General features: G+C 36.9%; 1 protein-coding gene across 3 annotated transcripts; it reads right to left on the bottom strand.

The window, feature by feature from the left end:
* Positions 1 to 49,438: 49,438 nt before the first annotated feature.
* Positions 49,439 to 140,821, bottom strand: LOC131166336 (uncharacterized). 3 transcript variants are annotated; one of them, XM_058124793.1, is made up of 26 exons: positions 140,663 to 140,821; positions 140,267 to 140,412; positions 138,681 to 138,804; positions 138,505 to 138,567; positions 137,536 to 137,637; positions 137,254 to 137,425; positions 137,046 to 137,144; positions 131,251 to 131,400; positions 103,925 to 103,964; positions 103,591 to 103,648; positions 103,386 to 103,468; positions 95,458 to 95,556; positions 95,229 to 95,344; positions 94,858 to 94,976; positions 94,446 to 94,516; positions 76,531 to 76,636; positions 75,860 to 75,999; positions 75,585 to 75,743; positions 75,402 to 75,505; positions 74,999 to 75,174; positions 69,648 to 69,837; positions 68,430 to 68,529; positions 68,008 to 68,176; positions 67,557 to 67,639; positions 67,365 to 67,441; positions 49,439 to 50,246 (listed from the first exon to the last, which is right to left on the bottom strand). In XM_058124793.1, exons 2-26 carry the CDS (start codon positions 140,342 to 140,344, stop codon positions 50,075 to 50,077), a joined length of 2,850 nt encoding a protein of 949 aa, XP_057980776.1. In that variant the 5' UTR covers positions 140,345 to 140,412; positions 140,663 to 140,821; the 3' UTR covers positions 49,439 to 50,074. The 3 variants fall into 3 exon arrangements, with proteins under 3 accessions (XP_057980776.1, XP_057980775.1, XP_057980777.1); XM_058124792.1 differs by having other exon boundaries at positions 140,498 to 140,804; XM_058124794.1 differs by lacking the exon at positions 140,663 to 140,821 and adding an exon at positions 140,513 to 140,531.
* Between the last annotated feature and the right edge of the window lie 3,358 nt (positions 140,822 to 144,179).

Genomic DNA, 144,179 nt, shown 5'->3' with positions numbered 1-144,179 from the left:
AATTCTCCTTACCTTTCACCACAAAACCCTCAGGCTGGTTCATATAAATTTCTTCCTCAAGATCACCATGGAGGAAAGCAGTTTTTAACATCTATCTGCTTAACCTCCAAATTAAGACTAGCAGCTAAGCCCAAAATAGCACGAATTGACGACATTTTCACTACCAGTGGGAAAATCTCCCCAAAATCAATCCCAAAATAGTCGAAGTACCTTCCTTATCAATAGTTTTGTGATCTTCCACCACATAATCATTTTGAACATCTGCCTTTGTATCATACTAATTGCCAATCTCAACTGTATCAGGAAAATTTCAGAAGGAATCAGATCCAAGTCAACTGAGTAATCATTATCCTGAAACTAAGAATTTTCTGTTTTACTAATGTCTTCAATGGTTTTATCCTCCATGAAGACTACATCATAACTTCTCACAAGTTTCTTTTCCACTAGATCATCAAACTTGTAGTCAAACTCATCTTGACCATACCCAATAAAAATGCACTGCCTTGCCTTGACATCTAGTTTGGACCTTTCATCTTTAGGCACATGAACAAAGGTTTTGCATCCAAACACACATAGATGGTCAAAGGAAACATCCTTCCCATACCAAATTTTGTCAAGGACATCAGTTTGCAGTGCAATAGTAGAAGACAAGTTAATTACAATGAACAACAGTATATAATGTGTGACGACCCGAAGAATAATGGTATTTAAATAATAAAGAGGGAGGGAAATGGAAACAGAAACAGAAGGAGGCAGCAGACTTCGTCAATGAATGCTTTACGTTCGTCGACGACATTGCACTTTGGGGGTAATAACTAAGGGAATTTATCAGGTCCTCGTCGACGAACACAGGGGATTCGTCGACGAGGGTACAAAAGGGCCTCGTCGACGAAGCCAAGTTTTTTCGACGAGAAGATACCAAGAGAGGATTTTAGGGAAGTTTGAAATTCATCGACGAAGGTACAGGTTCGTCAACGAACTTTCTACAGGACTCATCGACAAGGTGACGTGTATCGTCGAAAAATCTAGGGGCGGGAAATTCATATTGTAGGTCCCTAGACATGAGTGTATTTTTGGAAATTTTTGGAGACTATATATAAATACTGTGCTTTGGGATTACAGTTAACTCTGGTATTATATATATATTTTTTGGTAATAAGTTTGATGATTTACATTTACTGCTACCTAGGTTCCTCTGTGTATGACAGGTGTCCCCACTACCCATGGGTTCGGGTTGACTAATTTATTTATTTTATTTTAGTAAATGATTAGATAAGCAGGTCATTACAATTTGGCATCAGAGCAAAGGGGTAGTTACCCTCGATCCTCAGGAACTCTCGCTTATGAATGATTGTGAGGGGCTTGCTGAATTGGGGGACGGCAATACGTAACGCCTCAATCTCAGTGAGTGCTCTGATAGGTACTCGTTGTCGCCACGGGCGCAAGGCCCATAAGGTAGGTGACAACGCCCGAAGTGGGGACGTTATAGTTTGGTATCAGAGCCTAGGATACTAGGTTTTGTAGACTTTAGAATGCAGCAGTAATAATACCAGAGTATAGGATAACGGGATTTGAGATCTTATTTTGTAGTCTAGATGCAGGACTCCCGTGGTAGTTTGTGTGATTTTCTTGGAGTGACGAATTCAGGAAAGTCATGGTAAACTATCGTTAGGTTGGGTATCTAGGTTGCAGGATTGAACCTTAAATTAAAATCAGAAGAGATGAATTAATTAGGATTATATATTATATTGGTTGGGGTGATGTGTATAGTGAAAGGGTTCTGAGTTAATTTATTTGTTTTTCAGGATGGACCCTGGTGGCAGTAGTGCCCACGCTAGTGGGAATGAAGGTGCTGGACCCTCAAGCGCTGCAAGCAGTGATTCAGATGCAATTTTGCACAGCGTGGCACAGCAAGTCATGGCCAAAATTGCCAGGAGCTTGAGAGAATAGGGGGGTCCATCGGCAGGCCACGGTAGCACGATTGAGAAATTCATTAAGATGAATCCTCCGGCTTTCTCAGGAGGAACTGACCCTACAGTCGCTGAAAGTTGGGTGGAGGAGATGGAGAAAATATTTGCAGTGCTACAGTGTTCAGAGGAGCATAGGGTGTTATATGCTACCTATAGATTGATTGGGGAGGTCGAGAGATGGTGGTCGGAGGTGAAACTTTTAGAGCAGCAGAGGAAAGTACCTGTGGAGATGACATGGGAGCGGTTTAAGGAGACATTCTTCGACAGGTATTTTCCAGCTTCATCCAGGGTAGCAAGATTAAGGAGTTCCTGAATGTGAAGCAGGGACAGCAGACCGTACAGTAATACGCGGCGAGGTTCATCGAATTATCTCACTTCGCCCCGTACATCATACTAGATAAAGCAAAGAAGGTATGACAGTTTGAGAGAGACCTGAGGAGAGAAATTTATAAGCAGGTGTCGGTAATGAAGTTGCAGGATTTTGCTGAGCTGGTGGATAGAGCCACTATAGTGGAGATTGGGGAGCGGTTGGAGGCTGAGGAGTAGAGATAGAAGAAGGGATCCACACCTTCTGGTTCCCAGCAAGGAGTCGACCGTGGTTCGTGGAAGAGAGGTGGCTACTACAGAGACCAGAGGCAGGAGACCAGGAATCACAATTTTCAGGGTGTACAGTCATCTCCAGCTTGCCCGTCTTGCGGGAAGAGACACCTGGGGGAGTGTTGTGTCGGGCGAGGTTTCTGTTACCGGTGTGGAGAGCCAGGACATACGATGAGGGATTGTCAGGCTCAAATTGGTGCTGCTCCTGCTCCTAGACCTACTCGAGGAGGCTACCAAGAGCCACGTGGAGGCTAGCAGCAGTATATAACCCCAGCCAGGGTTTTTGTTTTGACGTCAGGTGATGCTGAGACAGCCGGCAACATGGTGACTGGTACGATTAATATGTTTTCATTTAAAGTTATTGCACTATTTGACTTAGGGACCACACACTCGTTTGTATCTGTGGGATGTGTTAAATTCTGTGGGGCTGAAACACAGACATTAGATGTTGAATTATTAGTAGCTACACCAACCGGGTCAGCAGTGAGATGTAGTAGGGTACTCCGTGGTTGTCCAGTTGATGTTCAGGGTAGGATTCTATCTGCTGATTTGGTAGTGCTGGAAATGCATGGGTTTGATATTATTTTCGGCATGGATTGGTTAGTAGCTAATTTACCAGTATAAACTATCATGCGAGAGAAGTAATTTTTAGACCACCAGGAATATCAGAATTCAAATTTACAAGGTCACGAGTGCAACCTCTACATCAGGTGGTTTCATCTGTTCAGGTGAGGAGACTGCTCTTGAGTGGTTGTCAGGGATTCGTGGCCTTCGTGAAGGAAAGAACAAGGAATGAAGTGAAGCTGACTAGTACGCCAATAGTAAAGGAGTTTACTGATGTGTTTCCAGATGAATTACTGGGTTTGCCACCTGATCGTGAGGTAGATTTTCCCATTGATCTACTTCCAGGTACGACGCAGATATCTAAAGCACCGTACCAAATGGCACCAGCAGAGTTGGCAGAACTGAAAGATCAGTTGCAAGATTTTCTTGATAAGGGCTTCATACGACCTAGTGTATCACCGTGGGGAGCTCCAGTACTATTCGTGAAGAAGAAGGACAGGTCTATGAGGATGTGTATAGACTACAGGAAGATTAATAAAGTGACCATTAAGAACAAGTATCCTCTACACCGTATCAATGATTTTTTTGACCAGCTCCAGGGTACACAGGTGTATTCCAAGATCGATCTCAAGTCAGGCTACCATCAAGTAAAGGTGAGAGTAGAAGATGTATCAAAGACGACTTTTAGGACCAGATATGGGCATTATGAGATCCTTGTTATGCCATTTGGTTTGAAGAATGCTCCTACGATATTTATGGATTTGATGAATAGGATTTTCCATCCATATTTAGATAAATTTTTTGTTGTTTTTATTGATGATGTACTGGTCTATTCGATGAGCTATGAGGAGCACAAGATACATTTGAGGCAGGTTCTGCAGACGTTGTGGGAAAAGAAGTTATATGCCAAGTTAAGTAAATGCGACTTCTGGCTCGAGAAAGTTGTGTTTTTGGGGCACGTTATCTCAGGAGACAGAATTTATGTGGATCCCAATAAGATTGAGGCGGTAGTGAATTAGGCTAGACCGAGGAACGTCTAGGAGATCAGGAGTTTCTTAGGGTTAGCTGGATATTACCGTTATTTTGTTGGGGGATTCTTAGCTTTATCATAACCTCTGACATGACTGACTAGGAAGAATACCATATTTGAATGGGACAACAGCTGTGAGCAGAGTTTTCAGGAATTGAAGCAGAAGCTAGTCACAATGCCAGTACTGATCGTCCCGTCTGGGGTGAGGGTTATACTATCTACAATGATGCATCCTTGAAGGGACTTGGTTGTGTATTGATGTAGCATGGCAAGGTAGTGGCATATGCGTCCAGAAAGTTGAAAGAATACGAAAAGAACTACCCTACCCATGATCTTGAATTGGCTGCAGTGGTACACGCATTGAAAATTTGTAGGCAGTACCTGTACGGCGAGTAATGTGAGATTTTCTCCGACCACAAGAGCTTAAAGTATTTATTCACCTAGAAGGAATTGAATATGAGGCAGAGAAGGTGGTTAGAGTTGATTAAGGATTTTACTATACTATCAGTTACTACCCAAGGAAAGTAAACGTGGTAGCGGATGCACTGAACAGGAAGTTTGGGGAATCAGCGTTGACGGCTATGGAGATCCAGTGTCCGATCATGATGGATCTAGAGAGACTCAACATTGAATTGATCAAGAGTAATCCTCCGGTATGTATCGCCAGCCTAGTGGTACAGCCTACTCTATAGGAAAGAATTAAAGCTGCCCAGAAAGAAGACCCATAATTAGTAGAGGTGATGGACAGAGTGCAAAGTGATCAGGGGAAGGAATTCAGTATTGCAGATGACGAAGCTTTGTGGTTTCATTCCAAATTATGTGTTTCTGCCGATACTAACATTAGGAAGATTATTTAGGAAGAGGCTCACAGATCTTTGTATACGGTTCATTCCAGAAGTACAAAAATGTACAGGGATCTGCGAGAGTTTTATTGGTAGAGTGGTATGAAGAGAGAAATTACCAAGTATGTAGCCCAGTGCTTGACGTGCCAGCAGGTAAAGGCCGAGCACCAGAGGCCAGCGGGTCAGTTGCAGCTACTATTTATCCCAAAGTGGAAGTGAGATCATATATCTATGGATTTTGTCTCAAGGCTGCCATTGACATCGCATGGCCAGAATGCGATTTGGGTGATAGTAGACCGGTTGACTAAGACCACCCATTTTCTCCCTATCAAGATCAGCTATTCCCTCAACCGTTTAGTGGAGATTTACGTTCAGGAGATAGTTCATTCTCATGGAGTGCCGGTATCTATTGTGTCAGATCGATACCCGCATTTCACTTCACAGTATTAGATTTTGGGGGTAGTTGGACTTAATTCATGTCGCTGGTAGAGTTCGCGTATAATAACAGTTACCGGTCCAGTATTGGCATGGCACCGTTTGAGGCTTTATACGGTAGGAGATGTCAATCTCCTTTGTATTGGGATGAGATGGGTGAGCGGCAAGTTGTGGGGCCAGAGCTGGTACAGTAGGCGTACAATAAAGTTCGGCTCATTAGGGATAGAATCAATGCAGCTTAAAGCTGACAGAAGAGTTATGCCGACCATCGCCGTAGGAATTTGGAGTTCGATGCGGGTGATCATGTATTTTTGAAGATAGCTCCGTTAAAAGGGGTTATGAGGTTTGGTAGGAAGGGTAAACTTAGCCTTAGGTTTATCTGTCCGTTTGAGATTTTAGAGAAAGTGGGGCCGGTGGCCTATAGGCTAGCTTTGCCACCTACACTATCCAGGATGCACAACGTATTCCACGTATCTATGTTAAGGAAATACGTCCCAAATCCTTCTCATATTATTAGTTATAGTGAGTTAAAGCTCAGTGATTCGCTAGTCTATAAGGAGCTATCAGTGCAAATTCTGGACAGGAAGGAATAGGAACTACATAATAAGAAAATTCCTCTGGTAAAGGTTCTATGGAGGAATCATGAAATAGAAGAGGATTCTTGGGAGCTCGAAGAACAGATCAGACAGAAGTACCCACAATTGTTCCAAGAAGTTCATATGTAATTGGAAAATGTAAGTAAATAGGTAGTATTTATTTTGCAGGTACATGTAATGCTTTAGTTAGTAAGCAGTATTTTAGTTTTAAGGGAATTTTCTTTTGGTATATGTAATCTCCCAGGACTGGAAATCTAACCACAGTATTCCTCCGCCATAAGTGAGGGTAAATAATAAAATAAATAGACCATTTTGCCTAACAAGGGATGATGAATTATATGAATAGTAAATTATGAGGGGAGAATGTGACGACCTCGAAGAATAATGGTATTTAAATAATAAAGAGGGAGGGAAATGGAAACGGAGAAGGAGGAAGCAGATTTCGTCAATGAACACAGGGGATTCGTCGACGAAGCCAAGTTTCGTCAACAAGAAGATACCAAGAGAGGATTTTAGGGAAGTCTAAAATTCATCGACGAAGGTGTTGGTTCGTCGACGAACTTTCTACAGGACTCGTCAACGAACTTTCTACAGGACTCGTCAACGAGGTGACGTGTCTCATTGACGAATCCGACCCTATAAATAAAAAAAACCTAGATTTAAACATAACAAATTAAGAAAAATCTCTCTCTCTCTCTCTCTCTCTCTCTCTCTCTCCCTTCTCTCTTCGATTTCGGGCTGGATTTTCGCTGGTTCGAGGATCTGAAGCCACCACAACGCTCCTTGAGAAGTTCTCTACATATCTGCCAGAGCAGATCATCGGTGGAACTCTGTTGAAATTCATCCCTGAGTTGAGGTAAGACTTTTTATGCAAAATTTGGTCTTACTGTAGTTATAGGAAATGATATTCACGTGAAAATACCGAAATTTAGTTCTGCGAGTTATCGTTTTCAGGGAGTTGAATGGGGAACCCTGCGAGTGTAGGACCAGAAATTTTAGGAGGTTTCTTTTAGTGTCAGGTAAGGGAATAAACTAAAACAGTTATTTTCCATGCAAATTATTATTATTTATCAGTAAATTAATTTTCAGTAAGCATGTATTATATCAGTATATCACGAAGGAAATGCATATTTGGGAAAATACTGCTATTATGTTTAAATGTATATATATATATATGAGATGCCAGAAATTATGATTTTAGAATATAAAGTATGGTTTTATACAGTAAATGTGTGGCATGAATATTACTTTACGTGAGAAGTATTATGATATTACTATGTTATGAATGAAGCATGTTTTTAGGAATATGGAACATTACAGTACAAAATGATGTTGAAAATACATGATAATTGATTTATTATTCAGAATGATATGTATGAGATATTCGGCGTAAGGCCGTGATTGATAGCCGACGCGAGGCCATGTTTTACGTATGATTTCGGCGCGAGACCGTATTTATTAAATGTTCGGCGCGAGGCCGTATTTATGAAATGTTCGGCACGAGGCTATATTTATGAAATTATAGGAAATGCTATCAATCCATTTATGTTAAACGCTATATTATCATGTATTATATGTTATCAGAACCCGGATGTTAGTTTAGTTCAGTTCAGGAGCACGATACCGTAGCTTATAGATTAGATATTTATGTTTAGATTGGTGCTAATCACCCCACGAGGGGGTGGGAGATGGATAGTCGATGTGGCTTTCAATGTAGAGTTGCAGACGTCCACCTGGCAATCTGGACCAAGGTGTGGTAGGCCCATTGTACTTACAGACATATTTGACTCGGCAGTGGTCGGCTAGCCATTGTCGGGTCCCGCCTTTGAGCTACACAACTTGTCATGGGAGGTAATACATGACATCAGCTAGCTATTCATCCTGGGCATGTTTTCACTGTTATTATCTATATTAGACAGTTATGATTAGTATGATTTATTAGAAATATGAAAGTATACGTTTTTGCAGTTATTAATTGATGAATGTTTTCTAGTATGATAATTGTACTGTATATCTATATTATCATTAAGTATTCATGTTGCCACACAGCTGTATTTAGTTTATTTTCCCTTACTGAGAAGTGTCTCACCCCCGAACATTAAATGATTTTCAGGGAACCCAGAAAGACCGGCAGATTGAGGCCGCAGTTGAGATAGAGTGGTACTACCCCGTTAGGAGGTTAAGTTCTGATCTAGGCGCGGGAAATTCATATTGTAGGTCCCTAGACATGAGTGTATTTTTGAAAATTTTTGGAGACTGTACATAAATACTGTGCTTTGGGATTATAGTTAACTCTAGTATTATATATATATATATATATATATATATATATATTGTGGTAATGAGGTTGATGATTTACATTTACTGCTGCCTAAGTTCCGCTGTGTATGACAGGTGTCCCCACTACCCACGGGTTCAGGTTGACTAATTATTTATTTTATTTTATTAAATGATTAGATAAGCAGGTCGTTACAGTTTGGTATTAGAGCAAAGGGGTAGTTACCCTCGATCCTTGAAAACTCTCGCTTATGAATGATTGTGGCGAAGTAAGACTCTCCACCCAGGGGCTTGCTGAATTTAGGGACGGTGATACATAACGCCTCAATCTTAGTGAGTGCTCTTATAGGTACCGATTGTTGCTACAGGTGCAAGACCCATAAGGAAAGGGACAACGCCTGAAAGGCGGACGTTACATAATGCCTCACCCCAAAATGATCTAGGTAGTTTTTCTTCTAAAAGCAAACATCTGACTCTCTCTACTAGTGTTCTATTCATCCTTTTTGCCAAACCATTCGACTGAGGAGTCTTAGGAGGTGTCTTCTAATGTCGGATGCCTTGTTGTCTACAGTACACATTAAGTGGACCACAATACTCGCCACCATTATCAGTGCGAATACATTTTATCTTCTTTCCTATTTCTCTCTCAGCTAAAGCCAGAAAATCTTTAAACATATCAAGCACCTAATCTTTGGATTTCAAAGCATAAACCAAAAACTTTCTTGAATGATCATCAGTAAAATTAACAAAATAAAGTGCACCACGAAGTGTCCTTACCTTCATTGGGCCACAAACATTTGAATGAATCAACTCAAGTAACTCTGTTTTTTTGGAAGGAGGATAACTCTTAAATGAAACCCATTTTTGCTTCTCGGCCAAACAGTGAACACATTTTTTAGTTTTGCACCATTTAAGCATGACAACAAATTCTTCTTGGCCGAGCAATCAAGTCCTTTCTCACTTATGTGACGGAGTCGCTTGTGTCATGACTCTGATGTGATATCGCTATCAACTACATTCACAGAATTCAAGGAAATAGAAGCATTCATAAAATATAAATTATAAAATTTGTTACCTCGAGCGACAATTAAATTTCCTCTTGTAAGTCTCCATTGTCTATTACCAAAGAAGTTGCAATATCCATCATCATCAAGTATTCTAATAGAGATCAAATGCAGACAAACACTAGGAGCATGCTTGACATTATTGAGTACCATTTTGTTCCATTGTTGATCTTTAAGCAAATAGTTCCAGTGCCAACTATCGGTACCACAGCATCATTTCCCATATTTAAAACTCCAAAGTCACCGAAAGTATATGAACTGAAGAAATCCTTCCTTGATGTCACGTGAAAAGAGGCACCGCTATCAACCACCCAACTAATTTCATTACAGGCAACACTAATTACATTATCATCATAAGCAAGAACCAAATCATCTCCAACAATAGTGGTGTAGTAATCCAAAAATAAAAAATAAAAAATAAAAAATAAATTTAAATTAACTAATTATTAATTATTAATTAAATAATATAATAAAATATATTAATATAATATAATATACTATAATATTATAATAATATTATTATTATTATTATTATATATATATGTAAGGATACTTCCTATCCTTAAGATTTAGAAGCCCCTCCTTGTTGGTCGTCCACTCTCTCTCTCTCTCTCTCTCTCTCTCTCATCATTCTCTCCCTTCACTCTCTTATTTTTTCTTGCATTTCTTGGCCGAATTGAAAAATGAACATCATTCCCGAGTCCCAGCTCCGCTCTCCAAGGATTTAACCGCTAAGATTTCATCATCCGCATGCCGTAAGCACCACTCTAAGACTAGGGTAAGTGGGTTAGATTATGTCAAGTTCTTATTTTTAAAATCTAACCAAATTAATTCGAGTATATGATTATGTAGATATTATTTCAATTTTTATTTTAAAATTTAGCCGATTAAATTTGAGTATATGATTATGGGAATATTATATCAATTTTTATTTTAAAATTTAACAGATTAAATTTGAGTATATGATTATGGGATTATTATGTCAGTTTTTATTTTAAAATTTAAATGATTAAATTTAAGTATATGATTATGGGGATATTATGTCAGTTATGATTTATATATATGTGAGTTAAATTATACTGCGGGGATTTAATCACATTTAGGGTTTTTCAAAATATAGTGGGGATTAAATTTAAATACGAGGAGTTGATCATACTCGTATATTCTTTTTATCTAAATCTACCAAATATATATATAAATAGAAATTTCACAAGCAAACTATGAAATTTTAATTATTATATAAATTGTGTGGCATGAGTTATTTTATTACATAATTGAGCAAATTTGGAATTTTATGGTATTATATTTATTAGGTGTGAAAGTGGAATAGTGTTCCTAAGAGGGGGGTGAATTGGGTTATTTAAAAATTTTAAGTTCCTTTTAAATTCTTTGTTTAGTTCTCACAGTAAAACTTAAGTTAATCAATCAATTCTCAATCAACAACTAAAAACCACAATTGGTTGAAAAATTAAACAATCCAATCAACCACAAGATGATTTAAGATAACCAACACAAACTGTTGGAATTGGTGTGATCCCGAGAGGGGGGCGTGAATTAGGTTTTAAAAACTTTTCGGCTAATTTAAACGTTTCACCGATTCACCACAATTCATATCACATTCAACGTATATACGTGTATGTAAAGCAAGTTTAACAATAAAACAAACATACACGTATGCAATATCTTATTTAAATTAAATGTGTGCATGAGAATAATTTTGACATTAAATAAAAATTCATACACATGCTGAAAATAAAGTGAAAGAATTTAAATAAGATAGAGAGAGAGAGAACACTAGATTTGTTATCAAGGTTCGGCCAAACCAGCCTACATCCCCGCCTTGGGCTTACTCCCAAGGATTCCACTATACCTGCTCACTTAACCGGGTGAAGTAAAAGCCTTTTACATCCTCTCCTTACGGGGCGAGGAAAACCCCAGCTCAATTACTAGGCTGAGCCAAACTAGTCTCACTTGCGGGGTTGAGACTCTCCAATTCAATTCCGGGATGAACCGAACCAGTCTCACTTGCGGGGTTGAGACTCCACAGTTCAATTAATGGGCTGAACCGAACCGGTCTCACTTGCGGGGCTGAGACTCCCCAGTTTAATTAATGGGCTGAACCGAACCATTACAATAAAATCATTTTGTACATAAAATATGCTTCTGAAATACAAGTAGAGATGTACAACACTAAAATCTAATATGCATTCTCATATGATTTTGAAATGAAGCTCATGTAAAGTATGAGTTTTCTCTCAAAATATTTTTCAAGTAAAACTTGAGAGTTTGGAAAATGATTTTCTTTTCTAAAATGATTGACCTTTATAAAATAAAAGGAGCAGCTTCTCAAACAAGTATATATTAAATTGATATATGCTCAAGGCTCCCTCTTGTATAACCCAAAGAAATTCTCCAACAAATGTATGTCAAGATAAAAGTAGGAGAATATTAGGGTTTTCTTCAAAATGATTGCCCTTAGTAAAATTAATCCCAAGAAGGCATTCAAGCAAAATATATGAGCAAGAATATTAGTCCAAGCCTTCAAGACATTATTCACAATAAATTTCTCCAAAATATATTTTTCCAAATAAAAGAATATAGGAGAAATTTAATCTTTGAAAACATGAAAAATAGAAAGGCCTTCGAGTAATATACATATAGAGAATGTTATATGCTCAAGCCTCTTCAAATATAACTCCAAAAATATTTTCCCCAAAAATGGTTTTCAAAAGAAGAGAATGGGAGATATTTTAATCTTTGAAAATATATCACAAATGAAAGAAGAAGGTCATCAAGTAATATAAATGTATATGATATATGCTCAAGCCTCTTCACATAAAACCCCCAATAATATTTTCTCCAAAATGATTTTCAAATAAAAGAAGAGTAGGAGAAAAATGAGAATTTAAAGAACAAATGGGGTATAGAAGTATGAGAGAATCAAAGAATGATAAACTAAATTAACAAAGGGATTCTCCAATCATTTTCAAGTGTTTTGGGGTTGTATTTATAGGAAAAAACCTCTTGTGACCGTTATATAGCCTTTGGGACCTTAAAATATATTTTTATTTTGAAAACTAGCCATTTTTCGGCCGTTCGGACACTTTCCCGAGAAGGTCGGTCGACCAAGCTCAAGGTACGGTCGACCGAGGCTTGAAATCCACGAGTTTTGGTCGACCGTAGTGAAGATTCAGTCGACCGGCCTCGACTTTTCTGCACAGACACTGTTTAGTGTTGTGGCCATAAATTTTTCTATACAACTCCAAATTGAATTTTCTTGACATCAATATAAAGGTAAGAGAAAATCCCACAACTTTTATGTTGAACACATATTAAGATAATGAGGTTTGGTTTGAAAAAAATGCCCATCAATGAAACAGAAGAAACATGAAGGGAGTTTTTCTCTTACGGACACGTTTCAGTGTTTTGGCCATAACTCTTTTTGTGTAACTCCAATGCGGACGTTCTTGGTATCAAACGAAATCTATGAGAAAATTCCACAATTTTCATGTTGAACATGGTTTGATATAAGATCAAATTTGAGTAAGAAAATTGCTCATTTATTACATTCGGTCGATTGGCCGGTTGACCGACCCCTTTGAAAAATTTAGTTTTTGCCTTCTTTTAACTTTAAAACCATTTAAAAACCTTTGTATAAGTTAGACATTCTATGAAAAGAGTTTTTCATGTTATTTGGAGGTCCTATGATCAATCTAAGGTCAGGTAGAGCTTCAATTTTAAATCATGTAAGATGCATGCACATTCAACCCTAATTACTATTACAACCCAGAAAATAAATAAAGTCTTCGTGTCTTCTGCTCCTCAATGCTCCATAGAATATGCCGATTGGTGTTCTTCTCAGTGCTCTTTACGACTTCCATTTTGCGTTCATCACTTGTGCTTACAGAAATATAAACCTGTTCACACTCAATTACACAAGTGAGATACTGTGGTTTGTCATTATCAAAACAGGGATCGGACTCAAAAAGTCAACACAAACACTTAAACAATCAAGATTTTGCAACTCTTTGAAAGTTTTCAGCTTTTGATGACGGCCCTATAATTTGTATGCAAGCCATGTTTTGGATTGATTTTTATTGCGTTCTCTTAATTAATATTTCTGCAAATTAACCAACATACTCCCTTGTGGGTTTTCGTAAACGGTTAATTGAAACGTAATTTCTATAGATTAAGAGTCTTCTTTGAATTCAGTGTTTAAGCCCTGCAACCCGCACATAGCATACACAAGAATATATATAGTATAGAAATTAAAAGAGTAGGGTTGAGAAGAACACCAAGTTTTTTACGAGGTTCAACTTATCCCCAGCCTACATCCTCGCCTTTGGCCAATTCCACCAAAGGGTTCCACTAAATCAGTTCCTTTCTAGGCAGAACAACACCATTACAATCCCTCCTTCAATTAGGCTAGAGTGTGCCTCTCCAAACGATAACCCTTGCTTGGTCCAATAACGATTCAAGGACCTGAACCTTCAATCAATCTACAAGAAAAGATTCAAGAGAATTTGTACAAGAGATGCTCTTAAAAGAGCTTATTAGTACAATTTCAAACTATATACTCCAAAGTAATTCAACATGAAATTTAAATTGATGCTCAAGGGAGTGTATCACCGATTAAGTCTTTCAATAATTGAAAGATTCATAATTGAGGCACAAGATTAGTGTTGAGAGTCAGCAAAGCTTTAGTAGAATTCGTGCACAATGAGTGAGCAAGAGAGTCTTTGAATACTTGAGAGCAATTGAGAGTATGAATGCTAAATTTTATGCTTGGTAGTTTAATTCAATGATCTTGAGGCTTATTTATAGATTTAGAAAAGCATTTAACTTGATTCCCAAGTTTACTTGGAGTAGTGCCCAAATTTTAACTAAGCTTGAACCCTAAGCAATCAAAATTTTAAAAAACTTTCTATTAAAAAATTTGAAATATGCCACGTGGTAGTAGCTTGGGGCTTTTGGTCAAGCACTTGTCACATTAAAACCCAGTTTAAAAACAAAGTCAGTAGGGTGGTAGTCGCCTGGCAGAACCCAGTCAGGCTTCTCAGATTACCTCGTCAGGCGCCTGTCAGGGTCTAGGCAGTAGCCTGACAACCTTCTGTCTGTGCATTTTAAAACCATTTAATTTGATAGCCTATTGACGATTCTAGTCAGGCTTCTGTCAAGATAAAATGATGATTTTAAAATGATTTTTGTAAGAACTCTCTTTGCTTCTCAATTCTTGGAATTTTCAATTTGTTTTCTTGAAAAATATGTTCCAAGATTTAAGTTTTAGGTCTCTAGGTATCTTGTTCCTAATGAGCTTCAAAAATAATTTCATATTTGAATATACTTGAAGTACTTACAAAGCCTATCCTATTGACTCATTTATCTCTTCAATTCTTGAAATCCTTGAAATCTTGAGTTTATTGCTTTGAGTTCTTTTAATTCTGAGCCTCATTGTTCTTCAAGCTTTCAATCTTGATCACCTATATTGACGTGAGCTTTCAAAAATGTTCCTTGTGATCATATGAAGTATGCTAAGCTCCGATATTTATTTTTCCTTAAACATCACAGCTTTGAAACAAATTAAATAACCTTATTTTTTTATCATCAAAATTAAGAGTCATAAGCCTTGTTTAGGCCAATAATGTAATTTATGGTAAATATTGGGGCAATTTTATTGCAACCTATTTGTTGATAAAATGATGAAATTATGATACTATTTTATTGCATAAATTGCAATTATATGTTTCGAAAACCCTGATGGGCCGGATTTGATGGATGCTCGGTACTGTAGTTATAGAGGAATATTAGTGCAGCCACATTGTCACGCCCTGAACCCAAAATGGGCCCCAAGGTGTGATTTAGTAACCTAACCTATCCATGTATCATACAATAGTCCATGATACTATATAATATAAGGGTCCGACCCCGTAGGGTTCACGTATAACTTATCCATCATCACACAAATAGTATATACGCAGCAGAAAATCCAACCTAATACATCCATAAAACCATACCAGAGTCTATACAAAATAGGATCTAGTTCCCCAAAATACATAACATACCCCGGGTGTCTACATAACCCAAAATGACTACCCGGCAAGGACCAGTACTTACACAAGTACCTCTACATAGCTAACCAATCACCACGCTCCTGAACTGCTAGGACGCTAGTGTCGGCTACTCGAAGGACCTGAAAAATATTTGTATGATATGGGTGAGACACCTCTTAGTAAGGGAGAAACAGGTTATATCAGTGTGTGGATATATGAGTGTTATTTCAACAGCAAACATACATATCACAATACCATTGTTTTCACAAATACGGTTCTAGAATACATACGATACAGGCAATACGATCTAGTGTCATCACACTTTTCAGCCTAAGCCAAACTATCTGGTGGTATTTCACACCCTTTGAAAAAATTTGAACTATCTGGTGGTATTTCACACCCTTCGGCAAAAGTCGGTGCCCCCGGTAACCTGGCATAGCATAAGCCCCCATAATGGTGAACTAGTGCAAATATGATTTTTTCACACCCTTTCGGTAAAAATCAGTCTGTCTAGTGGTATTGCGCACTCTTCGGCAAAAGCTAGACATCAAAGCCTACAGTCTTATTCCGTCTCAGTTCAATATCTCAGCCTACGATGTTTTAATTCGGCCTACTTCGATATATCCCCTACGGTATTATCCCGACTTGACATTTTAAAAAAATATGGAACATTTTGGAACTCACGTTCCTATATCTCATTTGAATAATTCACAGCCTATAATAGTTAACCGGAACGCTTTTCCACACAAGATACATCATTCAAATTCATCATCTCATTTCACACTTATTTGGGTAAACAAACAATCACATATCAGGTATTCTAGAAATACAACTTAAAATAATCAAAGGTACAGTCATCTCTATATCACATTTTATACCAATATAAAGTTTTCCAACAGAAACGGAGATGATACTCAAAACCCCTAATTTTCCCAAAAACTGTAAACTTGAAAATCCTATTATTTCACCCGATAGATTTTCCTAAATAAGTAGTCAAAACATCCGTAGAATCACAAAACATAGTTTTACTGATTCAGATTACAAAAATAGTTGATACAAACAAAAACCCCTTACCTTTCCCCAAAAACCAAAACACAAACTAAATCGGTCCAAAACAACGTCACAGGACCCCTAAAACCTAAAAATTGAAGAACAATACTTCAATATAATCCTATTTACTACATATCTACCAAATCAAAAACAAAATTGGACCCTTACCTCGATTTTGGATCAAAACCCAAAAATCCTCGAAACGAAATTCTGATCCACTATAAACGTAAAGATTCCCCTCCTGATCTATGTGGTAACGTCGGATTGATGATTTAGGTAACAGATAGCCCGAATCCCTAGAGATAGATAGAGAGAGTGGTTTGAGTTCTAAAGAGAGAGAGAGATTTTGAGTTTTCTTAGTAATGAAGCAACAAAATATCCTATTTATAGACCCTTGGCCCGGCCCAATTCGTCGACGAGACGGCGCCTTCATCGACATACCAGTCAAGCATTTCATCAACGAACCGTTACCTTCGGCGATGAATCCTATTATGATATTTTACAACTCACTCAGTATCTCTTCGTCGATGAGGCTCTGAATTTCGACGATGAATAGTATGAGGGCCTTCGTCAACGAGGACAATGGCTTCGTCGACGAAGCCTGCTAATTTTACTTTTTTACCCTTTACTTGTTTATTTAATTCGGACTTCTTGGTTCGGGTTCTTACACACACTATTGTGGAAGTGTTGGCTGTGGATAGTCAGTTTGGCTTGAGTAGGGTTATACCCACCTGTTTTCGGACCAAGATGTGGTAGGCAAACTGATCTTACAGACATAAACTTTTGACTTAGTTTTGGTCGGCCAACCAATGCTAAGTCCAGTATTAGGATCGCATAACCCATCATGGGGGTTCAACATGACATGCATAAGTCAGAAGTTGTTCTTTTATACATATTTGTGTATTTATGTGATTATGACCATTCAATAGGCCTAAACGTTGTTTTGGAGAAAAGTACGTGTATTTATTTAAATATGTGACCTAAAGTTTATAAATAAAATTCCTAATATAGTTTAAAATTATTGTTAAATTATTTCTACATAAAAGCTCATTTTATTAAAGTAAAGTTATTAAATATGTTTTTTTTTTCTATATTGTAACACTCATGTTGGCCACACACTGATAATAATCTAGTCCTTACATACTGAGGGGTGTCTCACTCCAATAATTAATTCATATTTTAGGATGTACCAAAGATCAGACCTAGCAAGCTTCATAGTGGGGTTAGATATATAGTTTAGTGTAAGTGTTTGTATGATATTAGTCAATTTTGTTTTATATTCCACATGATGTAAATAATGTTATTTGGGGATACCTATGTAAATATGGTGGTTTAGTACTCTGGTATGATATTTGAGGTTTTAGATTGCTTCTGTTACTTACATTAAAAATATATATTTATGGAAAGTGGCACCCTGGACCCCACTGGGTTCAAGGGCATTACAATTGTGGTATCAGAGTATAGGAGATAGGTTCTGTAGATTTTAGAAAATAATTTTACTAGAGTATAGGTATGAATTATGATGAAGGTAGGAATGGGTAGGTTAGGATATTTTTTTTAGCTTATTATTTGATACGTCAATTTAAGATTCTAAAATAATTTTTGTCTTTTCTTCAGAATGGACCCCAATGATAATAACATGAATACTGGAGGAAGTAATAATACCGGGGATTTCAATGAAGAAGCCAATAATTCTACTTCAGTGCTATGTGAGTTAGCCCAGTAGTTTATGATAGAGATCATGCGGAACTCTAGGGGAAAGAATTGCCCGCCCACTGATCGGGGACAGAATTGTATGACCACTAACCAGGGTTATACCATCGAGCAGCTCACCCGCATGAACCCCCCAACTTTTGAGAAAGGAGCTGATCCAATCGTTATGGAAAATTGGATCCTAGAGATAGAGGAGTTAATGCAATCCTTCGCTGCACAGACGAGCAGAAGGTTCTATATGCCACTTTTAAAATGACTAGGGAGCCCAAGCGCTGGTGGATTTCTGTGAAGTTACTCAAGGAACGAAGGTCAGAACCAGCAACCATTACCGGGAAGCGCTTTAAGAATAGTTTCTTTGATGGATACTTTCCTACTTCCACTAGAGATGGGAAGGCGGAGGAGTTCACAAATTTAACCCAGGGGAACTTAACCATTTAGCAATATGTGGCTAGGTTTATTGAGCTATCTCGATTCACCCTGTATCCAATTTCAGAAGAATCAAAAAGGCTCGAAGATTTGAGAAAGGTTTGAGTTTGAGGATCTACGAGCAAGTGGTGGCGTTTCAAGTTCCAAATTTCTATGAGTTGGTGGATAAAGTAGTGGTAATAGAAAAAATTCTATAGAGGAGTGTAAAGATATTGAACTAGAGGAAGAGGCCCATGCCTTTAGGTTTTCACGCTAGTGCAAGTCTGGGTCCTTGGAAGAAAAACAATAATAATATGGGCCAAAGGCAAGTAGGGGGGAATCGAGCTTATCAGGGTGATCCATCATGCCCTCCATGTCCTAGATGCAATAACAAGCATTGGGGGAAATTTTGGGTTGGAGGAATTATCTGTTATCGATGCTGTAGACCCGACAACATTGCACTAGACTATCGTGTGCCATCGAATAATGCACTCACTCCTAATCTATAGAGACCCGAACCCCAAAAATAATGAAAAATAAATAAAAGAAAAGGAAAATAAATAAAAGGGAAGGAAAAACGGGAAAAAAATGGAGATGGTTTGGTTATGCACCAAACCGTCGACGATTTCGTGCGGGCCAGCTTGCCTAGAAATAGGTTTAAGCTCATTTTATTTTAGAAAATTTCATCTCTCTCTCTCTCTCTCTCTCTCTCTCTCTCTCTCTCTCTCTCTCTCTCTCTCTCTCCCGCGTGTCTCTCTCTCTACTTAGGCTCCCCGAGATTGGTTCTTGCTCTCCGACCATCTATCTCTCCATTCTCAGGTTGCCAGATTAGTTCCCGTTGTAGTTTTGAAAAGCTAAGGTTTCCATCTTCCGAACGTTTTAGGCATACTTTCAGGAACAGGTAAGGGGAATAACTTATGCCAATTTTTTATCAAATTTGAACCAATTAAACTAGAGTTTATGATACTAGAAATGTTAAACTAGTTCTATTTCAAAATCCAACGGATTAAAGTTGAGTATGGGTATGAGTAATATATTATATCAGTTTAATTTGGAATTGGAACCGTTTAAAATTGAGTATGTGGATACAGGAACATAATATGGTATTTTCTAAATGTAATTTATTTATGAAATCGATGGTTTTGGTGGTTATACCCATATTTTGGGAAAACTAAGGTGAGTAGGGTTGATCATATTTGTTTTCTTGTAAAGTATATATTTTGAGTTTAAATAAAATGGTAGAGGTGATCATACCCTAGGGTTGATTAAAGTATACTGAGTATTATATGATACATATTCTCCGATTAAATTACTAGGGTATGATATAACATTCAAATCGTGTGGCATGAGATTAATTCTTCATAATGAATGGATTGTGATTATTGGGTGGTTTGTTTTGTGTGGTTATTCATGTATTTCACAATATAATGTTGGTAGGCCATGAGGAGTTCATTATATTGTCCTTCATATAAATCGCAATATAACGTTGGCAGGATATAGGAGTTCATTATATTGTCATTTATATAGAGTGGGTAAAATGTTGGAAGTGAATAAGAAGATTGTTTTACTGATTTACCATGAATATGTCATTATGAAAGTGTAACAGCTATCTGTTGTGAAGTACGTAGTGAGAATATTGGGGAGGGATGCTCAGTACGTAGAGGGAACGATGGGGAGGGATGCCCTGAGAACCACAGGAAGTGAAGTATTTGTGCATTGTCCTTTGTGGGTGTGAGTACTTGTATGTGGATTGAATGTATTGTGATTGTGGATGTGTTATGGTATCACATACAATACGTGTATATAGCTTTCTATGGTATGATGGATGATATAGGTGTGAGTTATAGTTTATAAATGTAGTTTCTTCGAGTTAAAGTAATGGTTATATTTTATATACACTAAAACTCATGTTAGCCACACATTGGTATAACTTATTCCTCCTTACTGAGAAGTGTCTCACCCCAGCGAATTATTAACTTTTCAGGTCCTTCTAGAGATCGGGCTTAGAAAACTTGGGCAGGGTTTAGTTTTTGTAACTGTGAGTGGTTGTAAGATATGGAACTTTATGTTTTTATTTAGAGTTCTTGGACTATAATAACGCTATTTAGAGATGCTTATATTGGTGATAGTATTGAACTCTAGTATTTTATTTGAGGACGTTTAATTATTTTTCGCTGTGTATATGATAATTTTGGTATTAGAGATAGTATAGTATAGAAATAACACCTCAGGCCCCACTCTCGGGTTCGGGGCATTACATAATCAATACTAGGAAAATAATCAAGCACCCCGAGGCAACTATCAGAGGAACACCATCCAGGCGTGTGTCTATTCTCTTACTCCAAGAGATGTAAAAAATGCTAGTGATGTGGTGATAGGTAATATTTTTATATTTTCAAAGAAAGCAATAGTATTATTTGATTTTGGAGCAACTATTTCTTTTATATTTATGGACTATATTAAAATGTGTGGGGTGGGAGCTCAACCATTGAATGCTGAATTATCTATGGTTACGCTGACGGGGACCTTAGTGGTATGTAGAAAGATACTTAAAGGCTATCCAATTTGTACTCAGGGAAGAATGCTGCCTGCTAATTTAGTAGTGTTTGATATGCATAGATTTGATGTAATTATGGGAATGGATTGGCTAGCCTCTAGCTATGCTAATATGAGCTATTACAAGAAAGAGGTAGTGTTCATACCTCCTGGAGAGTAGGAGTACAAATTTGTTGGTTCATGCGTGCACTCCTAACCAAAAATATTGTCAGCTATTCAGGCAAAATGACTACTTTTGGATGGATGTCAAGGGTACCTAACATGTGTGAAGGAAGCCACAAAGGAAGAGCTAAAGCTTGAGGATTTACTAGTAGTGAGGGAATTCTCAGATGTATTTCTAGAGGACTTACTTGGGTAGCCTCCCGATTGCAAAGTTGAGTTCACTATCGACCTACTTCTAGGAACGACACCGATCTCTAAGACTCCATACAGAATGGCTCCGACAGAATTGAAAGAATTAAATGAGCAGTTACAGGAGTTGTTGGATAAAAGGATTCATCAAACCTAGTGTGTCACCATGGGGAGTACCAGTTATATTTGTTAAAAAAAAAAAAAAAAAAAAGACAGGTGGATGAGAATGTGTATTGATTACTTGGAAATAAGCAAGGTGACCATTAAGAACAAGTACCCATTACCCCGTATAGATGACTTGTTTGACCAAGTCCATGGAACACATGTCTTCTCTAAGATCGATCTCCGATCAAGGTACCATTAGATGAAAATCAAGTCAGATGATGTTCCAAAGACTGCATTCCAAACTACATATGGTCACTATGAATTTTTAGTTATGTTATTCAAACTGACTAATGCTCCTGCTGCATTTATGGATCTTATGAACAGGGTCTTTCATGAATATATGGATCAATTTGTGGTGGTATTTATTGACGATATTTTGATTTATATGAAGAGTTCCAAGGAGCATGAGAATCATTTGAGGTTGGTACTTCAAGTGCTAAGAGAGAAAAAGTTTTATGCTAAATTTAAGAAATGTGAGTTTTTGGCTAGAAAAAGTTGCATTCCTTGGACATGTGATATCCAGGGATGGTATTTCTATGGACCCAAGTAAAATAGAGGCAATTGTGGATTAGGTGAGACCGAAAAATATTCATGAGATCAAGAGTTTCTTAGGTCTGGAAGGGTATTATTGTCGATTTGTAGAGGGATTTTCTAAATTATCAGGTCCTCTGACGAGATTGACAAGAAAGAATGTGAAGTATGAGTGAACTGATGAATGTGAGCAAAGCTTCCAAGAATTAAAGCAATGACTCATCACTGCGCCAATATTGACAATTCCTTCAAGGGATGGTGGTTTTGTGATTTACAGTGATGCATCTCAGAAAGGACTCGAGTGCGTATTAATGCAAGAAAGGAAGGTCATTGCATATGCTTCTCGAAAACTCAAGTAGTACAAGAAGAATTATCCTACGCACGATTTGGAATTGGTAGTAGTGGTATTCGCCTTGAAGATCTGTAGACACTACCTATATGGTGAAAGGTGCGAGATTTTTACAGACTACAAAAGTCTTAAGTACTTCTTCATGCAAAAAGAACTGAACACAAGATAGAGAAGATGGTTGGAACTGATCAAGGACTATGATTGTACCATCAACTACCACCTGGGAAAAGCCAATGTAGTAGCTAATGTATTATGTCAAAAGTCATTGAATGCATCAGTCTCAGCAGTGGTGACTCAACATCAAATCATGTTGGATCTGAAAAGATTTGGTGGGGAAATAATGGAGGGAAATCATTTGGATTTCATTGATAATTTAGTAATCCAATTGACCTTGCCAGAAAAGATTAAGGTCGCACAGATGAAAGATACAGAGTTGGTGAAGATTACGGGTAAGGTATAGAGTGGACTAAGGGCAGACTTTAACATTTCAGATGATGGGGTCTTGAGGTTTCAAACCAGATTATGTGTACCCAATGATGGAGAGATAAAAAGAACAATTCTAGAAGAAGCTCATCGCTCTCTGTATACAGTGCATCCAGGAAGCAGCAAGATGTATCGGGATTTGCAAGAATCTTTCTGGTGGAACAATATGAAGAAAGAAATTGCCCATTTTGTGGAGCAATGATGTAGCGACCCGAAAATTTTCGTTCTATTTTTTTATACCACCTGTAATGACCTAAATATTTCATACAGTGAAAAACCTTAATAATTAATTATCAGAGTACTAAATCATCCCAATATAATAATATCATCTATGACATCACAAATTACATCCCTACCGCTCAGAAATCATTAAGACATAATAAAATAATACAATTCTAGGTAAGACCTTCTATCTCACCCACGCTTCTGCTACGCTACTCTGATTACTGCTATCCTCCACGTGAATCTGTAAAAGGTTAGAATTTTCATGGGGTGAGACATCTCTCAGTAAGTGGGGATAAATTATTATCAGTGTGTGGCAGGTGAGTTGTCATGTAAGCAAGATATAACAATTTATTAATGCACTTTTACTCTAATATCATTAATAATGTTCTTATGTTTACCGATCATTAGTACTATACTCACACTTATATATCTAAAAATACATATTTCCATTTAAAAACATATTTTAGCTCACCAAATACTCTATTCTCATAAATCTACATACATGCTTTTATAACTGTAACTTGGTATAAAATCATATTTCTGTATGTATTCATAACTTAGTATAGAATCACATTGTATATATAATCGTAACTCCGTATAACACTGTTGTGCCATATTGCTGCACAAAACTATCATCACATAATTCTATAATAATTTGTCATAACATGACTCTGTAATAATCTGCTATATCATCATACTCTACACTGTTCATCCTCATGTTGGCCTGTATATGAGGAGAGAATACTACTATACTCATACTTTATCTGGATGGATTCCTTCATGTACGTAAATCATCTATTATATATATACCTAATAGAATCTTCACTGATTAGTCATTCATATCATCATATATTGCTCATCCTTATGCTGACCTGTATACGAGGAGGATAACCTCATGCTGGCCCGTATACAGAGAGAGACTCTACCAAACTCATCCTCATGCTAAATGGTATATAAGGAGGATAACCTTATGATGACCCATATACAGGGAGAGACTCTGTTATACTCATCCTCATGCTGACCAGTATACAAGGAGGAAAACCTCATGCTGGCTTGTATACAGGGAGGGACTCTGCTATACTCATCCTTATGCTGACTGGTATATGAGGAGGATAACCTCATGCTGGCCCGTATACAGGGAGGGACTCAACCAAACTCATCCTCATACTGACTGGTATACGAGGAGGATAACCTCATGCTGACCCGTATACAGGGAGGGACTCTACTATACTCATCCTAATGTTGACCGGTATACAAGGAGGATAACGTCATGCTGGCCCATATACAAGGAGGGACTCTGCTATACTCATCCTCATGTTGACTGGTATACAAGGAGGATAACCTTATGCTAGCCGTATACAGGGAGGGACTCTACCAAACTCATCCTCATGCTGATCGATATACAAGAAGGATAACCTCATGCTGACCCGTATACAGGGAGGGACTCTGTTATACTTATCCTCATGCTGGTCGGTATGTGAGGAGGATAACCTCATGCGGGCTCGTATGCAGGGAGGGACTCTACCAAACTCATCCTCATGTTGACCGGTATATGAGGAGGATAACCTCATGTTAATCCGTATACAGGGAGGGAATTATACTCATCCACATATTTCTGTAGATAACTGTCATTCACAACTGATAATGACATAAAGCCAGCTGAACTGGCTGAACTATCACGACACAATATATACTTATCCACATATATACGGGAATTATACTCATCCACATATTTCTATAGATAACCGTCATTCACAACTGATAATGACACAATACCTACAACACTTAGTCGGTTGAACTATGATGGCATAAAGCCGGCTGAACAATCATATCATAATTTCTAAATTAAACCATATTCCATGATTTCACAATACCCACAACTCTCTCTCTCTCTCTCTCTCTCTATATATATATATATATATATATATATTCTTAACTCCACATAAAACACAATTCTGTATATATATTCATAACTCCGTATAAAATCACATCTCTGGGCAAAACTGTCCTGTCATTATACTGTATAAAACTATACTTTACTATACAAATCCATGAAATATGCTAATGAGTTTATTTACGCTGTATCATATCTATTTACTCATGCCACACAATTTGAGTGATAATTCATTTATAATATTTTGCCTGGAATAACTATATTCTTCTGCTAAAAATAATTATATACTCAACTCTGGAGACCAACTTAAATTCAATAACTAATTTTTTCGCAAAACATACATATAATAATTAATTCAACCTTTTCATTTCTATAAGATTGATAATTCACAAAATCATAAATAATATTTGTATAATCACATGCTTTATTTTTAATCAGTTAAACTTCAAAAAATACCTGACGTAATTTATTCCTCCTACCTGCTAACTGAAGATACGCTTGCAGGGATCCTAAAATAATGCTCGCAGTAGTTGGAGCACGAAACCCAGGTTTTTCCTAAATACATATATCCCATGTAAAATCATAAGTCTTCATACCTATAATTTCATACCCTGTATTTTCTAGAAATTCATATATAATAATCCCGAAATCACATGCTATAAATTAACTGGTATAATTTCCTAAAAATAACAAACATAACTTGTTTCCTTACCTTAGCCTCGGAGTGGAGCCCAGGATCCCCAAACTACGAATTTTCTTCGATTAAAATGTCAAGGATTGAAGTTGAAACCCTGATATAGCATTTGATTGTCGATGGGTAGAATTTGAAGAAAGAGAAAATAGGACATCGCAGCCTTAAGGGTGTGTGTGTGTATGTGTATGAGAGAGAGAGAGAGAGAGAGAGAGTATGAGATTTCTCCAAATAAAATGAGTTGGCCCCTATTTATATAAACACTATCCCGTAGGAAATTGTTGATAGTTTCACTGGGTTTCCTGTAACTGTCGACAGTTTGGTTTTTTACCAAACCTCTTTTTTTTTTTACTATTTTACCTTTACTAGGCCTTAGTAACTCAAAACCGTTGACGGTTTCCTTGAGCTTCACAAAACCGTCGACGGTTTGGTCTTAAACCAAATCTTCTCCCTTCTTTTCTAAAATATACATATTGTTCCATCATTAAGGGGTTTAATTTGAACACCAATATGCCCATATATATATATATATATATATATATCCACTTATATGCATATTATTTTCTAGAGCGTTACATTCTCTCCTCCTTATATAAATTTCGTCCTCAAAATTTGCTAACTACCATTCCAAATAAAATTTATCGTGAACTCAATGAATTGAAGTTAACCTTGTGAACAATCTTACCAAAATTAGCAACTAACCTAGACCGACGGATTGAACATCCTACGCCAATACCCTCTTGCTACGTAATCATCATTCAACAATGACAATTCCCACTAAAAAGTCCTACCAAAAACCTTATCCTATTATAGTCAAAATGGAATCAATTTTTTAAAAAATAAAATAAAATAAATTTCTTGTATGTTCTGTGAAGACAATGGAAAATCTTCTTCATAGTCAGCACCCTAAAATTGATTTATATCAAAATAGTGCACTTCCGTGTGCACCCCACATATGAATCCAATCATCAGTAAAATAAAATTCAATACACAACAAAACATGAACGTTCTCATTTACTTCCACGCACATGCATCTTGATTTTACTCCCTACCAACATACATCACTAACATCTTATTACTAGGTAAGTAATACACACAAGATCGTTCAACCTTTTCTTAACCAATAATTTCAAAATGCCAAGAGGGTAATGCAACACACCCCAATCTTTGTTTTTGCTCGACGTGACCATGGTAAAACCAAATAAAGGTCACCCTACCAAATTTTTCAAGCCAAGCTAAACCTTAAATAGCCCCATATAACCTTTATAGCTTACCATCCACCTTTCGAGCCACATGCCCACGAGGTTGTTCTTTATATTGCTATTCCTACAAACATTCATCCACTACCTATGCAAGCAAGAATAGGCCTTGCCAAAACTATACATACTAGATTATTAGATTTCCACAAAATATACAAGTACATCCCAGTATCATTATTGCCCTGTAATGCTAAGCTCGATCCTCTAAGGGTTCTAAAACATGAAAACGCTTATTTGGGGTGCATTATTCGTTGGCCGACGGCATTCTCGTGCAATGTGGTTGGGTCTACCGGATCGATAACAGGTATCTGTTCCAACTCGGTATTCCCCCCTATGCCTCTTCTTACATTCAGTGCAAATAGGGCGTAAGGGATTACCCTATCCAACTTATTTTCCTATCTCTTGTCTCTGACCTTCACTATTTCTGTTCCTTGGACCCTAGCTAAAACCCGTATGAAACCCAGTGGACGTGGTCCTCTTTCTCTAACTCCCCTCTATGCCTCTTTGTCGACTGGCCTCGGCTACGGTTGTAATGACCCGAAAAATTTTATTAATAAAAATAATAAAGAAGAGAATAGGGGAAGAAAAAGAAACATTTTAAAGGGTGTCAGCAAGAAATCATCAATGAACTAACTGGTCTCGTCGACGAGCATTCTGCCTTGGCTCGTCGATGAGGGCATATGTCTCATCGTCAAGGAGTTACCGAAAGGGATTTTCATATTACTGAAATTCGTCCACGAGTTTTCGTTTTTGTCAACGAACGGTGTGCTTGGACTCATCGACGAGTCCATGTGTCTTATCGATGAACCTCTGCCTATAAATAGTAAAATATTTTATTTTTCAGCGAGAAAATTACTTTCCTCTCATTTCTCTCTCTACAATTCGGTCCTACTACCTTCTCACTACGATTCTTGGCTGGATTTAGCCCGATTCAATGATCGAAAGCTACCATGAGACTCCTGGGAAGATTCTCTGCAACATAAGTGGAGCAGAATTTCAATTTGAAAAGTTTGGGAAAAATCCTAAAACCAGGGTAAGTGAGATAATTTAAGGTTTTATTATTTTTTTGAGATATATGGAACCTAAGAAGTATTAAATGGGTATTTTTCTGAGATTTGAGGAAGTTGGGATTTTTGGAATACGAGGTCTCGTTTTGTTCAGTTTAGGCAGGAATCCTGAGGAGCTAGTAAGGGGAAATATTTTATAACAACATTTTTATTAATTTTAAATCGGCTAATTTTTGGTATAAATTCTACATATTTAGGTATAATTTTTTGAACCGTGCAGGTATTGAAAACACTGTTTTTGAATATATAATATATTGGGAAAATTTGTTTAGCATGAAAATAGCTTTGAAAATTAAATGGTTGCGAGTACTGTAGGATGATGAATTATATTGATTGTGAATACTATTTGGACTGCGATTTCTATTTGGTTGGAAATATTGGTTGACTGTGGATGCTGTTTGATTGTGGATACTGTGGTAGATGTGTGGCTATGTTGAGTAGTTAGATTTGCTTTTGATTTATGTTGTGGTTTATGTAAATTGCGATATAGCATTTGCAGTGGTATGAGGAGGTCGTTATATCGTACTTGATATAACCATCATATAACGTTGGCAGTGGTATGAGGAGGTCGTTATATGGGTGTTTATATTAGGGGGCAAAAATTGGCAGTGGTATGAGGAGTTTGTTTACCTATTTACCATGAACAGAGTGGTTTGTGTTGTGATCTATGTGATTGATTAGTCCTGTGTGGACATGTATGTTGTATATATGATAGTCCTATGTGGACATGTATGTTGTATGTATGATAGTCCTATGTGGACCAGTCCTATGTGGACGTGTATGTTGTGTGTATTAGAGTCTTGTGTGGACATTGCATTTGGTGTGGATATGGACCCTATGTGGGTAAGAATGGATAACGTATATATCTTGTGTGGATTGATTGTGATATGTGTATATGCATGGAACTCTGCGAAATAATTGTCATTGGTTGCGTGTAACTTTAATTACTTAAGTATTTTTAGTAAAGTAGAATACTCCACCTGAGGGCTTGCTGAGGAAGGCGAGTACTCTGGTAATTATTTGTGCATACCAGAGTAGAAGGAAGCCACTTGTGTGGGTGGGTGACCTTCCCTATTCTCGGAGACTTTCCTTTGATACATAACCCGAGGGCTTACTTAGAAAGGTGAGTGCCCTGATGTTAGCACTAGTGTAGAGGGAATCTACCAGTATAGGCGGGTAGACTTCCCTATTCTCTGGAATTATCAGTAAAAAGAATTATGTTTGTGTGTATGTGATTGGGAAACAGAGAAGTTGACAATGGTGTGATTATGAATGTGTTTACTTGGCTACTATAGATAGTGGAATACAACTATATGTATATTTTAATTATATATTAAACACTTTAACCACACACTATTGTAACTTATTTCTTCCTTACTGAGAGGTGTCTCACTCTAATGATTATTTAATCTTTTCAGGTCTTCCAGATGATCGAGCTTAGAAAGCTCCAGGGCGGGGTAGTTTTATGAGTAAATAAAAAGAACGGATATATATAGTTTTATGTTTAATTATTCTGGTCATGTAATATGGAGGATATGGTTGTAATTTTTATCGGTTTTCATATGTAAATATAGAACTCTGGTATGATATTTAAGGTTATTTAATTATTTCTGCTACGTGAATGGTATCAGATACGCGTGATTGGTCTCATAGCACTCCGAGCCCCATGTGGCGAGTCTAGGGCGTTATAGTTGGTATCAAAGCATAACGGTCTTGTGTGCTTTAAGAGGATTAATACCAGAGTATAGGTTTGAGTTGAATAAGGGTAGGAAGGGGTAGATTAGGGTGTCGACAGGAGGTTGAGTTTTTTTCGTAGATTGGAGGCAGAAATCCCTTGACGGACTTCTGTGATTTTCTGAATCAATCAACGGTTTTAGAAAACCACAATAAATCCATTGACAGTAATGTTTCCGAGCGGAGGAACTGAAATTTGGAATTTGAATTTGAAAGTTAAGATGATTGTAGATAAATGGATGTTGGATATTTAATTGAGGATTTGAATATTAAATTGGTTTCATGTTTTATGATTATGTCAGATATATTAAGATGTGGAGATTCTAAATTGTCTTTGTTGTATATTTTTATTCAGGGATGGATCCTAGAGGCAAAGGCATGGATGAAGGAGGAGGAAGCGAGTTGGGAGCTTCCAACAGGGATGAAAATTGACACCTCCCAACTGTTGCGAGGAATAACTCGTCAGGTTAGGGAAGAGATGAGACAAGATTTTGGGGGATCAAGCTATCCACTGGTGCACCAAGGTTGCACGATTGATCAATTCACCCGCCTAAAACCCTCATCTTTTAAGGGTGGCACTAACCTGATTAAGGCTGAGATGTGGATTCAAGAGATGGAAAAGATTCTAGCAGTGTTGAACTGCTCCGAGGAGCAGAAGGTTCCTTTCGCCACCTTTAAACTAGCCAGAGAAGATGAACAATGGTGGCATGCAATGAAACTGTTGGAGGAACTGCGAGCGGTACCTATAGTGATGACCTGAGGTCGTTTCAACTCGGTCTTCTATGACTGATGCTTTCTCGCCACCACCAGAATTGCGAAGGTAGAGGAATTTTTCAGCTTGACTTAGGGGCGCCTCACTGTTCAGAAGTATGCTGCTAAATTTCTGAAACTATCTCGCTTTACACCTTCTATGGCTCCAAATGAATACTAAAGGCGAGGTGGTTTGAAAGGAGCTTGAATCAGAGGATTCACGAGCATATGGCGTCTATACAGATTAAGGATTTTGTAGAACTGGTGGAGAAAGCTACTATTGCAGAGTCGAGTTTGCAGAGAGGTACAGAGGAATCAAAACGAAGGAAAAGGCCTACATCTCCTCGTTCCCAAGAAAATGTCAAACAAGGGTCATGGAGGGAAGATAGAGATGCTGCAGGTCAGGGGTTGAAAAGGAATGATCGGGGACAACAGGGCGATTCGTCACGCCCCAACTGCCCTAGATGTAATTAGCGGCATTTGGGAGAATGCAGGAGTAGGGGTGTCGTATGCTATAGATGTAGCAAACATGGTCACATAGCCTGGGAATGTTGTGAACTGCCGAACAATGCACCAGCTCCAAACCAGAACTAGAGAAACAACCCAGTGCCTTACGGAGGCGGTTCCTTGACACGTGTCTATACGTTGGGTACACCTGAGGGGGACAACACTAAAGGCCCAGGTAATATGTTTATGCTAGCTTGTGTGTTAATTTTTACTTTGCATGATTCGGTGTTGTAACTGTTTGAATTGGTTGAAATGTATGAATATATCTAGTTAGCTTTTGGTTGTGAAAATGGGTGATTAACGAATTTCAAGGACAAAATTTTCTAGAGGGGAGAATGTAACTACCCGAAAATTTTAATTAATAAAAATAATAAAGAAGAGAAAAAGGGAAGAAAAAGAAATATTTTAAAGGGTGTCAGCAAGAAATCATTGACAAACCAACTGGTCTCGTCGACGAGCGTTCTGCCTTGGCTCATCGACGAGCATTCTGCCTTGGCTCGTCGACGAGGGCACATGTCTCATTAACGAGGAGTTATCGAGAGGGGTTTCATATTACTAAAATTCAACAATAAGTCTCCATTTTCATTGACGAACGGTGTGCTTGGACTCATCGACAAGTCCACGTGTCTCGTCGATGAACCCCTGCCTATAAATAGTAAAATCTTTCATTTTTCAGCGAGAAAATTACTTTCCTCTTGTTTCTCTCTCTGAAATTCAGCCCTACTACCTTCTCAATATGATTCTGGGCTGGGTTTAGTCCAATTCAACGATTGGAAGCTGCCACGAGACTCTTGGGAAGATTCTCTGCAACATAGGCGGAGTAAAATTTCAATTTGAATAGTTTGAGAAACATCCCAAAACTAGGGTAAGTAAGATAATTTAAGGTTTTATAATTATTTTGAGATATAAGGAACCTAGGAAGTATTAAATGGGTATTTTTCTGAGATTTGAGGAAGTTGGGATTTTTGGAATACGAGGTCTCGTTTTGTTCGGTTTAGGCAGGAATCCTGAGGAGCTAGTAAGGGGAAATATTTTATAACAGCATATTTATTAATTTTAAATCGACTAATTTTGGGTATAAATTCTACATATTTAGGTATAATTTTCTGAATCGTGCAGGTATTGAAAATACTATTTTTGAATATATAATATATGGGGAAAATTTGTGTGGCATGAAAATAGCTTTGAAAATTAAATGGTTGCGAGTACTATGGGATGATGAACTATTGTGATTGTGAATACTATTGGACTGCGATTTCTGTTTGATTGGAAATACTGGTTGGTTGTGGATACTGTTTGATTGTATATACTATGGTAGATGTGTGGATATATTGAGTGGTTGGATTTACTTTTGATTTGTGTTGTGGTTCAAGTAAATTGCGATATAGCGTTTGCAGTGGTATGAGGAGGTCGTTATATCGTACTTGATATAACTGTCATATAGCATTGGCAGTGGTATGAGGAGGTCGTTATATGGGCGTTTATATTAGGGGGTAAACATTGGCAGTGGTATGAGGAGTTTGTTTACCTATTTACCATGAATAGGGTGGTTTGTGTTGTGATCTGTGTGATTGATTAGTCTTGTATGGACCAGTCCTGTGTGGATATGTATGTTGTATGTATGATAGTCCTGTGTGGACGTGTATGTTGTGTGTTTTAATGTCCTTTGTGGACGTTGCATTTGGTGTGGATATGGACCCTCTGTGGGTGAGAATGGATAATGTGTATATTATGTGTGAATTGATTGTGATATGTGTATATGCGTTGAATTCTGTGAAATAATTGTCATTGGTTGCGTGTAACTTTAATTACTTAAGTATTTTTGGTAAAGTAGAATACTCCACCCGAGGACTTGCTAAGGAAGGTGAGTACTCTGGTAATTATTCGTGGATAACAGAGTAGAGAGCAGCCACTTGTATGAGCAGGCGACCTTCCCTATTCTCGGAGACTTTACCTTGATACATAATCCGAGGGCTTACTGAGAAGGGTGAGTGCCTTGGTGTTAGCACTAGAGCAAAGGGAATCTAGCTGTATGGGTGGGTAGACTTCCCTATTCTCAAGAATTATCAGTAAAAATAATTATGTTTGTGTGTATGTGATTGGGAGATAGAGAAGTGTACAATGGTGTGATTATGAATGTGTTTACTTGACTGCTATGGATAGTGGAATACAACTATATGTATATTTTAATTATATATTAAACACTTTAGCCACACACTGTTGTAACTTGTTTCTTCCTTACTGAAAGGTGTCTTACTCCGGCGATTATTTAATCTTTTCAGGTCTTCCAGGTGATCGAGCTTAGAAAGCTCCAAGGCGGGGTAGTTTTGCAAGTAAATAAAAAAAACGAATATGTATAGCTTTATGTTTAATTATTCTGGTCATGTAATATGGAGGATATGGTTGTAATTTTTATTTGTTTGCGTATGTGAATATAGAACTCTAGTATGATGTTTATTAAAGGGCCCCACATCACCACCACTAGCATGACCATTGCTATTCCCAAGGTCCATCCTAAAAATAGAACAAAACAATCTTAGAATCTCATTATCATAACACGATCGATACAATCGTTAAACCAAGAAACTATAAAATGTACCGCATCCTCATACTTAAATAATTGGGCTTCCCTTTTAGAAAATTTCCTCGTACAACCAACCGATTCACCATCCATGCTCCTAATTTAAGGTTCAGTCTTACCGCTCAGAAACAAAATCATCAATGGTTTGCCGTGGCTTTTCTATAACCGTTGACTGCTACAGAAAAATCACAGAAAGCCGTAGATGGATTTCTGCTTCTAGGTCGCAAAATCGAAACCCAAAATTCCAACTTGTCCTCCAATAATGACTTACTATAAACTTGCTCTACCCATTTCCTATCTTCATCATAACTTATTCATGTACTCTGGTAAGATCAGTTACTTAAGTCTACAGAATCGTTAGGCTCTAATAACAACTGTAGCGACCTGAAAATTTTTGTTCAATTTTTCTGATACATAATATAATAATATCATCTATGACATCACAAATTACATCCCTACCGCTTAGAAATCATTAATACATAATAAAATAATACAATTCTAGGCAAGACCTTCTATTCCACCCACGCTTCTGTTATGCTACTTTGACTACTGCTATCCCCCACATGAATCCGTAAAATGTTAGAATTTTCATGGGTGAGACACCTCTCAGTAAGTGGGGATAAATTATTATCAGTGTGTGGCAAGTGAGTTGTCATGTAAGCAAGATATAACAATTTATTAATGCACTTTTACTGTAATATCATTAATACTTTTCTCATGTTTACTGAAATATCATTAGTACTATACTCACACACACACACACACACACACACACACACACACACACACACACACACATATATATATATATATATATATATATATATATATCTGAAAATACATATTTCCATTTCAAAACGTATTTTAGCTCACCAAATACTCTATTCTCATAAATCTACTTACATGCCTTTATAAATGTAACTTGGTATAAAATCATATTTCTGTATGTATTCATAACTTAGTATAGAATCACATTTATGTATATATAATCATAACTCTGTATAACAATGTTTTACCATATTGCTGCACAAAACTATCATCACATAATTCTATAATAATATGTCATAACATGACTCTGTAATAATCTATTGTATCATCATACTCTACACAATTCATCCTCATGCTAGCCCATATATGAGGAGTATACAACCTCAGGTTGGCCCATATACAAGGAGAAAATACTACTATACTCATACTTTATCGCGATGGATTCCTTTGTGTACGTAGATCATCTGTTATATATACCTAATAGAATCTTCCTTGATTAGTCATTCATATCATCATATACTGCTCATCCTCACGCTAACTTGTATACGAGGAGGATAACCTCATGCTAGCCCGTATATAGGGAGGGACTCTACAAAAATCATCCTCATATTGACCGGTATACAAGGAGGATAACCTCATATTGACCTATATATAGGGAGGGACTGCTATACTCATCCTCATTCACCATTAATAACAATTTTCTAAATAAGTTATGTCTCTAGTTTATTTGAAAATAAATTGGAAGTGTTGATGGGTTATGGATTGATGTGTTTCGATGTTTAACTTCAATTAATGAGGGTTTAGTTCGTAAAAATTAAGGTATATATTGGTTTTTCTAAACCTTGCATGTTAGTGCAAACATCTCGTTTATCTCTTTTAATATCTTCACGTTTGAAGTTGCCCTATGATTTATCATTCTAGCATGATTTGTCTCACCACTACCATCATCATCATCATCATTATCAACACCTATATCCACCATTATCATCATCATCTTCTTCCCCATCATCACCATCATCAATAGTGTCATACCTCTTTCCCCACCGTCACCATCTTAAGCTCTTTTTTGTCCAGCTATTATCTTATCATTTTGATTTTTTATTTCCATGGTTTTTCTCTGTATTTTAACAGTGAATAGAATACAAACATGAGAGAAACAAGAGGGAAAGGGTATAGGGAGGGAGAGAAATAATAGAAAGAGGGAGAATAAAACAAGATTTTGTTTTTCTAAAAAAAAATTTAAGGAGGGAGGAGTTGGCCAGCGTTCTATGAACTTTGGTTAGTACATGAGGATAAAGTAAGCAACAAAGAAGCCAAGAGTGGTTGGGCGGTAGCCATGGCAGTTATGAAAGGTTTTATGGAGCAAAAGAGAAAAAAAAAAGGAAAAAAGTGAATCTTTTTAGTGGCCTCCGGCCGTCAAAGCATCATCGAACATTGGTGAGCAAAGGGGCAGCAATAGTGAGATATTGTGGTGGCTCAAGTGATAGAGTTTTTTTCCCATTTTAATAGTATTTTATAATAAAATATTAAATAATACTTTGTTTTGGAAAAATTTTCCTATTTTGATGCTTATGTAATCTCGCAGCTTGGTCCAACGAGATTTAAATTAAACGTCAAAACATGATTGCCTTGGTCATTTGAATCTCACAGTTTAGTCCAACAAGATTTAAACTAATTTCGTTGGACCAAACTACGAGATTTGTCACGCATCAAAACGCGATCGCCCTGACCATTTAAATCTTATTGGATCAAGTTACGAGATTTGCCACGTGTCAAAACACGATTATCCTGGCCATTTAAAATGATAAAAAAAAAAAAAAAGTGTTGTTTGTATTAAATTTACACTTTATTTTTTAACTTTTCAATGCAAGTCTTGAAAGATTAAAAAATAAATTAATATTTATATGACTTTTTAAAAAATTAATATAAAAAATAAAATAAATAAATTAATGTTTATATAATTATAAATATTTTTCATAATTACCTTCTTTCATATGCAAAGTAAGAGCCAAAAATCTAAAATATTTATAAATAAATAAAAAAGGACGTTTTCCAACTTTTCTATATTTTGAATAATTTGAAAACAATGTGATATTTTTGTAAATATTTGAAAATTTAAAAATAAAAAATAAAACTATTTTCACAAGTGAATAGTGACACTTTAAAAAAAAAAAAAAAAACTGTAGTTCAGTCATTGAATCTTCGCATAGGGTATCTTGCAATCGCTCACATTGCATATTAATCTGGATCAATATGCAAATATTTGTATATTTTCGCATGCAATTTATTTAATTTAGTCATATGGTCCATTCAAATTGGTCAAAGTGGCTTAGTACTATAACTAACACATTCTACTCCGGTAATAATTCCCCCCACCCCCCCACAATATACACAACACCATCACTGTAACACTCCTTGAGCTTCCTCCATTTAGATCAACTCTCATAAAATAGTAAAGAGACTTACGAAAAATAAAATTGTATATATAAGCGCATGTCATAACACCTCTTTTCATTCATGCTAAACTAATCAACTATAATCATGACTCCATTCATTATGCAGTAATCCTTTAAAATAAAGTTCAGCATGCGACATTTGTTAAACATTCAACACATGATTTGTATACTTTGATTATTTTGGAAAAATCTTATAAAAAATTTGGTAGCATGTCGTCTGTAAACAGAATATTTTCCCATCCTTCATCTCACAAACCATGCACCAGATATCCTAAGAGTTTCTATAGCATGCAATTCACAAGTCACTGCATCAGTTATGCAAGTGGCATTCAGTTCAATCAGCATACACTCCTAATCAACTATCAGCATACATTTCACAATATTGCATCAGTCATGCAAAAATAGTATATTCAATAACAGTTAAGAAGTCAAACTACTGTGTGCATGAACATGCTCATCAATATATAAATTGTGTAAGTACTTAGGGAATTAACATATTTGTTTTGACAAAATTATTGTAACATAAAACAAATTTAGTTTAAAAATCAATTGAATTATATAAGCAAGTCACCAAAGCTCCTTTCCACACTCCCTAAAAAAAATGTTTTTGAGTTTATGCAAATATGCTTTTAACAATATTCAGTTTTTATCCGTGCTTGCACGGAGTAGCACTTAGAAAGTTCTATGAAATGGATATATTGCTTGAAAAAGTTCTCATCAAGTGTTGGTCAATATTCTCTCATCAATTGTATATTAGTTATTAATTAAATTTTTGTTAATGGTATTTTTATTTAAATTAGGTGTTTTAATTATTATTTTCTACTTAATATAATTCACATTATTACTTTCTAATTAACAACAATACATATCATATAGTAAATTAACATATGATTGTAAATTTTTTTAATAATATTTCAGCATTTTTAATAATTATTTTATAGTTAATATAATTCATATTGTTATTTTTTAATTAAAAATAATATATTATGATGCGTATGTTTTAAATTTGTGTTAATATTGGTACTATTATTTATATTAAATCCCAAAATGATTAAATGGTAGTATTGTCAAAGAATTTCAATATATATATCACGAAAAAAAAAAAACAAATCTAAGCTACACATTAACATGCCCAAACAACAAGCTGAAATTTTGACTAGCTAAATAATAATTAGACATTTTATACTTATTGAACAAGTCACGGTTCATTTTAAGAAATTATAATGTAAATTAAAAGCATGAAGATGGAGTGCAAAATCAGAAAAAATGGACAACAATAATATATACAGATAAATTAAATACAAACTCCAAACTCACAATGTCAATCGAAACAATAATTCATTTTAAATTAAAATCCAATCAATAATTCATTTTTTTCTAATATCAAATTTAAAACACTAGATTACAACATACTTATCAATTAAATTACACATAATGCATATTACAAATGAAAGGAAGTAAAATACTAACAAAAAAACCCCAACCTCAAATTTAGGCGTTTCCAAACGATGCCTTGTGCTACGTACTAATTTATGAGCCACACTAACGATTTTATTAATCAATCTAACAAATTCTTCAATCAAAAATATAAATTTGAATTCAAAAACAAATAAGCTTAGGGTTTGAAAATGAAATTACCACATCTCCCCCTTTTATATCTTCCTCCTCAATGTTCACGAGCAACGTTCGATGAGCAATGGTCACCTACCAATCGTCCAACATTTGCCCTCTGCCCTCTGCTCTGCAACAATCTCCTCCTCTCTAGCCTCTTTGGTCTCTCTACTCTCTGTTCACGCAGAAAATTGAAGGGGAAAGGGCACTTGAAGGGTTTAAGCAAATCTCGTAGCTTGGTCATGTGAGATTTGCTTCCCAACTTGCCACATGTTAACTCATAGTTCATTTCTCCTACAAATATCACAGTTTGGTCCAACGAGATTTGCTTCCCAGTTTGCCATGCATCACCACATGAAGTTCTGCCTGTTTAAATCTCGCAGCTTGGTCGAGTGAGATTTGTTTGAATCTCACTGGACCAAGCTGCGAGATTATGTAAGCCTCAAAACGGAAATTTTTTTCCCAAACGAAGTATTATTTAATATTTTATTATAAATAATATGAAAATACGAAAAAAAAAACTCTTAAGTGGCTTGGTGGCAGTCGTTGCAGTGGTGAAGGTTGGAGGTGTGGCTCACTTGCCTCATGTGTTTTTAAGTGGAGCAGAACCGGTCAGCTGAAGTGCTTAATCGGTCAAGTGATTTGCCATTTCTTTATTTTATTTTATTGTTTATTTTTATTTGTTTAATTATGTTTTATAATTGTTGTAAAATAAAAAAAATAAAATTCCTAAAAGTTCCAAAATAAAAATAATAAAAAATATAAAAATATATATTTTTTTTAAGTTTTGTTTAGTATTATTATTATTTTATTTCATTTACCTTTATTTACTAGTAGGCTTATTACCATTATTATTTATATCTATTATTATTATTATTATTATTATTATTATTATTATTATTATTATTATTATTATTATTACTTTTAGTTGTATTCTATTTCAATATTTTTATATTTATTTGTTTTATTAGTAGTTTTTTTATTTATTGAAAAATGCTAGAAAATTGAAAAATGCAAAAAAAAATCGTAAAATCCAGAAAAAAGGAAAAAGTTTAAAACTCCAAAAAATATAAAAATCCAAAAAATTGAAAATTATTAGAAATTCCTTTGAAATAAAAAGAAAACTCCATTTTATTTGCATTTAGCCTAGGATGCATGCAAGCGTAATTACTTTGTTTACATTTTGGCTTTGTGGTATGTCACACTCCTTTTTTACAAGTGTAAATTGGATGTTTGAATGTGTTATTGGTCTCATCTTAGAAGTTAGGATGTCATTATGTTACTCTTTGTGATTTCACCTTGGTTTATGATGAGACAGGCAAGAGAATCTTACTATATGACATTTTTCTCTCTTCCCTCGCTAGACAGTTGAAAAGTATTCTTCCTTAAACCCGTATAGATGGAGTGAAAGTAGGTATTTTCACCAATGATATTGGAACATAAGGGGTGAAAATGAAATTCTTCTTTCATCTTCGAAATCCTAATTTTTCAAAATATCAATTGATTTCAAATTTATTCCTTTCTTGGCCAATGATGAATCCCTATTTGCTTCTTCAACACTTTCTTTTTTCAAAGCCTTTCATTTCAAAAATTTTCCCCTTTTGGTGGATTTTAAATCAAATTAAATATTCTCATTCAAATCATCTCATTTTAATTTGATTACAAATCAAATATTTTAATTAATTCATTCTTTCCAATGCAAGTCAGTTCTCAAACAGGTCATCTTTAAATTCATCAATTTCAGTAAAATCAAACCTTATCTTTCTATTTTTCTTGTTTTAAAATTTACATTTAGGGGTTTTTTTTTAGGCCACTCTTTTTTCAAACAAGAGCGTGTTAATGTTTTTAACACTATTGTTTGAATTCTTGGAGGATCATCTTTCATCAAAGGACTGAAAAAGGTTATTATTTCTTCCTTCTTATTCTTTTTGTTTAAGGGAGACACACATACAAACACATATTCATCAGTAGTCTTTCTTAGAACGGGTGTCAATAGGGATGTTGGTTGACTAATACCCCTTAGAAATGTTAGTCAACCTCCTTCACCATACACTAGTGTGCTCCTGGAACCATTTCTCTTTTTCTTACATCTTTTTGGATTTTTTCTTTGCTTTCCCTTTTCTAAAAAAAATTGGTGCGGTGACTCTGCTTTCCAGTCATTTTTGTCTTGTTAGAGTTTTGCTTTCTTTAGCTTTTCTTGTTTGGGGATCTCCATGTAACTCCCTTTGTCAACACCCCCCAGATAGAATCTGATAACGCTCTTACAAGAGTGATGCTAATTTTCTTTTTTTCATTAAAAAGACCTTTTCGATTAACTTATATTTTGTCAAACTTCTCCTTTACTAGAGCAATTATTGAAAGAACACAATTAATATGCTTAACTTTATTTTTATAATTTTCATTTTTCCAAATCTCAAATCATTGTTGGGAAACTAGACCTATTAGCATTTAAATCTTCATTTTTATTTTTCAAAAGCTCATTTTCATTTGACAAAATACTCAAATTCTTTTTAAGTTCTATATAGTTAATACCAATCCTTTCAAGATCATCATGCATTTCATTTAAAAAATTATATAATACATCATAAGAAGGTTTAACACCAAGGAAGGAGTTTCTTACCTCATCTTTGTCTTCAATTGCTATAAGACAAGATTTTCCACTTCATTATTTTTGGCATCCTCCTTATTATTTGCCTCCATTTCAAACGTGTCATATTCATGAGCAACATATTAGCATTTGGTAATTTCATTTCTTCACGTGTATCCACAAGACTGTGTTTCACCACAGTCGAAAGAGTATATCCATCTTGGATAACATCCCATATTTCAAAATCAAGATATTGAAGGTATATACTCATCATTGTTTTCCAATAAGCAAAGCCATTTCCATAATAAATGGAGTTCAAACAGTGGATTTCCCCTCAATGGCTAGGGCAAAAGTGTTGGCGACCATGGATCTCTTTTAGGTGATTAAATCTATACAAGTAAGAGCACTTGCTTTCATACCAATTGTTGTGCAGTCATAAGTCATTCTTGACTATGTCACCCAATAATGGTAGCTATTAGAATAGTGGGCCATCATCTCAATTGATGCACCCACGACAACGAGTAGAGAATCTTGCTTCAATGACCTAGTCACAAAAAGAGAGTTTCCATTGGTACTCTAACCCCAATTAATGGTAAGGTGGGCAACTAGCTCTAATACCAATTGTTAAACTAAGTGGCAAACCAAAAGGGGGTGAATTAGGTTCTATGAAAATTAAGTGCTTGATTACCAAATTTAAAACAAATTCAAACAACTTAAGCAAATTCACACAAATAGTAAAATAATTAAAATAAAGATAGTAACAGGACAGAAATGCAAACCTCTTTTAGAGTGGTTTAGCTATTCTAAGCCAACGTCCACTCTCACAAGGCCTAACCACCTTGAGGTTCCACTAAAATTAGAACATCAAAAGGATTTTTTATATTGTACATGGATAGTAGAACAAAGGTTGTTCTTCGTCCCAAAGGTCTGCTCATTTTTAAAGTCTCAGCCTCAAATGTGCTAGATGGCATCGAGATAAAGGTAAATAACTAATATAAATGGAAAGAACAATGGAGAAGTGTAGTGAGACCTTCTTGTATATTATTCATTGTTCTTAGAGACTGTAACTAACAAACCAATAGGCAATATTTAAGAAAGAGAGACTTTTCATTTAATGAAAACGAAAGAAATACAATAGCCACAAAAATTGGCTATACATTAACTTAACTAAAAACACTAACCAAAAACAACAAAAAATGGTACAACAACAACAACAAAACCAAGGCTTAGTCTCACTAAGTGGGGTCGGTTATGATTTTTTTCCCACCAATTTATGCGATCATAGACCATTTTTTTAGATAGATTCGAGGATATTAAATCCTTACTCACTATATCCTCCCAATTTATTTTAGGTTTACCCGTACACATTCTATTGCCCCCCACAGTAACTAAGTCACTCTTCCTCATAAGTGCACTATAAGGCCTACGATGTAAGTGTCCATACCATCTGAGTCGTCCCTCCCTTATCTTATCTTCTATAGGAGCTATACCTAACTTACCACGAATATGTTCATTCCTTAATTTATCTTTCAATGTTATACCACTCATCCATTTAAGCATTCTCATCCTGACAACTTTTACTTTTTGGATATTATGTTTCTTCTTCGCCCAACATTCCGATCCATATAGAATAGCTGATCTTATAGTTGTCCTCTAAAACTTCCCTTTCAATTTTAAGGGTATTCTACGATCACATAGCACACTTGAAGCACTTATCCATTTTACCCAACTTACTTTAACTCTATGCATTATATCATCTTCAATTTCTCTTTCAACTAGCATAATTGATCCAAGGTATCGAAATCTACAAGTGCTATTTATTTATTCATCATCAAGTTTAAATTTGTCTCCAATATTCCATCTATCATTACTAAAATTACATTTCATATATTTAGTTTTATTTCTACTTATCCTAAAGCCTCTAGATTCCAAAGCTTCTTTCCATAATTCTAATTCAGCCTCTACTCCATCCCTAATTTCATCAATTAATATAATATCATTTGCAAACAACATACACCATAGAACCTCCTTTTGAATACTCTTAGTCAATTGGTCAATCACTAAAGTAAAACGATAAGGACTCAAAGCAGATCCTTGATGTATACCTATGGTAATTGGAATTCTCTAGTTTCTCTATCTATAGTCCTTACACTAGTCATTACTCCATCGTACATATCCTTAATGACATCGGTATACCTACAACATACACCCTTTTTTTCTAAAACCCACCATAGAACTTCCCTAGGTATCCTATCATATGCTCTCTTAAGGTCAATAAATATCATATGCAAGTCCCTCTTCTTTTTCCTAAATTTTTCCATTAATCTTCTTAAAAGATAAATAACTTCTATGTTAGATCTCCCAGGCATAAAACCAAATTGATTTTCTGAGATCTTCGTTTCTAACCTTAATCTTTGTTCAACTACCATTTCCCATAATTTCATCGTATGACTCATAAGTTTAAGTCCACGATAGTTATTACAATTTTGAATATCTCCTTTATTTTTGTATATAGGTATTAAAGTGTTTTTCCTCCATTCATCCGGCATTTTCTTAATTTTTACAATTGTATTAAATAAATTAGTTAACCATATAATTCCGTTATCACCCAAGCACTTCCAAACTTCAATTGGGATGTTATCTGCTCCCATAACTTTCCCATTTTTCATCTTTTTTAGTGCAAACTTAATTTCGTTAACTCTAATTTTTCGAATAAATCTTATATTTTTAGTCTTTTCCTTATTTGACAATTTTAAGTTTAAGCCTTCTATTTGGTTTTCATTAAATAACTTATTAAAGTAACTTTGCCATCTTTCTTTAATATCTTCGTCCTTAACCAAGACGATATTATCCTCACTTTTTATACATTTTACATTTCCTAAGTCCTTGCTCTTCCTTTCTCTAACTTTAGCAAGTTTAAATATATTTCTTTCCCCTTCTTTTGTACCTAATCTATCACACAAACTATTCAATGAACTATATTTAACTTCACTAACGGCCCTTTTTGCATCTTTTCTTACCTCCTTATATTTTTCAAAGTTATCTCTGTTTCTACATTTTTTCCACGTTTTATACCAAATTCTTTTTTTCTTTATGATTTTTTGTACATCTTTATCCCACTAACAACTTTCTTTGCTATTCAAGAATCTTCCCCTTGATTCACCTAAAATCTTTTTTGTTATCTTTTCAATAGAGCTAGCTAATCTATTTCAAAGAGTATTTGTATCTATCCCATCCTCTAAGGTCAAATCCCCATCTTTGATCATTTTATCTTTAAGTTTTATTATATTCACTCATTTTGGGTTCCACCATCTAGTTCTCCTACACTGGTTTATTTTATCCTTTTTCTTCCATTTTTTAATACATATATTTAATACTAAGACTCTATGTTGTGTGGTTAGACTTTCACCAGGAATAACTTTACAATCCTTACATGATAAACGATCTACCCTCATAGTTAAAAAAAAATCAATTTGACTTCTATTTTGTCCACTTTTAAAGGTTATTAAGTGTTCTTCTCTCTTCTTAGAGTAAGTATTCATTATACTAAAATCATATGACATAGCAAAGTCTAGGATCATCTCCCCAGACTCATTTTTGTCTCCATATCCATATCCTCTATGTATCCTCTCATAATTTTTATTATCTCTTCCAACGTATCCATTCAGATCTCCTCCTATAAATATTTTCTTAGTCCCTGGTATGCCTTGTATAATACTATACATATCTTCCCAAAATTGTCTCTTAAGATTTTCTACTAAGCCAACTTGAGGAGCATAAGCACTAATGATATTTATTATCTCTTGTCCTAATACCATCTTGATTTTTATAATTCTATCTCTTACTCTAGCTACATCCACAACGCTATCTTTTAAGTTTTTGTCTATAATAATGCCTACTCCATTCCTATGTTTTTCTTTTCCAGTGTACCAAAGTTTAAATCCTGATTTATCAATTTCTCTAGCTTTCTCCCCCACCCACTTAGTTTCTTGAAAGCAAATTATATTAATTATTCTTTTAATCATTGCATCCACAATTTCCATGCATTTACTCGTAAATGTCCCTATATTCTAAGTTGCTAATCTAATCCTAATTTCTTGAACTAACGTCTTTACCTACCCACATCCAGAATGATGCAGGAACCTTTGCATATTTGACATTGTACCTAAGCGTCGACACGGTGCATCGCTTCGGGGCAACGACCCCATACTACTCCTTAAGTTGGATTCTACAACAATGGATTCTTGGTCACACTTGGTTGCTCCTTTGCCTGAGTTACATCAAAACCAAGCCCTCCACATTCCTAAGGCATTGAACTCGACTCTTCAACTGTCAACACTCTTCAAGTGAATGTTGCATAACCCCCATATCGTAAGGACACTTCTCACGTGGGTTTAACCATTTGGGAAGGGGGTTGCTTATTGTGTTGGCACCTCTCGTCCTATAATCTTCTGCTCCAGTAATTGTGGATACAATTTAATAAAGCTTATTAGGATTTATTCAATACTTGTCTCTTTTTTACTTCAGTTGTTCATTTGTAGGAGCATTGACAATAGGAGCAACAATATTAACAGTAGGCTCTTCGACTTTATCAAGTGTAGCCTAGGTGGGAAATGTTAATAAAGACTAATTGGCAGCAAATCAATATTGATTGGACCCTTGAGTCTGCTAATCAACACCCTGATTGGATCCACCTCATGACAAGCCTTAGTTATGACGTGAACCTCTTTTCAGCCTCATTCTAGAATGACTCTTCTTCATTTTAGCATTCTTATCAAATCTAGCAGGTAGCTTGCCACTCTAAAGGGCATTCTCAAGTTGACTACCTATTTTCACCAAATTTCTAAAATTCGAAGTCACTAATCATTTTCTCAAAAAATAGCCCCTTTAGGGTGTAACCAAAGATCTGGATCATCTCTCGATTAGCTAAAGGGGGTTGCACTTAGGATGCTATCTCACATTGACATTATATAAGGTTTCTTCATCTCTCTTTTCCATTCAGTGGAGTTAATATTTCTCCAAGGTATTATTAATATTGAATTTGTAATGTCGAAGAAAACTTCCATCACCTCACACCAACTTCTGACTTGGTTTTCTCCATAAGGAGATATCAAAGGATGGTAGAGCCAACTAAGCCACTTTGAGAATAGCGTATCACAAGGGGTTTATTGCTCTTATACGATGCCATTAACACCCTAAATTTCCTTGATTTTTCTTTTTAAAATTTCTACCTTGCTAATCATCATATACTCTACTTTTCTTCCAAAAGGATCTGATTCCTTTTTTTGTTTAGTATCCTCCTCATATTGGATATCAATACAAGGCAAAGCCACATAGCATCCTGAATATACTAGAACTAAAACTGGTGTGGCATTAAAGGAGTTATGGGGATGCTACCCCTTTTCGGGTATAACTATTCTAGAAGATGAAGTAAAATTCAGATTTTAAATCGACAAGAGAATATTTATTAGGTCTAATATTTCCAATGGTTTCAGTTCATTATACTCCTCAACATCTCCAAAATCAAGTTAATAGTCCCTTCCGTAGCATCAACCCTCTTCTCTAGGGTACGAAAAGTGTCTAGGTTGTCAAGATGTTATGCCATTGTTGATTTGGTTTATTCAAGTTTTGATTGGGGTGCACAAAGGAAGCTTAGTGATAGGCCTTTGATGGGGCACAATTTTGTTTAACAAAGAACTTTTTGAAAAATAGAGTTTCAAAGCATGAAAAATATTTTAGAGAATGAGTGATACATTAGACATATTTTGTTGTCAATGCATGAATCTCGGTGAATCAAAACTCAGCCCCATAGAAGATAAATTTTGAAAACATCATACCACATTTGTGCAAAAGATGACTTAAACTAATGAATAAAAATAATGCTAAGCATATTTATTTAATAAATGATGCAAATGGATTGATTTGATCCATGCAAATGAGTTCTTAAACCTAATAGGTGGAGAACTTTATTGCACTCTAGATAACAAAATGATTAACAAAGCAAAATGAAATTGACTTGAAAGAGAAGCCTCAATCTCAAGTGAGCAAGGGCATAACCTACTAAATTAGAGGAAAAAGATTTGCAAATTATAGGCTTTCCTACCTTAACTATGTTGTGAAGTCGAATGATGAATGAAATTGACTCCAAACAAAATTGTTTGAGAAGCTTATAAAGCCTCCTAGTCTTCTAAAATAGAGTGATTATAACACCACTCTATAGGAGAAGCTCCCGGAGTTTTCCTAAATGATGCATGAAAGTACCTAATCCTAATTCTTACTCTTGGAGAGATGAACGCCAAGTTCTAACACTACTACGCCTCTAATCCCATAAATTTCAACATGTATGTATGGTCTACTCACTACTGTTCACATTATTTTTCTATTTGAAGCCACTACTAATGTATTGGAACAACTAATTCAATCATACATACGTATCTAATGTCTAACCAAGAGAATATGAGTTTATCAACTTAGCAACCCTTGTATGCTATTTTTTTCCCAATTACTACCTCAATATTTATACGTACATTATCATCAAGTGACAAAGCCTAGTTTGGTGACTAACCTCATTGAAATTTCAAAAAGCAAATAATATGTACTAAATTTAAAAAATGTTTTAAGTTAAAATATAATTATACCCGTGGTGAGTAGATAAAATAATAAGATAATGCTGATGTTGATCAGAAGTGAAGATTAATTGTTAAAATTGACTAATGTTAAAAATAAAAAAATAAAAAAACATTGAAATTTTTCATTGAAAAGTATCTTAATTGATAAGAAATGTTTGAGGGTTGAAATGTAAACTTAATTGGGTAAATTAGATTTGAAAATCTATGTTGTATATTTTTATATTTTGTGCAACTATATACACTGAAAAAAAAAAAAAAAACTATTGAGTATACCGCTGCTTAATCATATCTAAGAGTTGTAAAATAATCGAAAACTTTTTGAGCGTTAATTCATCAAAGGGTACAAATTGTCATTTTAGTTGTATAAAAATTGTACTAAAGAGTCAAGGGTCTATGTGAGTGTTGAAACGTAGAACCCTAACCCTAGAGCATCTGCATTCTTAATGTAATTATAGTTTTTGTGGGGGAAGAGTGGGAAGATTTTGAGCATATAGTGATGCCATGTTTCTTTGGATTACTTTTATTTTTCATTTTGCTGGTTTATGCTCACCTTTTTGAATAAATATAGTGGCAATGCATTATTTGATTATAGAGAAAAGAAAACCTAATCAAGAGGGAAAGGGCATGGAAAAATATTCCATGTAGCAAAAATTTACAGGATGTTTGATTGCAGAGAAGTGGATAGAAAAAAGGGGTAAAAAAATCAAATCTTTCAAAACTCATATTTTAGGAATTAATCACTTCACGGGAGAGAATGAAGGATGAGCCATAATCGACCTACTTAAGTTTGTACTAGTCAAGAGCATCATGAAAAACCAAATAAAAATTAAATCTTTCAAAACACTAGCAAACAAGAAATAAAAGAGCAGAATAAAATAAAATACAAACAGTGATTTCTCTTTCACATTCTTTGGATAAGTGTAGACAATGAGTGCAAAACAAGATGTTTTTTAAAAAAAATTAACTGTGTTTTGGCGATTTCTCAACATATCTATCTATTAATTTCTGATTTTGGGTGAAGCCTTTTTATGGTTTCACATAAAATAATTAAATAATCAAATTATAGTTAAATGTGAACAATATAAAACATTGGACATATATATATATATATATATATATATATATATATATATATATTATTACATTTAACCTCATCACCCCATCCACAAAATCCTGGATGGGATCCCACCATTTTAATGATGGAGGATACTGTAGTGATAATTATCTATGAGTTCTTAAAAGAGAAGGCAAGTCAAAAACAAATCGTACTATCATATAATTGATAGCATCTTTCTCAATTCTCTAATTTGTTTTCTTGTGGGTAATTAACTGAATAAAGTCCCCTATTTAAATTTAAATCTACATGTCAATTTTAATTTACTATCGAGGTACAATTCTGATTTCTGACCAACATAAAATAAAGCGTCGGTATAAAATTGGTGATTGCCAAGACTGTTCCTCTCAAAGAAAACCTAAAGCATATCAATATAATTGTGGTTAGTAGACGACAGTCCAATGTTATGCTGGTCTCAATACCGAAGCCCTTCAGAGGGATAAGATTATTTGACATCTAGGAGCATCTGTAGGTAACATCCAAGGATAAAAATTCAAAAGTTTTATATTTAGTCCTAAATTCAAATTCAAATTCAAATTTTGACAAGGAATCTGATTAAAATATTAGATAAGAAAAACTTCGTCCCATGCTGTGATTGATTAATTTTTTGTTAGTTATTGCAAAGGAACATTACGAATTGTTCTTCTTTCTTGCAGCAAACTCATCCTGGTTTCGAGAAGATCCCTCTAGTTTTGAGCACAGAAATCTCAGAAAATTACCTTTATATTTTTTTTTTCTTCATACAGAGGAGCATATATCCCCAGTTTTGCTGCTTGTATTTGAGTAGTTCATTGTTTACTCTGCTGAGATCAGTAGCCCCAACATGCTCTGCATGATCATTTGCTGCAGCCTCATTTGCTGCTTGTATTGATAATTTGCTTGTTAGCCAGAACAACACCTCAGTGTTTTCCCAAGCTCCATGACAAGGACCAAGATTTGAAATTCACATTTTTGGGTGGAGATGATAGTATATAAAAGACCTTCAAACTACTGTATCACTAAGCTCAATTGCTATTTCTTTTCACCATCTCTCTCAAGATCAGCTAAAGACAACTTAGCTGCCCCTACTTGATTCTCCAATTTTATTATTTTTTTGAAATCCTATTCTGAAGAGAACCTTCCATTGCCAACACAGTGCCAGCTCACAAGTATGACCAATGCCCAGTGTAGTTCTCAATTAATCTTAGGCTTGGGTCGTCTTGGCCTCAATACAATCCAAAGTACACCCAAGACAATCAAGAAAGCGGGGATGGTAGTCATGTCAACCTCCACATGAACCTTTCTCTCTCTGGTGCAGTGAATAGGGTGGAGAAGGGCTATAGTTGCATTCACATAATCAACAAACCTGCAATGTAATGAGATTCACAGATAGGCCATGAGAATGCGAATATGCAATTTCAATTGCTTGCCAAATTTACCATTTGACAGTTTTAAAGCATATGGGACAGCATAAACGCAAGAACAAAATGAACCTATCTATACCAAATTTCACCATGTCATTTCATATAACAAGAAGACAGTTGCTAGTGCACAAAATGACGACCTTGAAAATGATTCAAAAACAGTAGAAATACCTGTTCTGGCACACATACACAGCAGTCAGATTTTTCCATTTAAGTAGAATTCAAATCTCTACACCTTGAGGTATTCAAACATCAAGTCTTCCAAGAACATAAAGACCCAGCTATAATTTCAATAAATGATCCTGCTTTAACATAAACAGCCCAATCCAAACTTACAAAACTAGGAAATTACTATCTTGCAGCTGGACCTATTAAAATATTATCTTGCAGCAGGGCTTGAAACATCGGGGCCATTGAAACCATCCCAAATAATTTCATTCAATATCAAGTTAATTATGTGTCCCTTCCCTTTTATGATATTCCAAAGATCAAATATACCATTATGCAAGAAATTACATTCCATTGTTCGATACCTGGAACCTCTTTTGCAGAAAACACACAAGTACACGTGCATTAACGATCATATTTTTGCATATTTCCAAAGCAGTTCTGGGCCCAACATTTTTTCATAGGGGATACAAAGGCAGTGAAGAAAAAATGTTGAAAGGGAAAAAGAGAAGAATATTTGGAAATGCCAGGATTGCAGTCCGACCAACTTGTTTTGCATAAAAGTGTTCTAATAGATAACCAGTTCGCAGTCATCTAAATGAAGAAATTGCAAGTTGCAACAAATTTACAGCTGCTTTTGAGGTTGAGGTGTGCAAGTGATCAGCCATGATCATTATCTGGTGGAGGCAACTGCTCTAGCAACTGGCTCCCTATGGTAGGTAGGAACATATTTATCTATAGACAATTTAACTCTCCTCATCCCACTAAATTACAGTTGGCCTACCTGCGTGCTCTAAGTCACACTGAACTGTCTGCCAAAACCACTTAGCAGAGCCAATTAGCTTCATCTTGGCAAATTGGACGCAGAATGCATTTGTCTAGTAGTCCTCGAGCCTACCTACCAGCATAGGAAGGTATTTCAACTTTGACCACCTTTGTAATGTCATCACTCAGCATTATATCTTGCCTAGATTGAAACATAGCATAAGTCGTTCATTGAGATGGAACTGTCCTACCAAGTCAATCAACAGTCCAGGAAAGAGATTTAGGACACTCATTTTGTTGGTCAAAGGGGTTAAGGCCTATATTTACAATAGCATCACAAGGAAGCTTGACCTCAGGGGACTACCAAATTCTCAAGAGACTCCAGGTGTACTAAGCCTAGGTTTACAATAGCATCATAAAAAAGCTTGACTTCTATGGGCTGCCGATTCTTAAGAGAGTCCAGGAGCACTAAGCCTAGGTGGAGGACCAACTTAAGCCTATGTGCCACGCAATGGAAATGAAGGTAGCCTATGCACAGGCTCTCGCACGTGGTGCTCCTGTGAAGGAACTGGAGTATGCACTGGACTAGACCTGATAGTCACAGATACCTAACTAGAGTGCTGAGTACGTAGGGTCAACTCAAAGACCAGCAGATTGATCTCCAACCATGATGATCTTATTGGCGGGATAGGGTTTGGTATAGTGAGATGTCATGTAGAAGATGATGTCTAGAGTTTGACTGCAGCTGGTATGAGTATGACACAGCTGGCAGACATTGAGGATGGCTATGGATAATGGTAGCTTGAGGAGATCAAGATGGTGCACTGATACCAAGTTGATGCAGAACTGATTAGCACAGGAGAAAGATGAAGAGAAATAAGAGAAAATATAGAGAAAAGAATAGGAAAATAAAGAGCAGGTTAAAAGAATATGAAAATAACGACAAAACTCAATTGGGATTCAATTCTCCATGCCCCCAAAGTTGTACACATTACACAACCAAGCTTTTATATGGACCTTTCCTAAAACCAAATATGGAAAAATAATTTAGAAAATAACAGAAAATTCCTAAATGAGGAAACATAATTTGGAAATAATAGCAAATTAATGAAATATAATAGCAAATCCATAAATGCTGAAAATTACATGATTAAATCCAAATAATCTAAATTATGTCTATGGTAAGCACGAAGATCTCTCTAAGTGTAATCCCCATCACTTATTAACATCATGAAGCTCAAAGAAATGGCAGGCATAAAAAAAATGGGTTTACAACTTCACTTAAATTTTACTTATTGAAAAGAAAAAACACTTCGAGTGAAAGTTACAAATGCTTCGGAAGCACTTAGAAATTTATTTTTCAGGTTCATCCACACTCATTTCTTTGCCAAAGCATCATATTGGCAATAGGGAGTTCCTTCACTTTTGGGATGAGCGGAGGACCACCGGATAAGGAATACTCCTCTCTCCTGTAAGTTTCCTTATTTACTTTGGGCAACGTCATAATTCTCATGTTTCTAATTTTTTGGCTTTGATGGAAGCAACAGATATTTGAATGTCTTCTTCAGGAAGAATGAAATGAGATACAGATGAGTTATCCTATTGCTTGTCAAGCATGAGTGATCATGATCCTGTTTCTCTATCTCAAAAGCCAGATTAAAGGATTTGGACCTGTGATCCCTCAAGTAATGATTCACATAGATATTTATTTGAACATTCAACCCAAGGCTCTAGCAATGATCAATTTCCATAGCATTCTTTTATTTGGAAATTGAGGACACCTTCAAATATTAGAGCCTTTTCTAGGTCTATGGTTCTTCAGCAGACTAATGCTAGTGATTTGTTATAGATAAGAAGGCCAAATAAAGCTTTGTCTCCAAATGTTTTTGTTCTATGTTTTCAAAATAGTAGACAAATACTCCTCTTTTTTTTTTTTTTGACGAAACTAGGAACAAAGTAGAGGCTAAGTTAGAATTATGAAGAGAAGCTTTAGAGTTTAGAGGCTTTAGGATAAGTAGAAATAAGACATAATATATGAAATATAATTTTAGTAATGATAGGAGGATTGGAGACAAAGTTAAACTTGATGATGAAGAAATAAATAACACTTGTAGATTTCGATACCTTGGATCTATTATACAAGTTGAATGAGCAATTGAGGATGATGTAATGTATAGAGTTAAAGCAGGTTGGGTAAAATGGAGAAGTGCTTCAAGTGTGCTCTATGATCGTAGAATACCCTTAAAATTGAAAAGGAAGTTTTATAGGACAGCTATAAGACCAGCTATGCTATATCGATCGGAATGTTGGGCGACGAAGAAACATAATATCCAAAAAGTAAAAGTTGTCAAGATGAGAATGCTTAGATGGATGAGTGGTATAACATTGAAAGATAAATTAAAGAATAACATATTCGCGGTAAGTTAGGTATAGCTCCTATAGAAGATAAGATAAGGGAGGGACAACTCAGATGGTATGGACACTTGCAACGAAGGTCACATAGTGCATCAGTGAGGAAAAGTGAGTTAGTTACTGTTTGGAGCAGTAGAAGGGATAGGGGTAGACCTAAAATAACTTGGGAGGAGATAGTGAGTAAGGATTTAATATCCCTAAATCTGTCAAAAGAAATTGTCCATGATCGCATAAATTGGCGGAAAAGGATTCATATAGCCGACCCCACCTAGTGGGACTTAAGGCTTGGTTTTTTTGTTGTTGTTTGTTTTCCGCATTATGTTTTCTCTTGGTCCATGCACCAGCTGAAACCGATAAAACCGACTGAATCGAACCATTTCAATCCAAACGATCCAGTTACACACCTGAAATGGTTCGGTTCAAAATTATAAACCAAGACATATTTGGTTCCATTTTGGTTTTGCAAATGTAAAAACCAATTGAACAGAATCTCAAAATACACACTTAAAACAAACATGATTTGGCATTGAGTTGTTCAGCGAAAATCTCCTCTTGCTCCTTTCTTCTCTTCTCTAATCTATCTCCTCATCCTCCTTGCCTCAAGCTCTCCACACCTCCTAGGGTTTAAAATTTCATTGCTCCATAGCGACGTTGCAAATCCATATGGCCAACTCTTAAGACTCAACTCTCAAACCTAGCAAGGATTCTCACCTCTTGGACCATAACCCTAGCTCTCAGGTTTGGGATCCTAGCCCTGTCAAGCTTAACGAATCACAACATTGATTGGAAAGTATTGAACAAAGAAGATGTTCTTTCAGTCAAGTTCCTGAATTTGAAAGAAGTTTGCAGTGCTGCCATCATGAAGGGTGGTATTGGAAAATCAAGAGGTTTTAGTTATGAGTTCATGTTTTCTTTTCTTTATCTCAATCAGCGTGAGAGGATCTCTAAAATTAGATTTTTTGGATTTTGATTCATTGGATCTTTTCCTTAATCCCACAGTCCAGAATAAGGATGGCTTAAACTTGGGTTTTGGTGGGTTTTCCTGGAAATCTCTAGCTATGCTCCACAAAATTAAAGGTATATTTATCAAGTGATAATTGCTTGTGTGATCTGCATGAGAAAATATTTAGATATGCAGGCAGGGGCTAATATTATAATGAAGAAGATTGTGGAGGCTCTGAATAATATTTTATGAGGGAAATTGGATTGTAATAATTGATTCAGTCTGATTTTCATGGTGCTCAAACAAAAAGTTCAATTAGGTTCTAGTTCAGTTTAAGGGGCAATTTGGTTCTTAGCTGAACCGAAAAGTTTGATTCCATTAAATTTTGGTCCAAACCGACCGATTGCAGTCCTAGTTTGGAGTTCTGAGGAGAATTGGATTTGTCCCTCTTCGAAGTGGCTCTTCCGACAAAATTTGTGGCTTTCAGTAGTTGTGAGGGGGAAAAGCTTCTTTGAATGTGTCGTACTTGGTTGAAGCAGAATGCTAGGATTTTAAAGGTCATATATATTGGTGGGCATTGGTGCAATAGTAGTTGTCCCCCCCCCCCCCCAACCCTTTTAGGAAGATATCTTGTCCTTTTTATTTTTTTGGTGATAAACTAATAAAATTTATTAAAGACGGCAGAATGTACGAGAAGAATAAAACAAAAAGGAAAACAAGGAGAATAAAATCCTCCCTTTATATCAAAGTAAATAATTACAAATTTCCCATTCTAGGCCCCACAAAACCAAAATCAATGCAAGAGAGCCAACCAGTCCCGCTGCATGTCTTCCAAAGAGATATGGCAAAAAACAAATCCATTTGCTAACAGTTGCAAAGATGAAAGATAAGTCTACAGACTACTCAAAAGAAAGTTAGAAGACCTAGCCGCTCCTTTAGCATTCCTTTCCATCCAAACACACCAGATTATAGCCATACTGGAGCATCACCATAAAGCTTTCCTATCCTCTCCTTTACCAAAGCCTCTAAATGTGATGGAGCAAAATGCCTTCAATGTGAACAGACACACCCAGCTCTCACCAAATATAACAAATATTTTTTTTCCAAGCCAACATGTAGGGACAAAGAACAAACAAATGTGCACGTCTCCCCACTCCTCAAGCAAAGGACACAAATACCCCGAGATTGGGCGATATTGGGTCTTCTCTTCTGAAGCAAATCATTGGCATTAATTCCTTCAAGTACCACAATCCAAATGAAAGCTTTAATTTTTCAGGGAGCTTTGGCTCTCCAATTCGAAGGATACAAAACAAATTTATCTGCAAAAGGGTCATGAGTCAAATAAGAAAAAAAGGATGTACAAGAGAATTCCACAAAAGTATCTAAGCTCCGGAACCTTTTGTCACTTCCTAGATGATTATGAAAAGAATCAAGCAGCCAATTCAAAAGGGCTAGCTCAGTAATCTCTCTCTCATTAAGATTTCTCCCAAACAGGAAATTCCAAAAATGCCCTTCTCCTTGTGGAAGAAAAAAAGCGAAAATTGGAGTATCATGGAGATTTGATAAACAAAAAAGATAACAGAATTTAGCAGACAATAGCCTATCCTACACCCAATGGTCTTCCCAAAAATGAATTCACTCCCCATTACACACTGTATACTGGACCTTAGGAAGGAAATAATCATAAATCTGAGATACAAACTTCCATTACTCGAATAAGTAGTAATATTTTCCACTCGAGCATCCCACCCATTTTATATTATTCCAAATTTACTTCGAATTACCTTATGCCAAAGAAATTACATTCTAAAGGAAAGTGCCATAATCATTTTCCCACCAAAGAGAAGGGTTTTTGGACACCAAACTACCCAGGCCCAAGCCTCCTTCTCTTTTAGGCCTACACAGTCTTCCACCCTAAAAGTTGATCTCTAGTCCCCTCTCCCCCACTCGCCCATAAGATATCCTTCATTAGCTTCTCCAACCTCCTTCCCAACCTCACAGGTATTCTAAACAGAGAAAGGTAATAAAAAGGTATAGAAAATAGACAAGTATGAATGATGGCAATACAACCCCCTAGACTGAAGAAAGCTCCTTTCCAACCCTCCAATCTCCTATCTACTCTTCCATAAATAGGGTCCAAAAGAGTCAGCATTAGGATTACCACCTAAGAAAACACCTAGGTATGTAATAGGCCAATTTCACAATGGACACCCTGCTAGCCTAACAAAAAGATCCACAACAATACCTACGCCGACTAGGCCACTCTTAGTAAAATTAATCTTCAACCCAGATGCTTTCTCAAATATCTGTAAAATAGTCAACAAGTTAACGAAGCAACCCTCATAATCTGATAGGAAAATAATAGTATCATTTGCAAACTGAAGGTGCAAAATGATGCAGTCTTCGTTACCTACCTTAATTCCATCCACCAACCCCTATCTACACCTCTCTCAATCATTCTACTCAAACCATCCACAACAATGGTAAAAAGAAAAGGAGAGAGGGGAACACCTTGTTTTAAACCCCTAGACGCACAAAATCAAGACTTAGCCTCGCTGTTAACTAAGACAGAAAATGCTAGAGAGGAGAGGATAAACACCCTCTAATCCATTTCCTCCACCTCAAACCAAAACCTTTTCAAGCCTTATCCAGGAAACTTCAACTCACCCTATCATATGCATTTTCAAAGTCCAATTCAACACAAGCCCCCTCTTTCTTCCTTCGAACAGGAACCTCAACCACTTCATTAGCTATAAGGGTAGCATCTAGAACTTCTCTATTACCTGTAAAAGCACTCTGACTAATAGAGATAGTGTCCTCCAGAATAGCCAATCTTTTAGAAAGCACCTTAGCCACTATCTTATAAACACTAGTAGCCAAACTAATAGGTCTAAAGTCCTTAACCTTAACAACACCTTCTTTTATGGGCACCAAGGTGATTAAATTAGAGTTCATACGTCTATTCTCTGCTCCATTATCGAAGAACTCAATAAAAATTTTAAAAGTATCACCCTTAAAAATCTCCCAACTATCTTGAAAAAAAGCCATATTAAACCATTTGGACTAAGAGCCTTCTCTCTATCCATCTCAAAAATAGATCTTTTGATCTCCTCTTCTTCAAAAGTTCTCTCTAACCACACAGCCTTATCATCTGAAATAGGGCACCAATTCAACCCCTCGACCATGATTCTTCCCTCATCTTCTTAATGAAAGAGATTCCTATTAAAATCTGTAATTAAACTCTCAATATGAGCAGGTTCCTTAATAATCTCACTTATCATCCTCAATTTCTTTAATAAGGTTCCTTCTCTTCCTCCCCTTTGCCACCCTATGAAAGATTCTATAATTACAATTCCTATATTTGACCCAGTTCATTCAAGATTTTTGTCTCCAACTCATCTCTTTTCTAAGGATTACTTAATCAAACTCGTTGGACAACTGGGCTCGTCTGCCAAGAACGTCCTAAAAAAGAATTCCCTTAGAATACCCTTTTTATTAGAATGAACATGACCAAAAATTTTAAATTTCAAAACTTCCAAGTATTCTTTTGAATACCACAATTTTCTCATAAAACAAAAACCTTCCACAATGCATTCTTTCCACCAATGCCTAACTTGATTATGAAAATCAGGATGTGCCAACAACATATTTTCAAATCAAAACGGAATAAGACCCCATTTAATAGGATTTGATTCAAGAATCAAAGGACAATGACCAAATATCACTCTAGGAAGAAATTTTAGAATAAGAGTAGGAAAAGTATCTTCTGAATCAATGGTAAACAGGAACCTATCAAGCCATTGATATAGTACCCTCACGAACCAAGTAAATTGGGCATTTGAGAGTGGAATATTTTTTAGATCACACTCTCTAAAAAAATTATCAAAACCCCTCATACTAGAGGTAATCCTAGAGCCTCCCAATTTCTCATTAGTGGCTCTAATGATGTTAAAATCACCCCCAAAACCCAATTGGGAGAGCACAACTCATAGACCGCAACTAGTTCCTCCCACAAGACACCTTTCAAATGGAGAATATTCAGTCCATAAATCAAGGTAAACCACCATCGGCCCTTTCCTTTACATCCAGAAGAACAAACATACTAGCAAACCTAGTATCTCAAATAATCACAATATCCCCTAAGGAACTCGTAAAGGCTAAACAAACCCAATCTTTGAATCTAGATTCCCAAAAACTACTAACAAGAAAGCCATCAACCACCTCTACTTTGGACTCTTGAAACATAACAACGTTTGGGACAGCCTTAGCAATGATCTCTTTTATCTAACGACGTTTACTAAGGCAACCCAAGCCTCCAACATTCCAACTCAATATCTTCATTGTATCACCTTGCTACCCCTAACCCTCTTACTATTCCCCCCTCCATAGTTAATATTAGAAGCTAATGTTTGCAACTCTTATTCCACCCTCTTCTTTTTCCTTTCATAAGTTCTATGGGAAACAGGAACCTTAACAGCCTCACTTAAAGGGTAAACAACAAAAAACACCCTATCCTATCCAGAAGCTCCCGAGGGTCTTGGCTGTCCCCCTCATTTCCTAGTGGATCAAGAGTTAAAGTCCTTCCTAAAGTATCTAATTCTATTTGGCAAAAAGGTAATTCTTTTCAATACAGTCAACCACAGGTGTAGGCAAGATACCTTTGCCAGAATTAATTAACTTATTACAAGTAATAGAATAATCAATCCCTTAATTAAGAGCATTCTCAGAATGAAATAAAGATTGGTTGTGAGAGGAATTATCCGTATGATTTTCTTCAGTCAAAGCTTCCGCATCAAAAAGAATACCTGGACCTATAGAGAAACTAAAAAAAACAACCTGATTGTTCAGAGTTGAAAAGACCCACAAAAATCTCTACCTCCTGCAAAGGTGCCTTCAGCTTTAAGTTTTCCCCTCATATAATATCCATATCATTATTAATGTCCTCAAGATGAAAGGAAGTCAAACAAACATCCTCGAATTATCGAATCTGTTCCAACGGCAGATTATTATCCTCCTCATCCCAATCTTCCAATTCATCATCAAAATCTGGTAGCTTGCATCTCTGTTTTCCCTTAGAAGGTTGTGCAGAAATTTCCCCAATTTTCAGCAGGATCCCAATCTTCCTTTCAAGGTCTGCCTTCTCTGCATCTTCTGGGTTTTCTTCTGCATCTCCTGCTCCATCAGTATTTTTCTGTCTATTCATAAGTTTAGCAGAAAAAATACCTGTCTTTACATGCAGAGCTGTCTGGAATCTCTCTTTGATGATTGACAAGTCGCACAAGTCCAGCTTGTCATGTCCTTCCTCACCCTTAGAACTTTCTGATTTCTCCCCATCCCCCTGCAATATTACTGAAGTCTTCAGCATATTAACAACAAATTTTTCATTCCTTTCTTTCAACATTGTCTACGACTCTCACAAACTGGTTGAAAGATTGCACCTATCCATCTTCATAGCATCTTCCTCCTCCTTCGAATTCACTGGCATCCCCACTTCCTTATTCTCCTTAATTGGTACCTTCAATGAGATCTTTATCTCCATCTCACCTGGGTGTATCGCACTCAGGCCCCCCACACTTGAGCTAGATCACTCATTCAGTTCTAAGTATCTGATTGAAATAGACTTCTCCTTTTCCATCCAAGCTAGACTCACTGATCCAGTCCATTTAAAATCTCTTGGGCCTACCAGAAAAGGAAGGCTTCAAAACAAGGCCTCCAAGCCCAAATTGTGCAACATACAATTTCTTGTCCACTTCCACTATCTTTGGCTTAAGCTTCATTCCATTAATAGTAATAGGCAGGACCTTTTTAAAGTTTGAATGAGGATTAGGCCTAATTAATGCCCGAGGATCTCTGCTGTCTGTTACCTTCATCTCCATTTGACGAATTACAAAAGGTCCACCAGCCTGATGCTTCCTTGCCCTCTGGAATTCTCAAAGAAAATTTGCCCCCAAAATATAACAATTTCTCAACAAGAAGCAATTGCCAAAATAGTTTGACACAAATCTAATAATCAATGAACCTCCTGAAAAATTCTTTTTTATCCAAGGAAATTTAGTATTTTTGCATCCAAAATTCTGATAATTGTCTGTGGGTCCATTGGATCTCATTATCTAGCAATACACAGCAAGAGAACTCATTCCCCGCATCCTCCAGAATTCTAAGAGTTCACGTTGAAGGGAGCCATTCCAATGAGAACACTTTTATGTCTATCTTGACTGAAGAAGACATGGTGATATCTTGGTTAGCAGAAGAAGGAAAGGATAAAGGTTTCAATGAGTAGGATGCTGGTTTTATGGGCAAGGTGGTGCCCGAAAGAAGAGAAGATGCTTCTGGGTATCCTGAACGTGCTTCTTGCGATCAGGTTCTGCTGGTCGAGAAAGTTCCTGGATGGTGCAATTGTATTTGCTAATAGGAGATGGTTTTCAGATTAAAGACAACTGCTTTAGGAGGCTGCAAACCTGCTTCTGGTATTACCACTGATGTTCTGCTGGTAAGAGAATAATTTTTGAAAGAAAACGAAAAGTTATGGTTGTTCTGACAGATTCGATGACACTTGAATTGTGAGTGAGAAATCTAGGTCACATAAAATATCTATAGAGATATGAAGGTTTGGCGATGTAGGCAGGGAAGAGACTTGGGAGGGTAGGGTTCTCAAAAGAAGAGGGGAAAAGAGACTACCATGCTTTCAGTCTGTAAGAGAGGAGACTCAGGGAACAAAGCATCATAACCCTCTCTCCTCCTCCTTATACTCTCTTTCGTTCCCAAATATATTTCTCTGTGTACCATAAAAAGTTACAAATGCTTTGTATCATTTTTATGATTGTATCTACCCGAAAAAATGGTGGTGTTTAGATTAAGAGTTTACTGTGAAAAAAAGAAAAGATGTTTTTATAGAAAAGAAAGTTTTTGATTGAGGAGAAGAGAAATACAAGGATCTTAAGAAATCCTCCATACAAGAGGGAAAACCGAAAAGAGTTGAAATTTTTGGTAAAACGGAAGACCCAACACAATGATAGCTCTCTCCCTCTATTTATAATATACATCAAGTACATTTTAATGACCATAATACCCTTACTAACTCTCACTTATTAACACATTAACACACTAATAATGTTGAATAACTAAAATAACCATCAACATTCCCCCTCAAGCAGGGGCATAGATATCATATACTCCTAGCTTGTTACAAATGAGTTTAACACGAGCACCCCCCCCCCCCCTCCTCCAACCCCAAAAATGGTAAACAAATCATAAACTGCATATCAAATTAAACATAAGTGGTTGTAACGAGCCTTTGTACAAGTTTCTCCCAAACAAAGTGGTAATAACTTCAACGTGTTTTGTCCACTCATGGAAGACTAAGTTGAAGGCAATATGAAGAACAACTTGATTATTACATCTCAACCCTATGTACCAAGAATATGGAAAAGCCAATCCTTCTAACATGTTTCTCACCCAAACAAGCTCACATGTAGTGAACCATGGCCCTATACCCTGATCAACACTTGACTTGGCCACTTAAAATTGTTTCTTACTCCTCCAGGAAACCAAATTACCACCGAAAAAGATACAACAGCCAATTGTGGATCCCCAATCTGCATAAGGATATCCCTGAATATAAGTATGACCTTGATCTCGATATAAGAGACCTCTCCTTGGTGCACCTTTGAGATATCTCAAGATGCGTATTGCATCCTAATGACCTATCCTCAGAGAATCCAGATTTTGACCCACAACATATTTTACAAAAGATATATTTGGTCAAGTCACCGTGAGATAATTCAACTTTCCAACAAGTCTCTAGTATCACCATGGTTGGGCAACAAATCACCCATGTCTGCAACTAGCTTGCTGTTAGGAACCATAGGGGTATCAACAAGTTTGGATCCAACAGCCTAGTCTCATCCAAAAGATCAAAACATACTTCTTTGTGACAAAACAATTCCTATATGAGATCTAGATACTTCTATGCCCAAGAAGTATTTCAATGGTCCCAAATATTTCGTCTGAAGCTTGGTTTGTATGACAATGAAACATGAAGAGATACATTGCACACCGATGAAGTATGACAACAAAACATAAAGTGAAACATGCACGCCACTGAAGGCCATACTAGTACAGTACTAAATTGACCAAACCATGCTCTAAGAGATTGTTTTAAACCATATAATGCCTTATTGAGCAAACATGGTAAGCTTGATTCTCCCTAAGCAACAAATCTAGGTAGTTACTCCATATATACCTCTTCCCAGTATCACTCTGCAAGAAGGCATTCTTCACATTGGGCCTGGTGGCCAAGGATATGAATAGACGTAATGAGGTAAGTTTGACAACTAGGGACAAAGTGTTAGAATAATCCAAACCATACACGTAAGTACATCCCCTAGCAACAATTTGTACCTTCAAACGAGTCAAAGAACCATTATGGTTGACTTTCACAATATATACCCAACAATAACCAACCACCAATTCGTCAAAAGGAAGAGAGAGCAATTTCCAAGTACCATTGTCCTATAATGCACTAATCTCTTCAACCATTGTATTGCTACACCCAGAGTGATCTAAGACTTCAAAAACAAATTTAGAAAGGGCAACAAAGGATAGAATATTAACAAAACAATAATACGAGGATGACAAGAACCCGTGGCAAACAAAGTTGGGGAAGGGATGTTGTGTACATGTGTGCTTACCTTTTCGGACAGCCATGGGAGGATCAACATCATGGGAAATATGATCATTAGATGAGAAAACCAAAGGCATAGTAGTAGAAGCTAGAGGGGACTCTCTTCCTTGGAGCCACCCTTTTAAATACACCCAAAAATTAGAATGATCAAGATAATGAGGACTCAAATTACTTGGAGACATAGGTGGTTGACTAGGTAAGACAACAAAGAATTTGGAAGATTTGGCAAAGGAAGAGACTGATTGAGATCTAAAGCACTCAAAGACAGAGAGCAGTATGGCGTGGACTAAAATAAGATAACATCGGTAGAAACAAAGAACTTATGCAGAGTAGGATTATAACAACAATATCCTTTTTCAATACACAAGTAGCCCAGAAAGACACGTTTTATAGCACGAGGGATCTAACATATCCATCTTAGGGGTTAGCTAATCAAGAAAGGACACACACCCGAATGCATGAGGACGTAAAGAGAAAATAGGTGAATTAAGAAAGAGAATGAAGTAGGGAATTCTGCCACATGATAAGTTAACAAGCAATAATTATAGCATCACCCCAAAAACACTTTAGTAGCATGCATTTGATAAAGTAAGGCACAAGTGACTTCAAGGATATGTCTACTTTTCCTATTTGCAACCCCATTTTGTTAAGGGATGTGGGCACAAGATGACTGATGAACAATATCAAACAAAGCCATATAGTAGTAAATTGAGTATTGAAATATTACTAAGCATTATCACTCTAAAGTATTCGATTGTGAAACCAAATTGGGTGTTTATTTCAGAACAAAAGGCACAAAATATATTGAATAACTCAGAAAAATATTTTATTAAATAAAGCCAAGTCATCCTCAAATAATCATCCACAAGGTCACAAAGTATCGGAAACCCAACTTGGACACAACTCAACTATGACCCCTAACATCAAAATGGACTTAACTTGAAAGGGCTCGCTGCCTGTTTATTTACTCAGGAAGCAAGACACTGATGTTTTCCCAACTGACAAGACTCACAATCATGACTGACACAGGACTCAAATCAGGAACTAGTAGTTTCAATTTTTCCAATGAAAGATAACCAAGGAGACATTGGATTTGGAATGGTGTGGCAGCAGCAGTGCTGGCAGTAAAAGGAGATAGTGGCTCAAAGTGATAAAGTCTCCCAACTTCAAGCCCTCCACCAATCAACTTCCTCATCTTCAATTCCTTAATGACCGTGGAATTAGGAAAAATTGTTATTCAAGAATTCATGCATTTGGTAATCTTGCTAACTAATATAAGGTTAAAAAGGAAACTTGGAAATAGATAAATCCAAAGGAAGAAAAATAGAGTTTGTGGGATAAGGATTTACAATCCTAATTCCCTTAACGGCAGTGGCAGGTCCATCGACAAGAATAACACAAGGAAAAGTTTTTAGGACATTAGAGAATAGAGAAGAAATTAGGCATACCTATGATATGATCAATGAAAGCGGAATCTATAACCCAAAGACAAGGACAAGAAGTACTAAATGACAGGCAAGTTGTAAGGTTACCTATCTAAGCATATGGGATGCAATGGGAAGTGAAGCTTGTTGGGACGCTTGATACTATTTCCTCGACATAGATAGTATGCTGCTCCCCACTTGGGCCCAAAGGTGTGGACTCTATGGCGACTGCACTAGCAACACAAGAAGGTTTACTAAGGAGATCCCAACATTGCTCAATGGTATGAACTCCTCATCCATAATAAGCACACTTGCGAGGAGTGCCTTTACCTCGTCCATCTCTTCCACCACAGCCACTGAAACCACCTCGATAAATTTTGCAGCTGCTTGATTGAAAACTAAAATCACCCTGCATGGCAAAGGCTATCCTCTCAAAGTCAAAGGTACATCTAATGCAAGGACAAGGGAATGTGTACAGTAAGCACGTGAGTGAATTTCCAGCCACCGTTTTCCGTTTTTTTCTCCTCTGCCATGTTCTGATTCCTTCTCTAGACAATATTATCAATCTGTTAGGCCTATTTAAAAATTCCAACCCTTTTCAACCATGCATTCATGGTATTCCGTTAATCTCTGTTCAGGATTAGTGGAGGCTTCTTTGTGAATTTTTTAGAGCAGCATTCATATGTTCAGTTGTGAGGCTGTGGCAGTGCAATATCCATCGGTGAGTCATTCACCTCATCCGTGGTTGTGTCAGTGCTTCACATAGTTTGTGATTTTCCTGATTAGTTTTGATTGTTCTTCTGGTTTGACATTGGTGTGCTTGCTGATTTGTGAGTGTTGGGATGGAAATAACTATGCTCAATGGTCTAAAGCTGCTCAGATTTATTTAGGAGGATTAGGAAAATCTGACAACTTGCTCCAATCTGATCCTTCAGATGAGAAGAGAAAAGACGTGTGGGTTCAAGAAGATGCCTTGATTGTTTTCCTCTTATGGAAACCGATAGAGCTACAGATTGCAGGATGTGTATGCATCTAGACACGTGCAAGGAGATTTGAGATTATGTCAAACTTCTATACTTTACTAACATTACATGTATGTATGATTTATTCCAGCATAGTCATCAAATTGAGATTCAAATCGTGAATTCAAATTCCAATTTAGTGAATCATGAATCGATAATCAAATCAAATCGTAAGATTCAGTACAAAATTTGAAAAATTGATTCCAAATGGCATGCACTTATGTACAACAAAATAAAATAGCAAAACACATTGAAATTTCAACAAATATGGATCAATCATGCTGTTAACTGGAACGGCGCTTGTCGTTGAAGAAATTTTGTAGGTTTGAATCCTACCATGATCTATTCAAGTTTTGTAGGTTTGAATCCTATACAAGGAATATATATTACCACCACTCCCAAATTTTTCACTGCATTCCATCTTATTCCAAGGAATAACTATTATGCGAACCAAATGTAACCTTAGCCCCATATTGGCATCCCATCCATTATCTTACATGTGAAATTTACTTTTAATAACTTTGTGCCAAAGGGAATTCTTCCTCTGAAGGAAATCGCCAAAGCCATTTACTCATCAAAGCAATGTTTCCAAAAACCAACTTCCCAAGACCGAACCCCCACTTCTTTTCTCGACCTACAAAGAATCCCTCAACCAATCAAATGATCCCTCTTCTCCCCCACCCCAGATCACAAAAAATCTCGAGTCTCAATACTTGTAGCTACGCCCACAAGATATTTAAAAGTAGACTATAAATTGAGAGGGATACTAGAAAGACAAGCCTGGACATGGTTGGTCTCCCACCTAGAGAGAATGAAGCACCCTTTCAACCATCTAACCTCTTAGACCTCTTCACAGCAGAACCCCAAAACCCAGTTGATCTAGGGTTACTACCTGAAGGCACTCCTAGATAAAACAAAAGCCAATCTAAAATACCACACCAAGCTACAAAGATAACTCAGTAGATTTAGATTCACTCAATTAACACAAGCTAACCCACTCTTACCCAAATTTATTTTAAAACTAGAAGCCCCAACAAACAATTACAAATAGTCAGCACATTTGAAATTAGACTCCTTACGATCTTCTAGGAGAAAAATGATGTCATATGCAAATTGATGATGAGACACCACAACACCCTCTCTCCCTGCACCAATCCCCTCTTATTAGCCCTCTATTAACAGTCCTATGAATCAATATACTCAAGATATCCAGCAAAAGAACAGATAAAAAACCAAATTCATTGTGAACATCTAGAAGTTAAAATTTTGAATTAGATTGAAATTTCTTCACGCCATGCTCTGCAGTTGAAAGAATGCAGAACACACACAGACATCCCTACAATTCACAAGAATCCTGAAAGCAGAAACACAGTCAAACTAGTTAAATTTGATTTTTTCTTTTTATGGAGAATTAAATGCCTCAGGTTGTCAAATGCAAGTGTGTGGTTTCAATTCTTGAAAGTAACCACTTCATGGACAAAATGCTGGAGGATAGGATAGAATCCAGATGGCTTACCCCTCCCATGACCCCAGTTAGCTGGACCAAAACTCAGAAATAGCTTTATTTATCTCTAAATGGAGAGCATGATAAAATAACCAATAAGTAATATTCAAATTATGAAGATAGGGATTGAACAGCTAACCCTCTGGATGCATCTTCTAGGGTATATAGCAACCTTATAGCATCCGCATAACGCAATTCACCAGTAACAGTTGAAATCTGAAAGGAAAATTCATACTTTGTTATCAAAACAGTTAATAACAAACAGAAAAAGAAAATAAAAGTTGACAGAAATTATAGGAAAGGGAAAAGAACAAGTGCCCGTGGTACTCACTCTCCTCCACAAGCCAACAACATAGTTATACTTGCTGATTATCTCGCGCTCCCGAGATTGGAATAGCTTAAAAGTCTGTCCAGCTGATTCTGGTCAAGTCTAAACTGAGGAACTTTGGCCACACTACCAATAATATAAGCAAGACAATTGATCCTAGAAGCAATTCTTGACTTAGCAAATAGGAAATTATTTACACAAAAAATTATTTGAGGGCCCTTTCTTAAGTTTACAAGTTGCAGGTTAAAGGTGAAAGAAACTAGCCTGAGACACATGGTCAGCGTACATGGGGATCCAAGCCTGCCATGAATGAACCAGGTGGCAACATCACTTGCCATCTACAATACAACAAGTGGCCACAATCACTGCCCCAACAGATATTTCCAGTTCAATGACTACTCAACATGTCTTGCAAGATATCCATGTGCTAATATACTACACAAGGAAAGGATACTTGTCTGCTCCATGACTAGAAGACGAATAGCTGAATTGACAATCTTTATTGACTCCTCAAGGGTAGTCATGATGTAACTCCGAGCAATAGTATCAGACTGAAACTGAGAGATATGCCATCCTTGAGAAGTTATGGATAAAGGGTTGCATCCCACTGACCAAATCCAGTCCTATCATATTGCAAAAGCATGCCTCAGCGACAAGAGTTTAATCACAGAAAACTAAAAATCAAGCAAGCATGCATACAAGTAGGCAAGTGCTGAACATAATGTCAAGTGTGCATGTGCACGCATGCCTTTGTCGAATTTACTAAATATTCATTTTAAGAACACAGCATAGCAAATTGAAACATTATCAAAACTGAAAACTATGACTAATTAAAATCATCTTAAAGAAAAAATTTGGTGGTGTAACAAAATATACCTCAATTGCAGTCTCATGGGCCTGACTGTAAACAAGATGAGGAGGAAGCAAACCAGCTAGATGTTCAGAGGCAGCAGCCAATGCAGCTTTCATGGGCCTCCTAAATGACAGAACCAAAGGTCAGTGTCATTTTTTACATGCAGAAAGAACAGTCTCGTGTGAATTTCCAAGACAGAAAAGACCACCAATTTGTGAAGTAAGACTACTTTTCTTCAATGAGGTAACAATCACGTGTCAATCTGGAAGGGAAAAAAATAATATAACAATCTCATATCGTGGCTTAAATCAATGTTGCTTTTGAATAAATATCAACAAATGCCATCCTCATTCTGTTATGGGTGGTTATTTGCTATTTTAATGGAAGTATTTCCTGTTTAAAACAGAAAGGATGCACGATATTGCCAGTCACCAGCTAACATTATGTTCATGGATGCTAAGCAAAATTTTTACCAAAAATCTGAAGCTGTTAGGTGGTGACCTGGTGGATTAACAATGTAAATCAAGCTATTCAACAGTCCCCGTCTTGCATGAACCTGCCTTTCATGTGAAGAGGCAAATAGATGAACTTGAATGGGTTCACAGATGCAGACAGAAAGTAGTGCACTATAAAAAATATATCGGTTTTTTCCCCCAAAAAAAAAAAAAAAAACAAAACATAAAAAAAAAAAAAAACATCACTGAAGAAAACACAGATAACACAACTTAAACCCAGAACGTCCAGGAACAAGATATCTGATACCATGTTAAGCAACCACTTTACCTAAATGTTGTCAAGTGGAAGACAAACAATGTACAACAAAATATCCCACAGTGAACAACCTCAAAAGTTTCCACACCTGATTCCAAAAGCTATGGTTTTATATGCCTCAACAATATGGACTGTTGTTCCCAGAAGATGTTAACATGCAGTACTGTTTAACAAGGTAGATATTAAGCAGGAAACTGCTCAAATCTAATAAGGAATATTCAAAACTTCCAAAGCCAGAACCAACAGTTGCCTTCATATATGATATCATGTCATTTGTCAAGTTTTATCACCATCAGATCAAAGTCCCAGAGCTAAATAAGTTTTAACACCCTAAATGTTTTGCCAAAATAAATCCATTAAACAAGTAGCCAGACTACAATATGCAATAATGCCAAAGAATATTCAGATACTTGAAGAATGAACTCCTGACAGAAAATTTATTTGAGTTAATTCTGAATGTCTAACTTAACCTCAGGTCCCACAGAAGAGATTGCCCATTACACTGCAGATGGCTTTCCCAGGATGATGGTTCTGACTGGACAACAACAACCATGTCAGAGAGTGCCTTCGCTTGATAATGCTTGTCCACTAATAATGGATCACCGTGAATAAACCAGAAGATTGGAACTTCAAGTGTAGATCTACTATGGGCATGCATTCCTGAATATTTGGAAGGAGATTGAAATTTTAGTCTCAAAATAAGAGTCTAAGCATTTGGGCAAACAGATTATTTGTTTCAGTGTAAACGCGTGATATTAAGTTCCACCACATTTAGAATTCCGATTAAAACAACAGAAATTGGTAGTAAAGCAAGAAAATTATAAATAAAGCAAATAGGACTAGGGGAGTGTTAATGACAACGATACTATAAGATCTAGAATTGAAGTATTATAAATAAAAAGCATATGATGGTACGTATCTTGTATTATACGGGCCAGAAGGGCATTCTATTAAGCATATAAAGAACAGTAATCAATATATAACCATTTATCCACTGATTGAAATATTTAAACATGATCATCATAAATAGGAGTTGTGAACCTACATACTTTGCTCCTCAAAATAAAGAAATTATAGTTAAAAAAAAAATACAATCAGAAGGAGGGCAGTAAGTCCTCAAAGCTAGAAAGAAGAAGAAAGGAAAGAAGAGAAAACCATGAAAGATCCAAACACAAATCTCAACCTCCAAGAACAGTCTATCCAAACTCAAATTCTCAACTCAGACTCCCTGCTTACCATTCTTGTCTCCAAAACCACTCAGTCATGGTGCCAAAATAACACTCCACAAGAAAAAAAAATTCCAATCACTATTCCTTTTAACCAATTTCTCTAAGTGCAACTCCAGTCCAGACTGCAAAATCACAGCTCAAAAATCTGAGACCTCTCAGTCCTGGTATAAATCACTCTCATTTGAACCACTGCCTTCTTAGAAGCCACGCATATCGATTGAGAACTGCTATTAGCATTTCTAGTCATACCACAGGATTGTGCATTCCTCCAAGAATGAGCGTAATTTTCCTTATCCTTCCCATAGTTATCAAGCTGTAGAGTTCACCTGACTGCCTTCAAACATGTCCATTTGTGCACCGAGGGAACCAGCTGCCTTCTCAGGAAAAATGCCCATCAAATTAGTCCAGCCAACACCGAAGACCATCCCTATCTCTTCCCGAATCTCTGTTTTGAAAAGGATGAATGTCTTTCTATTCTGTTCTGAAAAACATCGTTTTCACATTCTCAGTCTGTGGAGTTGATGTGTGATAATCAAGCTGCTATTCATATTGCCTCCAATCCAGCCTTCCATGAGGAGCGGAAAAAAAATATATATATATATATATATATATATATATATATATATATCCATTGAAGTTGATTGTCACTTTGCTCAGGAGAAACTCGTGCAACCACTCATGTGAAGTCTGATTTGTAGCTTGCTCATGTGAAGTCTGATTTGTAGCTTGCTGATTCATTTGTAACAAGCTAGGAGCAAATGGTATCTATGCTCCAGCTTGCAGTTAATGGTCATTTTGGTCATTTAGAATTGTTAGTATGTGCTAGTGTTACATTAGTAAGCGTAAGAAAGGGTGTTATGGTCATTGGTATGTGCTTGACGCATATTATTAATTAAGGGAGAGAACTATTTTTGAGATTAGTTCTTCCGTTTTACCCAATACTTCGACAGTGATCATTAAGGAAATGAGGAGCTGGGGGTAAAAGATTAAATTTAAATGGGTTTGGAAAAGTGAATATAATTCGAAATTTTTCAATGGCTAGCGGCAAGAGGAGAAGGAATGTGATATAGGGAATTGGAAATGATATTGATTGATCTACAAGGAGATTACAAAAATTTTTGCTAATTTGTTTACTGAAAAGGATGTCTATAGGCCTATGATGAGGGATATGACTCCAAATTATGATGGGTTTAATATGGCTTTCTTTTAAGATTGATGGGATGTGATTGATGGGATGTGATTAAGGGTGATTTCTTGAATATTTTCAATGAGTTCTATTTTAATGAGATTTTGGGAAAAGTAAGAGCTCAAACTTTCATTGATTTGGCACCTAAAAAGAATAGGTCTATAATCTATTAGTCGCAGATTTTCGGCCAACTAATCTAGTGACTAGTGTGCATAAGATCATTGCAAAGGTTGTAGCTGGTAGAAGATACTGTTTCAACTGTTGAGTGCTTTTGTGGTCTATAGGCAGATTGTGCATGCTATTTTATTGGCCAATGAGGTTGCTCAAGATGTTTAGAGAAGTAAAGAAAAGGGGGTTGTTTTCAAAGTAGGCTTTGATAATGCTCGTAACCGAATAAGTTGGAGTTTTCTTGATAAATTCTATTTGAGAAAGGGTTTCGGTGAAAGGTGGTGGAACTGGATAAGTGGGTGTTTATGTAATGTCTCTTTCTCAGTCATTGGTAGTGGAGAGAGCATTTGTTGTTCTTGGTCCAGATGTCTAGTAGATTGTTCATTGAGCTATACATAAAGGGTTTGTTGGAGGAATTGGGCTGGGGAGTGAGTTGATTGTGGGGTCATGTTTTCAGTTTGTTGATGATGCTATTTTCATATTAGAGGATCATAGGAGTTTTTTGTTTTTGTTTTTTTTTTATTTAATGTTCTTACTATTTTGCAACTATTTGAGAAGGTCTTTGGTTTAAAAATAAATATAGGGAAGAGTGTGATAGCTTCAATTAATTTGAGCACATCTATATCTTTGGAGTTGTCCTCTTTAGTTGCATGTGTTATTCTTGATTTGCCTCTTATTTATTTAGGAGTGCCTTTAGGTCGTAATCCTAAGGATTCCTATGGTAAGGTGTCCAACAGTTTGGATGGGTGGAAGGGTGCTTTATTTTCTCTAAGTAAGCATATTACCCTCATTCAGGCATGTCTTACTAGTATTCCGCTAGAATCCTTGTCTATCTTTAGAATTTCAACGGGTATAGCTAGAAAGGCATAAGAGATTTCCTATGGTCTGGGGGAGGAAAAGGATCATCTAGTTAGTTAGGAGGTTTGTTTGTAGGCATAAGGAGTGAGGTTTGCATCTTTCGAAGTAAAATCAGCTTGTCAAGAATGGGTGAAATGCTAATTTGAGGATGAGATGTTCTTGTGACAGATCTTGGAAGGGTATAGCCTCTTTTTTATTTTTTTAATGGCAAACAAATATATACTATTTTTATTTCTTCTATGAAATAGATTAAGGGTAACAGGTACTGCATTCGGTTTTGGAAATACATTTGGGAGGGGGTTCTTTGCTTTGCACTTCTTTTCCTCCATTGAATGGACTGTCCTCACTGCAATCTATTTCTTCATTGTTTATTTCAAAGGGGGATGAATTCTCTTGGGATTTTCATTAGGGGCTCTTAAAGATTGGAAGGTTTGGAGCTCACCACCTTATTATGTTTGTTGGAGGGTAGGCTTCCTTCCTATAGGAGGGAATTTAAATTGTGGATTCTTGATTCTTCAGACTCACTCTTTGCAAGTCCTTTGGTTTTAGCATTTGACCCATAAAACCTGTTTTTCCAGCTTATTGTTTCATTTGGAAAGCCAAAGACCCTCAAAGAATTGAGGCTTTTATTAATTAGTTGTTCTTAATAAAGTTAAAACTAACAATCTGTAGCAGAGTAGGTGGCCTTTTAAGGCTTTATCCCCATATGTTTCTTCCCCATGTATTGATAGTTCAGAATCTGTCTCTATCTAGTTACCTCATTGCGTCTTTTCATGGAGGGGTGGAATAATCCATTTGGCTTATTTGGAGAGAGTTGGGTGTGCCTAGAGTCAACTGAGGATTTCTTGGCTATCTCATCTTCAGGTTTTGGGAGGGTAAAGATGGGTCAGCATTGCGGAGGGGCATGATTATATATTTTGTGGGAGATTTGATTTGAACAGAATGCTCGTATTCTCGCAGGAAAGAGGATGTCTTCATCTATGCTTTGGAATAGGAATCCGTATCTAGCATTGTTGTTGGCGTTTGCAAAAAGACGGTTCAGAGTCGTCTCTTTTTTCAGACTTGCAGTGTGATTGGGAGGCAGTGACATTTTCATATTTTATGTTTTTTTTTTCTTTTATCTTCGAAGTTTATATTTTGCACTTCCCATTCTCCTTAAAATCTCTTCTTTTTCAATAATAATAATAATTTTACACAAAAATTTTCATATTACATAATTTCCTTTTTTTTTTTTTTTTTGAAAAAAGGGCGGCTCCTCCTATCTTTATTAGAAAACCCATCACTTATGGCGGAGGAATACAGTGGTTCCAACTTACATAATTTCCATTAAACCACATTAAATTCATTGCATGTTAGCAAGAGAATTGTGGGAACATGTACAGTATGTTGAATGTTTCTTATTTAAATGAAGGAGCTCTAAGGGTGAGTTTGGCCCTCACTCTTGCCTCAACTTCCCCATCTCAAAAGTAAAAGTTGGGTCGCATGTGTTTGGTAAACAGCTTCCCAACTTTTGAAGCCAGCTTTTAGCTTTTTTGGTGAACTTTTAAAAGTTAAATATTTGAAGATTTTAAAAGCTAGAAGCTAGCCTTTTCTCCAACAAATTATTCAATTTCAAATATTACAAAACTATCAATGCATTAATTATATTACTATCAATGCATCAATTATATTTACTAAAAATACATATCTATTTTAGTCATTTTAAATACTTTTAGACACCGTACAACTTTTTTACCAAAAACTCAAAGCCAACTTTTTCTTCTTAACAACTCATTTTTTCACAAGGGGCCAAACATTTTTAAAACAATATCAAAAACCTCCTTTTCATCAGCACCATTTCAAAAGGTCCTTCTAAAAAAGCCAAAGGGGGACCAAACTAAGCCTAAATGAGTGGAGCATCAAAATTTTTTAATATTGGGTAAAGATGGATTTTTTATGTGTCTACAGAAAGAAACGGAATTGTTGGATGTTTAGGGGATAAGAGATTGATAAAACTCTAAAAGAGGATACATCGAGCTCTCTATTATCGAAGACTATTCAGTTGAGGGCAACAGAAGACCATCTTTAGTTTCCTTTTCACATTTTTGGGAATAAGGATCTCAATCTGTATTTTACTTTGATGACTTCTAGCGCCTTCATTCATCCTATAAATGGCTGCATGCACAAAGCCCCACCTTTCTATTTATAAACAAATTGCATTTACTTTAAAATAAAAAATAAAAAGAAGAATAAAAAAAAAAGTGATAAAATAAGGAAAACAAAAGAAGGAAATACCACCCTATGTCTTGAGAAAGCCAAAAAAAAAAAGAATAAAAGACATCTCATCATGATAAACTAGGGGAAAAATAAGAAAAGCAAGCAGTTTAGGATTGCAGAGAACCTTTGAGAGAACCATGATCATCCAGCCTCTGCAGCTGATGCTGAAGAATAGAAGAATCAATATAAGAACGAACAGTTTTCCTATATGTCCCATTAACAAGCAAAAGTGGGACAGCTGCTGCTCTCCGTGCAACTGAGAAGGCCATTGCCAGAGCTGGATCCTCCGAAAGTGGTAACCTACAAACCTTATCAATGTCAATACATCATGGAACCATATATATTGAAAGGAAAGACATCACCATACCTAATCATCAACAAAAATCAGAAGACCAGCAAGAACAGAAAATCAATCGATGGTACAATAAACTAAAAACATAGAAGTGCACCCAGTGACATTATTCAGAAGGAACTACACAGCCCCTTGAAAAAAGAATAAACATGATACAGTGTTGTTTAGTGCATACATGTGCGGACTAAACATAATTTTCTGAGAAGGCAGCAACAAAGTGGAAAGCCCATCCATGAGAGCCTTTAGATCAACCGGCAATTGTTTAATATGTCCAACTTTCTGCACGAATAAATTTAGCATGAAGATAAATTTCTCAAGTTTACGACAGCCCTTTGGAACTTTTTAACAAAAATCAAACCTCCTGTGTAATGAAAAACAACTGAAAAGATATCTTCGCGTAATAGTGAAATGCACCATCAGCAACGGAAGGTGCCACAATGTGGGTCATAGAACCCCACAAGGTTCCACCTAAGTGTGCAAGGAAAGTATCACGAGCAACTGTATAGTTTTGGAACTCCTGCAAAGGAACAACAGTTTCATGAGGAAGAAATTCATTTTCACCAATTCAAAAGCGCATCACTCAGATCATTTAACAGTTGAATAACAAGTTGAACATAATAACAAGCGGCACACCTCATATGTGTCACTGAACAAATTCCAGTTCTCCATTCGTTTTAGTGCTTCTGTGGCCTTTCTCTTATGACTTTCATCATATTCATCGCCATCAAAAGAGTGGAGCTCATTTTTTAGATCCCACATTCTCTCATCAAGCTCTGCAATTCACAATATTGAAAGGCGTACTTACAGCAGAAAATTATTATTAAAGAATGTGCAACAACCCCGTACAAGTTGCATAAATAACACAATAAACGGAAAATGGAAGGATGTCAATCTTCAATGTTTGACCATCAGAGAAACAAATACAGTATTATAAACATTAGAAATACAATGTTAGAATGCTAAGATCAGGATATCAATGACAGACATGACAAAATAATTTTGGATGTGCTTCACAGACAAAAGTAGATTCACATGAACATAATATGAACAGATAAGTTTAAAAATAAAGAACAAGTTTCAAATTACCAATAAATTTAGAAAGATTTGGGAGCAAGTAGTCCAACCCTTAGATTAGGAATTGTGTCATTTAGACAAAACTAATGGAATTGTGCATGGGTTAAATTTTGTCCAAATCCACACTACTTCAAATCAGTGAACTGTGTGCGCTGATGCACAGTTTTGGAGAACTCCAGCCACCAAAAGAACTTCACTCATAATCAAGCTAGTATTTTCAAGAAGATTACCCTCGCAAAGAGCAAGCTTAACTCTCCTCCCCTTGCAATGTTTGAAAGCAAAAAGCTCATATATGTCAATTTCCGCCAGAAGAATATCAATAGCTTGATGATCTTTCTGCAATATTTAAGCTCCAATTTTTATTATAACAAGAAAAAAAATTCTATACATATAGCAAAAATAAAAAGCAAAAACCACATAAAACATCTCAACATTTGTATCCCATGTCTGTGTGCGCATTTTTAAGTCAATACATAATATCATCTAAACACCTAGCATCCCATGTATGATTCATGGGTTTAGGTCTAACTGGTAGTAATGTTTTCTTTTCCCAAATTAACTACAAATATAGCAAAATTCTGTCACTTTGACAAAAAAATAACATTTTTGAGAAAAACCACCTAAAGCTATTTTCTCGATTTTCTAACTGATCCAAATGGTAAGAAGAATATGAATCCTATTCATTGCTCCCATCAATCATAATTCACAAGAAATCATCAAGGACATTGATTTACTTCCCAGCCTCAGTTCTTTTAATTGCTGTGATTATCTAAATGTAATCTGTTTTAGATAAATAAACATATTTAGAACAGAATACGGAAGCACAGTAAGTGGAGAATCATGATTCAAAGTGCAAAATTTTGTCTTCAAAACAAAAACGAAAAATCAGAAATCATCTAGTAAATATAGAATTAGCTAATCTGTTGATATGAAGACAATCTAAGGCCCTAGCCACCCGACAAGAAGAATTGAGGAAAAAGCACACCAATTAGCATAAATAGCCCAGTAGAATATGACTAGAGAATCATCATGCTAACCATACCATCTAAGCTATGGTAATTTAAGTTACTTTGATAAATTTGCATGGTTTTTTCCTTGTTTTGATTAAACATCTTCATACTGTCCATGTTATTAATTAATTAAGCTGTTTTAATTGATATTAGAAATTTCATTCAATTGATTACTTATTAGTGGTAGGACGGGCTTAGATGAAAGGAAAGTATGAGCAACATTCTAAAACATAAAAAAAGAGTTGGGGGCCGTTAGGATACCGCTACCTAAAAGCTTAAGCTATTAAGTTGTGGGCCAACAATGTATATCAAGCATTAACACTCCCCTGCACGTGCAGCCCAACAACGTATGGAGAGAGAGAACAGATAACATCCATTAAACCTTTTTTTAAACACCACATAATAAATGTAAGCAAAGAGACTAGAACCCAGGACCTCCTGCTAACAAGCTCTAATGCCATGTTAGAATACCTCTTTACCTAAAAGTTTAAGCTATTAAGTCGTGGGCCAACAATGTATATCATGCTTTAACAGGGGCAAAGAGAGAAGAAAAGAATAAAAAAACAAAAACAAAAACAAAAACAACTGGGGCATACTGAAACCAAGTGTGACACCTGGCAGCACTACACACCAGCAGCAGCCACCTGGCAGCATGCCAGACCAGCAGATGACACCTAGCACATAGATGGCAGCACTGACAGACCCTTGTCGCAACCAGCTGCTGCTGTTCTGCCATGTTTCCAGCCTATAGAGACACTTGGCAGGCAGCTGGTAGCAAGTAGCTGCTGTTTTGACCATTCCAGCCCTGCAGAGCAGCCACAACACAAAAAGTACCACAAATTCTTGCTGTAAACCCTAGTTCTAGAGAAAAAGAGATACAGGAAAAGAGGGAAAACTCTGCAGAGTCTCGGGGAAAATCAGGGAAAATCAGGAGAAAAGGCAGAAAATTCAGAGGGGAACTTAGAAAAAGTTTGAAGAAGCTGAAAATCAAGGTAGGTGTTATTAATTTTCATTTATTCACCTAGGGGTTTTGGGTATTCAAAGGAAATAGAGATAGAATCTTGCATGGAATTTTAGAAATATTTAAACTTGCTATTTCTAATTACTTGATACGGCTGCATATAAGTTCCCTTTGGTTACCACAGCTGCATAATTTGTATAGCTGGGAAATTTTCATGTGATAGATATTCATCTCATAAGGATAATGGTTTTACTTGCTATGGCATAGCGAGTGTCTGTATATCTATTGAATTGTTATTATGGCACTTTGCATGTTGTTTGTGGCTGTGATTTTGTGAGATTTGAGCAAGTAGGAATTGTATCTCCCTAGGATGAAAGGCCCTAAACCTCAGGAGAACATTTCCGCATTGAGCAGTGATTGGACAAGCTAGAATTTGGCACTTATTTGAGATAAAATGTGCACTTAGTTGGGAGAGCGCAACTATGTTGGAAAAAAGAAAAAAAGTGAAAATGCACTGTTTGGCTGTTTTGTCATGGCAACTTTAGATGAAGAGATTGCTTAGAATAAAGAGTGTGTTCATGCACCTTATGATCATGCATGCATATAAGAAATCATATGGTGAAATATTGAAATCCTTATTTGAATGAGGAAGAATTAAGAATATCTACTGAGTTCATGGTTAATCACCCTATTTCTTAACAATTATAGATTAGAACTAAAGAAGAGTTCCACTTGTTAAGTTCTCCAAGAAGTTGTCATCTTTTACATGTATAGGCTGGCAGGAAGATGATAGAGATACTACACATGTATTTGGTTGGCAGTTATGTATGTAGACAAGGAAGTGTGAAATATGTTGTAAGTTACAGCCCATGGTTTCAAGTGATGGTTGTGTAAAACAAATTCTTGTCCTAGGCCTAGTGCCTCCAATGGATTTTAGATGGAATCACATACCAAAAATAGGAATGTGACACATCAAACGAGCTTGAGTGGTTCCAATCTAAACTCTTTGGGCCTTGATGCCTGTGAACCCAAATATGACTCACAAGATAACTGAGACCTATTCAACCACTAAGCACCACCAGCTCAGTGTACGAAGCATGGAAATTGGAACATCACAAATACTAAGAAAGTTGGGCACAACACAGCACAAATACACAAACAACATACAACCTAAGGAAAAAAAATAGTGATGACAAGCATTACGATTTTTCCATGTATATCCAGAAGATCCAATATATTCATCTGCCTTTTGCAACCTCTTTTCTCCCACAGAAATAATATGTCATCACATAATAAGACATCATTTAGTGATTGAAAAACATTGCAAAAGTATGGACGAAGTCTAAATCGAAAACTTTTAAAATTGCGGAAACATTTAAAGTTTTGTTAGAAAAAAGGATTTGAAGATTGAACTGTAGTGGCCAAAAAGCCCAATGGGCATAGTTACCCTGTGTGTGTGTACTATAAAAAGAAAGTTGAATGTACATGCCGAAGGAGGGTAAGAATGCCTTGAACTAAAGAATTTCAATAGATATAAAACTACTATCACACCCAAAATCACCACCAAACTCAGCCTCCTCTTCCGACTAACCACAGAATGTCCTTTTTTCCATTGAAAATCCACCCACAACTCTTCTCCCTAGAATCACTCTTAGAGTCTATCGGGCTCTTCACATGAGCAAAAATTCCATTCTTATTCCTCTTTAGAATTTAGAAATTTTTTAGTACAGAACTCCAGATGGAAGCACTACTATTCAAAAATCCTGAGTATCTCAAGCCCCAACTGCCTTGCCCACAATCAAGCTCCAGCCTTGCCAGAACCATCCAAGGAAGTCTACATATCTGCACTGAAAGGAAACTTCTGACCATGGTATTAGTCTTCTAAGCCTAATACAGAATCAAGCAATCATACAACATAATAGAAGAAAAGCTGAAGTGTGATAAACTCTGGAACATAATCTTAAACTCAATCATGATTTGCATGGTAAATAATGTGTTAGTATGAGAATTATAAATGTTGATTGGTGCATGCTTTACATTAAGTGCCTAATCGCCTATTATCAATTAGTGAGTATGATCGGAGGAGTACAGATGAAATTAAAGTATGAACAAAAAGGCTAAAAATAGAAAAACAAAACGAATCAGGGCTAGAATACAAGAAAATAAAATTGGACACTTAGAATGTAAGCAAGGAGACACATGGTAACCTCTTCAAACCTTCTGCTAAAACGTTTCTAGCCATTACCTTCAGTTTGTCACACTGCCAACACAATGCTTTAGTTTCTGGAAACCCTAACACACACACACACACACACACACACACACACACACACACACACACACACCCACACACACAGAGAAAGAGAGAGAAAAAACACTACAGAAAATCAAGAACCATATGAAAAATTTAGAAAATTTGCGAAAAACCTCCACAAATCTTGAAAAACTAATAATCAATATAGGTTTCTATAATTCTATCCTCAAATTGACTCATTTTTCCTTCTTTTTTTTTTTTTTATAGAAAAAGATATTTCATTAAAAGAAAAGAATATACAAAGTGGAGTATAAGATATCCTCTTAAAATAAAAATAAAAAAGGTACAATGAAAAAAAAAAAAACAAAAACAAATATCACACAGGAAATCTGAAAAGCAAGTCCGCTTAAAGCAACCGGCAGAAAAAACCCAAAGAGATGTCGTAAACTGAATTCTATCCAAGAGCAATGATAAAGTCAAATCGCTTCTTTAAAATTCATGCATTCCTTTCCAACCAAATCCTTTATAAGACTGCAAAAACAGCACATCTCGACAACCCAGCAGCATCCTCACTCCTACAGTCCTACCAAAACCTCCGTCAACCTGGACAAACCCAACTCTCTCAAAGAAATTAAATAATCTAACCCACAAACCCCAAGCAACAGTATAAGGAAATGAAAAAAAGAGGAAGAAGATGGGAAGTAGTATTATAACTCTTTAAACATAAAAACACACAACGAAAACCCTTATAGTGCCTACTCTGCAGCATAAAGGGAATGCTTGCCTTTCAAATACTACAATGAAGAGAAGACCTGGAAGAACAAATCAAAAGATCAACAACAAATTTACAAGAAAATGTCCCTGATGCATTCAAAACCCACATCCAAACATCCTTCATATTAGGAGGGCAACATCATTCAACAAAGAAAGCAAAGATGAAACTCAACATCCATTTAGGTTCCTACAAAAAATGGAAATCCCAAGAAATTGTATCGCCAACAATTTTTTTGATAGAAAGAGAAGAAATATTGATAAGAAAAACAAACAAACAAACAAAGAGAACACGGAATCCTACTAAAAGAATAAGCCATGGCAAGCTGAAAGAAACAAGGAAAAAGAATAAAGAAATTCTTCCACCCAATTATCCTCCCAAAACAGAATATGAGAGTCGTCACCCAATTATATCTGGTAAAAGAAGTTGGGCCTTGGTGACCTGAGTTTACTCAAGTGGTAAGGGCAAAGTCAGGCATTGGTGACTCCAAGTTCCCAGGTTCGATTCCCCACTTATGGTTTGCCTAGTGAATTACTAGGGATGTATCAATGGGCAAGAAATAATGTTTTCATCTCCCCGGTTTGGTGCCGCCTAGGTGGGTCCAAAGAGCTTGCCTAGGTAAGAGTTATGGGCCATAAAAATAAATAAATAAATAAATATCTAGAAAATAAACCCCCAAGGGCTCTCACAAGGATTAGTCATTCCCAAGTTAGCGTCCAATCCATTCTTTTGTGCGCCAAATTTACTTTGTCATTTATGCCAAAGGAAGTTCACCAAGGGAAAACACCATAACCATTTACCCATCGGGGCCATGTTAGTAGACACCAACATACAAAGACCCAACTAATCCCCCACACCCCACGTGCCTCCTCCTCCTCCTTCTCCAATCTTGGTTCTAGTAAACTTTCTAAAGAACCAAGTGATCCCTCTTCCCCAACCCAAACCAAAGGAAATCCCACAAAATCCTCTATCCCACTATAGCGGTCTTAGGCCCAACACCGATGAGGTATTGCTTGCTTTAGCCCACCAACCTCACAGATTTGTCCAATAAAAGGTGTCTCACACAGTTGGAGTCCAAACTATCCTTATAAGCCCAAGATTTTCCTAGTACACATCCAATGTGGGACGGTGATACTCTCTCCTATCTAATCTCCGATGTCCTCATTGAGGTGCCCTTGTGTAGGGTACCACATGATAATAACCCCAGTGTGGCTCTAATACCAAATGTGATGGTCTTGGGCCCAACTCTAGTGAGGTATTCTCCACTTTAGCCCACAGGCCTTACAGATTTGTCTTGTAAAAGGCGCCTCACATAATTGGAGCCCAAACCATCATTATAAGTTCAAGATTTTCTTAGTACATATTCGATCTGGGATGTTGACATCGGTTGTGTACTAGAGAAATCTTGGGCTTATAAGGATGGATTGAGCTCCAACTATGTTAGGTGCCTTTTATCATGTGGTCGATGGGCCAAAGTGGACAATACCTCACTGGAGTTGGGCCTCAGACCAAACAATTCCATGTCAAGTATGACATCAAAGCTGTCTAAAGGAACCATCGTTAGACTATATTTTCCTTCCCACAATCCTACTGTTAGGACAACAGTAGCCATTCCATGTATATGCTTTGTAGTAGGGAGTGGCAATGTAATGGGATAAATGAGATTGACTTTACATGTATTCTCCAAGCATTTATATTGAATATCAAATTACTTGTTTTGATGTCTGTATTGCTGTTCTCTTAATTGAATGAAACAAGTAGTCTTGTTCACCGTTGTGTTTCCTTATGATTGACTATCATGTACTTTGTTGATCTATGAATAGCTGTTGTACGAATGCCTCTTGCCCATGTATTTGTAATGTCACTTTCATGTTTACCATGTGGTTACAGAGACTCATGTGATGCTCGTGTCTGCAGACTTCAACGTGCAATCATCGACTGACTTGGTTACTGACTTGGTTCCGGGAGAGCTGCGCGGCCCTTAATTGAGTCTTTATTTAAGGGTTCGTGACAGTTGGTATCAGAGCACAATGTGTGGCACCATGAGTGGTAACATGAGAACTTCAAAATCTGCAAAGACAAAATGCATTAAAGCGCTTGAGGAAAGAGTGACATAACTTGAAACCTTGGAGATGAAATTCATTGAACTCCAAGGGTTTGTGGTGAAATTGTCAAAATAGAAAGGCGTGCCAATAAAGCTCGAGTCCGCCAGAGAAAACACTTGAGGAAACCTCTACAGTGCATCCAAAGTTGATGAAAGCCTTGTGGAACTAGAGAAATTCATTCCATGTATAAAATCCCTCAAGGAAATGCCAATAGAGCTTTAGGCCTTCCAAAGGAACATTTAACAGTTGGAATCCTTTGAGAATAGGCTCAAAGACATTGATGTTGCCATCCCTCACATCCTAAGGGGGAGAGCCAATAAAGCTTGAGGCCTCCCTACGGGAGCTAAATGGCAATTTTTACTTGCTTGTAGAAAATGTCAAGGAGTCCATTAGTGCTTTGAAAGAAGATCTAAAGGTAATGGGCAAGTTTCAAAAAATAATGGACCAATTTCAAAAGAACTTGCAAGAGATGAGTGCCAAGTTGGATGTAGTGGCAACAAATGTCACAAAGACCGATAACCGATATCGTTGAGGGATCTCGAATAAAAGTACCAAAGCCTAAATGTTACGGGGGTTCCCGAGATGCAAAGGAATTAGACAACTTCATCTTTGACCTAGAACACTATTTTAAGTGTTTGTGGATTGAACTAGAAGAGGACCGAGTGAACATGATACCTTTCCAGCGACACGAAGTTGTGGTGAAAAAGTCAATGTGAAGACATTCAAAATAATTGGTGTGCCATCAATCCTTGGGAGGAACTGAAACGGGCATTGAAGGCATAGTTTTACTTGGAAAATGTAGAGTACATTGCACATTGCAAGGTGTACAACTTACAACAAACAGACTCAATAAGAAGTTATATACAAAAGTTCCAAGCCTCAATGCATGACATCAAGATAAGGCTGAATCTAATAGACTACTGCATTTCCTTGAAAGATTCTAAACATGGCCGAAGAATGAGTTGCTAAGGCAAGGGGTTCGTGGCCTCCCCTCTACCCTTGCAGAGGCCAAACAATTAGACGATTTCCAAATAGTTCTCTAAAGAGGAAAAGTCCAGATTCTGCCAACAATGAACAAAAGCCCAACAAGGTAAATAGACCTATAAGCAGGGGAAGTGACGAAGAACCTAATAGTTTTGGAAGAGATAGGAGACCTTCAACGACTAAAGAGTCAAGAGCCGGATATACAAGGAGTGGGGAGTACTGACCACCGATTTCCTATTTCTCTGCATGGGACCTCATTGTATAGTAGAGGGTCCTGAACGAAAGGCCCTTGAATGCCTTGAGAGCCTTTCGGGAGGGAATAGAAACCCCAAAAACAGACCTAGTAGAGAAGCAAGATACGGTGGGGGCCTTAAGATTTTTGGGAGCGTTGGAACGCAAGGCAAATACCAGCCACCACTCACAACTTTATCGCCGATACAGAAGCCCAATAGTTGAAATTGAAAGTTGACAAGGATGCGGGAAAATTGAAGGCGGTGAATTTAGAAGCTTTAGCCGCTGAGGGAGTCGCCTCTAAAGTTGCTTGTCAGATGGATACGTGATCAAGAACAATAAACTTCAGACTGGCACCCCTCTATGACTTGATGTGCTTTTGGGAATGGATTTCCTTAAGATTACTCGCTCAGTGCCGACCCCTGCCGCCGATTGCCTTGTGATGATCGAAGATACCCTGTGTTGTGCCAGTAGCCCGTAGCACCATAAAAGAAAAGAAATTTCTTTCAGCCCTCCAGTTCAAGAAGGGATTAAAAAAGAAAGAACCTTCATTTCGTATGTTACTTGTAGATTCAGGGGACAAAGAACCAGACGAATGTCCAACTGAGATTAGGGTAGTGCTAGAAGAATTTTTAGAAGTGATCCTAGAACAACTTCCCAGGGTTTTACCACCCCTACTATAGATAGACCATGAAATAGAATTTCTCCTTGGAGTAAAACCTCCAACTTGTGCCCCGTATCAAATGGTAGTATGGCACCACCTAAACTAGTTGAACTCCAAAGAGAGTTTAACGAACGACTAGAAGTAGGGTTCATCCGACCATTGGAAGCACCTTTTGGGGCGCCTATGTTATTCCAAAAGAAATAGGATGGGAGTCTTCGACTATGTGTGCATTATCAGGCCATCAACAAGGTGATTGTCCATAACAAACATCCCATCCCCTTGATTGCAGATATCTTTGGCCAGCTGAATACAGTCAAATATTTCACTAAGCTGGACTTAAGGTCTAGATACCATCAAGGGTGCATTGCAAAAGGCGATGAACCAAAGACCACCTATGTTACTCGGTATGGAGCGTTTGAATTACTTGTTATGTCTTTCGAACTAACAAATGCACCTACTACTTTTTGTACTTTGATGAATTAGGTTTTTCAAGACTACCTCAACCAATTTGTAGTCTTCTATCTCGATGACATTGTGGTGTTTAGCTCGCCTCTAGCAGAACACAAAGAACATATACGTCAAGTCTTTTAGAAGCTTAAGGAAAATCAGTTGTACCTAAAAGGGGAAAAATGTGCTTTTTCCCAAAGACATATCAAGTTTTTAGGGCTTCATTGAAGAGGGGTAGATATGAATGGATCCAACTACGGTCCAAACTGTTTATAAGTGAAATCCACCTACATCTATTGGTGAGTTACAATCCTTCTCGGGAGTATTCTAGAAGAATCGTAATGTTGCAAAACTATTGAAAAAGGGGGTCAAGTGGGGGTGATTAGAAGATTTTCAATCTGCATTTGACGAATTGAAGAAGAAAATCGCAAGGCATCCAATGTTAATCGTTCCCGACGTGATGAAGCCATTTGAAGTACAGGCAAATGCCTCTGACTTTGCACTAGGGGGAATTCTTTTGCAAGATAGTCATCCAATTGCTTTTGAAACTTTTAAATTAACAAGTGTTGAACCTAACTATACAACCCAAGAGAAAGAACTCCTAGCCATGGTACACAGCCTTTGAGTTTGGATACACTATCTCTTGGGGTTCTAGTTTGTGGTAAAGATGGATAACATGGTTGTCACACACTTCTTATCACAACCATAAGCAAGTTTGTTGGCAAGAGAAATTAGCTGAATTTGATTTCGAGTTTGGATACAAGGCAGGAAGACAAACCAAGTTGCTGATGCTTTGAGTAGGAAAACAGAATTGGCAGCATTAAAGCTTTTAAGTCATCTATCAACTAGTAAGGCTACTTTATCCATGAAGGAACTTATCAGGAAACACTTGAGAACAGACCAATAGGCCCAGGCATTGATAAAATTGGTGGAAGAAGGGAAGACGCAACAATTTTGGATAAAAGATTGTCTCTTAATGACAAAAGGAAGGCGACTGCATGTGCCCAAAGTTGGCAACTTGTGGAAGATATTATTAGAAGAATGTCATGAAACTTTGTGGGCAAGGCACCTCAGATGGCGACGAACTCGGGCACAATCACACAAGGATACTACTAGCCGCATATGGAAGATGATGTATTAAGGTATATAAAAACATGTTTGATTTGTCAGCAAGACAAGGTTGAGAGAAGGAAGAACCTGGGCTTGCTAGAGCCTTGTCCAGTATTGACAAGACCATAGGAAAGTGTCTCCCTAGATTTCATTTCCTCCTTACCAAAAGTGAAGGACCACGACACAATCTTGGTGGTGATTGATCATTTTCGAAGTATGCAACCTTTGTACTTGTTTCAAAGCCATGTTCCATAGAAAGACAACCCTGTAATTCTTCAAGCATGTTGTGAAGTATTGGGGAGTCCCAGAGAGCCTAATTAGTGATAGAGATGTAAGATTCATTAGTGGGTTTTGGGAAGAACTCTTTCGTTATTGGGATCAATATCTCCACAATCTACCACCCTCAAACAAATGGCCAAATAGAACGCTTTAATTGGATGTTGGAAGAATACTCTTTGTGAACTCCAACTAGAAAAATTAGGTTTCACTATTAGATATGGCGCAATTTTGCTTTAATTCTATGAAATCTTCTGCAAAAAATAAAAGTCCTTCTGAGATTATGACAGGTCAACAAACAACTCTTCCACACACTTTTGATGGACCTTATAGTGGAAATTGCCTAAAAGCATATCGATTCACAGAGAACTGGTTGCAGAACATAGAAGTCACTAGAGCTCAACTTTAAAACGCTTCAAAGTGCATGAAGAAATGGGCAAACAAAGGGCAACGACCACAACAATTTGAAGCTAGAGACCTAGTGCTTGTAAAAGTGCCACCAGAAACATTCTAATTTATTTGTGACAAGAGAAAAAGTTGGGCATGCATCTTATCAACTTGAACAACCAGAGTAGATGAAGAGTCGTAGGCGACCAGTCCACAAGTTGATGAAGAAGATCCAAGCCGACAGAAATCAGGGAGATCAACCATTTCCAAGATGAAGACTACAATCAAAGAGGTTGAGGAGATCCTTGTAGAAAAAGTCGTCAATGAAGAAGGATGTCAACAACAACAAGACTTAGTTAAGTGGACAGGGCTGAGAGAAGAAGAGAACATTTGGGAGAATACAAAAGACAGAAAACCTCCAGCATGCCACACAAAAGATTCAAGATTTCCTGAACTCCAAGACAACGACACCAGAATCAGAGGACTGAAGACTACTTACAACAAATCGACGAGAACGTCAACAAAATGAGTGGGGGAGGATGTTAGGGAGTGATAATGGGTGAGATTGAATTTACATGTATTCTCCAAGGTTTTATATTGAATATCAAATTACTTTACTTGTGTTGATGCCTATATTGATGTCCTCTTAATTGAACAAAACAAGTAGTCCTTTTCATTGTTGTGTTTAGTTATAATGGACTGTGATGCGCTTTGTTAATCTATGAATAGCTTCTGTATGAATGCCTCTTGCCTATGTGATATGTGGTTGTTTGTAATGCTACTTTCATGTTTACAATGTGGTTACATAGAGTTATGTGATGCTCGTGTCTACAGGCTTGAACGTGTAATCATCATCTAACTTAGTTGGGGAAGAGCTCTCGAAAAGTGTCGCGCAACCCTCAATTGAGTCTTTATTAGAGGGACTGTGACATTTTGCTTCTAAATTTACAGCCTTGATCTGACTAAAATTTTGAGCGAGTTTGAGGTTCAACTTTGTAACCTCCTCTGCAACAAAGTTCTGTGTGGCCCTGGAATCCACCATAACATCAACTTCAACACCATTGATCTTCACACAAACATACATTAGGCCTTTCTGAAAGGATCTTTGGAGTTGGCAGAGATGAGAAAGCAGTTGGATGAGTTGCTGAGTGCAAGACTTGTTCAACCCTCCAAAGCTCCCTATGGTACTCCAGTGTTGTTCCAAAAGAAGCAGGATGGCTGACAACAAATTTGTGAAGATTATTAGGCTGTCACGATAAAGAACAAATATCCAATCCCCAATGTTGTTCGATCAGTTGGCAAAAGCATCATTCTTTGCAAAGCTGGACTTGCTATCAAGCTATTGGCAAGTGAGGATTGTAGAAAGGGATGAGTCAAAGACAGCCTGTGCGACTTGATATGGCTCCTACGAATTCCTAGTGATGCCATTTGGTTTGGCTAATGCCCCTACAACTTTCTGTAATTCAATGAATGATGTTTTTTATGAATTTATAGACCGCTTTGTTGTTAACTATTTGGATGACATTGTTGTTTACAACAATTCTTTGGAAGACCACCTACCCATTGCCCTAATCGAAACTTTAAACAAACAAAAAAAAAATACAGAGGAATAGTAGCAAGATAAGCCCAAAAAATGTTAATAAGGCCACATCGAGAAAACAAGTCACCCTGACACCCAACAAGACACAAAAGACTTTAGCCACTATAGGGTCCCAAAAAGCTAAAGACATAGGAACCTAGGGTAGGTAAAAGGCAAATCTACCAAACTCCAATTAGTAGAAGCAATATAGTTTTACCCGAATTAATTTTCACACCAAAAATTTGCATGTTTCGCTTTGATCAAACAAGACAAGAGTATCATCATCCATGAATTGTGAGTGTGACACAACAACCCTCTTAGTCCCGTCCCAATCCCCATCAACAACAACAAAACCAAGCCTTAAGTCCCACTAGGTGGGGTCGGCTATATGAATTTTTTCTATCAATTTATGCGATGATGGACCATTTCTTTTGACAAATTCAAGGCTATTAAATACATATTCACTATCACATTCCAAGTTACTTTAGGTCTACCCTTACCCCTTCTACTACGCCCCACAGTAACTAACTCACTCTTCCTCACTGGCCCACTACGTGGTCTACGTTTCAAGTGTCCAAACCATCTGAGTCACCCCTCCCTTATCTTATCTTCTATAGAAGCTACACCAAGCTTACTGTGAATATGTTCATTCTTAATTTATCTTTCAATGTTATACCACTCCTCCATCTAAGCATTCTCATCTCGGAACATTTTACTTTTTGGGTATTATGCTTCTTCGTCGCCCAACATTCTGATCCATGTAGCATAGCCCTATCTATCAACCTACTCAAAGCATCAATAGCAAGCACAAACAAAAATGGAGCATTGGCTCCCCTAAACACCCCTTGAAGCCCTAAACCATGACCTAGGCTCCCCATTTGCAATGACCGAGAAGGAACTAAACCAAAAAAAAACTCATTCAAGACCTCCACCAATTACCAAATCATTTCTTCATTAAAACCTTATCCAACGAACTTATCGTAAGATTCATCAAATATTGATTTAAAAACAAGGCTCTTATCCTTCCTCCTATGAATATCCTCTACCATGGTATCACCTCATTAGTCACTAAAATAGCATCCAACAATTGCCTACCCTCCACAACAGCACATCATGCATGATTTTGGTACCACTTAAAACAACAATCAACCTATCAAAAAGACCTTTGCAATAACTTTACATGTTGCTAGTCAATAAACCAATAGGCTTATAGTCACACACCTTATTAAAACAACTCTTATTAGGTGCCAAAGTGATAGTAGAATTAATGCTCTTATAAAAAAAATAAAAAAATAAAAAAAATAAAAAAAAAAACCCATTCAAATGAAAATCTTCAACAAATTGACTTTTACCACTTCCCAACAATCTCGGGAAAAAAATAAAGTCAATTAAAAAGCCAATTTAAATTAATCTAGACCCGTTACCATGCTAAACACAAACACAATCACCTCCTACGGCCTTCCCAACTAAGATTAGAAATAGGAATCCACTCCAAACCCTCAATCATAGGCCTAAAGTATTCTTCCTAGCAATCAAGCTAGAATGTCTAATAACTTCCCCTCCCCCAACCCAACACCCCCCCCCCTCCCAGCACAAAAAAAAAAAACTAACCCCTAATCAAATTGGACCTCCTCTCCCCATTAGCCAGCCCATCAAAAAATCTAACTTACAACCATTCCCTAACCCACTTAAATCATACTTTTACCCTCAACTTGTAATATCCTTCAAAATCAATCACCCAACTCATTCTTGGGAGGAATTAACCTCTCAAACTCCACCACAAACAGCACCCTCCCCCCCCCCCCTCTCCCCTGATGCGTACCCCCAATTCCACTTTCCTCTCCAACTCAAATGTCAAGCAAAATGCTAGCCTTCTCGCCCCCTTTTTTTTGGCCCAAAAAAATTTATTAAGAGAAGAAAGAATTCAAATAGGACAAGAAATCTTCCAAAACAAAGTAGAAAATAAAAATAAAAGAGCGAACAAATACAAACAAGAAACCGAAAGCATAATCAAGCTCACAAAGCCATCTAATTTTGCTGAATATCAGAGAAACCTATGCTGCCTAAGCAATCAAACAAAAGAACCAACAACAAATCAAATAAATAATAATAATAATAATAATAATAATAATAATAATCTGATGCAAATCAAATCAATAGACGAAGTGCTGTCTCGAAAAATACAGTCATCTCTCTCCATCCAAAGCACACAAAATGATAGAAAATATTTCACAACACTATAATATCCTCACATCCATACATGTTCAAAAACCTCTAAAAGGCAGTCATGAAAAAGAGCCTCAAAAGAAGCACACCCAACACTCTCCCAACAAACTGAACGATAATCCAAGCCGCAACAACAAATCAAATAATATTAATAATAATAATAATAATAATAATAATCTTATGCAAAACAAATCAATAGACGAAGTGCGGTCTCGAAAAATACAGTCATCTCTCTCCATCACACCCAACAATCTCCCAACAAACTGAACGATAATCCAAGCCATAACAATGAAGAAAAAGATGAGCATAAGCATACACATCACACACAGAAATTAGGATATGGAGCCTTATAAAGTCGTATAATCTGCAATAGATTGTTGGTGTTGACTCTAGTCCACACAAAAGCCTCGACATTGAAGGAATCTCTGCTTTCCACAAGTGATCCACAAGAGGAAAAAGAATGAGAGGAATAAATCAACTAAGAGTAAAAATAATTACCAGAGAAAACATCAGAATCTCCAAAATCCAAATTCACACATCCTAGGATGCACAAGGAAAGGACATCAACAACGTGAAAAGTAAAGAAAAGTCCTAAGCCTCCCAATAATCAAGATATCTTCAAAAATGAAAGTTTCAAGAAATACAACCACTATCAACAAAGGAACTTTGGCCTTCCTAGGGTGATTTTCCCCCCGCCCCCTTTTTTGCCTCAACTTCTCCTTTCCAAAAGCAAAGGTTGGGTCAAAGCTTTTTGGTAAACAACTTTTCCAGTTTTTAAAAGCCAGCTTTTAACTTTTTTTGTAATTTTTTAAAAAGTTACAGATTTGAAACTTTTAAAAGCTAAAAGCTATCCTTTTCTCCAACAAATTATCAATTCCACTGTTGTCCTTAACTTTTTCAAATATTACAAAACTATCCATGCATTAATTATATTTCCTAAAAATACATATCTATTTTAGTCATTTTAAATACTTTTAGGCACCTTATAACTTTTTTATAAACACTCAAAGTCAGCTTTTTCTTTCTAGCAGCCCCTTTTTTTCACGGGGGAGGACAAACATTTTAAAACAATATCAAAAAGCTCATTTTCATCTTCTCCTCTTTAAAAGGTTCTTTCAAAAAGCCACCAGGGGCTGGGGGGTGGGTACTAAGCCCTTGTACAACCATAAAGCTCAAAAAATATTTGCCCAAATCAAACAACCAAAGAAAGACTTACAAGAAAAATCCCCTAAAGAATGAAGAGTTTAAAACCAAGTATCCATCCTATTAGCCATGCTTTAACCATTTGTGCACTGAAACCAAAACGAGTAAAATAATCCAAGAAAAAAATTGCTAAGATACTATTATACTTTCTTCCTTTTCTCTTTCCTTTGATAAGGCAAAATTATGCTGTTGTTTTTCATGCCAAGTCTACACTACAAAAATATACAAATATTCAAGGAAAACCTGTGATCAATCTCAAGAAGACATGTTTTCCATGTAGGGAGAACAGATATGTAGATGTGGATCTAGCAAGGGCAGCAGTGCCATATAAGTCTATAAGATAATTAAAGAATAAAAGCATAGTTAGAAATTTTTGTATTACTCATAGTTTTTTAGAATACTATTACTCTACTGTTTGCAATGAACACTCAAAATAGGACTTAGAGCTAGCAACTATTTTTTTTAATCCTTTGCTTCAAATTGAAAACAGAAGAATTAACAATAAACAGATACAAACGCACGCAGAGAGAGAAAGAGAGAGAGAGAGAGAAGTTGGAAGAAAAATATAATTGTAATTTTTATCTACATTGTCTATTTAGTCCAAGTAGAAGGGTAGCCCTAGCACATCGGTAGCTTGTCACCCTATGACCTGAGGTCATGGGTTCAAGGCATGGGAATAGCCTCCAATTACAAGGGTATACAGAAGCAATTGTAAATTTTAGTAGCGTTGACACAGCAAGGAAAAACAAAAGAAGATAATATTACACCATTATGTAGTGCTTAGTATTTAAATAAAACAGTAGAGAGAGAGAGAGCTTCAAGGGTTATGAATCCAATTAGAAAGTGTACAAGCAATTGTATATTTTCTAGTGTTGACACAGCAAAAGAAAACAAAAGAAGATAGTATTACATTGTGCTGTAGTGCTTAGTATTTGAATAAAACAGGAGAGAGAGAGAGAGAGAGAGAGAGAGAGAGAGAGAGGTTATGAATCCAATTAGAAGGTTATTAAAGCAATCATATATTTTGGTAGTGTTGACACAGCAAGGAAAAGTAAAAGAAGATAATTTTTTCATGTAAACGAAGAATTTTATCAGAGAGAGAGAAAAGAGTACACAAGGAAAAGGAAAAAAAAAAACAAGGGAGAATAAACATATCCACCAAGAGATAATAAGGAAAACAATTACAAATCTCAAAGAACAAATAATTACAAAACAGCACCACTAAAGTTAAGCAACCCAATCTTGCTGTAAATCAGCCAAAGGTGAATGCCGAAAGAACCTAGTTGCCAAAACCCGCAGCAACAAAAGGAGCACCAGTCTATTCCAAAATAAGACAACAGAAGTATTATATCATGCCATCATGCTTTTTCGCAGAGATGTGGGGTTTATGGTTGGAAGGTAACATGTGTATTTTACTGGTACGAAGCTGAATATTTTGTTGTTATGGCGTAAGTTCCATCACTTGGCTTCATTTCAGTGTATTGGTTCTGGGTTCTTTAAAGAAGTGAGATTCGCAGACATCCAATGGGGTTGGCTTTCATTTTTGGTTTGACTGATGTTCACTCCATTTTTTTCTACTTCTTGTTTTTTCTTTCTTGTTTAGGAGGATTTTCATTCCCCTTTTTTTGTATTTTTTCCTTCTTTAATGAAACCTTCTTCTTTTACTAACCAAAAGAAAAACATGCTGTCATGCTTAGTACCTATATAAAACAATAGCCTCTGCAGGGTCAGGAGGTGGGGGTGCAGGTGGAAGGGAAGTCTAAGAAAAACTTTGGCCTTATCCACGTCCTTATTTCAAACAGTGTGCAAATATCTCTAGTTTAAACATCATAATTCATCATGCAAGTTTCTAAAACAAAATCAAGAAGTGGAAAAAGATCTAACACGGTTGCATTAAAAAAAAAAATCAATTCTTATTTGCTGCACAAGCACATACATCACCAAAAAAAGAAAATTTTTCTTGAATGGCATCTTGCAAGCGATCTTCAGCTTCTTCTTCTGAAATTTCTGGATGCCACAAAAAAAGTCTGAATTAACTCAAGGTAGCAGTAGTAAATGATAAACTACATAGATCAACAATTTATTAATGAGAAACCCAACTTAATGATGAAGATCAATACTAATGAGCCAACAGTAACATTTTTTAAACCCTAATGAATTAACATAAGCATTCACTGAGTCCGTGAATCAACAAATTAAATTAGTAGAATAGATGACCTAATTGCATATCACCCTTCTCATTGAACACCAGCATGAGAAAATGTACTACAAATATGGCACCCAACTGGTAACAAAAAGCCAACATGCAGAGTGCATAAAGTAGACAACAAAGAAACTAGCAGTAATACCTGCAACTGCACCAATGGTTTTCTCAACATTTGGCAAACTCAGTTCCGTACGCACCCCTTCTCCACCAACAACAGGGCCCCATGAGAAAGGGCCAGCGCTTAAATCAATAAATGCCCACCTGATGCAGATTATAAAGAGCAAACCTCAGAAATAAGCATTTGAGTGTTTGGCAGGTTGGTTAATGGGTCATACAAGTGCACGTATGTGTGTGTGCACGCAAATGTGTGCATGAATGCACACATGTATATATGCGCGTCTGTTTACATATGCATGGATATGTGAGTGCACGTGTGCCTCTGTGTGTTGCGTGCATAAAAGAGAGAGAGAGAGAGAGAGAGAGAGAGAGAGAAAGGGACTGAGAAAGAGAGACCTGTCATTTCCAATCCAAGTATCTGTCAGACATTCTGCATGAAGACCACTGAAGTCCCCAGACTTTAATTCCTTTTCTAGAAACAGCTTCATATCTTCTCCTTTCTCTTTCAACAACTACATATATATAAGTTATATAAGAATATATACAGTAAAAAAATTAACCTTTCAAAGGTTCAGCTCCCAAGTCCATCACTCTTTATCCAAAATTGGGAAGCAAGAATTAGAACCTGAATGACTTTGCTCGTAATGATATCAGCAATATCCTTTCCTTGATACCACTTCTCAACATTACTCAAAGCATCTAGGCAAATATTGAACCATTGTACCTGAAAATAATAAACAAAACATAAAATGCTTACAATTATGGAAATTTTCTTATAAGCAAGATTATGGCAGATTAGAAAAGAGACTAAAAACCTCAACAGGAAAAAAAACTAAATATATATATTGATTATATCAAATTGCCAGAGTATGAAACTCGTATACTCTGCCAAGAAAAAGGGCCTGAGAGCGTCGAGGGTTTTTTTTAAGAACAAAAGAAATGTATTAGAAGAAAAAGAAATAACAAGCTATAAGCAGACAAGAGATCCCCAAAATAAAATATGGACAAAATAAAAGGAAGGAGAAAAACTAACAAAAGCTAAAAAAGAAAGCCTCTTTTTAAGCCCTTTCCATCATACTTAATTGAACACTAAAGACTTGCTAACCCACATTAACCTTTTCTCATCTTGCTCTAACTCCCATCCAATTGACCTTCTCGTTGGCAAGGACTTCTTGTCATCCAGTAGTTGAACTTCTAAACCTTCCCATTATTCTCCATCCCTAATCTGATCACTATCCTGCTGCTCTAGACCCATTCCATCAGCCTCAGAAATATGAACGCATTCTAAAACTTCAAGCAGTGTTGCTGGTACATAGTAAATATCACCAACTAAATCAGAGGAATCTGAAACATACCATATTGTTCACAAACATCATCCAATAGTAAATGGCCATCACAAGCAAACTCACTATCAAAACCACTTTCATTATCAGATGCATTACCCCATTTCTATTTTGGACTAAGATGATCTCCCTCGCTAACCATCTTGCTGATTCTATCATTGAATCATTCAACTTCCAAAATACCATCAGTATTTCTTTTTAATATTCACTCACACATCGCATCACAGTTTTTTTATTACCAACAAAAGAGTTCCTCATTTCAAACACTGCCTACATTGCCACATGATGATTCAAAAACTAGGTAGACACACCCTTACCGCATATTCTTTTCAAGCATATCCAGAGACTAAACTATGCCATTATTTTCCACATTAAAAATTCATGTTCTCTATACCACATCAGTATTTGATCCCCTAACACCTCATAACAACAACATTTCACTAAGGTTCTGACTTTCCTGATCCTAAGTAAACCCCCACAACCATCATCCACCAAAGAATGATTTTCTGCACACCCTCTCAGCACAAACACGTCCTTTCCATATTGTGAATGAGGCTGATTAGCCAAAGCACAAAAGTAACAAGATCCATCAGCCTGGAAAGATTGCTAGGCTCTCATTCCACTTGAACCACTGAATAAGTCATGAGAAATCCTTTTAGACTTTAGAGAATAACCAACCGGAGAAGAAGATACAATCAAGCCATGAAATCTCTTCCTCTACACCTATGCTGCATTCCCATTGGCAAGACAGGGAGACCTTTCTAATTCCAGACCATTATGCTGGGATTTCCCATTAATATTGCGCCCACCCCACATCCCCATCCCATTAAATGGACTGCCCACAACTCATGCCCAAGAGTGTTGCATGCTGGGCCTTAGAAAGATTCTTCTGATAATTTTCCCCATTAAAATAGCAGGCCTCCACATATTTATATTGGTAACTTTCCTGTTATTTTAAAAATTGATGTTAGGCTTCATTAACACCATAAAAACATTTGCTTCAAGCATGTTTATTTAAAACCCTCTGCTACGTCACCAAGGAAATTAAGTACACAGTCCCCTTACCACCCAAGAGCAGGCCCAAATCCAATACAATTGTCAAACAAATCAGGCACTCCACCCCATTGTCTCTGACATAAGCCCATTCCTAGTTTGCTTTGGAATCGAGTAGTGTTCTTAGCCTTGCTTCAGGACTTTCGTTTTTATATTTTTGGGGGTATTTTCCTGAGTAATTGGCGACATCATTGGATGATGCTTTGATGTATTCTCTTTTTTTATGGAGCTTTGTCAGTTTGTCCCCACAACCCCCCACCGACCCACCCACCCCCCTGAAAAATTAAGGATGTCTCATCCTTCCATTCATACATTTTTTTTTTTAAATATAAACAAGGAATTTATCAAGAGGATAAAGAGACACAAGATATATAGAGGACAAGGCAACATCCAAGCAAACCAAAAGGGGGAAAATAAAATCAACTAAGAGAGGAGAAATACAAGATCAAAAGCTAGCTAAACAACATGAAAGATTATTGAAACAAAACTCTTCAAACTCTGAAAGCCATGCACAAAAACTCTTCTATAAAAGGCCACTGGTAGAATACCAAAGTGAAACAATAAAGAGCACCCTACTCCAAACCAAACTAGCATGAATTATAAACCACATACTTCCAAAGAACCTCTGTCTCCTTCTTCCCAAATCCTCTTAAAAGCGAATGAGACAAATTCTCCATAGGTGGAGAAACACAATAGGCCAATAGTCAACAATACTGCAGAAACTATAACATATATACAAGAAAAAAGAACAAAATAAAGAAAGGATGAGAGAGAAGGTGCAAACAAGTTTCCCTGCCCTGAGAATAAAGCACGCACACACCAGGAAATAAGTATATCAAATGAGAGGGGGAAAAAATACAGGAAAGAACAATTCTAAGATGCATCCAGAGCTCAACTCAAGTCCCTCCCCAAGGAACAAAAAAACGAACCCAATACATACAGCAAAAAAAATTAGATCTATTTACCACTCATTCAAATTCCACACAAAATTCCATGAATCCATACACCCCCTGTAAGAGAGAAATAAAGCCCATAGAAATAAAGAAACAGAGAAAGGAAAAGCTCCAATTGAAGGAGCATGATCAACCCATTGATCCTCCCAGATATTTCATTCCTGATTCTATATCTCACATGGTGAGATGAGAGAACTAAGAAACAAATTTCTATGGGCATGCATAATTAATATTTTCCCTAGTTCTAGCATCCCAACCCTTCAACTGGAACCCCAAATTTACTAGAAATTACCTTGTTCCAAGAAAACTAGCTCCTAAAGGAAACCACCACAACCATTTTCCCATGGCAGCAAATTTCCAAGAACAGACCCTGCCTTGCTCCTAGGTTTAAAGATTATACCTAGCTCACAAAATGATCTTTACTACAATTAAACATCCTAAACTATAAAAAATAAAAATAAAAAATTAAAAAATAAAAAAAAAAAAAAAACCCTAATGAACTTTAATTTTCAAGCCATTTCAACAAGTATCCTAAGCGCAAGGCAAATAGTACAACAAGATAAAAACTAAAAAATTTAAGAAAAAAAAAAGAAGCTTGACTCATGGTAATCTGAACCTAAAGTGAAGAAAGCCCCTTTTCAAGCAAAAAGCCCAAAAAAAGTAGTAGATGTAGGATTACAACCTAAGGAACAGATTAAGTAAGAAGCCAACCCAAGACACCACCCCCTAAACATCCAAAAGACTTGAATTGGCCTCTTGCTTGCCTACCAAATATGTGCATGGAACAGTGTTACACATATTTTTTTAATTTTCTATGCCATGGGCAACAAGATTGATCTATTTGCCCTCATAACCCTGCGGATATGCACATACAACGAGACGATTCTCAAAGCACTTTGATTTCATCTTGGAGCGAATGCAAACATCACATCTTGCATGTAGGGAGGATGAATCAACATTGGACAATGTGAATCACTTACTTACAATTTTATTTTATATACTTTATTCATTTCAAGTCAATATTCATATATCTATTATAATATAACTATTTTCTCTTATTCTCTTCTTCTATATCTAGTGCTATAGTGGTCTGTTCTCAACTCTTCATCCCCCGCATCATGGGATAGTGATCCTAGTGCCTCCTCCCATAGGTCAAGTAGTCCTAATTTACTTTATCCCTTGAAATCCACTACTTTACCCTCCAAGGTTATTCTAGCTAATGATTTCCTTACACCAATTTCTCATTATGGCATCATTCTTTTGTTTTCTTCTATTCATCTTTCCTCTGTGTTATATATGCCTAAATTTCCCTTGAACATGTTATCAGTTTAATTTACGAACCGTGACCTTCTTTCCATCCCATTGTGTCATTTGGGATCTCCTAAAACAAAGAGCATTTGTGGATACCTAAGAAGAATAGCCAGTTCTAATGATGCGACCTCTTCAATTTCAATTCATGATGTTCACAGTGGCATGCTCATTTGGATCATCCATCTCTTCAAGTTTTTCCCACATTCAAGTCTATCATTTTTAGTATTGCGCATTCAATTAGGAAATTTTCTCCGTCTAGAGTCAAGTCTCAAAGTAAATCATTTTTTTTTTTTTTCAGATATTTGAGGTTTCAACTCAAGAATTTGACTAATCATCAATATTTTGTGTTTTGTATAGATGATTTTTACGCGTATGACCTAGATAAAAGCCTAGTCTAAATTTCTTAATGCATTTATTCAATTGTACCAAAATATAAAAACTCGTTTGATATTACTATTCAAATTTTTTTATTTGAAAATATATTTGAATTTGTTCAACATGAGCTTTAGTCTTTTTGCTTGGCCAAAACGATTATTTATCAAACCTTACATGTACTTACTCTTCAGCAAAATGGAACAGCTAAACAAAAAAAAAATAGACCCTTACTTGACATAGCATGGTCTCTACTCTTCCATATGCATGCTCCTAAAACCCTTTGGACTAATGCCCTACTTGCAACATGCTTTCTGCTTAAGTGTCTCCACTATTCTAAGAAGGCAAATTCCCTTCTCTATTGTATCCAGAAACATCCTTGCTCTCTCTTGTTCCCTATTTCTTTGGGTGCACATGTTTTGATCAAGTGCTAGATACTAGTCAGGACAAGTTCTTTCCCCATGCTATTAAATCCATTTGTTCAGTATTCAAAAACTAGGAAAGCATATAGATGTTATGATCCCCAAGCTTGAGGGAAATATGTTATAGCAAATGTTTGCTTTTTTTTAAGGGAGCATCAAACCATATATCCCTAGTGTTGAGTCCTCCTTGTATGAATATATTCTGTGTCCATCAACAATTTCTCATCCCCCCACCTCATGTGTTAATCCTCATGCTCCTAACCTTATTACTCTCAAGAGAACTTCTGCTCCTCTTCCAAATCCATTGGCTACTAACCCAGAGAAACAATTGTGGGTTATGAATGATGGAAAGTAGGCATAGACATTACTAGCACCATGTAACCACCTCTTCTACCATTAACTGTTTTGACTTCTAGTTTGAAGATCCACCCAAACATGACTTGGATTTGCCAATTGTTTGCAGAAAAGGTACTCAAACATGTACTTGGCAATCCTTAGTTCCTTATCCTATTGTTCATATGTTTTAATGCTTCACCTTCCAAGTCCTATGCTTTTTTTTTCTTTGTCTATTTCTTTTGTTTCTATCCCTTTCTCACATGTCGAAGCACTTGCTAACCCTAGGTGGAAGCATGCAATGGATGTAAACATGGATGTCTTGACTACTCAAGGGACATGAGATTTGGTTGATCATCCTATAGGTAAGGAGTTGGTTAGGTGTCACTGTGTCAACATCATCAAATATCTTCAAGCTCTATTGAACAACATAAGGGTTGACTCAATGCCAAGGGTTACACTCAAACATAGGTATCGATTATCTTGAGACCTCTCTTGTTACTCAACTAAATTTGTTTACGTATTGGTCTCATTGAGAATTATTTTTTATTGGCCTTTACATTAGTTACATGAGTTCAATATGAAGAATGCCTTCTTACACTGTGATTCGCAAGAAGAGGTATACATGGACCAACCTCCTAAGTATGTTGCTCGAGAATGGATGGTAAGGTATGTAAGTTGCATAAGGCCATTTTTACGGTCTTAAGTAGCCTCCTCAAGCCTGGTTTGAGAAATTCAGTATGGCAGTCTCTACGTTTTCCAATCCAGTGCTAGTCTGATCATCATCGATGAACAATATGTGAAGCAGTGGCTTCAAGCAAATTTTCAAATTAAGGACCTTGGTACTCTGCGTTACTTTCTTGGTATTGAGATTGTACAGTTTAATAAGGGGTTGAATCAATCTCAGCAAATAAACCTTGGACTTGCTAATTGAGACTAACACATTGGGAGTAAACCAATGGATATTCCTTCCAATCCCAATATGAAGTTGTATAGGGGTCTTGGACTGGACTTTGAAGACAAGCATTGATATAAGCAGTAGACCAGCAAGTTGATCTACATAAATCCCAAGCAACCACACTTGGTTGCTGTTGTTTGCAGTATTCTGTGCTATCTCAATTTCAAAAGATCTCCTAGGTTTGATGTATAAATGTAATAGAAACTGCCGGATCATGGCTGATGCAGATTGACCTAGCTCTGTTAATGACCAAAGGCCTACTATACATTTGTGTGAGGTAATCTTGTAACCCCTGCAAGATCTAATGCTAAAGTAGAATACTGCGGCTCATATTGCGAGTGAGCTTATGTCATTCAAATCTCTTATGTCAAAGACAGGATTCTTAATAATGAAGTCCATAGATACATTTTGTGATAATCAATCTACCACTTATATTGCTAGCAATCCAATGTTTCATGGGAGGGCAAAGCAGATTGAAGTTCACCGTCATTTCGGGTTTGGCTAAAAAAGCTTGTGAGAACTCTGTTTGTAAAATCCGCAGATGAGTTAGGTGATATTTACAGACAGGATTTACTTCAGCCTGCATTGTCAAGGGATTATAACAAGCTGGGGTTAGGTAATATTTATACACCTCGAGCTTGAGGGGGAGTGTTAGAAGAGAATACGCTGTTTTAGTAATTATGTGGTGTGAATAGGTGTATTTTAGTCTCCCTTTTTTTTTTCTTTTGGTAGAAGAAGACAATTTCATTAAACCCAAGATTCCTGATCCATAAAAAATGTTTCTCCTTCAAGGAAAAAAGCAGTACTTGGTGCATCATCTAGACAGAACCAGAAGGCATTGATTCTTAAGTACTGCTCAAGTTGCTGCGGCGTTACTTTTCACAGTACTGTATTGTTTACAAATGCTGTAGCAGTAATGTTCATAGGCTCTTTCAAATATTTTTATTTTACTTTTGGTCCAATTTTAGGGATATTTAGCATATTTTAATTGAGTCATTTGAGGTATTTCTTTTATTTTATTTGGTGAGTTATCTAGGAATAGGATTAAGTTTAGTTTCCATGGTTGATTTTAATTGTTAATTGTTATTAGGGTTAAACAAGCAAGAGCCTTATTGAAGCCTTCTAATGGCCTTCTTCTGAATTAGAATGAAGTGTTACCATTACATTATTGCAAATTAATACCTTTGAATCCTTCAAAGCATGAGGCTTCCATCTTCTAAGAAATGATTCCTAGAACCCATAAGTGTGAGGCACAGAGCTTTATGCTTCACCATCTTTACCATTCTAAATTTCTAATTAATTTTGGTCCATATCAGATCCAAACTTTTTTAGCTATAAACCCCAAATTTCACTTATTCACCAATTTCCTTCACAAAGCCCAACACTAAATCAATTTCCCTAATTTACCCGAGTCATCACAATCACAACAAACCGAATTTGTTTTTCCCCTTTAACTTCTGACCCTATCAAACCATCCATCATTTGTCCATATCCTTATGTTGACATAGTGACACTTTTGAAGCTGTTTCCAGCTTATAGAATAATGCAGAGCTGACAAGATGCAAATGGTTAATGGATACCAATGAAGAAGAGGAATTTTAAATGAGCTCCTTTTCTATGCTTAGTATGCCATGTTGCAAGAACATGGAGTTAAGAGACACAAGACACAAATTCAAAACAATATAACTTCAACTTTAGCATCCCACTCATATGGAAGAAGGCCAAAATGGAAAGAAAAGCAACTTCTCTAGCAATATAATTACAATACGTTTTCTACTTTGAACAATTTAAATAAATAAAATACCAACCGTATCAGTGTCTTCAGTTATTGTCCAAGAAAACTTTGCCATTGGATGCTTTTCATACAAAGGCCTCTTGATCTTATCAAGAGCTGCAAAAATTGAGTTAAGAATGTCTTCAATTTGTAAAACAATATCCAACAAAAGAAACTGCCAATTCCTAAATTCCCTAGGGAAATAAAAACGGAATTATTTGAGAGGAAGTTTCTCTTACCAAGAAAACTATCTGGAATGTTTCCGGACTGTAGAATTCTTGTTTGCAAGCTCTTATTCTGTATCTTACAAGTATTTTAGTGCTAGTACTATTAAAAACCATACACACACCATGATGACACCAAGGGATGCAGAAAGAAAAAAACATATATCAACTCTGTGGTAACGGATTGATAATTAGCCAAAACTCTTAAATCCCGAAAAAAAAAATCCAAGAAAAGTGCAAGTGCAGAGAGAATGATTGTGAGATATAACAGTTAGAGAGCTGACAAATCAAACACATGCCTGATGAAAAGAATGGGGGGAATGGCAGGAAGAAAGAAACAAGAAGGTACCTCCTTAAGAAAGTCTATTTCTGACTCAGATAAACCTCTCCTGCAGTAATTGATAAATTTTCAATAGAAAGTAATGACAAAAAAATTAATACAAGCATATAAACCTTGAAAATGAAATAAGAAGAACATGTCGTCCTCAAAGTACACAAATCAGGCCAAACATGAAATATATAGGATGGACTACGAACAGATATAAGAGCTAGGGCACAATCGCATAACATAATGCCAGCATATCATATATTTAAATCAACAATTTACAAATTTCTTGGAGATTTATACATTCATTACAAATGCAGTAATTGATAAACCTTAAATAGAAAGTAATGACAAAAAAATTAATACAAGCATATAAACCTTGAAAATGAAATAAGAACAACATGTCATCCTCAAAGTACACAAATCAGGCCAAACATGAAATATATAGGACGGACTACGGACAGATATGAGAACTATGGCACAACCACATAACATAATGCCAGCATATCATACATTTAAATCAACAATTTATAAATTGCTCGGAGATTTATACATTCATTACAAATGCCCTCCATTCATCCATTTTCATTGCACAAGCAGGGTCCTCCAAAATAATTTTGAGGGCCAAGCAAAAACTTATGGTCAATGAGGCCTTGCTTTCTAGCCCAAAAAAGACATTGGTGATGGTCGATAAGGACATACTCAGCAAGCTAGCTCCAAACATCAAATCAAGACGATGTCTGACGTCCTCAGGTGGTAACACATCAAATAGCTCCTCTAACAGGATGTTGAATCATTGAATAGAGGCTTTAGTAGTTCCACTGGAAGCAAATGTACCTCAAGCTGGAGCATAAATGTCATATGCTCTTAGCTTGTTACAAATAAATTTAACACGAGTACCCCCCAAATCCTTGGTAAACAAATCAGCAAGCTGCATATCAGACTTTATACAAGTGGTAGTAATGAGCTTCTGCACAAGTTTCTCCGGAAAAAAGTAGCAATCAACTCAATGTGTTTCGTCCGCTTATGAAAACCGGGCTGGAGCAATATGAAGACCAGTTTGATTACGATACATCAACTTCATAGGTTGAGAATGTGAAAACACCCAATTCTTCTGACATGTTATACAATTAGACAAGTTCACAAGTAGTATAAGCTATAGCTCTATATTCTGATTCAGCACCCAGTTGTGGATCTCCGGACAGAAGGTGACCCAGCCCAATCTGCATCTATATATCAATGAATAAAAGTGTGACCCTGATGATGATATAAAAGACCTCTCTGAGGTGCACCTTTGCAATATCTCAAGATGCTAATTATTAATGACTTGTCCTCAAAGAATCTAGAAATTGACTCACAACACTTGTTGCAAAAGATATCCAACCGAGTGATTGTGAGATAATTCAACTTTCCAACAAGCCTCCGATATGGGTGTATCAACCAATTTGGATCCCAACAATCCAATTTCATTGAACATACCAAGAACATACTTCCTCTGTGACAAAATAGTTCCCATACAAGATCAAGATACTCTTATACCAAAGAAGTATTTCAACAGTCCCAATTCTTTAAATTGAAACTTATTTTGCAGAAAAAGTTTAGACTCTAAATACCTTTATCTCCATTACATGTAAACAACAAGAAGGATCCTACCCAATGAAGTATGACGATAAAACGAAGAATGATCCACTGCACATGGCCCATCGAAGACCAAACTCAAGTACTATAGCACTGAAACGACCAAACAATGCTCTAGGAGTTGTTTTAAACCATATAGTGCCATCTTTAGCTGACACACTAAGCCTAACTCCCCCTGAGCAACAAACCTAAGTGATTGCTCCGTATAGACCTCCTCCTCAAGATCACCATGCAAGAAGGCATTCTTCACATATAACCAATGTAGAGACTGTCGATAAGTAGTAGCCAAGCAAATGAATAGATGTATTGATGTAAGTTTGACAACCAGAGAAAAGGTGTCCGAATAATCTAAACCATACACCTCAGTATATCCCTTAGCAACAACACAGGCCTTTAGACAAGCCATAGAATCAAGGTTGACTTTCACAGTGTACACCCAGCGACAACCAACCACAAAATTTGTAAACAGGAAGAGATACCAAGTCCTAACTCCCAAGTGCCATTGTCCTATAAAGCATTCATCTCTTCAACCATAGCATTCCTCCACCTAGAGTGGGCTAAGGCTTCCGAAACAGATTTACTAAGGGCAGTAGATGATAAAGCAATAATAAGAAGGTGATAAGAAGTCATAACATAGTTGGAAATGGGATGTTGGGTACATGTAGCATTTACCTTTCCAAACAACTATGGGAGGATCAACATCATGGGAAATATGATCACCAAACTAGGAAACCAAAGGTTTGGTAGTAGAAGCTAGAGGGGACTCTCTTCCTTGGAGCCACCGTCATGAATACACCAACAAATTAGGATGATCGAGACGTTGAAAAGGACTGGAACTATATGGAGACACAGATGGTTGGTTGGGCAAAGGCAGCAAAGTAGAATCTAGAAGATTAGGCAAAGGAAACACTCAATGACTGGGTGTAGTAAGGTGTAGACTCAACAAAGATAACATTTGTAGAAACAAAGAAGCGATGCAGCACAGGACTATAACAATGATATCCCTTTTGAGTATATAAGTAGTCCAAAAGGACACATTTTACAGCACAAGGATCCAACTTATCCACACCAGCAGTTAGTTAATGAACAAAGGACACACCAGAATATACGACAAGGGAGAGAGAATAAAGGTGAATTAGGAAAGAGAATGGAGTATAGAGTTTTACCACTAAGAAAAGAGGATGGCATCCTGTTGATCAGATAGCAAGTAGTAAGTAAAATATTACCGCAAAACACTTTAGGTACACGCATTTGATAAAGTAAGGTGTAAATGATTTCAAGGATATGTCTATTTGTCCTTTCCACAACCCCATTTTGTTGAGGAGTGTGGCCACAGGGTGATTGATGGACAATACCAAACTATAAGTAGTGAATTATGAACTAAAATACTCTTAAGCATTATCACTTAGAAGTATTTGAACTAGCAAACCAAACTGAGTTTTATTTAAAACAAAAGGCACAAAACACATGAAATAACTTGGAACGATCTTTTATTAAATATAGCCAAGTCATTTTTGAATAATCTTCCACAAAGGTTACAAAGTACTGGAAACCCAACCTGGACAAAACCCTACTAGGACACCAAACATCAAAATGGACTAACATGGACAAGCTTACAGTCCGTTTAATGACTCAGGAAGCAAACGGGACATGATAGTGCTTTCCCAACTGACAAGACTCACAATCAAGACTTGACACAGAACTCAAATCAGGAACAAGAGATTTCAACCTTTCCAGTAAAGGGTGACCAAGACAACAATGACTTGGGTGAGATGTGGCAGCAACAGTGCAAAGTAGAAGATAGCGGCTCAAAGTGATAAAGTCCACCAACTTCACTTCCTCCACGTCTTCAAATCCTCAATAACCACAAAATCAAGGAAGAATGTCGCTGAAAAATTCATGGATTTAGTAATCTTGCTAATAAATATAAGATTGAAAGGAAATTTGGGAATATACAAAGCCTACAGGAGAGAAATAGAAGAAGTGGGATTTACAGCCCCAATTCCCTTGACTGCAATGGTGGATCCATTAGCAAGAGTAACACAAGGTAAATTTGTAGAATATTAAAGATTACAGAAGAAATTAGGTATACCTGTGATATGATCAGTGGCAGCAGAGCCTATAACCCAAGGACTAGGACGAGAAGTACTGGATGACAAGCATATTATATGATTACCTGTTTGGGCAAGAGATGCAATGGGAAGAGAAGCTTGTTGTGACGCTTGATACTGCTGGAACTTGGAACACTCTTCCTCTAAATGAATACAGTACGTTCCCCCCCCCCCCCCCGGGGCTCGGCCCCAAAGGTATCGAGTCGACGGTGGCTGCATTGGTTGCCCCCAAAGGTGTGAAGTTGTTGGTGGCTACATTGGCAACATGTGAAGGTCTACAGTACAAATCCCAACACTACTCAATACTATGATTACTTTATCCACAATGAGTGCACTTGCAAAGAGTGCCTCTACCTCATCCATCTCTACCACCACAAGCAGTCAAACCACCTTAATAACTTCTGCAGTTGTTTGGTAGAGAAGTAGAATCACCCTATGTAGCAAAGGGCGTCCCCTCAACGCCAGATACAAGAGCAGGAGAATGTGCGCTAAAGGAAGCATGAAGGACACGAGAATAAACACAGCCAATGATGGCAACTTTGCACTGCTAAGTATTTGGGACCGGAATGCCCTAAACTCGGCTCTTAAGCATGCTAGAACCCAATGACATGTCATCTACTCCCTCTACTTCTACATCTCACGAAAGTCGGCAATTATAGGTTGCATGACATTAAGCTCTTAATGAATATGCTTCATCTCTCCAAAATAATCCGCAATGCTCCTATCTCCTTGTTGTAACTGAAAGTACTCCTGGATAATCATACATACGTTTAATGTTACTAGAGTGTAGAACCTTGGCATAATCCCAAATCTCCTTGCATGTATCTAGATGCATGCACATCCATGCAATTTGTGGCTCCACCGAATTCCACATAGGGAAACAATCAAGGCATCTTCTTGAATCCACACTTCTTTTCTCTTCTCATCAAAAGGATCAAATTGGAGCAAGTGGTCAAATTTTCCTAATCTTGCCAAAGAAGCCTGAATAGATTTAGACCATTGAACATAATTCTTCAACTTTTGAGTCAACTGTGGTAACAATGAAAGAAACATGCTTTTGGGTTTCATAGACTCCATCCCAACACACACAAACTTGCTACCAATGTCAAGCAAGAAGAACAATCAAAACTAATCGGGACAATCACAAACTATGTGAAGCATCGACGCAACCACGGATTAGGTAAACGACTTACCAACTGATATAACACTGTCACAGCATCACAACTTAACTTACGAATACTGCTACTGCTCCAAGAAACTCACAAAGAAGCCTTTACAAACACTAAACAAAAACATATGAATTGCCACGAGGGCATGGTGAAAAAAGGTTGGATCTTTGAGCAAAAAACATGCCCAACAACTTGATAATATTGTCCAAAGAAGGAATCAAAACATGGCAGAGGGAAAAGAAAAAGGTGGCCGAAAACTCTCTCATGCAACAACAGATGGTGTCACGGGCTGAATATTTCACACTTTTGTGAAGGATTGTGCAACACTAGCTAAAGCACTCTTGCTTGCATTAAGCAATTCATAAAACCAATGGCATGCAAGTGGTAAACACTGAAACAACGTAATTCATCAATCAACACCTCCATTAACAATGTGAGCCTAGCGAGGGAGGCTATTGAGCTAAACATGCTTACAATGACTAGTGAGTTTTACAAGTTGATGAACACCCACCCTCCCCTAAAGAGCTTTCTATGCAATTCTCACTATGGCACTAGGAAACATGAATATTTTCGAGGAGTCATACTCCCCCTTTTTGCCTAGGAAAAAAACTATCTTTGAAAAATAACCCTACATTAGTTTATACATGATGGAAACTCATCCCAAGCACACATTTGGTCACAGGCAAGCATAGTGCCCTGCAAAAGCTTACGAGATGCACTTTCATCCAAGCTGAAGGGTCAATTTTGTAAGAGGCCTTCCCAACTTGGCCAAGATGGGGAGTAGTCCTTCATATTTACAAAGTAGTCTCCTATCTCGTCCTTGTAGTGACCTGATTTGTTCAAGATTGAGCTTAGCAAGCACCAAGTCACCCACATTGAAGTGTTGCGTCTTCTCCATTGATCTACCAACTTCTTCATCGACTTTGAAGCTTTCTCCAGGTAGAGGCAATCCCAGCATTCAGTCTCCATTCTTTGGTGAAGGTGTACATTTTGGGACTCTTTCCTCTATACGGCACATCCACCGTGTGAGGCAACAGCGGTTGCTGGCATGAAACAAGCTCAAAAGGACTCCTATGGGTTGTTGAGCTCTTTTGGGCATTGAAACAAAATTGAGCCACCTCAAGTAGTTGCACCCAATTCTTCTTATTAGCATTGACGAAATGGCACAACTACTCTTCTAGCACCCCTTCAAGTCTCCCTATCTATCTATATGTCCGTGGATGATAACTCGAAGAGATGTCTAGCTGTGAACCGAGGATTCTGAAAGTTCTTTCCAGAAGTTACCAGTGAATCTTGAGTCTTATCACTGATAATATCTTGGGGAACACCCCAATACTTCACAATATACTTGAAGAACAGTTGCATCGTCTCCTCTAACAAATAGTATTTCAATGCGGATATAAAGGTACCGTACTTCAAAAACCTATCTATGACCACAAGTATAGATCCTGCACCCCCCACTCTCGGCAAGTTAGTGATGAGGTCCTGTGAGACACTTTCCCGTGGTCTAGTAGGTACTGGCAGGGGCTCCAGCAACCTTGGAATCTTCTTCCTCTCCAACTTGTCTTGTTAGCAGGTGAGACAAGTTCGAGTATAATCAACCACATCATCATGCATGTGCGGTCAATAACACCTTTGCTTCAGTAATGCCAAAGTGTGCTGCCATCCTAGACGTCCGGCCCACATGGCGCCATGACACTCTCAACAACATCTTCTTCCATACAGAACTGACATGCTTTGCACTCTTCTGTCAATTTCATGAGGTTTTGCGCAATTGGATCTTTGGCTAGGTTCTCCTTGATGCACCCCCATATCATCACGGTAACGGTACACGGTGTCAATTGTGTAACCATTTCTAAGGTTATTAGCTCAACCTTCCTGCTCAGTACATCTGCAACTTGGTTCATACACCCCGCCTTATGCTCAAATGAGGAATCAAATTCTACCAAGAATTCCTGCCATCAGCCCTACTTGGGTGTTAACTTCAGCTATGTGAAGAAGTGGCTAACACCTGAGTTATCCGTTTTCACCACAAACCTTGACCCAAGTAGGTCATGTCGCCACACGCGAAGACAATGTATTATCACTAGCATCTCCTTCTCTTGAGTTGTGAACTTCCATTTAGCTTCACTAAGCTTACGGCCCTCGTACGCAACAGGATGTCCGTCTTGTAACAAAACTCCTCCAAGGGCATAGTCGAATGCATCTGTGTGCACCTAGACGGGTTTCATGATTTCTGAAAGAGCAAGTACTGAATCTCTCATCATGGCATCCTTCAAGTCATCAAAGGCTCCCTGGCACTTCTTTGTCCAATTCCATCCCGGGCCCTTCTTTAGCAGTTTCATTAAAGGAGCAATTCTCCTAGAGTACCCCTCTACGAACTTCCAGTAATAATTGGCAAGATCAAGAAAGGAATGCAACTTCTTCACTGTCGTGGGATCTTCCATTCTTGAGTGGCTCTTACCTTCTCCATATTCATCCTAATATGACCTTGTTCAATCACATCACCAAGGAATTTGATGCTCCGTTGAGCGAAAGAGCACTTGTCTTTCTTCACATACATATTGTTCTCCTTTAGCGTATCGAGCACCTTTCGCAGATTCTCTTTATGTTCTTCTAGTGTGGAACTACAAAAAACAATATCATCCAAGTATACCACGACAAACTTGTCAACCTCTCACAAAATACCTGCATCATCAAGGTACAGAATGTCGCAAACACATTCTTCAACCCAAATGGCATCACCAAGAACTCACATGCCCCATACCATATCACACGAGTCGTCTTTAGTCCACCTTCATCAGCTATTCTCACCTGATAGTAGCCTAACCTCAAGTCAAGTTTGGTGAAGTACTTTTCATGACTCAGCTAATCAAACAAATCGACAATCAACAGAATAAAATACTTGTTGTGCATTGTCACCTTGTTGAGCGCATAGTAGTCTACACATATCCGCATGCTCCCATCATGTTTCCTCTGAAACAACAACAGTGATCTGAATTGTGCTTTGGAAGGTCAAATATCTCCCGCTTTCAATAGATCATCATCATCAAGTTGCTTTCTTAGCTATACTAGCTCTGGAGGTGTCATCCAATATGGCACCTTAGCAGGTGGCTTCATTCCTAGGAACAACTCGATCCCATGCTCCACACCTCATCATGGAGGCAAGTTATGAGGCATCTTATCCAGCATCACCTCCTTGTACTCATCTAACACAGCTTCGATGGTCCTAGGCACCAGCTCTTGGCCTACTTCATCTACCATCAACGTGGCTAGATACATTTGTTCACCCCTTCTCAATCCTTTCTTGAGTTTCATGGTAGAAAGGAACTTCTCATCATCGCCTTTCTTTGCAACAACTTGCACCATGCAAGGGTGATCTACCATCAGAGATAGGGAACTAGCAAAAGGAATCGGCACTGCCTTAGTCTCCCTTATAAATTCCATTCCTAAAATGACTTGGAAGTCATCCAACGGCACCGCTGTTAAATTCACTGTCTTGCCCACTATCCAAGTTTCACAGTGACTTGCTTGCCTACTCCCAGAGTAGGCTAAGGCTACAAAGTTCACTGTTTTCATGCATCCTAAATCCTTGTCCAAAGATTAGTTGAGCCTCTTCGCTTTGGCTTGTGAAACAAAATTATAGTTAGCCCCGGTATCCACCATAGCACGGGTGCTCTTCACATTGATCCTCAAGTCCACAAACATCAACCCATTCGCTTGTGTTACTTTCAATGCTTACGGCTACTTCACCAATGCATTCACTAGCCACATTGCACCCATCCTCAAGGTATCCTCCTCCTCCTCATCATCATCATCATCTAGTACTCCTTCCACGATGGAAGCTTGTAAGGCATTAAGTAATGACTTGTGAAGGCATTCAGCAACTTTGTGAAGGCCTCAACATAAGAAGTATGATATATTACCCTTACCATTGGGTGTGTTGGATGCTCGAGACAACAAAGCTTCCTTTGAAGTTGACGCCTTACTATCGACTCCCCCACTTCTGTGTTTGCCCTTCTTGAATTACTTTCTATTGTTTCCACTCACACCACTCTTTGGATGAAGTGAAACTATCTCCAGCATAGTCAATCAAGCGTTTTGCGGTAGCTTGTGCGGTAGACAAGTCTTGAACTCTTTGTTTATGAAGTTTGGTACTTCCCCACAGTTTCAACCCCTCAAGAAAATAGAACAACTTGTCCCTCTCCAACATGTCCTGGATATCCAACAACAAAGCAGAAAACTATTTCACATATTCCCTAAATGACCCACGGTGCTTGAGGTCTCTTAACTTTTTTCTAGCATTGTACTCAACGTTCTCAGGAAAGAACTGAGCCTTGAGTTCTCTCTTCAAGTCTGCCCAACAAACAATAACATAGCGTCCATTCTCAATCTCACCATACTTGATACGCCACCACAATTTAGTGTCACCAACCAAGTACATCATTGCGGTATTCACAAACAAGAAGTTTTCAAACCCCTTGGCATCACGGGCACCCCCCATATGTCCTAGGTTTTAGTACCTTATTCCTGCTAAACTCCGGAGTGTAGAGTTTCCCATTGCAAGAACCATCACCTTTACCTTCGCAGTCAGATCAGCTATCTAAGCTTGCAAGGTCTCTACAGTGTGATGAAAGTTCTCTGACAATTCCACCATGGAACTTTGTTGATGTCTTTGTGATCCCTCCAATTCATCAACACGTTCCGTAAATTGGGCCATCTCTACGATCACATTGTTGGCTGTTGTCTCAGCCTATGCTTCCAGCACACCAATTCTCTCGACATTGGTCAGCATGGTCACTTACCAAAGCTTTCCCAATCCCACTGAATTCACATAGCAATTAACCAACCTCTAATAGCAAGTGTCACGGGCTGAATATTTCACACCTTTGTGAAAAACCATGTGGCGCTAGCTAAAGCACTCTTGCTTAACTAGGCAGCCTAACGTTTACCACAATTTAACAGCATACACTTTCATTGTCATTAAAGGAAATGTAAGCAGAAGCGTTAAGCAATTCATGAAAGCAATGGAACGCAAGTGATAAACATCGAAGCAACATAATTCATTAATCAACACCTCCGTTAACAATGTGTGTGTAGAGAGGGAAGCCAGTAAGCTAAACACGTTTACAATAAATATTGAGTTCTAAAAGTTGATGAACACTCACCTTCCCCTAAAGAGCTTTCTTTGCAATTCTCACTCTGGCACTAGGAAACATCAATATATCCAAGGAGTCATACTCCCTTTTTAGCTTAGGAAAAAACCATCTTTAAAAATAACCCTACACTAATATATACATGATAGAAACTCATCCCAAGCACACGAGACAAGTGGTCACAAACAAGCATAATGCCCTAAACAAGCTTGGCTCGTGACGCATGGGGTTAGCACTACCAACAGTTGGCCGGCGCATGGTGGGCGTGGGGCTATTTCTAGCAATGGGGTTTTGTGGGAGTAGGCTTCGTAGGTTTCTATTTTTGGCTATATGGTGGGTTTTTTGAAATAATGAAGAGTGGAGCTAGATCTGAGAAGGGCAATTACAGGAATGTGTTTTCGGGCAACGGCTGGGTATGATAGGGTTTAGGTTGGATCATGCTCTGATACCATATTGAGATTTTGATTAAATGAATGATCTAACTTGAAGATAGGTCTCTTTCTCTATTTATAACACAAATCAAATACATTCTAATGACAACAATACCCTTACTAACTCTCACTAAATAACATACTAACACACTTAATAATAATAACACTAAAAGACATAAATAAATTCTAATAGTTCCTTTGAATTTCCACCTTACAAAAGAATTTGAATGGTGCTACAACTGTGTTTCTTGATTCTTTTCTTTGTTTTCTAGAAAATATATCTAGGTTTGGCCTTTCGACACTTTTGGTGCTTTACTCTAGCGAATTCTTTCTATTTTCATTTGGACTGTGTCCCTAATTGTAATCCTATTTCACTAAGTACAGTTAATTGGAAAGCTAGTGCTCCCTCCAAAGTTAAGGCTTTTGTTTGTAATCTTGTTTATTTTTTACCAGCAAAACAGAGAAAATTTAATAACATAGCACCAAGGGGATGCCAGATCAACAACAGAATTACTCATAATTCAAAAGGTCTACAAGATCTAACTATCTCAGATAGAAAGTAAATCCAAATAACAAACTTCACAGTTACCAGTACACCAAAGAGTGTAGGTATGTGTTTTTTTTTCAGTTAAGAGTTAAGGTATTTAGTCATCTGTCTTTGAAGTCACCCAGAGACCCTTCCTCTCCTTCTGGGTTCTTCGTGGTACAATTAATGCTAATTATTTGTTGCAAAGAAGAATTTACAATTAGGAGTGTACTTGGTTCAGCACAATTTGGTTACGCCAACACCAAAAACTGAACCGTAAATTTTGGATTTCAAAATTACTGGACCGACACCAAACTAAAACAGACGGTTTTCTTACCGCACCGATACGGTTTTATGGTTTGGTTCAGTTATTAAACCGCTTACAATTATGCCTTGGAGAAGTATTGTAACAATTTAAAGTTCTACCCTCAGGTAACAAAATTCAAGAGTATGAGCCGAGTGCAATTAAACATGCAAGGGCAGCCGGAGGGATTAAAGAGTTGGAAGGGGAAACCTCTATTTATAGAGAAGAGAGAGGTTGAAATTTTTTTAGCGTTTCCAATATGGGACAATGAAATGGGATGCAGTCATGCAGAGAAGCACTTGCAGATGGAGCGCACTTGGTCTCACTTGGCTGGACTCTTGAGCCACATTGTTCCACATCAAAATTCCTAAGGAGGGGGAGCCGCCCTATCTCTATAAAACCCCACCATTCCCCTCCAACACTCATCCCTTTAACAATACTAAATTAAATATCCAATGGATAGCTGGAAAAAATTAAAGTTGTAAAAAAGAAATATAAAAGGAAAATTATAGGTAAAAAAATACTACAAAATAATAATATTTTGCAACCTAACCCCAACATATATTTTACATAACAAAATTTATACATTAATTTTATTAGATAATTCATTTTCTCATTTTTTTCAACAAAAACTGAAATTTTCTATTTTCAAGAATCAAAAACCAAAAAACCAAACTGAAACTTATTTCGGTCCGGTTTTGGGTTAGTTTTCAATTTTCCAATAAATTTTGTACACTCCTAGTCACAATGTACTACCGAATAAGCTTGTGTGTTTTGTTGTAATAGATATATATATATTCTCATCCCTTTCTACACTGCATAATGCAGCCATCGCAACTTGGGGGGTTGTAGTTTTATTTTTACAAAAATAAAAAATATAAATAAAAAACTACATGGAATCAGTGATCAAAGACCTCAGTTAGAGATCTGGCTTCAAGAAAACTGGTGGCAAGTGGACAAGCTAGCTAAGCTGGCTCAAAAGACCTTTGAGGAACAAGGGATTGAACACAATGGCTTCGCCATGGCTTCTGTTTAGGAGACTTGGGAGGTTGTGAGGATGAGGTTTGACATGCTTAAGGGTGGTGAATTTTATGAGATAGCAAATCTTGTGAATAGCGCTTCAATTAATAAAAGGCAAAGGCATAAAGTGGGGCATTTTAAGCCTTGTGAGCCAAGATGCAAGCCTTTTAAATATTTTAGTTTTTAGATAAAAATATTTAAATAAATTACATCTTTTTAGAAAAAATTATAAAAATTACAAATAAAATTAAATTTTCAAAAAAATGTTAGGCATTCAAAAATATACTAATTCGAATTCCTCGTGTAAATCAATTTAAATAGTTGTAACAGTATGAAGGTCAAAATATTTTCATGATCTAAGATGCAACTCCCAATTATTTTGGAAAAGTTGAGGTTCAAGAGTTCTAGATTAACTCATTTTAGGAATTTCCTTTTCACAAATACAGGTTAAAATTTTCTAGCCAAATTTAACTTAAGATTCACACACTCCAAATGCGTAAGCTTAAATACGCAAAAGGCATGCTTTTTGAACAAATGCATCAGCCTTAGTGTATAATGCATTTGCCTTTTTGGGATTTGGTATTTTAAACTAGGTTTCAAGGTATTTTTGGCATGCCTCCTCTTCAGGCAAGCCTCGAGCCTTTTAAAACATTGACTCTAATAATACCGTTAAGACTTTTGCACCACAGAGAACTGGTGGTGCCACTAATATATAGAATTATCACCCAATCAGCTTGGCGGGTTATGTCATGTGTGTACATGCTAATTGCCAAAGTCTTGGCTAGAGGGTTGACGACAGGGGTGGGTGACACAGTTGGACCATTCCAAAATGATTTTGTTAAGGGGCAACAAATCAATGACGTGCCTCTATTGCAAATGAAGAAGTGGATGGTATATTGAAGGAGGGAAGTGAAGGGTAATACACAAGCCAAATATAGAGAAGGCCTTAAATCATGTTAGAAAAAACTTTCTCATGTGCATTTTGGAGTTCAAGAAGATGTGTATTGGGTAGCTGCGGTGGAGATGGATATGGAGGTGCATCTCTATGCCCCCTTTTCTATCTTCTTACGTGCTTTTTCCACTAGGCGCAAACACTCAACCTATCCCTAGAGAACAATTTAGGACGCATGAAAGGGCTTAACTCCTCAACTCAACCTACTGTGGGAGTAGCCAAGCAAGTGATGTAAAATTTGGATAGTGGACGAGGCAGGCAAATTTCATAGTTGTACCTTTCGATGATTTCCAAGTGATTCTTGGAATGGAATTCTTGATGGAAACTAAGGCGGCACCGATGTTGTTTGCTAGTTCCCTTTGTTTGATGGGAGACCACCTCACATGGTGCCAACCATTGTGAAGAAACAAGACAATAAGAAGTTTCTTTTTGCCATGCACCTCAAGAAAGGATTGAGGAGGGGTGAACAAACATATCTCGCCACAATGGTGGTAGATGAAGATGTAGGCCAAGAGCAAGTGCCTACTACCAACCAATGTATGTTGGATGAGTACAAAGTTGTGAAGCTAAACAAGCAACTCACAACTTGCCTTCATGACAAGGTGTAAAGCATAATATCGAGTTGTTACTAGGAGTGAAGCCGCCTATTAAAGGACTATATCGAATGGCGCCTCCAAAGTTAGGGGAGCTAAGGAAACAATTTGATGAGTTATCGGAAACGGGCTATATACATCCTCTCAAAGCACCATTCGGAGCACCAATGCTGTTTCAGAGGAAACATGATGGGTGCTACAAATGTGTGTGGACTACCGCAAGCTCAACAAGGTGGTTGTGCGCAACAAGTACCCTATTCCACTGATTGATGATTTTTTTTATCAACTGAGTCTTGAAAAGTACTTCACCAAACTATACTTGAGGTTAGGCTACTATCAAGTGAGAATAGCATATAGGGATTATCAAAGGTGACCTATGTGACACAATATGAGGCATATGAATTCTTGGTGCTGGAATTTAGATTGATAAATGCGCCAGTGACATTCTTCACCTTGATGAACAACGTATTTCATGAGTACCTTGACAAGTTTGTTGCGGTATACCTCAATGACGATGTTTTCTACAGTACCACTTTAGAAGAACATAAAGAGCATATACAAAAGATGCTGAATAAGATGAAAGAGAACAATCAGTATGTGAAGAGAGAGAGTGCTCTTTCGCTTAATAGAGCATCAAATTCCTTGATTATGTGATTAAACATGGCCCCATCAAGATGGACATGGAGAAGGTAAGAGACATTCAAGATTTAAAGATCCCGACAATAGTGAAGGAGTTGCATTCATTTCTTATACTTGCCAATTATTACAGAAAGTTTGTAGAGGGGTATTCTAGAAGAACTACTCCTTTGACAAAACTACTAAAGAAGGGTCATGGGTGGAACTAAACAGAGCAGTTCCAGGGAGCCTTTGACACCTTAAAGGAAGCCATAATGCGAGATCCAATACTTGCTCTTTCAGACATCATAAAACCTTTTTAGGTACAAACAAATTCATCAAATTATGCCCATGGTGGAGTCCTGTTACAAGACGTGCATCCTACCGCGTATGAGAGTTGAAAGCTTAGTGAAGCTAAACAGAGGTACACAACACAAAAGAGAGAGTTACTAATAGTGATACATTGTCTACGCATGTGGTGACATTACCTACTTAGGTCAAAGTTTGTGGTGAAAACAGATAACTTGGCTGTCAGTCACTTCTATACACAACCAAAGTTATCACCCAAATAGGCCAGTTGGCAAGAATTCCTAGAGGAGTTTGATTAGTAGGGCGGATGTACCAAGTCGCGGATGAACTGAGTAGAAAGGCCGAGCTTACGGTCTTACAAATGGTAACACACTTGATAGTAAGTGTTGAGATTTTGATTAAATGAATGACCTAACTTGAAGATAGGTCTCTCCTATTTATCATACAAAAAAAAAAAGTACATTCTAATGACAATAATACGCTTACTAACTCTCATTAATTAATACAAAAAGACATAAATAACCTTTAACACTCCCCCTCAAGCCGTCCGCGGTAAGTTAGGTATAACTCCTATAGAAGATAAGATAAGGGAGGGACGACTCAAATGGTATGGACACTTGCAATGTAGGCGACATAGTGCGCCAGTGAGGAAGAGTGAGTTAGTTAGTGTGAGGGGCAATAAAAGGGGTGGGGGTAGACCTAAAATAACTTAGAAGGAGATAGTAAGGATTTAATAGCCCTGAATTTGTCAAAAGAAATGGTCCATAATCACATAAATTGGCAGAAAAGAATTCATAAAGTCAACCACACCTAGTGAGACTTAAGGCTTGGTTTTGACGTCTTGTTGTACTCCCCCTCATGCCGAATTATAAATATCATATGCTCCTAGCTTGTTACAAACAAATTTAACACGAGCACCTCCCAAAGCTTTGGTAAACAAATCAAAAAGCTGCATATCAAACTTCACATTAGCGGCAACAATGAACTTCTGCACAAGTTTCTCTCGAACAAAATGGCAATCAACTTCAATGTGATTCATCCGCTCATGAACGACTAGGTTGGAGGCAATATAAAGAGCAGCTTGATTATTACATTTATAGACTGAGAATGAGAAAAACCCAATTCTTCCAACATGTTCTTCAACCAGACAAATTCACAAGTAGTGTAAGCCACAACTCTATATTATGATTCAGCACTTGACTTGGCCGCCACAATTTATTTCTTACTCTTCTAAGAAACCAAATTATCACCAACCAAGATACAATACCCTCTTGTGGATCTTCGGATCGAAAGGCGACCCAGCCCAATCTGCATATGTATATCCATGAACAAAAATGTGACCCTGATCATGATATAAAAGACCTCTCTACGGTGCACCTTTAAGATATCTCAAGATGCAAATTACTGCGCCCCAATGACAGTCTACGGTATTGTCCAGGAATAGGCAGCAAATCACCCATATCTGGAACTAACTTGTTGTTAGGATCCATTGGTGTATCAACCGGTTTGGATCCCAACAATCCAATTTCATCCAACAAATCAAGAACATACTTCTTCTGTGACAAAACGGTTCCCATACAAGATCTAGATACTTTTATACCCAAGAATTATTTCAATGGTCCCAAATCTTTGGTTTGAAACTTAGTTGATAGAATAAATTGAGACTCTAAACACCTTTATCATCACCACCTATAATAATAATATCATCCACATAAACAACAAGAAGAATCCTACCCGATGAAGTATGATGATAAAACACAGAATGATCCTTTGCATACAGTCGAAGACCAAACTCAAGTACTACAAACTGAAATGACAAAGCCATGCTTTGCAACACTGCTTTAAACCATAGAGTGCCTTCTTGAGCCAACACAATAAGTCTGACTCCCCCTAAGCAACAAACCCAAGTGGTTGCTCCATATAAACCTCCTCCTTAAGATCACCATGCAAGAAGGCATTCTTCACATCTTACTGATATAGAGGTCAGTGCTAAGTAGTAGCCAAGAAAATGAATAGATGTATTTATGTAAGTTTGACAATCGGCGAAAAAGTGTCCAAATAATCCAAACCATACATCTGAGTATACCCCTTAGCAACAAGACGGGCCTTCAAACGGGCTACAGATCCATCAAGGGTGACTTTCACAATGTATACCGAGTGACGACCAACCACAAATCTTGTTAGGAGGAAGAGATACTAAATCCCAAGTGACCTTGACTTATAAAGCATTCATCTCTTCAACCATAGCATTCCTCCACCTAGAGTGGGCTCAGATTTCCGAAACAGATTTAGTAAGGGCAGTAGATGATAAAGCAATGACAAAACAATAATAGGAGCGTGAAAAGAAGTCATAACAAACATAGTTGGAAATGGGATGTTGGGTACATGTAGCCTTTACCTTTCCAAACTAGGGGTGAGCATAATTCGGTTTTAACCAAATTAACCGACCAAATTCGATCGGTTCAATTTGGTTAATTTTTAATTCAGTTCGATTCGATTTTATAATTTGAAAAATTCGGTTATTCGATTTTCAATTCGGTTATGGAGAAAGTGAATTTCGGTTCACCGATTTAACTGAATTATGTAATTAATTAATAATTAAATATAAATTATATAATGTAGGGTTCCCACAATTCCCTAAATCCATAAAATGCTCAAATTATGTAATTAATTAATAATTCAATATAAATTATTAAGTTGAATTTTGAAAGCAAACAAATTATACAATCACATTTTTTTCCATAATTAATTATAATTTGATTTGGCTAAATTTGGTTTGGTCGAGTACGGTTCGGTTAAGGAGTGTAATTCGGTCGGTTCGGTTATAATGGAGAGTTAACCGAAAAAATTCAGTTAATTGGCCAACCCGACCGATTGCACACCCCTATTCCAAACAGCAATGGGAGGATCAACATCATGGGAAATATGATCACAGGACCAGGAAACCAAAGGCGTAAGAGTAGAATCTAGAGGGGACTCTCTTCCTTGGAGCCACTGTCATGAATACACTTGCAAATTAGGATGATCGAGAGAATGAGAAGGACTCGAACTACATGGAAATTGAGATGGTTCGTTGGGCAAGGACAGCAAAGTAGAATTCGGAAGATTAGGCAAAGGAAGAGACTCATTGAGCTCAGAAACACTTAGGGACTGGGTGTATTAAGGTGTAGACTTAAAGAAGGTAACATTTGCAGAAACAAAGAAGCAATGCAGCACAAAGCTATAACAATGATATCCCTTTTTAGGATATGAGTAGCCAAGAAAGCCACATTTTATAGCACAAGGATCAAATTTATCCACCCCAAGAGTTAGTTTATGGACAAAGAACGCACACCCGAATATATGAAGAGGGAGAGAGAATAAAAGTGAATTAGGAAAGAGAATGGAGTGGGCAATTTGACCACTAAAAATAGAGAATAGCATCTTGTTGATCAGATAGCAAGTAATAAGTACAACATCACTCCAAAACACTTTAGGTACATGCATTTGATAAAGTAAGGAGCAAGTGATTTAAAGGATATGCCTATTTTTCTTCTCTACAACCCCACTTTGTTAAGGAGCGTGGGCATAGGATGATTGATGGAAAATACCAAACTGAATCATATAAGTAATGAATTATGAACTGAAATACTCTTAAGCATTATCACTTCGAAGTAGTCGAACTGGCAAACCAAATTGAGTCTTTAATTTAGAACAAAAGGCACAAAATATATGAAATAACTCAAAAGGATCTTTTATTAAATATAGCCAAGTCATTCTTGAATATCATCCACAAAGGTTGCAAAGTACCGGAAACCCAACTTGGACACAACTCTACTACGGCCACAAACATCAGAATGGACTCACATGAAAAGGCTTGCAGCCCTTTTATTGACTTGAGAAGCGAAATGGACACGGTGCTTTCCCAACTGACAAGACTCAAATCAGGAATAAGATGTTTCAATTCGGAGAGGTATGACAGTAGTAGTGCAGCCAATAGAAGGAGATAGTGACTCGAAAAGTGATAAAGTCCACCAGCTTCACACCTCCGCCAATCGTCTTCCTCCTCTTCAAATCCTCAATAACCACAAAATCAGGGAAGGATGTTACCGAACAATTCATGGATTTAGTTATCTTGCTAACAAACATAAGATTGAAAGGAAACTTGTGAATATACAAAACCAAAGGGATAGAAATAGAAGAGGCAGGATTTACAGTCCCAATTCCCTTGACTGCAGTGGGGGGTCCATCAACAAGAGTAACACAAGGTAAATTTGTAGAATATTAAAGAGTAGATAAGAAACTAGGTATACATGTGATATGATCAATGGCACCAGTCTATAACCCAAGGACTAGGACAAGAAGTACTAGACTGCAAGCATACTATGGGATTACCTTTTCGGGCAAGAGATGAAATGGGTAGAGAAGCTTGTTGTGACACTTGATACTGCTGGAACTTAGAATATTCTTCCTCTAACATGGATACAGTACGTTAGCCCCCCACTAGGCTCCAAAGGTGTGGAGTCAGTGGTGGCTGCATTGGCTGCCTCTGAAGGTGTGAAGTCAATGGCGGCTGCATTGCTAACACATGAAGGTCAATCATGGGGATCCCAACACTGCTCAATAGTATGATTTCTTCGTCTACAATGAGTGCACTTACGAGGAGTGCCGCTACCTCGTCCGTCTCTACCACCATGACCACTTGAACCACCTCAATAACTTATGCGGTTGTTTGATAGAGAACCAGAATCACCCTATGTAGCAAAGGTTGTCCTCTCAGAGCCATATGCAAGAGCAGGAGAACGTGTGCTAAAGGACTCATGAAGGAGAGGAGAATAAACATCAGCAAATGATGGCATCTCTGCACTACTAAATATCTAGGAATGGACTGCCTCAAACTCAGGTCTCAAGCCCGCTAGTACCCAAAAAAATGTCATCTGCTCCCTCTGCTATTGGAGCTCATGAACATTGGTGGTTATAGGTTGCACGACGTTTAGCTCCTCATGAATATGTTTCATCTCTCCAAAATAATCTACAATGCTCCTATCTCCTTGTTGTAAGTGAAAGTAACCCTAGGATAAATCATACATATGTGTAATGTTACTAGAGTACAAAAGCTTGGCATAATCCCAAATCTCCTTGCATGTATCTAGATGCATGCACATCCATGCAATCTGTGGCTCCATCGAATTCCACAAGAGGTTTAATCAAGGCATCTTCCTGAATCCACACTTCTTGTCTCTTCTCATTAAAAGGATCAGATTGAAGCAAGTGGTCAGATTTCCCTAATCCTGCTAAATAAACCCACACAGCTTTAGACCATTGAACATAATTCTTTCCATCCAACTTTTGAGTCGTTATATGTGGCAGGGATGAAGGAAACATGCTTTTGAGATTCATAGACTCCATCCTAACACTCACAAACTTGCAGCCACATCAATGTCAAACAAGAAGAACAATCAAAACTAATTGGGACAATTGTAAATTATGTGAAGCACTGATACAACGACAGACGAGGTGAACGACTTACCAAGAAACTGTCTCACAACTCAACTTGCAAACATTGCCACTTCTCCAAGAAACTCACAAAAAAGCCTTTACGAACACCAAACAACAACTAACGGATTACCACGAATGCATGGTCAGAAAAGGTTGGATCTTTGTGCAAAAAGCATGCCCAGCGGCTTGATAATATGGTATAGAGAAGAAATCAGAACATGGCAAAAGAAAAATAAAAAATAAAGGTGTCCGGAAAATCTCTCACCCTCCAGCACGCGGGGTCAACATTATTGGCATGGCCAGCGCGTGGAGGCATGTGGGGCACTTGCCTGCAATGGGGTTTTGTGGAGGTAGGCTTTAAGGGGTTATGTTTTTGGCTATAATGTTGCTTTTGTGAAATAATGAAGAGCGTAGGTGGATATGAGAAGAGCAATGATGAAAATGTGTTTTTTGGCGACGACCGAGTATAATAGGGTTTAGGTTCGATCACGCTCAAATACTATGTTGAGATTTTGATTAAATGAATGACCTAACTTGAAAATAGGTCTCTCCCTCTATTTATAATAAAAACCAAACACATTCCAATAACAATAATACCTTTACTAACTCTCACTAATTAACATACTAAAAAACTTAATAATAATACTAGAAAACATAAATAACCTCTAACAGTAAGTAAGGTTACCGCGATAACATAGGAGTGCATTAAAAAGAACCTTGCCAAAGATCCAATTGCCCAAAACCTCATGAAGTTGGCGGAGGGCAAAACACAATAGTTTTGGGTAGAAAACGGATGGTTGATAACACATGGTAACCGAATCTTCGTGCCTCGAGCTAAAGATCAAAATAAAACACTACAAAGAATGTGTCCAAATAGCACATAGGCAGGTCATGTAGGATGGCATCGCACTTTGGCATTGCTAAACCAAAGGTTTTATTGGTCACAAATGCTTGATGAGGTAGTCAAGTATACCCAAACTTATCTCACCTGCCAGCAAGACAAAGTGATGTGGAAGAAGATTGCAGGGATATTAGAGCTTCTTCAATTACCAACGAGAATGTGGAAGAATGTCTTATTTGACTTAATCGCCAACCTACCCAAAGTGGGAGACGCAAGGTCTATACTTTTGGTTATAGACAAGTTTTCGAAGTACGTTCTTTCATACCCACACCAAAGTACCATTCGGTAGAGAAGACATCACAATTGTTCTTTAAACATATTTTGAAGTATTAAGGTGTTCTCCAAGATATTATCAATGACTAAGACTCAAGTTTCATATGCAACTTCTGGACATAACTTTTTAGAATCCTCAATTCACAGCTTTACATCTCTTCAAGTTACTATTCGCAGACAAATGAATAGATACAGAGCTTCAACGGGCTACTAAAAGAGTACTTGCACCATTTCATCACCCCTAATCAAAAGAATTGGGCACAGCTACTCGATGTGACTAAGTTATGTTTCAATGCCTAGAAGAGCTCAACAACCAATAAGACTCCTTTTGAGCTTGTTATAGGCTAACAGTCGCTATTACCTCACACAGTGGACTAGTCGTACAAAGGAAAGAGTCCAAGAGCCTACCTAACAAAGGAAAGAGTCCAAGAGCCTACCTAGCAAAAGCTTCAAGTGAATGAAGAAGTGGGTAGATCAAGGGAGAAAACCACTACACTTCAACGTAGGAGACTTGGTGCTCATTAAGCCCAATCTTGAATAGAATACGTAAGTGCTGTGTCGAGATAAGAGAATACTTCGCAAATATAAAGGACCAGTTCCCATCATGGCTAAAGTCAGGAAGGCTTCTTACAAGGTTGATCCTCTGGCTTGGATGAAAGAGCATCATGTGCTTCATGTCAATTGCCTCAAGCCATTTAACATTGACTTTGAAGATCTACTCAGAAGTCAACCAACCAATGCACCACCAAAGACAGCGCAACCTGACAAAAGAGAAGTTAAAGTCATCCTTGCAAACAGAGAATTCACATCATCAAGGAAGAAACAACACGAATTTTTAGTGAAATGAAAGGCCTTCGAGACGTAGAAATCAACTGGATTTCAACAGAACAATTGCAATGTTTGTGCACAAAGTTGATAAGTAACTAGCATCAAAGTCTACAAAGACATCGACTGCATAAGTGGGGGAGAATGTCATGAGTATGCATGCCTGTGACTGCTTGCATTGTGGCATGAAATGGGTTACCAACTTACCATCATGTAAATAGTAGCATAGGTTTTCTTAATTGATTGGGTCAATGCCTCAGTGTAGAATGGGATGACTTTTTACTTCATTAAGAATTTGTGTCACTTCTTCCCCGATGACGTGAACTCTCTGCCTACAAGATGACTTCAACTTCTCTTTTGTTAGGTTGCACTATCTTCGATGGATCTCTTGTAGATAGAATTCTGCTTAGATCTTTGATGTCGTCATTGAATGGCTTGAGGTAGTTTACATGAAACACACGATGAACTTTCATCCAAGCAAAAGGATTAACCACGTAAGAGGTCTTCCCAAGTTTAGCCAAGATGCGAACTGATCCTTCATATTTACAAAGTCGTCTCCTATCTTGACCCAGTAGTGATCTAATTTGTTCAAGATTGAGCTTAACAAGCACCAAGTCACCTACGTTGAGGTGCAACAGCCTTCTCCCTTGATTAACCCACTTCTTCATTTTCTTGAAAGCTTTCACCAAGTAGGCTCAGGCAATTTTTGCACTCTGTCTCCTTTCTATGATGAAGAAGTAAGCTCTCGAACTCTTTCCTCTTTGCGGCTCATTCATTGTCCGAGGCAACAATAGCTACTCGTTCGTAAAAAGCTCAAAAGAATTAATAGTTGTTAAACTCTTTTGAGCATTGAAACAAAATTGAGCCACATTGAGCAGTTGCACCCAATTCTTCTAATTGGTGGTGACAAAATGGAGCAAGTACTCTTCTAGTAGCCCGATGAATGTCTCTATCTATCCATCTATCGACAAGTCATAACTCAAAGAGATGTCAAGGTGTGAATTGAGAATTCTGAAAAAGTTATGTCCAGAAATTGCCTATGAATCTTGAGTCAAGTAGGTATTCACAACCAAGTTATCTATTTTTACCACGAACTTTGACCCAAGCAGGTAATGTTGTCATGCAAAAACAATGTATTACCGCTAGCATCTCCTTCTCTTGAATTGTTTCCCTCCATTCAGCTTCACTAAGCTTACGATTCTTGTATGCAAGAGGACGCCCATACTATAATAAGACTCCCCAAAGGGCATTGTTTGATGCATTTGTCTGTACCTCAAAGGGTTTCATAATGCCCGAAAGAGCAAGTACCAGATCTCACATCATGGCTTCCTTCAAGTTGCTCGAAAGAGCAAGTACCAGATCTTGCATCATGGCTTCCTTCAAGCTGTCAAAATAGATGGACAGAGGACGACTAAGAACTACTCAAAAGTTTAAAGACAATTGAAAAAAATAAGATATGCTTTTATTTATATATAAAAATAGAAAGAAAAAAAAAAAAAGAGATTTAGATATAAATGGAGGAGACTTACAATGATAATTCACATAAAATAAATAAATATAAATTTTAATTAACCAATTAGATTGGAGATATGGCTTCCTTCAAGTTGTCAAAGAATCCTTGACACTTCTCTATGCAGTACTATATATGACCCTTCTTCAATAGATTTTCTAATGGGGCAGTTCTGCTCAAGTACCCCTCCACAAACTGTCGGTAATAGTTGCCAAGTCCAGGAAAGGAATGCAGTTTCTTCACTGTCATTGGGATCTTCCAGTCTTGAATAGCCCTCACCATCTCCACATCCATCCTAATTGACCTTGCTCGATCACATAACCAATGGGTTTGATTTGCTGCTAAGTGAAAGAGCACTTCTCTCTCTTCACATAAAGATTGTTCTCTTTCAGTCTATTGAACACCTTCTATAGATATTCATTATGTTGCTCTAAAGTGAAACTATAGACAACAATATCATCCAAGTATTCCATGACAAACTTGTCAAGGTACTCATGAAATACTTGGTTCATCAAGGTATAAAATGTCGATAGCGCATTCGTCAACCCGAGGGCATCACCAAAAATTCATACGCCCCATACCATGTCACACAGCTCGTCTTCGGTTCATCACTATTTGTTATCCTCACCTAATGGAAGTCTGACCATAAGTCAAGTTTGGAAAAGTATTTTGAATGACTTAGTTAATCAAACAACTTAACAATCAATGCAATAGGATACTTGTTGTGTACAGTCACTTTGTTGAGCGCATGGTAGCCCACATATATCCATATGCTCCCATCATGTTTACTCTAAAACAACACCGGTGCTCTAAATGGTATTGTGGAAGCATGTATATAACACATTTCCAATAACTCATCAAGTTGTTTTCTAAACTCTACCAACTCTAAAGGGTTCATCCAATATAGCACTTTAGCAGGCAGCTTCACTCCTGGCAACAACTCAATTTCATGCTATCCACCCTGTTGTGGAGGCAAGTCATGAGGTAGCTTGTTTAGCATCATAACTTTATACTCATCCAACACAACTTGGATGGCAATAGGCACCCACACTTGGCCTACATTTTAATCTACCACTAGCTTGGCAAGATATGTTTGTTCACCCCTTCTCCAACCCTTTTTGAGTTGCATGGCTAAGAGGAACTTCTCATGGTCCCCTTTCTTCACAACAACTCGCACCACGCAAAGGTGGCCTCCCATCAAATAAAGGGACTAGCAAATAACATCAATACCTCCTTAGTCTCCCTCAAGAATTCCATTCCAAGAATCATTTGGAAATCATCCATCAGCACAATTATGAAATTTGCATGTCGCACCCATTGTCCAAGCTTCACGTTGACTTGCTTGCCAACTCCCAAAGTAGGCTAAGTTGCAAAGTTAACCACTTTCATGCTTCTTGAATCCTTCTCTAAGGTCAAGTTGAGTCTCTGCTCTTCTGTCTATGAGATAAAGTTATGGATAGCCCCGATATCAACCATAGCACAGGTGCTCTTCCTGTTGATCCATAAATCCATAAACATTAACCCTTTTGCTTAGGTAACTTTTGTCTATTTTTTCTACCTCTCCAATGCATTGAGTAACCACATTCCACACATACTCAAGATTTCCCCCGCATCCTCACCATCTTCTAGTGCCCTCTCCGTAATGGAAGCTTGTAAGGCATTGAGGGATGACTAGTGAGGGTAATTGACAACTCTATGAGGGCCTCAACATAAGACGCATGTCATCTTATCCTTACCACTAGATGTGTTGAACAATCGAGAAGACGAACTTCTTCTGAAGTTGATGCCTTGGTGTCAGCTCCCCCACTTTTAGGTTTGCCCTTCTTGAAAGACTTTCTTTTGTTTCCATTTTCCACCCACGCCACTCTCTTTGGACATTTTGGAACTCTCTCCAGCATATTTAATCAAGCATTCCACAGAATTCTGTGCAATAGGCAAGTCTTGAACTTTTTGTTAATGAAGTTCTGCCCATGCCCACTATTTCAACCCCTCAAGAAAATAAAACAACTTGTCTCTCCAACATGTTTCAGATATCCAACATCAAAGCAAAAAATTGTTTCATGGACTCCCTAATTCAACCAATGTGCTTAAGATCTCGTAGTTTTCGTCGAGCATTGTACACAACATTCTTAGAAAAAAATTGGGACTTGAGTTCTCTCTTACAGTCTACCCAATAATCAACTACAAAAAGCCCATTCTCAATTTCATCATACTTGGAATGCCCCCACAACTTAGCATCGCCACTCAAGTACATTGTTGTCATGGATACTTTCGCTTGCTCCGAGTTGGTCTCACTACATGAAAGTATTGCTCCATGTCAAACAAGAAGTTTTCTAACTCCTTTGCGTCATGAGCACCCCCATATGTTCTTAGTTTTGGAACCTCTGTTCTTCCATACTCCATAGTATTGGAATTTCCCATGGCAAGAACCATCAGGGTCATCTTGGCATTCATATTCACCATCTAGGCCTATAAAGGTTCTACCGTCACATGAAGGTCCTCTGACACCTCCACCATAGAACCCTATTGATACTTTTGTGATCCGTCCATTGCATCAACATGTTCAGCAAGTTTGGCCATCTCCATAGCCACATTGTTGGTTGTCTCAACCCACGCCTCAAGCATTTCAATTCTCTCAGTATTGGTTGTCATGGTCTTTTACCAATGCTTAACACAATCCCACTACAAAGACAACCAAATTCACATATCAATTAATTGTAGCGTCTGACCCAACTCTTGAGGATGTTTGATTTATTTATTATTTTTTCTCATATTAATTGTATAGTTTAGATTTTGGGTGGGTCGAGGGAGCCTTTTTTTATCAACTCACTTGTGATGTTAATGGTTTTTGTTTCCGTTATACTCCTTAATTTAAAAGGCCAAAACTCCATCTAAAATCAAGGCTTCTAGTTGGTATGCCATTCTTGATAGAGTCCATACTAATAATTTTGCTATAGCTATAACAACCTCTGAAGATGTCTCCAGATGTTTGCCTTCTCTAGTAATGAAATGAATGCTCATTTAATTTTACATTGCCCTTTTTCTTGAAGGCATTTAGGTGTCTTTGGGGAGTTTTGGTTGCGCCCAGCGTCTTTGGAAGGATTTTTTTTTTTCAAAGTTATAACGGTTTTTGCACTCTTAAGGAAGCAAAAATAGTTTGAAGATGTTCTACTTCTGCTATTGTGTGGAGTATTTGGTTGAAGCATAATTCTAGAATTTTTAATGGGGGTATGATGGATCCAAAAATGGTATCTAGGGTGTCCTTTTTTTTTGGCTACTTTGCGGGGTCTTGCTTTTCATATGTTTCCAGAGCTTCAGCTTATTGACGTGCAATGAAATTGATTGATTATTATTTTATTTTGTTTTATTTTATTTTTTATTTAAGGACGACTTCTTGTCTTGTAACATTTAGAAATGCCCTCCTTTTCTAATCTAGTTTCTTCTTTTATCTAAAGGAAAAAAGTTCAATGCATAAAAAACATGACTTTAACAAAAAATCAAAAAAGAAAAGAACAACGTAAATTTGCTAAGATACGCACCGGTACCCATACTTGGCTCTTTTAACATCACGCTTGGGATTCAAAATAAAGAGGTTATATGCATTTTCAAGTTGCAAATATTCAACTAGGCTGGTGAAAAGAACATCCATCATGTCCACATCCACTTGCCAAATGGTATCTCCATCGACCCTGCATATGCAAAACGAAAGAAAGTTGGCAAAAAAACCTCAAAAAAAAAATGACTCAGTTCAACCAATATTTGGGGGGAAAAACCCTACATGAGTTATGCAAGTTCACTGTTTAATGACTAATTTACAAAAATCATAAAAAGTAGGCAAAAGAAAGACCTACTATAAACCCATATATGCCAACTAATTAGATAATTTCAGCTAACATAAGTTAAACCAGCACAAATGTTTTTTGATACCATTGGACTTTTTTGTTTGTCCTAATAGATGATGTGTTGAATAAGAATGGTGGATAGGGCTGCGGAATTGGGGGTTGGCAAAAGGTTTGCAAGTCGGGAGAAAGAGTGTGGTGGTTTCTCATCTGCAGTTTGCAGATGATATTCTTTCTAGAGGATCATAGGCCTTTTAGATGTGTTTTGGGTATCCTCCATGTCTTTAAGAGGGTAGCGGGGCTTAAAATAAATTATGGAAAAAGTGGTCTAGCAAATGTTAATGTGCCTCTTGAGCGTGCTAGGGGCGGGCTTTGAAGGTGGGGTGTGGTCTTTTAGAGTGGCTTTGACTTAGGGATCCCTGAATTTTGGAACTTGGTGGTGGAAAGGGCAGCCAAGATGTTGGATGGTTGGAAGGGAGCACTCTTTTTCCTTGGGGGGCAGAATCACCCTTATTCAGGCTTGTTTATCTAGCATCCCCTTATATTATTTGTCAATTTTTAAAATTCTAGTGTGGATTGCACATATGATTGAAAAAATAATAAGAGATTCTTATGGTCAGGAGTTGGGTGTTTTCAAGATCACTTAGGTCAGAGGTGGTCCGCAGGTCTAAAATGGAGGAAGGGCTAGGTCTTGGAATTTGGTGTTAAAAACATCACTCTCCTAGCTAAACAATTATTGTGTTTTCCCTTAGAAGATCATTCTCTGTGGCATAAAGTGAGTAGAAGTAAGCATGGGTTGGGTGTGAATGATTGGGATACCACTATTAGTTTGCGACGTTCTTTGAAAAGTCCATGGAGATCTATTTCTTAGATTTATCCCTTATTCACACCTCACATTAATTTTGTGGTGGGGAGGGGTTCTCAAATTCATTCTTGGAAAGATTCGTGGTTGGGGAATGATGTTCTATCCACATCTTATTGTTGCCTCTTTCAATTGAGCATAGGGCAAGATACTATGATTTCCTTCTTAGTGGTCGATTTGGTTAGCCCTCTAGTCTCTTGGAACTTTCATTTCAGAAGATCTCTAAATGATAAAGAGTTGATGGAACTCTCCTCCTCGTTGTCGTTACTGAACAATTTTCATCTTTCTTCAACTATGGATACTTGGTCTTAGGCTTTGGATCATTTGAGAGTATATTCTTGTAAAACTTTTTTTGCATTTTTGACTTGTTCCAACTCTTGTTTTCCTCTATTCTCATGTATTTGGAAAGCCAAAGCTCCCGCAAAGATTAAGGTTTTCATTTGGCTGACTATGCTTAATAAAATCAATACTAATAATCTCTTACAAATCAGGACACTTGAAGGCCATATCTCTAGAAGTTTGTGTGTTTTGTTATTTGAATTCTAAATCAGCACTTCATTTGTTCTTATATAATGATTTTGCTTGGAGCATCTAGCATAAATTATTTGGCACATCTAGAGAGGCTTGGGTTTGTCCAGCATCAAAGGAAGGAATATTGGCTCTCTCTTTTGAGGGTTACAAAAGAAGGAAGGATAGGGCTGCTCTTTGGAAATGTGGAATATATGCAGTGCTGTGAGGTTTATGGTTCGAGCATACATCAATTTTTCAAGGAAAAAATTGAATAGGCAGCTGGTTTGGGAGAAGATTCATTACTTGGCCTCCTCATGGTGCATTGGCTTTGGATGCTTTATGGGAGTGAGCTTTTTGGAAATTCAGCGTGATTGAAGAAATTTTTTTCTTTGATATTTCAAAGTACGTTTTGCGTTTTTAGTTCCTTTTTTCTAGATTTAACAGAATTTTCATGGGAGATGTCTTATTCTCCTCTTTGTAAATTCTACTCTTTCTAATGAAATCTCTTATTTTGCTATTGAAAAAAAAAAAGGGAAAAGACATTGACCTCCCCTAAGGTTTGGTGAAAAGACAATGACCTCTCTTGAGGTTTCAAAAATATCAAGGAGCACCCCTGAGGTTTCGAGAATTCCTGAGACCTCCCCTAAAGTATGCCAAAAAAAAAAACAAAGACCTCCCCTAAAGTATGCCAAAAAAAAAACACAGACCTCCCCTTGTGTTTTACAAAAAGAAAAGTTTTTTTAGGGGAGGTCTGTGTCTTTTTGGCAACCTCAGGGGAAGTCTGTGGCATTTTTGAAACCTCAAGGAAAGTCTAAGGCATTTTTGAAACCTCAGGGGGGGTCTCTATCTTTTTGTCAAACCTCAAGGGAGGTGAGTGTCTTTTGCCCCTAAAAAAAACGTTTTTTGACACCCAAAAAAAAAAATCACTAAAAGAGATAAGAATACACAGAGAAGGATAAAAAAAATCCTTCTAACATGAAATAAAAGCCAAAAAAAAACAGAAGATACAAAGTCATAATAATAAAGCCTGCCCATCCCACTGGAAATCCCAAAAACAAGTTCCCTTAAAACAACCAGCAGCAAAAGCCTAAAGCAAAGCCATAAATTCAATCCAACTCAAGACAGATAAATTTAACCTCTACACGGTAAAAATAGAAGCATTCTGTACAAACCAAATCCCCAAAACAGCAAGAACAAGACATCCCCAGAGTCTACTATCATCCTCAGACATTCCAAAACCTCCAAAGGAAATAGCCATTAAATCTTTCACAAACTCATAGACCCAATTCTCTCCAAGTAATCCAGACAATCTAGTTCACACACACCCCAAGTAAATTAACAGTATAAGACGAGACGAACCAGACTTTGAACTGTCAAAGCATAAAGCACAAATATCTTAGGATAATGCCTTACAAGGTCTTCTACTTTGCAACAGATTGTTGGTGTTAACTCTATTAAGAACAACTAACCAAACGAATGCCTTAATCTTAGAGGGAGCTTTGGCTTTCCAAATCCTACAATGGAGAGGAAAGGACATATTAGAACCAATCAAATGGTCAAAGAAAGATTGACAAGCAAAACTCTAGAGAAATCCAAATCCCACACGCAAATATCCCTCCCAACAAAGGATGAAAAACCTCAAACAAAGAAAGAAAATAAGAGAACTCCTCAACCTCCTTATCATTAAATTCCTATGAAAATGAAATTTTCAAGAATCAATAGTACCATAAGATAGAATAAAAGAAGAAATATCAACATTATAAACCATGGGAAGCCGTGTTTTTCAAATTTCAACAGAAAAATATGAACACAACATGCCGCTAAGAGCAAAAATGAAACATCCAAATGTAATTGAAGCCCATCTTTCACACGCATAAAGCATGTCAAATAGATTTTAGCGTAAAGGAGGAGGAATCAAGGCCACCAACTGTGCAAGATATAATACTAGTTTCTGATGTGCACAGACACGCATTATTTACCCAAATAATAATAAATATAATTTAAATGAAAACTATGAAAACTAAGGAACATATAATAATGCATGTGATTTTTTTATTCGAAACTGTAAATTATAAACAATTATATGAGATTATGTGTAGGTGTATAAATTTGTTTCATTTTTACCAAACTTTGTCCACAAAATTTGCATGGACTTCATAGTCTATACGCCATTTTATAATATGTTGAACTGATATTTAGAATTAAAAGCTTATGGATTCCAGTTTCAATCATCTCATTCCCATCGCTCACAAAGTATCTTATTTATATTTTATAAAAAATTGTAAGTCTAACCATCAAATATAACACTACAACAATAACAACAAACCAAGTTTGGGGGAACTCCCTTAATCCCGGAAGTTCCCACGCATTTCAAAATTTCATTTTGGGTCCTTAAGAAGGCGTTTCGCCTTTCGAGTTGTAAAAATTGAAGATAGTGCACTTCCCTTTGTTTCATCTCAAGTGCCGTCCTTTTTCTTTAATCCAAAAAGCCTTGGAAATGTTGGGCTTGGCTTGTTTTGACTTTAGTGAAAAAAAGGATAGATAAATTTTTTTTATTTCCAGGTTTCATCTTTCCAGAAAATAAAAAAGTTCAAATTTTTCTGATCAATTCCATTTTCGAAATACAGATGAGATCAAAAAGGCCACATTAGGGCAGACAATGCAATGGCTTCGGTTAGAGCAAAGCCCAAAATGGCATAACCAAATGATTGTTTAGCCAATGATGGATTTCGCGCCACGGAATGAAGCAAAGAACTGAAGCAAGGACAAGATATCCTCCCATAAAAAAATAAAGCAGCCAAATAAAAGAGAGAAAATACAAGACAAAGAAATGCCGGCCAATCCAGTTCCATGTCTTCCAAAGAAACATGTTGAAAGAATACATTTAACGAACACCCAAGGAATGCCAAAAAGACCACTATTCTTCTTTTTTCTTTTAATATATTTCTTTGTAGATCAAATAATAATAATAAGGTTAAAACTTTAAAAACTTCTTATATACCATTAAAATTTTAAGTATAAGCTAGGAAACTTCTCTTTTCCTGTGTTGTCGCTGTTTCAAGTTTTGATGAGTTTAATCTAGTTGTTTTTATTTTGACTTTAAAAAAAAAAAAACATGTTTCATGTTTGAAGAAAAAAGTGGCTTTGTGCTACACAGTTGCATGATTTCTTTATAACTGGAAACAAAAGGAAAACACATCCCTTGTTTTCATGAAAATGAATCAAGATAAATATAAATAAATAAACAAAAAACAAAAACAAAAATGCCTATTATGGACATTTAAATTAACAACCTTTCAAACAACAATGTCAAACTAAATGAAATCCAATATGCTAAAATAAAGGAAATATAAGAATAAAGGTCGTTGCTTTGCTAATAGATGTTTTTGTACACAAGGAAACAGTAACTGAACCATTTTTTGCATTCCAGATGGGTCAGGACCAATTGGTCTTTGGTGTGCGCAACTTTGTGGATCAATTGGGGTTATTATAGCAGTAGCCCAACTTTGGTTCAGAGTATGTTAAGCATGATGGGAAGGCTTTATGGAGCTGTTTTATATTTTATTTTCTGTTCTCCCTTTCTGTATGAATCGTCCTTGTCCTCTTCATTGCACGTTCTCTTTCCTATTCTAATAAATTTTCTTTTTTCTACAAAAATTTTAAAAATGGGTTATAGAAAATAATGTTCAAGTGCAGCCCACAGCTTAGAAAGGGATTGACAGCAGATCTAGAAACAAGAAGTTGAGAGATATTATCCCCCTGGCCCTGTTTTGTCCCACATGGAGGGAGAGACGCAATTGGTGTTTGAGGATGACAAGACTTCTAAAAAATCATTGAAGGAGAAAGGGATCCACTGTCTTTGTTTAGATCATGATTCCTTTGTACAATTTCATGACATCTTTTGGTTGGTAACATTTGATAAATGCAATGTCTAGTGATTGGTATACATGGATAGCTCCCCCCTTTGGAGATATTTTAATAATCAGTTCTTCTTGCATATCAAAAACAACTACAAATACATGAATTTGGATCCACAAGCTGAACAAAGCATCCATGCTTCTCATTACAAGATCAAAGAAGGATTACACAATTTGAATAGTATTCGAGATTGTATCTATTTTACCTGTTACCAGTTACATCATCCTTGCGAGCCAAGACACTTATGGCATGCTCAAATACAGAAGTGATTTTTTCACCCATTTGTATGGCATGAACAGAGAAACTGCACAATCCATGAAAACCAAGTAAGCTTCTATGGCACGTCTGTATAAATCTGTTAAGCACAGATAACACCAACATGAACAAGTAGATGAAAGAATGATAATCTTTACTTGTAATTTATGTGACTGACAATGGGAAGATGAAGATGCTGCTGTACATCTTCCATGCTAATCTTGTCAAATGGAGTGGAAATTCCACCAACATGTGGAACACGTGTATGTTCAAATATGTGATCGATTTTTGTGAACCAGCGCTCAAGTTCTTCAGCATGCAGCTTAAAATCTAGCAAAATTTGTGAAGCAGAACCCACCAAATAACCCATCATTGGTTATAACTAAACAAGAAAGCTAGAAATATGTCAGTGAATAGAGATAAGTGGTAAAACTACGTACCCTGATTCCCTTTTCCTTCAAATCCTATAAAAATGAAATTAACAGGAACCGGAAGGTGGATGGAATCAACTTCGGAGAGCTTTAGATAATTGGCAATATTACCTGAGATAATTTTTTGAAAAAAAAAATTACGAGGCCTTGATACTGTCAATTTTCAAATTGGACAAAGCTACAATTCTATCAGTAATCAAACTACTACATTTTTAATCATAAAATAAAAGCAAAAAATAACTTATTTAATTCATATGTTGGGAAAATAATCATAAGAATATCATGCTGAACCACTGTAGTACTTCTAAATACATCGCTCTACTTCGGAGACACAAGAAATAGCAATCCAAACATCAAGCTAACCATTACACAATTTGCAGACCAGAAAAAACAAATATTCAAACAATGATCAGTTCAACACAACAAAGCCTTGTATGATTGCCTATCAAGTGGTTTACATTATATATCAATTTTCCATGAGAAAGGGCTTATGGAAATTAACAACCCATACAAAAGTCAAGTCTAAGAATGAAAACTGTGCACCTACAACTGACAAATAAATTATACAGAAATGAAATTATAGCCTTAGGCAAGGACAAGAGAACTAGGAGAAGGAACCAACAGTTCACTAGAGATATCTCAATAAATTACTACTTGTTCAATGAGTCCAATACCTCATCAAATTTTACAACCAAAGCAAGAAAGACTTTCTAACATCTGGTAGTTCAATTGAAACTCTCACCAAATTCGTTATCCTTAAAGGGACAAATCATAGGTCTTCCAAATAATGAAGAAGCAAACACACACAAAAACATGTGGTTCACATTTTTAAAACATATAAAATTAAAATTTTAAAGAAAAATATTATAATGAGATCATGACATATTAAAAGCAAACTTTTACAACTTGAATACAATTCACTGGCAGAAACAAAGGCAAGATGTTCCAACAAAGCAATAGCAGTAGACATTTAACTACCTGCCTGAGTGTAATTGAGAACACCAACCATGCTGGGGTTAGAAGATTCCAAATCCTCAAATTCTGAAAATCAATAGATACCATTACAAATTCACAACAAAGAGAAGAAACTTATTCCTTAATAAATCAGAAAATCGGAAACTGTTATAATTTAAATGAAGAAGATACAGACATACCATCACGTATAACAGCCTCACTCCAAAACCTACTCTTCTCTTTGAGGTTAAATAGAGAAAACACCGATGACTTAGCAGTTTTACGAGTTCCAAAAGGGGAACCATGTGACCTGACTGCAAAGAACTAATAAACATTGTCCCAAAAATCATTATTCAATGCAACTCACCGTCTTTGCAATGTATTAATTGTCAAAGCTAACCTCTTCTACAAATATATGACTAGGTATCCTAAGCAACCACAACAAGTCTAAAAGGTGAGTGCATAATCATAATGGTAAGATAAGTTAATCCTCATAAGGAAATAAGGAGAATTGTGGTGCCATCAAGGAGCTGTTTTGCAAAGCAAGGACTATCTGAGAATACACAAGAATATATCAAGTGCAGATAAATGATAATGTCATGAAACAAAGTTTATATCAATCAAAAGAAACGTGTAGTCAACAACACAAGAAGAGGGAAAAAAACATTAAAGGGTGGTAAAATGAATTATGTACATAGTAAGGGCTTAAGTAATTCAAACCCACTTGCAAGCTAGTCAGGCACGCTTCTCTTTGCGGCTCAACCCTGTTCAAATTCAAGCCAACAAGTAACTTGAAGATCCGAGTTTGAGTTTTGTACTGATCCTCACGAGCCAAATCAAGCTCTTGTTATTTTGTTATTTTTTATATTCTAGTCGGACTCGATTCACTTTGCAGCTCAACTCTATTTGAATTCAAGTCAAGGTCAAGTTGCTCAATTAACTTGAAGATTCGAGTTTTAGTTTTCTAATGATCCTCATAAGCCTAATCAAGCTCTTGTTATTTTGTTATTTTTTTATATTCTATAGGTGATGTATTACATATTACATATATTTAATATTACCTTATAACCAAACTGAACTTAATCGAAAGCTCGAGTTCAAGTAGAGCTCTGAGCTTAAAATTTTCAAAGGCAATTTAAGTCTTAGATAGAGTATCCCATCACATTGACTCAACTGGACCCGAGTGTAGCCCTAGTAGAAGCACCAAGTTGTTAAAAGTGTATTGAGTTTCCCATCAAAGATTCCTTTTCTTTATTCTTCCTTCGCTTTCTCTTCATTTTTTATTTTTTTTTTACTTATGGAGGGGAGGGGAAGGGGGTGTTGGAATCTATTTGGGCGGAGTCTCTAAATGGCTATTTGGTGGGTAAGGATGACTATTGCATGTAACATTGAAAAACAACCTCCTATTCATCTTTGCCCCTCTGGCTTGATGAAAGAAATGTGAAAAAAAAAATACTCAAAGTGAGATATCCCAACTATGAATGTTCGAAATTCTTTCGTTCTAGACTACAAAATATTTTATTAGAGTTGAAAGAATTTAGATTTTCATATCAGCAGTTTGAGCATCGCCAGTCTTAAAAACTTTCAATTCAAAACTCTCTCTCTCTCTCTCTCTCTCTCTCTCTCTCTCTCTCTCTCTCTCTCTCGCATCGAGAAGCCGCTTCTGAAACAATTTAATCGGAGCATGGACCAAGAAACAATTATTCCCAAAAAAGATAAAAGAAAATCATAGCAAGTGAAAAACAGGGATGACGGCGCAGAGAGCATGCAGAGTCGGAGGGATTACCAGTAAAAGAGAAGAGCAGATGAAACGCAAACAAAAGAAGTTCCCCCGATGACACATAGTAGATCTGCGACGATCCATCGTAGTCGACTGCGCCCGATGGCAGGGCGGCCTCCACCCTCAGTCCTCAAGTACCAACTACGTCCGTGCTAATACAATCGAATAGTAAGAATTAGAACTACAACTAGGAAAGTGACTTGACAAGGGACCAAAATTCCAGGGCTTTCCACTTGCCTTCGCCCAACTCACACGTTAGTACTGAAATTTAAGCCTAGGGGTTCGCTTGCTTGTGCTCAATGGCCGATACTATTTGGCTAACCTCTAAAATTGCTCTAGATTGCCTTTAAGAAAATCAATGCTCCTTGATTAAGTAAGAAAATAAATTAGAAGCTTTTTTACCTTTTTACTCTTAAAAATTAATACAAATTACATAATCTCGACTCCCCCTCTCACATCTCCGGTCTCTCAATTGCTAAACGAGCACCTTTAGTGTTGTTGCTCCTCTTTCGACATTTTCCTTATCCTCCGACACCGATATGTTCTTTCCCCTCTTCCCCTTCTTGTTCTTCCTTGTCATTTATGTTATGTTTTTCTTCTTTTTTTTTGCTAGTTATGTTTTGGTTTTATCTACTACTACACAAGATCTTGAAATATGATTTGAGAACGCTCATTTTGCTTGAATTAGCTCTAACTGGCTTTCAATTTTGGAAAGACTCAAATATTTTTTTTGTTGCTTATTAAAATGAACTTTGCTATATGGTGAATCTAAGCCCACGAAAGAGACCATGAATTCAGTAGATTTTTTAACTCCCCCACTTCCTTTGTGGGGAGTTATGAAAATTTTGATCAAAGTGTTAGATCCATTGATGGAAATTATAAAACTGAGATTTTGTAAAATAAAGGTGAAAAAAATAGAGAAAAAGCAAGTATTTAGTTGAAGTGTTGATTAGAAAAAATAATTTCTTTATTATGTTTCACAATAAATAATATTGTACGTTATAAAGTATTTACATTAGTAAATATTTTAAATTAATATTTGTATGTTTTATATTCGAGACACATTATATATATTTATATATATAAATTTTGATCTCAAAAAAAATGTTTATTAATTTTAGAAACAAGTTTTCTCTTGATAGTTTAAATGATTAAAACTATAAAAAAAAAATACATATATCAGAGGTTAATTATCAAACAACTAAAATAACTCATCATTAAGAATCAAAAACTGGTTTCAATTATATTCATAACCCAGTTAATATATTCAAAATTGCATTCAGCATTCACTGCTAATTATTAAATTTTATCAAACACCCCCTAATAATATTAATGTAAGTAATTTGTATTTACCTCTCATTTAATCTTAATTTCATATTCTATCTCTTATTGGCTTTCTTATTTCCTATTTATGTTTTTTCTGTTTCTCTCCATGATTTTTCTTTTCTTTTTCATCTATTTCTTAAACTTTATTCTCAGCTTCCATTTTGTAGATATGAAGTGAGGGTTTAAGTTCCCTAACGAAGATGAAAAGTTCATCAAATACATCACCACCCATTGCTATAATTATTGGAGTGAAGTCCATGAGAAAGTTAGTCTCTCTCTCATTGTCTTCGTCTCTCTCTATTACTTAATTAATGTAACGTCCCGAACCCGCCAAGTGAGACTTGTGGTGTCATGTGTTCCTTCCACAGATCTCTGATACCAAAGATATCATCCAAGCAACTGAATATAATTAAACATCCTCAAATAAAATATTAGAGTACTAGTTTATACAATCCAAAAAGATGTATCATTCTATTCATATTATATAACCAGAGAATAAAATAAACAAAATACATTTGAGTTCTACAACCACTCACTCTAAGTTGTACTATCACCCCACTCTGGAGCTCGTTAGGCTTGATCACGAGACGGTCCTAAAAAATAAGTTGTATGATAGGATGAGATACTTCTCAGTAATGATAGAATAAATTATCAATAGGTCAATAAGTTTAGTGTATACAAAATATAACAATTTGTTAATCAACAACAACAACTGTTAATACATTTGTAGACTATACTCACACATACATCATTATTTATAAGCGAGAGTTCTCGAGAATTGGGGAGATTATAAGCTCATAACATGTAACGACCTTACCTATTTAGCTTGGGCATGGCTAAAATTGATACCTATTAGAGCACTCGCCTTACTCAGCAAGCCCTCAGGCGAAGAGTTTACTTCACCATAATCACACGTAATGTCATAGTATAAAATACGTATAATGTAACAACCCGACCCTCTACGTGGGCTTGGAGTGCTACTAATCCATTCATTTACCTGATAATCCACATTTTAATATCATGTATGTAACAGAAAGCATAAATATAATCTCCACAAATATAATACCAAAGTTTACTATTTCTATCTATAATCCAAAATAACTATTCATCACCTGTATTCTCATATATACACATATCTCCAAAAACATTCAGTATTCACAAACACCATTATATTTTACAACCATTCATATCTCAGAAGACTTAAAACATAAAACATAATACATAACTTACATACAACCCAAAATATCAGCTAAGTATATACCCTTTCTTTTCTATATCCCAAAAATGCTACAAACACCTCGAGCTCTCTAAGCTCGATCTCGTAGAGGTCCTGAAAAAAATAAGTTCATATTCGGGTGAGACACATCTCAGTAAGGGAAGAAATAATATATTAAAATAGTGTGCGGCTAACATAAGGTTTGTAAATAACATAAGTATACATTTTCATCATTTGCAAATCATTAGCATAATTTCTGAAATCATTTCCTATTCCTAATTAAACACATGCAAGACATTTTACCCACAAGATTACCTAAGGATAGGGGTGATTACCCACCCATACAAGTAGCACCCCTCTGCTCTGATACTTTAGGTAACCCAAAAGTCACAACTGAAGCATACCAGAGTACTCACCTTACTCTGTAAGCCCCTAGGTAGTGATGTAATCTCGTACTCACACAATTCATACAAAGGTTTACCAGCGAAAGCCCCTAGAATAAGGAAATCTACCCGCCCATATAAATAGTTTCCCTCTACCTTAACACGTTATGCAGTCTAGTGCCACATCTGATACTTACTAGAGCAGTCGCCTTTCTTAACAAGCCCTCGAGCGAAAAGTTTGTCCTGCCCAAATGTAACACGTTCTACTAGCATACATACTGATAATACCATAATACATTATTCTGCCTGTCGTTATCCTATAATTCTTAACTTTTCATGTTTTTAGTTTAACCATTTCATAGCATTTCACCTTACGTGGCTCATTCCATTTCACATTGTTTGCATTTCATATTTTCGTATCATTCTCATTATCTTTTAATTACAATAGCTCCATTTTGCCTGTTATTTCTACAACTCCCTTTTGGCTATCATTAACATGATCTATAGCTCCCTTTAGGCTATCATGAGCATAATCCACAACACCCTTTTAGCTGTCATAAGCATAATCCACAACACCCTTTTGGCTGTCATAAACATGATCCACAGCACCCTTTTGGCTGTCGTAAACATGATTTACATAAACAAACACATGCAGCATATTCCATATAACATTTCATTTTAGTGCATTTCCTACATAGCATGCATCTCATACATATAACATACTCCCATACAAGGTTCAATTTACTCATGCCACATTATTTAACAGTAAAATTCATATATATGTATTCCCCATAAAATAAGTCAACCTGCATTTAACATTCATATACTCAAAATATACCTCTCTTATCTTATATAATTATTTTGAAAATATCTTTTACTTTCATCAGTTCATTTTCGCATATACGTGTCTGATAAACAACCCTAAGCTCAGAAAACATAATTTAAATGGTTGACATTTTAAACCCATACAGAAACTTATACACGTATATATAAC

The sequence above is a fragment of the Malania oleifera genome, chromosome 10 (assembly GCF_029873635.1).
Source record: "Malania oleifera isolate guangnan ecotype guangnan chromosome 10, ASM2987363v1, whole genome shotgun sequence".
Classification (NCBI taxonomy): Eukaryota; Viridiplantae; Streptophyta; class Magnoliopsida; order Santalales; family Ximeniaceae; genus Malania; species Malania oleifera.
The sequence above is the reverse complement of the archived record's forward strand: the minus strand, read 5'-3'. Positions and strand labels throughout refer to the sequence as shown.

What these genes read in the sequence shown, in the direction of transcription:
- LOC131166336 (XM_058124793.1), bottom strand. Translation starts at nt 140,344, where the DNA reads ATGGATCGTCGCAGATCTACTATGTGTCATCGGGGGAACTTCTTTTGT. An exon ending in GTCAGTCACATAAATTACAA is followed by an intron (nt 137,145 to 137,253) that starts GTAAAGATTATC and finishes TGGATTGTGCAG; the next exon opens with TTTCTCTGTTCATGCCATAC. An exon ending in GATGATGTAACTGGTAACAG is followed by an intron (nt 131,401 to 137,045) that starts GTAAAATAGATA and finishes TTGCATATGCAG; the next exon opens with GGTCGATGGAGATACCATTT.